General features: G+C 46.9%; 4 protein-coding genes across 7 annotated transcripts; 2 read left to right on the top strand and 2 right to left on the bottom strand.

Moving 5' to 3' along the window:
• Positions 1 to 8,993: 8,993 nt before the first annotated feature.
• Positions 8,994 to 71,606, top strand: ANO8 (anoctamin 8). 3 transcript variants are annotated; one of them, XM_075611096.1, is made up of 18 exons: positions 8,994 to 9,236; positions 40,081 to 40,191; positions 42,954 to 43,086; positions 43,284 to 43,422; positions 46,360 to 46,456; positions 47,090 to 47,206; positions 47,931 to 48,058; positions 53,195 to 53,356; positions 53,761 to 53,913; positions 54,772 to 54,898; positions 55,192 to 55,247; positions 60,649 to 60,723; positions 62,660 to 62,803; positions 63,725 to 64,471; positions 65,596 to 65,787; positions 66,486 to 66,617; positions 67,711 to 67,821; positions 69,241 to 71,606. In XM_075611096.1, the coding sequence occupies exons 1-18, from the start codon at positions 9,122 to 9,124 to the stop codon at positions 69,883 to 69,885; spliced, it is 3,384 nt and encodes a 1,127-aa protein (XP_075467211.1). In that variant the 5' UTR covers positions 8,994 to 9,121; the 3' UTR covers positions 69,886 to 71,606. The 3 variants fall into 3 exon arrangements, with proteins under 3 accessions (XP_075467211.1, XP_075467214.1, XP_075467212.1); XM_075611097.1 differs by lacking the exon at positions 8,994 to 9,236 and adding an exon at positions 19,894 to 19,979; XM_075611099.1 differs by lacking the exon at positions 62,660 to 62,803.
• Positions 71,607 to 82,206: 10,600 nt separating this feature from the next.
• On the bottom strand, positions 82,207 to 87,760 carry DDA1 (DET1 and DDB1 associated 1). Of its 2 annotated transcripts, none has more exons than XM_075611095.1 (5): positions 87,636 to 87,760; positions 86,642 to 86,722; positions 83,705 to 83,751; positions 82,993 to 83,054; positions 82,207 to 82,536 (listed from the first exon to the last, which is right to left on the bottom strand). In XM_075611095.1, the coding sequence occupies exons 2-5, from the start codon at positions 86,689 to 86,691 to the stop codon at positions 82,429 to 82,431; spliced, it is 267 nt and encodes an 88-aa protein (XP_075467210.1). In that variant the 5' UTR covers positions 86,692 to 86,722; positions 87,636 to 87,760; the 3' UTR covers positions 82,207 to 82,428. The 2 variants fall into 2 exon arrangements, with proteins under 2 accessions (XP_075467210.1, XP_075467209.1); XM_075611094.1 differs by having other exon boundaries at positions 83,705 to 83,756; positions 87,636 to 87,759.
• Positions 87,761 to 103,645: 15,885 nt separating this feature from the next.
• On the top strand, positions 103,646 to 114,995 carry ABHD8 (abhydrolase domain containing 8). Its single transcript, XM_075611093.1, has 5 exons — positions 103,646 to 104,028; positions 111,293 to 112,034; positions 113,133 to 113,303; positions 113,724 to 113,940; positions 114,146 to 114,995. The coding sequence occupies exons 2-5, from the start codon at positions 111,301 to 111,303 to the stop codon at positions 114,296 to 114,298; spliced, it is 1,275 nt and encodes a 424-aa protein (XP_075467208.1). The 5' UTR covers positions 103,646 to 104,028; positions 111,293 to 111,300; the 3' UTR covers positions 114,299 to 114,995.
• A 2,532-nt stretch (positions 114,996 to 117,527) lies between these two features.
• ANKLE1 (ankyrin repeat and LEM domain containing 1) lies at positions 117,528 to 129,571 on the bottom strand. The gene is made up of 9 exons (XM_075611092.1): positions 129,230 to 129,571; positions 127,743 to 127,895; positions 127,392 to 127,497; positions 127,176 to 127,290; positions 123,423 to 126,281; positions 122,805 to 122,967; positions 121,328 to 121,487; positions 120,056 to 120,185; positions 117,528 to 119,791 (listed from the first exon to the last, which is right to left on the bottom strand). Exons 1-9 carry the CDS (start codon positions 129,280 to 129,282, stop codon positions 119,619 to 119,621), a joined length of 3,912 nt encoding a protein of 1,303 aa, XP_075467207.1. The 5' UTR covers positions 129,283 to 129,571; the 3' UTR covers positions 117,528 to 119,618.
• Between the last annotated feature and the right edge of the window lie 589 nt (positions 129,572 to 130,160).

Raw genomic sequence — 130,160 nt, 5'->3', positions numbered from 1 at the left:
TGCCAGGTGTCCACTATTGAACTGAACTGTCCTGTATTTGGACATCCTGTCCAGTAGAAAATGTGAGGTAATACTGGACATGTATGTGTCCGGTATTACCTCTCTGGACATAGTGACCTGACCGGCTTGGGGCCGCGGGATTTATCCGATCAGGGATAGAGCAGGGCTGTTGCTAGGGGGCTGGACAGCTTCCTCCAGCCTGATTGGTTGCTGCAGGGTAATGCATCCAATACATCCATGTATATTTATATAAAAATATATTTTAAAAAAATCTTTATATTATTTATATGTGTGTGTATATGTATATGTGTATATCTATTATGTATCATTATAATCTTCAACCCTGGTCGATCCACAGCTGGATGAAAGCCTCCCCAATGATCTTCCAGGTATTGCAGTTGCAAGTGTCTCATCTCCACGTTGCTCTTACACATTTTCTGATTTCATCCTCACATCTTAATTTTGGTCGTCTTGGTCTTTTAATCTCTTGGAATCCAGTTGAGTACCATCTTTGTCCAACGATGATCATTTCTTCTTGTGAGATGTCCGGTCCACTGCTATTTAAATTTCTTCACCTTTGTGATGATACAGTAAAGGAAAAGACCGAAGTTCAATTTCAGTGCTTCAGAGACCATATGTTGTTGATAATATATAACTTCATCCACTTGTGAGGATGTCACAGACTTTTGTTTGGTTTCAAATTCATCGATTCTTTATCCTGTCTCTTAAGGTAAAACCCAGTTACATCTCTCCATACTTCTGCATTGTCTGAAGCTTCTGAATGATCTTTGCATTAAGGGTCCAAGCTTCACATCCATACGGGAGGACGGGCAGAATACATCCGTCAACAGCTTTCCTCTTGAGGCACAGTGGAAGGTTCCCTTGAAGGATTTAGTAACAAAAAAACAAACAAAAGCGCACAACACTCATCGTGAAAAATGTAATAAACTTGAAGGATTGTCTTGTTTCTTCCAACTACGTTCCATCCCATCTGCAGTCTCCTGTTGATTTCATTCTAAAGGTTCAGATCCATTGTTAGTTGCCGGCCAAGGTAGACATAGTCTTTGACTTCTAGCTCTATTTCATTTATTTCAATCTTTGCAGACTTGACACATTTGGTCTTGTTGATACAGCTCAACCCCGTTATAACGCGATGCGTTACAACGCGAATCCGCTTATAACGTGATGCAAGCGTGGCTCCAAATTTTCGGATTTATGAATGCTTTACAACACGATTATTGGTATCTTAAATACTTTATTGTACAATGCGTACATTATTTCTAAAACGATCCGCTTATAATGCGATGGGATTCTTTGGACCCCAAGCACGGCGTTATAAGGGTGTTGAACTGTATTCATATGGAGCAGTAATAATAGTTCCAGCACTTACTGACTGATGAAATAAATCTGAGAAGGTAAATGCCAAATCGAAAAAGTATTTAATATCTACACAAGTTCAATACACGGCGTGATGTGACCCATACACGATAATCTAAAATACACAATGCAAACATAGGTAGTACAAAAAAACAGTGAAAATTAAAAAGCAAAATAGGGAAAAACGGGGGGGGGGGAACAAAAAAAGGGGATAAACGGGGGCAATGTTTCGGGGACAAATCCCTTCCTCATGCCCGTTCCCTCAAGTCTCCAAGGGGACACCGAGGTACTTCCCTTGCCCCAATGTCCCAATAACACAAGACAGCGCCCCTAACAACCAAAGTACATGAAAAAACTTAAAGCAATAAATGCTAGAATCTGATATAGCACTAGAGAGAATAACAGGTGTAGAATCAAACCACAGGGTATAGGTCACATGTAATCTCAAGCACTACTCCTCTCCTGCAGTCACCCTTGCAGCAGTGGCGAGGGTGCATGCCCTTGGACTGTCCGCCCGAAGTTGGACCAGTCCTCGGTTCGTTTCCCCGAGGATTTCAGCCCGACGGCCTAGGTCCTCGGGGACATTGATGCCTTCCTCCGTTAGAATTCAGGACATCCGTCTCTTCCTCCCTCTGGCCAACCGGCCCGGAAGGGAGTTCACGTCAGATTGTTTTCTCTCTTTCGAGGGATGGTGACTAGTCCGTGGGTTGTGCCGGAACAGCCCAGCCCTAATGGGCCGGTTGTAAGAATACCATCCATCAATAGCCAAAAGGCGCAGGAGAAATGTGGACCTGGCGCTATCCTACCCCTCGACAAGCCAGAGGACCAATGCGTGCCACAGACCATCCTACTTAAGCCCCAGGTAGGATAGGTACTGCATTGGTCATAGCAAAGAGGCAAATTCTTGATCTTAGCCAAAAGGCCGTGAAACCACCCACACTGTTTTGACCTTAATGGGTCTCCTCAGTGTAGGGTTGGTTATACTGGCTTTGCAAAATGAAGCAGGGATGGGTTTCATCTCACATAGTAAAGTTATGATGGGTAAAAAAAGTGACAAAAACCGTCCACAGTAACGCATATAGCAAATGGAAATATTACTGTGTGCTCATTTGCATGTCTTAGACAGGTCTGCAACCCCGCCTTTTACCATTATCACCCAGCACACAGCGCTTCCACTGCAGTAAGGGATTCTGGGAAATGACATGCAAATGAGCACACAGTGCTACCTTTTGCTTCAAAACCATAGAGGACCATGTTAAATGGTTTTGAGGACCCAGATCATTTACATTGGAATTCCTAATAGTATGTATTATTTTTTATGTGTGATATGCTTCTGTACTGGAAGCGATCTGTATGATGATTCTGCCCAGCACAGCGTATACTGTTGGCTGTATATCATAATGTAATAATGATACCCGTGTATTATTAAGGACTAGCTGTAATATAAATTACCAGTTTATTATTATTATTATTATTATCTAAACACTGCCCTTATACTGCGCTGCAGAATATGTTGGCGCGTTATAAAACAATGATATTATTAATAACAACTTTGCAATCAACTTTGCAAGACAGAAATCGGCGAGATTTGGGGTGTTTTGAACCCCAAAAATAGCATTTTATCAATTAGACTCTATTGAAGTCTATAAAACTGACTTCAAATCAGGGACACTTCCAGAAAATAAGTGAGAATTGACATAATAACAATATAATATATTGCATTCAAATCCGGCAGCTTTGCAAATAATGAAATTATTTTTGCATTGCAGGGCCCTTAGCACTGAAGAAGTTAATAGGCAAGCAGCGTGGTTGGCAATTCGCTCACCGTGGGCCCTGCGTTGTAGTTTAGCGTGGCTTTTGCAGACGTGGGCACTAAAATTCCTAGCTGTTTTGCAGGCTCATATAACGAGCATGTTTTCAGAGTACACCCCAGCTTGACTTTGCCGATCTTCAGCTGACCGGTAAACATAAGATTTACCAAAGCATGTGTGTAAAGGCTAGTAGCCTAGAATATGTTTTAGTCTGGGATGATATAAATGTTATCACTGATTGGTGATATTAGTGTCTGCAAGACGAGAGGGTGCTGGGTAATAGCGGGAGCTTATCAACATTCTACCATTACTTTTTTTTAATGAATTAATTGACATTTCTGATAAAAAATTATATATCATGTATATAGTACATTATATTAATTTGTTCCTATAATAATGTCATCATATATTTAATGTGATAATTAGAATACATCAATGTATTATTATAATATATCAATTAATGGATTTGCAGTGGTTGAAGTGGCTTACAAAAAGTAGTGGTACTGTGTCAGAATTCTAAATGTATTTAACATTGAGGGAAACCTATTTTGAGTATATGAGAAAAAGATTTATGTACTATATGTATGTACAGTATATCATTATTTATATAGTGCCCTCCATGTACACGGCGCTTTACAGCAGTAACATGTAACATAATAGGAATAAGCGCTTCACACTTAAAAGTAGACCTTAGGTAAAGGAGTCCCTATCCGGAAGAGCTTGCAATCAAATTTGAATCTCCTTTTTCTTTCGCATTATGGAACCCAAGAGAGACTCAACAGCTGAACCGTGTTATTTTCAGCTCTGGGCAACCCCCACTTCCCGGCACCCAATGTGCTTACCAGGAAAGGTACCGGCCATGCAAGAGGATGCAGCAACAAATAATCCATGAGACAAATACTACCATTATGTTTCTCCTGGAGGGGGGCTGAAAATCTGGTACCTTCACAGGAGAGTAGGTTGGGGTCCCTGGAGCTGACAATAGGGCTGCTCGCTCCCCCTCCCCTAGTTCCTGTCCTGTAACAAAAATGGGGGATAACAGCTGAAATTGCTGCTTTCAAAAGTAGTGGTACTCTGCCTATTACCATCGCACTATGATCTAATATAATTATTCTAATGTTCTGCCAGGTAATCAATATTAATAAGCTATAAATCAACAATTCGTTGTTGTTTTTTTACTAGGTTTGAAGCAGGGGGTTTCTCTGCGCTGAACCGTGTTAATTTCAGCGCCAGGGAGCCCCAGCTTCCCGAGATACTTACCTCCGTAGGTGCCCCCGCTATTGTGCCCTCCTGGGTGAACAGCATGGCAGTTTAAAAGTCCCGCGCCACGCAGGCCAAAAGGAAGCCGCAACGTGATTCTGCAGGAATGTCATTCAATCGTGCTCATGCACAGCAGAACGTTACTGGAGGAAATCCCACTCAAAAGCAGACCTCCTCCACTATAAATGTATCCTCTCCTCCTATTGCCCTCTCCCTTGCTAAGCAAACCTACTTCTCACTTGTACAAACTTTGTCCTCCTACTCATAGCACCTATTTTCCACCTTTTCATTCCATTCTCCGCCCAACATAGATTGTAAGCTCTACGGGGCAGGGACTGTGTCTGCAAAATGTCTCTGTAATGCGCTCCGTAAAACTAGCAGCGCTATACAAGAACAACCAATTATATTATAACTACACCTACACCACCCTCTTCCCTCGCGGCCCGAGACCCCGCCATCTACTTCACAGACAAGATTAAGTCAATCAGACATGACATCTCGTCATGTAAAACTCCACACACACCTATCTCCCCTCGCTCACCTAAACCCACTTTCTTACATTTTTCCCTGTGACAGAGGATGAGGTCTCCACACTCCTCTCATCATCTTATCCTACATTTTGCCCCTTTCATCCTATTCCCTCACATCTCTTCTCTGGCACACAAAGCCCCACCCTGACTCACCTTTTTAACCTCTCTCTCACCTCTGGCACATTCCCATCTTCTTTCAAACATACACTCATCACACCCATTGTAAAGAAACCCTCTCTTGACTCAGCCTTCCCCTCTAACTACCGCCCTAGCTCTCTTCTCCCCTCTGCCTCTAGGTCTAAGCTATTTGAGCGACTTGTGTATATACAACCGCCTTACTCACTTTCTCTTCTCCAACTCCCTGCTTGACTCTTTACAATCATGTTTCCGTCCTCTACCCTCCACGTGACAGCACTAACAGAAAGGCTTGTTGGAGTCCCACAAAGCTCTGTCCTCAGCCCTGTGCTCTTCTCACTCTACACCTCTTCTCTTTGTGAACTATTACAATTGTAACGGTTGTTCCTGACTGGTCTGACCCACCCAATCTCACAATGGCCCATGTGGTCTATCCAGCCCCCATTACATATTCGTGTCTGGTGGTGCACCTGTAGGCAACAGGACTCCTGAGTCTCCCGCATGATGGTCTTCGGGGATGTCAAGTCAGACAGGTATCTGAGGTAGTGTGTGCGAGTCCTACTTACATCACGTGCAGCGCCTCCACCTCATCAGGATCTATGCACCGCAGGTAGATGGTCCTGATGAGGAACTCCTTCTTGGTGGTGAGGGCCCCTGAAGAGTAATTGCAGACTCACACCATGGGGTTCTCGTTGAACAAGCCATTTTTATTGTGCGTGGTGATAAGAGCCAGCTGCCCCTCACAGTCATTGCTTCAGCCGCACATTGCTCCGTGATCCCCTTTAAAAGGTACGCCCTCCCAATGGAGTGGGATTCCCTCTCCCCGCAGGGAGATCACCCCTGTGCCAGGTCCCTGGACACAGTTGGCCTTCTCTGGCTGGATATCGAATGGTGCCAGTAGTTACTGCACTAGTGGGCACCTTTGAACTTGCTGCTTCACCTTCACCTTGTAACATCAACTCGCAGCAACCACACTAACTTTAGGCAGTGCAGTGCCTTATATACCTCAGGAAGCAGGCACATCTCTGATGTCACTAATCATGGACTCAGAGCATGTAGCCACTCCCATCCAGACATATGGCACCTCACCAGGGTGTGAGGGCAAACCTCCATAATTACTGCTGGCATTCCTGTAACTTACCAGGTTTTGCTGCCAGCAGGAGAGATGACTGTAGACATTGTTATGCATGGCTACACAATCTTTTGGCTTTCAGTGTCATCTTTATGCCAATGACACACAAATCTATCTCTCCTCCCCTGACCTGTCCCCTCTCTCCTGTCCCGTGTCTCTAACTGTCTCTCTGCAATCTCCTCTTGGATGTCTCATCACTACCTGAAGTTTAACATGTAACAGAGGTAATATTCTTTCCCCTTCCACTGCCAGCGCTACATCAACGCTCTCCCTCACTGTCCATAATGCCACAATCTCCTAAACAAGCCCGTTGTCTAGGGGTCATTTCTGACTCTGATCTCGCCTTCATTCCTCATATTCAGTCCCTCGCGAAGTCCTGCAGTCTCCACCCCCGAAATATTGCCAACATACGCCCTTTTCTCACTCATGATGCAACTAAGATCCTAATCCACTCACTCATCATGTCCCACCTCGATTACGCCAACCTTCTAGTTGGGATTCCCCTGGTCTCAACTCTAATCCATCCAAAATGCTGCTAGTCTCATCTACCTCCCTCACCACTCCACTTCTGCTGCTCCACTATGCATATCCCTACACTGGCTTCCCATAGCCTCTAGAATTACATTTAAAACCCTAATAATGATTTACAAAGGTCTCAACGACACTGCCCCCCTCGGACATCCCAGCCCTTATCAACAAATACCTAGCTAAACGCCCCGTACGTTCTCCCCATGACATCCGCCTTTCCTCCCACCTTATTATCTTCTCTCACTCCCGCCTACAAGACTTCTCCCATGCTGTCCCCACTCTCTGGAATTCCCTACCACATATCATCGGACTCCCAACCAGCTTTCAGATGTTTAATAATTCCCTGAGAACTCACCTTTTCAGGGAAGCCTATCTGGCATACCTCTAACATCCAACTTCCCTCCCCCTCCAACTCCATTAGGGCCAGCTGTCTCCTCCGCTAGGTACTTTCAATTAGTTAATACTAACCCCTTACTCAATTGCAATCATATCTATATGCTTCTACCACCCGTGAAATTATGCAAATATGTTGTAAAATTAATATCTGCCACAGTCCCAGGCCCCTGGATATAATAGAAAAACTGCACTTAACGCACAAAAATCTGTTGTAGCAAAATGTGTCCAACAATGTAAATACTCTCTCCTGAGCGTGCAACAGTTAATTCAGAGCCCAAAGCATCACTTATTAAATGTTTTAATATATATATATAAAATTACAGTGCTTAGATTACAGAAAAAGGATTACAAGAACATACAATTACAGTAAATGCAGGTCAGTTTCTTAAAATAACAGGATAAAACAGAAATCCCTATACATTACATTACCATATGTCAGGATTTTCTCCCAGAGAGGTCACTGGCGCAGAAATGAGACTTCACGTATTTGGTCCAAAACACACCTCTGTTGAAATCTGATTTTCATAATACCTTGCTAAATCTTGTGTACTATTTTTCCTTAATTGAAACAACATAAGGCCACCCCTGTCATAAATCAACTGCGAGATTGACAGTTTTACAACAGAGTAAAAAAAGTCTACCAAACGTTTACATTTTGCCTCAGGATATAAATGAACACATAACTTCCCTTCTCTAATACATAGACACACGTGAGTCATATCATTAGATTAAGGCGGTCATGACGAACGCAACGAGACAAATCACGACCATTTTGATCCTAAATGTGAGTGACAAATGGATATCTGTCCTTGGCACCGCTTACCCATGTAGTGTGTGGTCTCGTTACATGCCACTCTGTGCCACAATTACAGATCTGTAACTCTTAGAATGTACAGTAGATGACGTCACATGATATTCTCATTTTTAATAAAGTCCTCCAACGAAAGCATAACCTTTGTCACCTCTCTGGAATGCACCAGTAATTATTCATAAACCTTTAGTTTTCTTTGAGGCTGACAGGCTAGTCTCTGGTTATCGTTTAGGACCTTCTAAACAACATATCTCACTTTTAGTGGGCTATCCGTGAGAGGCCCTCCCCTAATTAAGTCCCCTTTGAAGACCAGCACAGACCCAGAAAAAGTCTTGACCTGTCATAAACCCAATATATTGTATTTTTACATTCAAACTGTTGCCACATTAACCCCTGAAACACCAGATTGATTAAATTCATAATATCTCATGATATTATCATGACAAATTATATGGTGCAGTAGGAGGAGTTATAGGGAGTGGTTATATGAAGCAATAGGAGGAGTTACAGGGAGCGGTTATGTGGAGCAATAGGAGGAGTTATAGAGAGTAGTTATATGGGGCAATAGGAGGAGGCATGATATGGAGATATAGGAGGCATGATAGGAAGCAATATGAAGCAGTAGGAGAGGTTATAGGGAGCAGTTATTTGCTTGCACCTGATTTACTTGAGAAACAAACTGAAGCATGTATCAACATCTCTGAGCTGTAACACAGGTGCAAGAAGCAAGACCAGATTTATTACAAAGTTGGGGGGGGGAAATATTGAGAATTCTGATGCTGTTTTTTTTTTTACAGACTTTGCTAAATAACGTCAGGTTACTTTTTGCTACTCTTTGTATACATGATCTTGTGTGTGTGTTTATATATATTTATATATTTTTTTGCACTGCTGCATTATAATATATATATAAAATGCAGCAGTGCAAAAAAAATAATAAAGCAGTGGGGAGGGCACTAGAAGCGAAGTATTGGGTGTGTGAGACTCCTTGCTAGCTCAGGCAGTGTCCCTGACTTCCTTTGTCCCTCCTCTCTGGCTCTGCACAGCACACAGGAGTGACAGCAGCCCTGCAGCCCCGCAGCCCCAATGACAGCGGGGACCCCACTAACCAAACCCATGCCATCCTGATCCCGGCCCCAGCATGCCGGAGACTGGCAGCAGCAGCAGCACAGACCCCGACAAAGCCAGGAGAGCCCAGCTGGATGGGGAGAGGGCAGAGCAGACTGGTAGCCAGCATGCCACCGCTGGGGTACTGGGTAAGGCTGGAGCTCCTGGTGCCAGCTTAGAATAAAGCCTGGGAATAAACAGGGGGGCAGATCTGTGCAGGACCTTCTGTAATGTGTGGGATCTGACATGTGTATAAGGATACAGCATATACATTGGCCTCCTATCCTGCTCCCTGTATTGCACTGACCATGCATAGGATAGTGTAACGATGTGCACAGTTAAACCTTGAATATAAGGGCTGCACGGGATGCAGATATGTGGAGAACCTTTTACCATGTATCATCTGACATGTTATATACATATAGTAATGGTGTGCACAGTAAAACCTTTATTTTATGGGTAAATAGGATCCACATATGTGGGAGATCTCCTGTAATGTAGGTACCGGATCCGAGTGACATGTGGGTAAGGGTATATACACTGGGACCTTGTTCTTCTCCCTGGACTGGTCATGCATAGGATATATACATATAGTAATGACCTTCTGTAATGTATGGGATCTGACGTGTATAAGGGTACTGCATATATATGTCTCCCTGCACTGGTCATGCTCTGGGAATATATACAGAGCCTATAATAATGATTTGTACCGTTAAACCTTGAGTATGAATGTACTTGTGTGCTGAATGGGATCTGACATGTAAGGGAACTGCAAAGAACATTGAGATCTTGTTCTTCTCCCTGTTCTCTTTTTCTTCCCACTGGCCATGGATGAGATATACTGTATGCACAGAGTCAATCTAAGGGTATATAGGGGACAGAGCTGTGCAGGACCTTCTCTGATGTACAATATGGGATCTGACTCGTCTATTAGCGTATATTAATTGGCCTCTGATACAGAGTGAAGATGTGAACAGTTAAACCTTGAACATAAGAGGGGGTATATAGATTGATGTCTTGTTCTGCACCGCACTGGCCATGCATAAGATATATACATATAGTAATGGTGTGCATAGGGTGCAGACTTGTCGAACGGCTTCTGTAATTCTATGGGATCTGACATTGCATGTGTATACGGTTATATGCATTGGCATCTTGTTCTTCTCCCTGCATTGTACTGGTCATTTTTGTATATATATACATAGAGTAGTGATGTGCACAGCTAAGCCTTGAATATAAGGGTGTATATAGGGGGAAGATCTGTGCAGGATCTTCTGTAACATATGGGATGTGACATTGAATGTGTATAAGGTTATATATATGGGCATCTTGTTTTTCTCCCTGCATTGCACTGACCATGCACATACATACTATATAGTAATGATGTGTATAAGGGTATATACAGTACATTGGCCTCCTACCTCTGCATTGCACTGACCATGCACATACATACTATATAGTAATGATGTGTATAAGGGTATATACATTGGCCTCCTACCTCTGCATTGCACTTGGCTGCACTTGGAGTATTTACATCTAGTAATGATGTCCACAGTTACACCTTAAATCTAAGGGTCTGTAGAATTGATGTGCATTGCTGAACTTTGGGAGCACAGAGGCGTGTCTGATCTGAGCAGCACCTCCTTACATTTAGGGGATGTGACCTTGCATGTGGGTTAGTGTGCACCATCCTTCTCTTCCTTTCCATGCATTGCACTGGCCATGGTTTTCCACTACTGCTGTGCGCAGTTATGCCCTGACTTCCAGACTGGATGGGAATGGGAAGGCGGATGCACTATGAGCACGTGTTAACCCGTAAATGCAGTGAATGTGTTATCTTGCTAATAGGCATGTAAGTTATGCTACCCTCTTTCCCCCCCACCCCCCCCCCCCCGTCCCATTGTACTGCGCTAAGGAGTATATTGGTGCCTTCTCGGCAATGCGTTGCCGGCCCACTTACAGCGATGGGGATAATGGCAAAAAGAGGGCTGGATTGATAAAACATTAATATTTTATTTCGCATTGTTAACCCGATAAGCTTGGGGAGCGCAGAGACGTCAACTTCAGAGGGCTGAAATCAGGGAGATTTTGGGATTCTGGCCACCAAATATATTTATTATTTATTTATAAAATGTTTTACCAGGAAGTAATACATTGAGAGTTACCTCTCGTTTTCAACTATGTCCTGGGCACAGAGTTAGGCCGAGTCCATAGAAGGACAGGCCGTGCTGAGCCGTGCGGACGCTCCGCGCTGAGCCCCTGCATCCTCAATGAGGATGCCTTTAGAGGGGGCTCACGCGAGCGTCCGCCGGCGTGCTGAGGCGCTGGAGTTTTCAGCCGAGCGCCAATCTGTTTTTCAGCGCGCTGTCGGCTGAAAACATCCAATCAGCGCGGAGCTGCGTCAACGTCATGGCGCCGTGATGTCGGCGCCGTGACGTCGACGTCAGTGCGTCGCAGGCGATTGGCCCAGCGACGTCACTGCCCTGCCTCCCTCAGTCTCCCCCCGCCTCCGATCGCGCCCGCTGGCTCGCCTGCATGGGCATGAAATCGCGCAGATATCAGCAGGCGAGCCTCAGCGTCAGCGCGGCTCAGAACTCCTCACCCCTCTATGGCCCGGGCCTAAAGATGACAAGTACATGGTTACATTAAATGAACAGGGTAGACATTATATACAAGACATTGCCTGCACAGTTAAAGATAATATGTTATAGGCGAATGTAACAGTTACCGACCAGATTACAATGTGAGGCAGCATTAGTTTTGAAAGAACTTAGACTGGTGGTGGCTGTGAGAGTCTCTGGTAGACTGTTCCAGTTTTGGGGTACACGGTAAGAGAAGGAGGAGCGGCCGGATACTTTGTTGAACCTTGGGACCGTGAACAGTCTTTTAAATGGCATTTAAATGGAAAAAGTGCCGATTTTTATAAGTGAAACTCCATTGAAGTCGATGAGACGCTGATACCTGAAATCAGTGAGACTCACAGAAAATGGATGAACCCGGCCTTAACTTGTAGGTGTGTGAAACTGTAGGGGTGTGTTAATCTGTAGGTGTGTAACTTGTACGTGTGTATAACTGTAGGTGTGTGAAACTGTAGGGGTGTGTTAATCTGTAGGTGTGTAACTTGTACGTGTGTATAACTGTAGGTGTGTGTAACTGTAGGTGTGTGTAACTTTTAGGTGTGTGTAGCTGTAGGTGTGTGTGTAACTTGTAGATGTGTGTAATTATAGGTGTGTGTAAGTATAGGTGCGTGTGTAACTTGTAGATGTGTGTAACTAGGGGTGTGTGTAACTTGTAGGTGTGTGTAACGTGTAGATGTGTGTATAACTACAGGTGTATGTAAGTATAAGCATGTGTGTAACTTGTAGATGTGTGTAACTTGTAGGTGTGTGTAACGTGTAGATGTGTGTATAACTACAGGTGTATGTAAGTATAAGCATGTGTGTAACTTGTAGATGTGTGTAACTTGTAGATGTGTGTAACTTGTAGGTGTGTGTAAATATAGGTGTGTGTGTAACTTGTAGAGGTGTGTGTAACTTGTAGGCGTGTGTAACGTGTAGGTGTGTAGTAAGGTGGCTGGATGTAAATTGTCCTTGGTTCTTAGCTAGCGTCCATAGTAAGTGCGATGGCGTGAGCGACGCACACAAAAGCCTGTAAGGCAATGCGCGCGGCCATAGAGCGCACGCGTGCACGAGCGAGACGGCGCAAGCAATTTTTCGTGAGACAAAATATTTTGATTGTGTCTCACGACGGCCGGGTCACGTGCGATTCAGCCAATGAGGGCGTACCGCTCACGTGATGTCACGGGCACGCCCCCAAACATGGAATTGGAGCTGCTCTTTGTCGCGTCTCCTCCTCCAGACCCCACAGGCCACGGCTCGGCTGTGCTGCAGGCGCGCGTGACGTCACGCGCCTTCCTACAACGTCAGGGCTTTGATATTAAATTCTCGGGTACTTAAAGCAGTAGCCTGCCACAAACATGAGTTTAACGCATGTAACGCCACTATCTGACCCCTGCTTGACCATGCCCTGCTCCTTAATGGTTTTCTTAAGCTCCACTGTATGATGTTATTGTGGCAACTTACAGACAGCAACGGGCAGTGCAGAAATCTCGAGGCCTCCATTTTAACCTCCCACAACTGCCCGTATCTCCTGAACGGAGCATCAGATCTTAAAAATAAAAACAGCCCCTGAAAGGGTAAGAAGAGATTTAAAATAAAAAAAAGCAAATATGAATAAAATTAGCAAAAAAAAAAAACAAAGGGCCCCGTGACGTGAAGGTTAATATGATAACCCTTTCAGTCTTAGAATAAGAAAGGGGGAGTCTGCATGCACAGTATGCAGCATGTGAGGCGTGTTGTCAGTGTTCAGGGCTCGATCCCATACAATAACATATACTGAAATTCCCAGACATCGAAAGCCCTCAGAAACAAGACTTTTCTTTTTAATGCTTATTGCATCATTTTAGATACATTTATTCACTTTGAAACTTCAGTCCTATAGTAAATATCATAGGATGTGCAACGCACGCTACTTGTGGTAGGAGCTGCTATCTAAGGCTAAGGCTGCGCTTATAGTAAGCGCAACGGAGCGACGATTTGGTCGCGATTGCTGGAAATCATCTCTATTTGATTTTTCCAGCGACTGTATCCTGACTGTCGCCGTCGCCGGCACGATAAGCGTAGCCTAAGCTTATAGTCCCGGCGACGCGACCGTGTGACGTCATCCATCGCTGATGCCATAGCGATTTCTGCCTATAGTGTAGGAGACAAGAGATGGCGACCAGGGGGCGTGGCCGTGAGCAGTTCGCCGTCATTGGCTGAACCGCTCACGTGCCCTCTGACGTCACGCGGCAGTCGGCAAAAAAAAAATCAATTTTCATTAACTTAAGCGATTTTGGTCACTGTGTCGCTCCGTCGCGCTGTAGACTATAATCGCACGTGCCGGATTGCATTAACTTGCTTTGACCCGGCGTTGACGTAGCCAGGACTATAAGCGCGTTTATAGGGAAGTGACGGCGCGCGCAACAAACCTTTTCTCTATGAGGCCGCCCATAGTGCGCGCAACCGCGCGAGCGATTCTCGAGAAGACAACTAATTTTGTATTTGCCGATCGATGGCTGGATCACGTGCGCGGGTCAGCCAATGAGGGCGAACCGCTCACGTGACGTCACGTCTACGCCTCCCCGTCGCGCAAACCCAAAGAGCAGAAATCGCTCGAGCGACAGGAGCTCGCGGCGCTATGCGCTCCGTCGCGTGTGCCCTCTATATACGCGGCCTAACAGCGAAAATATTCCTATGCTGCAGTGATCAAGGCTGAGTTACAGGGCAGTTTGTAGAAAAACCTCAATAGCAGCCATCTTTAATACGCCCAGGAAAAAATGTTTGATGTCTCCAATACAGAAAAATATTGCATTATTTCTCAATTTTGTACATACAAAAACCATTTACATGGGGCAGCCACTTTAATAGGCTGAGGGGACCCGTGGACTGTATTTATTTCCTGGACAGCATATTGAATCAGCAACATTTTGTATTGTTTCATGTTACATGTTAACACTTAAACCATATTACCTAGAGTGAGAGTTTCTTTCAACCAGGGGGGTTTCTAGGATCTCTTGGGTAGCCCAGGCGTTCCTTAAGGGTTCCCTGCAATTTTCAGGTCATTTTAAAATTGTACCACATACAGAAGAATTTACAATGCATCTGATTTCAGACGCGCTACTAGAGAGGGTTGGGGTTCCTTACAATGCATCTGATCTCAGACGCGCTATTAGAGAGGGTTTGGGTTCCTTACATTGCATCTGATCTCAGATGCGCTACTAGAGAGGGTTGGGGTTCCTTACAATGCATCTGATCTCAGACACGCTACTAGAGAGGGTTGGGGTTCCTTACAATGCATCTGATTTCAGACGCGCTACTAGAGAGGGTTGGGGTTCCTTACAATGCATCTGATCTCAGACGCGCTATTAGAGAGGGTTGGGGTTCCTAACAATGTATCTGATCTCAGACGCGCTATTAGAGAGGGTTGGGGTTCCTTACAATGCATCTGACCTCAGACGCGCTATTAGAGAGGGATGGGGTTCCTTACAATGCATCTGACCTCAGTCGCGCTATTAGAGAGGGTTGGGGTTCCTTACAATGCATCTGATCTCAGACACGCTATTAGAGAGGGTTGGGGTTCCTTACAATGCATCTGATCTCAGACGCGCTATTAGAGAGGGTTGGGGTTCCTTACAATGCATCTGACCTCAGACGCGCTATTAGAGAGGGTTGGGGTTCCTTACAATGCATCTGACCTCAGACGCACTATTAGAGAGGGTTGGAGTTCCTTACATTGCATCTGATCTCAGACGCGCTATTGAAGATGTTTGGGGTTCTGCAGAATTTCACAATATAATTATAGGTTTCCTTAACCAAAAAAGTTAGAAACCACTGTCTTAGGGGATGGGTGTGTAGGTGAATGTGACGTATAGGCTCATTAATAATTATACAGAACGATCTTGTGTAGGTCCCTGAAATGCTTTCCTGTACTTGACCCTTCATTAAAAACCCATACATTTCACACTCATTGCAATGGGTGACCCGCCCTGTGGCAGTGGAAGGGTTAAAAACAAACGGCAGGAAAAACTGGACATCTACTCTGTATTATTCTAATACCCAGAACGCTTTGGGTCAAATGTACGTTCTTGCCTTTGAAGTGGGTGATCCCTGGTTCGAATGCCAGTGTCAGCTCTTCTTGTGCCCTTGGGTAAGCCACAAACTCCCTGTTCCTCAGTCATCGAAATTAGACTGTAAGCTCTGCGGGGGCAACATTCCTCATGCAGCGCCATATAAGAAGAATGAAAATATTATAATATCCTTTTAATAATATTTTATCCTCTTGATAATAACGTGTTATCTGGGCTATTCTCGTGGGGGAGCGGTGTTCCGCAATATTTTTAAAGGATCACCAAGAAACTCCATATAGTGAATAGAAAATAATTAACAGGGATTTCTCAACTCCTGTCCTCAAGGTCCCCTAACAGGTCAGGTTTTCAGGATATCCCTACTTCAGCATAGGTGGCTCAATCAGTGGCTCAGTAAAAGAGCCAGCTTCAGCACAGGTAACTCAATCAGTGGCTTCGTGGATATCCCGAAAACTTGACCTGTTGGGAGGTGTGGAGCACTGAAGTGGAGGACCCCTGTTTTAGGAACAGGGCTGGATTTCAATTAGTTATTGTAGCTGCCCCGTACATTAACATGTCCTTGCTTAGGGCTCTGGAAGCTTTTTACTGACACAAACACCACTGACTATCATTATGAATGAATGTAGTTCTGCTGCTTTGCAGAACAGTGAAGCTCGCAGCAGAAGATTAACTCATTCACTGCCAGAGGCGCCCCCTGCATCTTGTCGGCCGGCTGGGTAACCAGAATGCGGTAACTTCTAGCAGGAGCGTCGCTATGTCCAGCAGCGAATGTAATACCCGAGCTCATCGCTTTCTCCGTAACGTGATCCGCACACTGGGTCTTCCTTACTAACCGCAGAGGCAAGATGTTTGCTGTGTCTTGGGATAGGGTTACACGCGTGTTACGCTCAACTCAGATAGTCCTATCAAGGACATGGCTTCCCGTTTGAAAGGATATTCATGTTGATTAATGAGGCAGCCCCTTTTAGGGCTAGCTCACACTGCCTGCTACACGACGTGCGCACGCTTACGTGCGTGCGCACGTTCGGCACTCTTTGGTGCTAGTGGACGAGAGTTGTCACACTAGAAACTGCTTGTGGCGGCAAAGCACAGCGTTGACGCTGCGACATTGTGCCGACACCACCCAAATGGAAATTTCGGGCCGCAGTCGCGTCACGTGAGCTGGTTCAGCCAATAAAGGCGGACCAGCTCCGTGAGGCGTTCGTCACGCCCCACCGTCACGCCCCCAATCGCCGCGACCCAGCTCCTGCAGCTTGCTCACAGATCGCTGGGCTGCAGGAGCGCGCGGCGAACGTGCGCGGCCGTAGCAGCCTGTGCGAGCTCGGCCTTAGGGCCAGAGTTAACTAATGGCAGTGGCATGTTTAATGGGTTAAATACATATCGGCAACATAAAAAATGTGGTTCTCTGAGAGATATTAGCGCTTGACACATTAAGTGTCCGGGAGGTTAAAATGGTGCTCTCCCCAGAGCCCAGTGCAGTATAAATGTTACCATGGCAACCACAGACGCTAAAGATGAAAAAAAGAAATCATTATTTTCAACAATAAAAATACATTTAAAAAAGAGCAGGACATGCGGAGGGGGAAGATACTAACATTGTATGAGTTCAACTTATGTAGGGTTCTGGGGGGGAGATTGCTGCTGTAACCGTCTTTTTTTTTAACTGGTTAAAACGAGGGTCCGGGACCCCCTGCTTCCGAGATACTAACCTCTGTAGGTGATGCCGGTATCTCCTTCATGTTTCAATGTCCCTCTTCACGTGGGCCAATAGGAAGCCGCAGGAATTACTTTACCGCTTCGTATTGGCCTGGAAGACGCGTGAAATTAGCATGTAAAGCCGCCATTATGTTAGCCCCAACAAGGCCCGTTGGAGCAGCTACCTGCAGTGATACCGCCCCATACCCCCCACCCACCCTACGGAAGTAAACATCTCTGGTAGCAACGGGTCCCCAGAGCTGAAATGAATGTGGTTCAGCTCCGGAGACCCCCTGCTTCAATCTGATAACTATAAAGTAAAAATAAAGCAAGAAATTCAACCTGGCGTGATGCTTTAAAGGGGGTGAATCTTTCTAAGGAAGCCGTCTCCTTGTTCCAGTACTGCGGCAGAAAACGGGCATTTCATCCCAAATTATTCCGGCCCCACTCTGTGTGATTAGCCTCCTATGGCAGAAGTGGCCAACTCCTGTCCTCAAGTGCCACGAATAGATCAGGTTTTAAGTAGGCTAACCAAATGTCCCGGTTTAGCCGTGACAGTCCTGTTTTTTTAGTCCTCTGTCCCGACATTTTTTTCTATCCCGCTGGCGAGCGCCGACTGCGCATGCACGAAGAGCGATGGCCGACTGTGCATGCGAGATCGCCACTTGCCGGCCACAGTGCCGACCGTGCGGATGCGATCGGCACTGAGCATGCGTGATTGGCACTTGCCGGCTGCTCGTACGCATGCGTTTGCACATGCGCAGCCGGGCAAGTGCCGATCACGCATGCGCACGAGCAGCCGGCCGGTAATCGCTCTTCGAACATGCGCAGTCGATGCTCACCATTCGCGCATGCGCTGTCGATGCTCACCATTCGCGCATGCGCAGTCGATGCTCACCATTCGCGCATGCGCAGTCGATGCTCACCATTCGCGTATGCGCAGCAGGCGAGTGCCGACTGTGCATGCGTGACATTTGCCGGGACAAATATGGTCACTGTAGTTTTAAGGATATTCCTGCTTCAGCACAGATACCTCAATCAGTGGCTCAGTCAACGACTGATTGAGCCACCCGTGCTGAAGCAGGGATATCCTTAAAACCTGGCCTGTTGGTGGGCCTTGAGGACTGGAGTTGGCCACCCCTTGCCTAGGGGATCTGCATCTTTAATGGACATATGTATTTTTTCAACCTCATCTACTATGTTACTATGTAATCCTTTCACTGCTTAACCTCCCCCTTTTGGGGTGTTAAGGGTGGGGGGGGGGAGGGTGTGCACCTCACATCTTTCCTCCGACTACTATTTCTTTATTTACGTATGACCGGGTCCAATTTGTTTTGAAAGAAAAAGTAGAATGTATTATTTATTACAGACAGGATTCAACCCCCCCAAGTTTTTGTTTTTTTTCCAAATTTCAGTTTTGAAAGCTGCAATATTGTATAAACTTTTCTAAAGTACTGTCCAAAAAGCTTTGCCCCCAATGCTTAATAATAATAATAATAACGGATTAATCAGACAAAGTACCACAAATGTATCCTCTCTAGGAAATTGTTTTGACGTGTGTTGCTGGGAAGGGGTTAATCAGTGAATGTATTTATAATTTACACAAGCACACACACACACACACACGATCCTTGAAGAGGATCGAAACGTTGGAATTTGTGTGAATACTCTGAATACAGTTTATTTGGACTTTACCTGGTGAGTGCTGTCTTTTTTAGCACCGTACATGCATTATTCAGCTTTATGGGCCAAGCACCGCTCTTATACCTATATTCCTAGGAGTGCCAGTGAGCTCTTTTGGAGATATATATATATATATATATATATATATATATATATATATATATATATATATATATATATATTATATATATATATATATGCTACATACACACACACGCATGCACACACATACATACATATACACACACATGAAAAATCTGCACTTTTTTATACTAGTATATATTATATGTATACTTATGTCCCTTTCGAGCATCTGGGCATCAGACAGTCGAGGTAGGAGTGCCGTCAGCACTACAAACATATATCTATATATCACACAAATATGCCTATATACGTATATGTGTATGTATATCTTTATTTATATAGCGCCCACAATGTACGCTGCGCTTTACAAAAGAGAGAAATATAATACAATAAGTGCAACAAGGTCAGACAATAGGAAAGGAAATCCCTGCCCCGGAGAGCTTACAATCTAAGGGGTATATATTTATATACACACATATAATAATGTAGACACTTAAAGATATAACATGACTTAGAATAAATAGACAGAATGTCTGTCTAAAATTTCCATCAACGCTCACACAGCTTTGACCTAATTTATGACCTAGTAGAAAATGAGCTTAGATGTATAATTTTTGCTGGGGACGAGGGGAGATCCGTAATCTGTCTGTAGGAGATTTTTCACCCCATGCCTCTCACAGCTGGGACAGCAGGATGCAGAATCCAGAGCGATGCAGCGCACATGACCTTAATCCAAGGAGCCAAGGTGAGTTAGGGGCTCTGGAGGAGGGAAGATGAAGGCAGGAAAGGATGCTGTGACAGCAGGCACACACACATACAGGCAAACAAACATACACGCACACACACATACAGGCAAACAAACACACAGGCACACAAACATGCAGGCAAACAAACACACCGGCACACAAACATACAGGCACATACAGGCACACAAACATACAGGCACATACAGGCACACAAACATACAGGCACACACACATGCAGGCACACAAACATACAGGCAAACAAACATACAGGCACACAAACATACATGCACACAAACATACAGGCACACAAACATGCAGGCAAACAAATACACCGGCACACAAACTTACAGGCACATACAGGCACATACAGGCACACAAACATACAGGCACATACAGGCACACAAACATACAGGCACACACACATGCAGGCACACAAACATACAGGCAAACAAACATACAGGCACACAAACATACATGCACACAAACATACAGGCACACAAACATACATGCACACAAACATACATGCACACAAACATACATGCACACAAACATACAGGCACACACACATGCAGGCACACACACACATGCAGGCAGGCACACACACACGTGCAAGCACACACACACATGCAGGCACACACACATACAGGCACACAAATGCAAGCACAGATGACATGAATACAAGGGAACGTGGCTGAATGTAATGTTTGGTAAATATAAATAGACAGAAAAGAGAGACATAACTAGATGGACAGACAGATTTATAGAGGAAGGATAGATGATAGGTAGAAAGATAGATTAATGGATAAATAGATACACATACAGACTGCAAACTGGAAAATAGATAGATTGATTGATCGATAGACTGATGTATACTGTAGGTAGATAGACATACAGGCTGCAAACTGGAAGATAAACAGACTGATAGATAGATAACACTAATACCACTTAGATTGTAAGCTCTCCGGGACATGGATTTCCTTTCTTATTATCTGACTTTGTTTCACTTAATATGTCTAAAACTGAGCTCCTCATATTTCCCCTAAATCTGTCCTAATATCCCCTTTTTTCATCACAGTAAACGGTATTATCATCTATCCTATCGCCAACGTATGTTGCTTAGGAGTGACATTTGACTCTTCCCTTTCCTTCTCCATTCACATTCACAGTATGGCTAAAATGTATCGCTACTTCCTCCGTAATATTGCCAAGTCCTACCCTTTCCTCTGTCAATCTACTGCTAAAACCCTAATGCATGGCCTTATCCTTTCCCATCTGGATTATTGTAACATACTGCTAGCAGGCCTCCCTGCCTCACAACTTTCTTCTTTGCAATCTTTCAAAATTTGTCTGCTAGAATAATGTCACTTTCTCCCAAAACTAAAATCTACTCATCTCCTCCTTAAATCCCATCAAGTTTCACATCACCTACAAAGCTCTCCTCCTTACCTTTAAGGCTCCCCACTTATCCTCCCTACATATCAGCTTTGATCTCTCATTATGTCCGTACTCGTTTCCCGCGCTCTACCCATAACTGTCTCCTCTCCACCCCTTTCACCTCTACTGATCTCTCTCGCCTTAAACCTTACTCACTGTCCTTTACCTGTGGAAGTCCCTCACACTCATTATACGTCAAGCACCCTCTCTCCCCACCTTTATATCAAACCTTAAAACTCACCTCTTAAATGAAGCTTCCCAATAGCCGGCACTCATGGCTACTGCCCCACCCACAGTAACTCCTACCAGCCATTGTGGCCAAGCATTGCAATCTACTGCACTTATACCCTCACCTGCTGTCTCTAAGTCTCCCAACATACCACTTAGATTGTAAGCTCCCTGGGGCAGGGATTTCCTTTCCTAATGTCTGATTTTGCTGAATATATTGTACTATAATTCCCTGTACTGTATTTTCTCTTTTTTTGTAAAGCGCTGACTACACTTTGGGGGCTATATAAATAGATAAATACATAAAGTTACTCTAAGGGGCTTAATCTATATCTGCAAAAGCAGTCTATTGGGTGTTTTTATGATGAATTTCCCAATTAACTTAAATGAGCAATTTAGTTATAAACTGCCCCAATCGGCTGCTTCGGTGGCTAATGCGTCTATTAGTATTATATTAATGTACTAGCTGATATACCCGGCGTTGCCCGTGATGTAATGTTCTGCCTCCCCCATCCTCCCTCTCAACTCCCTTCCCCTCCCTCTTCACAGCTGTTTAGGCTTCCCCCCCCTTCTCTCCTGACTCCCTCCCATCCCCCTCTCTCCTGACTCCCTCTCTCCCTCCCCCCTCTCTCCTGACTCCCTCTCCCCCCCTCTCTCCTGACTCCCTCTCTCCCTCCCCCCTCTCTCCTGACTCCCTCTCCCCCCCTCTCTCCTGACTCCCTCTCCCCCCCCCTCTCTCCTTACTCCCTCTCTCCCCCCCTCTCTCCTGACTCCCCCCCCCCTTTCTCCTGACTCCCTCCCCCCCTCTCTCCTGACTGAATACCACACCCCGCCTGTCCGCTGTGCTCCGCCATCTTACCGGGGGCAGCTGCAAGAGGAAGGGGGTCCTTCCGGAAGCTGCCTGCCCACTGCCTGTCCCTCCGCCGGGGAGGGAGGGAAGTGAGCGTTGGCGACTGGGGCAGGAGGGCCGCGCCGCGCTTCCCCTCCGTCCGGGAGCCGGTGGGGGAGAGGGAGGGGGAGAGAGAGAGAGAGTTGGGTGACGTCATAGAGCCACCAATCTGATTGGCCAGAGGCTGAGGACCAATCAGATTCACCGCAGCTAGTACCAACCTTTCGATTTTATATATTAAGATTACGGTTCTTCGCATTTATTTGGCTCTCTGTTCGTCAGTTGGTGATTTCGGGAGAGTGAATAGATTCAAACATCTGCAATTTTGATATCTGCCGCCCCTTGGCACCTACATGTGTCCTGCCGCCTCCTTGGTGCCGCCTGCCTTCTCCTTTGGAATCCCTGCCTCAAATGACGCCGTGGACGTCATCAACGTGACGGCGCACGGCAACGCAACGTCACGTTGCCATGGCAATTACGTTACCGTTTGACGTCCTGTTGGGACGGCTGTGGCGTCATTTGATGCAGGGATTCCAAAGGAGATGGCAGGCGGCACCAAGGAGGCGGTAGGACACATGTAGGTGCATTCCCATTAGGCCAGATAGGCTAGAGAGTGCGGCAAATGCATATGAGGGCGGAAATTTTTGCCGCCCCCAAAATTTTGCTACCCTATGCCCGGGCTTAATGGGAGATCCGCTATTGGCGCCGGGTCTGGTTCTCTCTGGGTTTAAATGTTAGATGCACAGAAATTGTTTAACAAGCTTCTTACATTTGACCATGTGCAGTTGCTTTGAATGCACTTTGCTCTGCTTTCATCAGTGACCAATATATGGAGCAGTTGGGGGAGGAGTTGTAGGGAGCGGTTATAGAAGCAGTTAAGGGAGGAGTTACAGGAGCAGTTAGGGGAGGAGTTGTAGGGAGCGGTTATAGAAGCAGTTAAGGGAGGAGTTACAGGAGCAGTTAGGGGAGGAGTTGTAGGGAGCAGTTAGAGGAGGAGTTATAGGGAAAACTTATAGGAGAAGTTAGGGAATGTTTTTATGCAAAGAAAAGAGATAACCTCCAAAGACACCGAACGTAGTAGATTCTGTTGTAATCTGCTGGACATTTAATTTCTTCCTAATTTCTCCAAATTACAAGATGATGAACACGGGCTAAACTAGGAGCCGTGGTAAATCGCCCAATTTCCGGGTGTCACGTACGGCACACCTGTGAGCACGTGATCTGCATACGGGACGAGGGTTAATACACAGCTCGCAAGCTGTCCCACTTTTCACCTTCTCAAAGGTCCCTCAAATGAACAATATCTCCCCAAAATCCGTCCCCATATACCACCTGTCACGAACCGCACACAAGTGAGCACGTGACTTAGATATGCAATCAGGGTTAATGCACATGGCCTCTCTAGCCAACTCACCTTTTTCCTCTGCAAGCTACTTTCAGTTAGTTAATATTAACCCCTTATTCAATTGCAATCATATCTACACGCTGCCACCACCCATGAAATTATGCAAATATGTTGTAAAATGAATATCTGCCTGGGTCTCAGGCCTCTGGATATAATAGAAAAACTATGCACTTAACACAGAAAAATAAAAAATATATATATAAATACAGTGCTTAGATTACAGAAAAAGGATTACAAGAACATACAATTACAGTAAATGCAGGGCAGTTTCTTAAAATAACAGGATAAAACAGAAATCCATATTAGATTACGTTACCACATATCAAGACTTTTCCCAGAGCGGTCACTGGTGAAGAAATGAGAAATCACGTGTTTGGTCCAAAACACACCTCTGTTGAAATCTGATTTTAATAATACGTTGCTAAGTCTTATGTACATTTTTTCCCCCATTGAAATATCATAAGCCCAGCCCCGTCGTAAATCAGCTGCGAGATAGACGGTTTTATGACAGAGAAAAAATATTACGTTTTTTTGGCCACAGTATATAAACACACTCATAACTTCCCTTCTCTAATACATTGACACACTTTCAGTCACGTGAATAGATTCAGGCGGTCATGACGGACTCAATTAGACTAATCACGACCGTCAGGATCCTAAATTTGAGTGACAAATGGATATCTGTCCTTGGCACCTCTTACCCATGTAGTGTGTGGTTTCATTGCATGTGAATCCCTGCCACGTTCACACAGATGTAACTCTTAGTATGTACAGTGGATGACGTCACATGATATTCTCATTTTTTATAAAGTCCCCCAATGAGGGCTTAATCTGTGTGTCACCTCTCTCTGGAATGTGCCAGTAATCCTTCACGAATGTTTAGTTTTCTTTGAGTCTTCTCTGGTTATCGTTTAGGACCTTCTAAACAACACGTCACTTTTAGTGGGGTATCCCTGATAAGCCCCCTCCCCCAATAAAGTCCCCTTTGAAGACTAGCACAGACCCAGGAAATGTCTTGACCTTTCATAAGCCAATACATTGTATTTTAAACTAAAACTGTTGCACCATTAACCCCTGAAGCACCAAATTGATTAAAATACATAATATCTCCTCATGATGTTATCATGACAGGGTATGGATCTGAGTAACGCCAAGACTGACATAACGTCACGTTTTTGGAAGATAAGGCGACATTATGCTGCAATAACCTGACATTAAGTTTATTTTAATGAGATGTGTTTTGGATTTAGTTTTTGCACATAATTAGCTTTCTGCATATCACATTGACTCAGGGAACATAACGTCCGATCTTGTTTTAGGTAACGTCACGTTATGTTCCCTGACTTTACAGAGTTTAGTGCATCTAGGCCTTAGTGTCAATTTACATGTCTCCGAGGCCACCTACATACATTAGGGAAACAGTGAGTTTCAGGGACACATGAGCAATAAGTGAGAAAACAGTGTGAGGCTGTTGACCGTTTTTGTTAAGGGACCATATCCTTATTTTGTGACATCCTGAGGAACACCAACAATAAGCGTGTCTAAGATCAGATGCATTGTAAGGAACCCCAACCCTCTCTAATAGTGTGTCTGAGATCAGGAACATTGTAAGGAACCCCAGTCCTCTCTAATATTGGGTCTGAGATCAGATGCATTGTAAGGAACCCCAGTGATCTCTAATAGTGTGTCTGAGATCAGATGTATTGTAAATTCTTCTGTATTTGGTACAATTTTCAAATGACCTGAAAATTGCAGGGAACCCTTTAGGGACGCTTGGGGAATGCATGTGTCCTTAAGAACCCCTGCTGAAAAACACTGATGTAGAGACTAGTGGAGCAGAAAGGAGAAGGCTTTGGGCAGCCATGAATACAGATAGACAATTATCTGTATCTTAATGTGTATATTGTACATTAATTTGCATGCAAATATACATCTTATACTATATTAGTGAAAGCACTGTATGTTTGCCTGCCTGCCTGCCTGCATGCATGCATGCATGCCTGCCTGCTGGATGTCCGGTGTCCCTAGCGGCAATCTCATTGGTCCCTTGGCCCGCCCGCCCCCGCACACCTCTCATTGGCCTCACACACTCACACCACCCCCTTGGCCCGCCCCCCACACCTCTCATTGGCCTGAGGCGGAGTGACGGGCCAAAGGTCCAAAAAAATAAATAAAACACACACACACACACACACACACACACACACACACACACACACACACACACACACACACACACACACACACACACACACACACACACACACACCTCTCTCCCCTCTCCAAATCACCTTTTCCCCCTCCCCAGCGGCATCACCTCTTCCCCCTCCCCAGCGGCATCACCTCTTCCCCCTCCCCAGCGGCATCACCTCTTCCCCCTCCCCAGCGGCATCACCTCTCCCCGCTCCAATAAAACACACACACACACACACACACACACACACACACACACACACACACACACACACACACACACACACACCTCTCTCCCCTCTCCAAATCACCTTTTCCCCCTCCCCAGCGGCATCACCTCTTCCCCCTCCCCAGCGGCATCACCTCTTCCCCCTCCCCAGCGGCATCACCTCTTCCCCCTCCCCAGCGGCATCACCTCTTCCCCCTCCCCAGCGGCATCACCTCTTCCCCCTCCCCAGCGGCATCACCTCTTCCCCCTCCCCAGCGGCATCACCTCTCCCCCTCCCCAGCGGCATCACCTCTCCCCGCTCCAAATCACCTCTCCCCGCTCCAAATCACCTCTCCCCGCTCCAAATCACCTCTCCCCGCTCCAAATCACCTCGCTTCCCGCAGCTGCCACGCGGCGCGTAAGATGGCGGACCCCCTTCCTCCCTCGCGGCGCCGAGTCAGACGGTGGCGGCGCCCGGAAGTACAGGTAGGTGTCGCTCCCCACCTCCGGCGCCAAACGGAACTGAGAAAGGGCGCATCAACTGAGGTGTGTGTGTGTGTGTGTGTGTGTGTGTGTGTGTGTGTGTGTGTGTGTGTGTGTCACTGTCCACTGCCCCCCCCTCCTATCCACTGCCCCCCCTCCTGTCCACTGCCCCCCCCTCCTGTCCACTGCCCCCCCCTCCTGTCCACTGCGTCCCCCCTCCTGTCCACTGCGTCCCCCCTCCTGTCCCCCCTCCTGTCCACTGCCCCCCCTCCTGTCCACTGCCCCCCCTCCTGTCCACTGCCCCCCCCTCCTATCCACTGCCCCCCCTCCTGTCCACTGCCCCCCCCTCCTGTCCACTGCCCCCCCCTCCTGTCCACTGCGTCCCCCCTCCTGTCCACTGCGTCCCCCCTCCTGTCCCCCCTCCTGTCCACTGCCCCCCCTCCTGTCCACTGCCCCCCCTCCTGTCCACTGCCCCCCCTCCTATCCACTGCCCCCCCTCCTGTCCACTGCCCCCCCCTCCTGTCCACTGCGTCCCCCCTCCTGTCCACTGCGTCCCCCCTCCTGTCCACTGCGTCCCCCCTCCTGTCCCCCCTCCTGTCCACTGCCCCCCCTCCTGTCCACTGCCCCCCCCTCCTGTCCACTGCCCCCCCCTCCTGTCCACTGCCCCCCCTCCTGTCCACTGCCCCCCCTCCTGTCCACTGCCCCCCCTCCTGTCCACTGCCCCCCCTCCTGTCCACTGCCCCCCCTCCTGTCCACTGCCCCCCCCTCCTGTCCACTGCCCCCCCCCTCCTGTCCACTGCCCCCCCCTCCTGTCCACTGCCCCCCCCTCCTGTCCACTGCCCCCCCCTCCTGTCCACTGCCCCCCCCTCCTGTCCACTGCCCCCCCCCTCCTGTCCACTGCCCCCCCCTCCTGTCCACTGCCCCCCCCTCCTGTCCACTGCCCCCCCTCCTGTCCACTGCCCCCCCTCCTGTCCACTGCCCCCCCTCCTGTCCACTGCCCCCCCTCCTGTCCACTGCCCCCCCCCTCCTGTCCACTGCCCCCCCCCTCCTGTCCACTGCCCCCCCCTCCTGTCCACTGCCCCCCCCTCCTGTCCACTGCCCCCCCCTCCTGTCCACTGCCCCCCCCTCCTGTCCACTGCCCCCCCCCCCTCCTGTCCACTGCCCCCCCCCCTCCTGTCCACTGCCCCCCCCCTCCTGTCCACTGCCCCCCCCCTCCTGTCCACTGCCCCCCCCTCCTGTCCACTGCCCCCCCCTCCTGTCCACTGCCCCCCCCTCCTGTCCACTGCCCCCCCCCCTCCTGTCCACTGCCCCCCCCCCTCCTGTCCACTGCCCCCCCCCTCCTGTCCACTGCCCCCCCCTCCTGTCCACTGCCCCCTCCCTCCTGTCCACTGCCCCCCCTCCTGTCCACTGCCCCCCCCTCCTGTCCACTGCCCCCCCCCCTCCTGTCTACTGCCCCCCCCCCTCCTGTCCACTGCAGGAAATGCAGGGGGAGGAATCCATGCCTTTGAGGCGCCCCCCCCCCCCTCCCTTTGACGCCCCCCCCTCCCTTTGACGCCCCCCCCCTCCCTTTGACGCCCCCCCCTCCCTTTGACGCCCCCCCCCCTCCCTTTGACGCCCCCCCCCTCCCTTTGACGCCCCCCCCCCCTCCCTTTGACGCCCCCCCCTCTCCCTTTGACGCCCCCCCCTCTCCCTTTGACGCCCCCCCCCTCCCTTTGACGCCCCCCCCCCTGCCTTTGACGCCCCCCCCTGCCTTTGACGCCCCGCGCGCACACACTGACTGACTGCCGCACGCACGCACACACTGACTGACGCGCACACAAAGCCTGACTGACGCACGCACACACTGACTGAGGCACACACTGACTGTGTGTGCGTCAGTCAGTCTGTGTGTGTTTGTGTTTCTGCCTCAGACTCACTGACGCGCGAGCAAACACACAGTGACTGACGCACACACGCTACATGAAGCTGTAAAGGAGGGAGGGAGGGGGGGGACTGGATTGATGTGAATGGGGGACAAACAGAGAGAGGGGGGAGGAGAGAGAGGAACGGGAACATTACATCCCGGGCAACGCCGGGTCTCTCAGCTAGTTGTAAATAAAACAGACTGCTCTGCATGCAGATACATAGCCACTCTTGCACTGAAGAAGTTAACGATCTTGGCCTAGAGGTAGACAGTGCGGTGTGATTTTGTCAGGAGGGTAGAGAGCGCAACATGTGAGCAGAGCAAATTATGCTGCAGTAACAGTGAGAAAGCTCCTCCCAGCAGCATGAATGGGAGAATTCATAGTACAGAGCAGTGAGTCATGTCTGGGAGTCATAGAATTTACAGCCGACCAATCAGAGGTGAGGAGCGGAATCCCATTCACTGCAGGATGCTCTGCGCACAGATACACGATGCTCTGCGCACAGATACACAATACTCTGCACGCAGATACACGATGCTCTGCGCACAGATACACGATGCTCTGCGCACAGATACACAATACTCTTCACGCAGTTACACTACACTCTGCGCACAGATACACAATGCTCTGCGCACAGATACATGATGCTCTGCGCACAGATACACGATACTCTGCACGCAGATACACGATGCTCTGCGCGCAGATACACTATGCTCCGCACGCAGATACACGATGCTCTGCGCACAGATACAATGCTCTGCTTACAGATACACGATACTCTGCGCACCGATACACGATGCTTAGCGTCCAGACACGTGATGCTCTGCGCACAGATACACGATGCTCAGCGTGCAGATACATGATGCTCTGCGTACAGATACACGATGCTCAGCGTGCAGATACATGATGCTCAGCGTGCAGATACATGATGCTCAGCGTGCAGATACATGATGCTCAGCGTGCAGACACGTGATGCTCTGCGCGCAGATACACGATGCTCTGCGCGCAGATACACGATGCTCTACGCGCAGATACACGATGCTCTGCGCACAGATACATGATGCTCTGCGCACAGATACACTATGTTCTGCGTACAGATACACGATGCTCTGCGTACAGATACACGATGCTCAGCGTGCAGATACACGATGCTCTGCGCACAGATACACGATGCTCTGCGCACAGATACACGATGCTCTGCGCACAGATACACGATGTTCTGCGCACAGATACACGATGCTCTGCGGACAGATTCACGATGCTCTGCGCACAGATACACGATGCTCTGCGCACAGATACACGATGCTCTGTGTGCAGGTACACGATGCTCTGTGTGCAGGTACACGATGCTCTGCGCACAGATACACGATGCTCTGTGTGCAGGTACACGATGCTCTGTGCGCAGATACACGATGCTCTGCGCGCAGATACACGATGCTCTGTGTGCAGGTACACGATGCTCTGTGTGCAGGTACATGATGCTCTGTGCACAGATACACGATGCTCTGCGCACAGATACACGATGCTCTGCGCACAGATACACGATGCTCTGCGCACAGATACACGATGCTCTGCGCACAGATACACGATGCTCTGCGCACAGATACACGATGCTCTGCGCACAGATACACGATGCTCTGCGCGCAGATACACGATGCTCTGCGCGCAGATACACGATGCTCTGCGCGCAGATACACGATGCTCTGCGCACAGATACACGATGCTCTGTGTGCAGGTACACGATGCTCTGTGTGCAGGTACACGATGCTCTGCGCACAGATACACGATGCTCTGTGTGCAGGTACACGATGCTCTGTGTGCAGGTACACGATGCTCTGCGCACAGATACACGATGCTCTGCGCACAGATACACGATGCTCTGCGCACAGATACACGATGCTCTGCGCACAGATACACGATGCTCTGCGTGCAGGTACACGATGCTCTGCGCACAGATACACGATGCTCTGTGTGCAGGTACACGATGCTCTGTGTGCAGGTACACGATGCTCTGCGCACAGATACACGATGCTCTGCGCACAGATACACGATGCTCTGTGTGCAGGTACACGATGCTCTGTGTGCAGGTACATGATGCTCTGCGCACAGATACACGATGCTCTGTGCACAGATACACGATGCTCTGCGCACAGATACACGATGCTCTGCGCACAGATACACGATGCTCTGTGTGCAGGTACACGATGCTCTGCGCACAGATACACGATGCTCTGCGCACAGATACACGATGCTCGGCGCACAGATACACGATGCTCTGCGCACAGATACACGATGCTCTGTGTGCAGGTACACGATGCTCTTTGTGCAGGTACACGATGCACTGTGTGCAGGTACACGATGCTCTGTGTGCATGTACACGATGCTCTGTGTGCAGGTACACACTACTTTTCATGCAGATACCCATCGCTGTGTTAGGCTACGCTTATACAGCCATTGTGACGAGTTGTACTTGGAAGTTTAGGTGACGTCGCTGGATGACATCATAAAAGGGGGGGGGGGCAGAGGCACGGAGAAGCTCCCGATTGGCCGCAAGGGGAGATCGTCGCCGGAAAAAATCAAATATCAGTGACAGATTTCTGTCTGTCTGTCGCTCCATCGCTTTGTCGCCGTTGCGTGCACTATAAGCGCACGTGACGGCGACAATGCATTTGTTTTGCCATGGCGCATCGCCAGCATTGTAAGCGCAGCCTAATGCATACAGATGGATGTACAGTGTTCTGCAAAACATGCGCATGCGTATCACTCTGTATGCAAATACGTGCTGTCCAGCAAGGCATGCAGATACATATATATACATACAGATGCACATATTGGTGTGTAGATATACAGGGCTCTGCACACCAAGACCTATCACAATGCATTCAGATAACTCTTGCTCTGTATTCAAGATATACTGATACACTCCTCTGCATTGTACATATATACTGTAGATTGATCTACATAGAGATGCACAAGTGTTAACGATCGCTAATGGTTATTAAACTGTACAACTCTCAAATAGGAGCATTCAGACTTGATTTTCCCCCCAATGTGCACAAAAAAACGGCATTGAGAAATTCACCTTTTATTATATGCACCTTATTCTGCTTACTGCTGGATATACCGTAACCTCTCCTCACATCAGTGATTACTTCTTGGCTGGGATACCTTTTTATGGACCGGCATATACATCGTACAGGGCTGTCTTGTGCATTAGCTTTCTAGGCTGCACAGCGAGTCTGATGAAGAGACTCCTGCAGTCGCGAGAGACAACCTTGTATGGTTTATATGTTGGTCCATTAAATTGTCTTACTCTTTCGGGGACCAGTACGACTACGAGCACTCTTCAATGAACACACAGGGGAGCAAACAGGTAGACACGCAGATATAGATAGAGATAGATGTCTGATAGATAGAGATAGATATGCAGGTATTGATAGATAACACGCTGTGTAGTTGCATTTATGCATTCGCTCACAGTTCTGAACTGGTTTTGCATCTGTATAATATAAGCTGGTGTCTCCCCCTCCCAGTGATTATATAATACAGAGGTCTGGTGGTCTCCCTCTTCCTGTGGTTATATAATACAGAAAGTCTGGTGGTCTCCCCCCTCCCAGTGATTATATAATACAGAGGGTCTGGTGGTCTCCTCTCCCAGTGATTATATAATACAGAGGGTCTGTGGTCTCCCCCTCCCAGTGGTTATATAATACAGAGAGTCTGGTGGTCTCGCTCCCTCCCAGTGATTATATAATACAGAGGTCTGGTGGTCTCCCCCTCCCAGTGATTATATAATACAGAGGGTCTGGTGGTCTCCCCCTCCCAGTGATTATATAATACAGAGGGTCTGGTGGTCTCGCTCCCTCCCAGTGATTATATAATACAGAGGTCTGGTGGTCTCCCCCTCCCAGTGGTTATATAATACAGAGAGTCTGGTGGTCTCCCCCTCCCAGTGGTTATATAATACAGAGGGTCTGTGGTCTCCCCCTCCCAGTGGTTATATAATACAGAGGGTCTGGTGGTCTCCCCCTCCCAGTGATTATATAATACAGAGGGTCTGTGGTCTCGCTCCCTCCCAGTGATTATATAATACAGAGGGTCTGGTGGTCTCGCCCCTCCCAGTGATTATATAATACATAGAGTCTGGTGGTCTCTCCCTCCCAGTGATTATATAATACAGAGAGTCTGGTGTCTCGCTCCCTCCCAGTGATTATATAATACAGAGAGTCTGGTGGTCTCGCTCCCTCCCAGTGATTATATAATACAGAGAGTCTGGTGGTCTCTCCCTCCCAGTGATTATATAATACAGAGGGTCTGTGGTCTCCCCCCTCCCAGTGATTATATAATACAGAGGGTGTGGTGGTCTCCCCCCTCCCATTGGTTATATAATACAGAGGGTCTGGTGGTCTCCCCCCTCACATTGGTTATATAATACAGAGGGTCTGGTGGTCTCATCCTTCACAGTGGTTATATAAATACAGTGATTCCCCTCCCCCAGGGTGGGGTCTGTGATGCTCTGGGGTGGGGGCGGGAGTCTCCTTCAGCTGTCTCTTGTAATGTTTATTTGGGGCTGGAGATGCCCTCTGCGATCCTGCAGAGTGAGCAGCCCCTCCTGAGACGTCTTGTGAGCCCATTCCTGGGGTCCCCGCGTCACCAGCCTGGCAATGATGAGATAATGTGACTACTTTCTGGCACCAACCCAAGAGGGGCTGAGAGATGAAATAGGAGAGGGTGCAGTGACAGAACTGTGTGTGTGTTCTGCAATAGCAGAGCGTGCAACAACAGCTGTATGTGTACTGGTATACTGTAGCGGAGTGCAGTGGCAGAACTGTGTGTACACTAGAAAAGTAGAGAGTGCAACAACAGCTGTGTGTGTACTGGTATAGCAGAATGCAACAGCTGTGTGTGTACTGGTACAGCAGAGTACAACAGCTGTGTGTGTACTGGTACAGCAGAGTGCAACAGCTGTGTGTGTACTGGTATAGCAGAAGAGTGTATACTGAAAGAAGAACTCATTACACGCTCTATAACACATCTCTACTTTCACCCTGAAAGAAAATGTCCCTCGTTCCAGCACATTAGGGGAAGATTAAGAGATTTCCAGTCAGATCTCCATCATAAGAGCTGCACACGTTAGCACGTATGTGAGTACCGCAAATATAATCCCCCACTTTGAGTTGCAGACGTGTGAAGTCACACCAGCCACAGACAGGAGTATGAGCTATGAGCTGGCTAACTACCAGTGATACAAGGGCCAGTGTGGGCCTGGGGTGGGGCAGTGTAGGGTCCCACTATAGGGCCATAGCAACAAAAAAATATATAAAAAGGCTTTCACTAATACATACACATAGACGTTCAGACATACAGTACATGTACATACATGCTCCATGGCTGATAATTAACCCCTGTCATGGTGAGCTTGCCAGGTGTGTAATAAAGGGGTCACCCCCCAGTTGGCAGCCCTACAATCGTGCAGGATGTGAGGGGTTAATGGAATCATATACATGTATTTCTGCAGTCCCCTGCTTCAGCACAAAATGTATTCCCCTTTGTTTTATGTGTTCTCGCCCTGTGACGTGATTGCACCAAATATCTACACTGGGATCAGGCCGGGAGGGAAGGGGTTAACTGTGGTTGAATGTTTATGGCCCTGTGTTCCCTTCCCACCTTTTTGGCCACCATTTGCAGTGACATACAGAATGCCATGTATTCCTATGCAGAGGTTACAGGGCTGTTGCAATTACTGCTGGTTTTGAAATGTGGTTTGTGTAACATGAGGTTTTAAAACCCAATATTGCTATCTCCGGTTCCGTGATAGCTGGAAGTCTGACATTTACAGCTTCAGTGGTTTTTGCCACAATTTGACCGTTTGGACATTTGGAGGTCTTTACCCCGAAATGTGGACCCCCCCTATATATTGCCGCTTTTTTGCCTGTTGTTACTTATTCTCTACCTCCTATTGAATGTCTTTTTGGGAGTTTTTCCTCCTTATCTTGGATTACATGCCCTTAGCTTACACTGTCCACATCCCCATACTCCCAACCCAGGGGGTTTCTTTATACCATAAGGTGGCTCAGTTGGACACTTTGGACAAACACTGCGACGTGGCTAAGTTATACACACTGAGTACAAACCAGTCCATCCTTCAGACTATACCAGTTTAATTCTTTGCATATCCTATGGGAGGGACACTTTGTAGCATAACTTGTTATCGTGTGTCTTCTTTGTTCACACTTTCTGTGTATGCTTCAGCCACATTTTGTTGTACGTTTTTCACATATAGTAACATTTATTTTTGCTATCTGTTTCCTTACTCTTTTTGACAATGTATATATATTATAGTTTCTAAGGATTACAAGGGGTCCCGCATATTATTCGTTGGTGGGTGCGGTCTGTCACTTTTCTTGTCTGAAGATTTAGGGGCCTATGCAGAGAGCAGCGCTGGAAATTATTGGCGAGGGAAATAAAATGTACCTTTAATGGGGAGATTTTTTCTCCATATGCAGGAAGGTGAGAAATCTGCTATTTTTTTTCATGAATGCGTGTGTCCAGTTGAAAATGGAGAGATGCGCGCTGCTAAAATGTCTTAGAAAAAATTCGCCGTTTTTTTTTCCCTCCCCTATGGCCGCCGAGCTCCTCCAGCTTCTTGCCAACTTTAGTTGGCGGAGCTAATTGTTGAATTTCGCGCCATGTTTTTGGCGCGAACAGCCGCTAGATGGCGATCGTCCCTTTCTGAATAGGGACCTTTTAAAAACTGGCGAGATTTAGGTTCTCGCCAGCCGCGCGGCGTGATTTAAAAAATAAAAATAAATAAATGGTGCTTTTTTCTACACTCGCCATTACCTGCCTTTCTAAAGGCAGATTTCGCCAAAAAATGCCGCTTTTCCTGTTAGCGCTGCTCTCTGCATGAGGCCCTTAGTCCTATTAAGTTGAATGGAGCCAATCCCTTCCCCAGTACAGGGAAGAAGCTTCTCAGCACATTGAATACAAGGCTTCTCTCTCTCTCTCTCTCTCTCTGACAGCTGCATTGACTGTGCTAGTCTGCAGGATTTCAGAGATAATGCAGCAGTGTATCTAATGAAATGCACATTTTTTTGTTGATGTAGCAAAGTCAAATTGCACAAGCTGTAAGAAACCGGCATTTCATATCATCCTAATATCTCTTAGCATCATTGTATTAAGCGGCTTTGCTCCTGGGTACATCAGCTTGTGATATAGGGGAGACTATAAGATGAGATATAGGGAGATGTTATATGGGGCAATGGGAGGAGTTATAGGAAGCAGTTATAAGGAGCATTAGGAGCGGTTATATGGAGTGTCACGGGGAGACCGGACTATTAAACCAGGGATCAATTCGCCAGACAGAAAAGTTGATAAAATTGATTTTTTTGGGGGAAAAAGGGTATCTAACACTGTACAGACATATAACACATATTAACCCACTGAGATAACAGGGGGTACCCTGCAGAACTAAGCGCAGGGATCTCCCACAAGAGATTTCCCCTGTTCTTCCATGCAATGTCTTCAGGACCTGGTCTTGGAACTGACCCGACTGGACCTCCTGCCTGGAATCTGCACAGGAACTAGCACTGCAACGGGAACTAGAGCTAACTAACAGGGGTCTCACTGCACCTTTATACCTCCTGGCACAGCATGGCTACATAAAAAGGAGTTCAGGTGCTTTCAATATCACCCAGCCCTTGATTGGTGGGTAGAACTGCAACAACAAAAAAGTCACAGACAACTTTGCAAAATTTCTCCTGAACATAACATTAACCCCTAGTCCCTGAAGTGCTGGAACCAGGCTTACAATACAGATATGGGCTTGACCTTTATTTAAAGCAATCACATTTACCCATACCGTCACATGGAGCAATAGGAGGAGTTATAAAGAAAGGTTACATAGGGCAATGGGAGGAGTTATAGGGAGCGGTTATATGGAGCAATAGGAGGAGTTATGGGGAGAGAGAGCCTTCATAAAATACACCATTTGTTCTTTTAATAGAAAAACAAACCATTAATCGGTCAATAAAAAAATTGTGGTACTCTGGGTTTGTTAATTAAAACGTGTTACTTTGTACCATTGCCACCATTCTTTGACCATTGACTACAGTGTAAAGGTCTTAGGTGTGTCCTCAGTTGCTGGGACTGTGTGCCATGTACCCAGCAGCTGTCACATGAAGGACCCGTGATTGGCTGTGCAGGGATTGTGGGAGCTGCCGAGGACGCAGTAACAATGCCCTCGCTGTTCCTGTCTTACGCCTCCTCAGCAGTTCAGATGCCAACAACAGTGCATTGTCCTTACTAGGGAATTCTGAGGGCCTGGGGTATTCTGGGTAATTTATTGCGCTTGTGGGCTGCAGGTGGTAACCAGGAAGATGCTCTTACAGCAGAATTGCTGGTAATACAACTCCTGGAATTATTTATTGGTCCAAAGGTCCAATTATTTATTGGTCCAAATCACTGAAATGGCCCCAGGTTTAAGAACAGAACTAAGCAAAATGTAGCAGTAGAGGACAATTATTTAGTGAGTGACAGACACTGTTGTAATCCATGAGGCTTGGGATGAGTGAGACTAAGGCTGCGTCCATGGTGACCGCACGCTCGCGTCCGTGCATGTGATGTTAGCGGGAGCATTTTGTGGCCAGGCTAGACATGATGGGGAGGCGTGGCTGGGGCGTGGCTCTGACATCATGGAGCTGGTCTGCCCTCATTGGGGGAACCGCTCACGTGACCTGGCCGTCACGCCGTGGAATGAAATGTAACTGATTCCTCGTGCACCACGCGCTGTCGCACGCACGGTCCACGCGCGGTCCATGGCTGCGATCATTGTTTTAAGGCATTGTGATTGCGCCGCACGCGCACACCTCCGCGTGGTCTCCCATAACATGGCCGCAGCCTTACTGCTAATGAGTGAGTCTGTACAGTATTATGTTTCGTGAGACACACTCAGAATAGTGAGACTCCTTATAACTCACTGCCTTCCAATGAGGGAGACCTGTTCTGAAAAAAGCGAGGTTGCCGTCTATTGAGTGACACTTAGTCCTAATGAGTGACACTTAGTCCTGATGAGTGACATCTAGTCCTACTGAGTGACACTTAGTCCTAATTTGTGTCATTTAGTCCTGATGAGTGACACCTAGTCCTACTGAGTGACACCTAGTCCTAATGATTGGCACTTAGTCCTAATTATTAACACTTAGTCCTAATGAGTGACACCTAGTCCTACTGAGTGACACTTAGTCCTAATGAGTGACAGTACTAGTGAGTGACACTTAATCCTACTAATGAGTGAGACTTACTCTTAATGGGTGACACCTAGTCCTAATAAGTGACACTTAGTCCAGTTGAGTGGTACCTCTGGCTAATGAGTGACACTATGTCCTAATGAATGATACTTAGTTCTAAAGAGTGATCTCTTCCTAATGAGTAACACTTCATTCCGATGAGTGACACTTAATCCCTGTCCCTTTCACAGGAGACTAAAACTCTTTTATGGGACCAAGCACCACACATGACACAGAGATCAAATAAACTTTTATTGATTCTGAACGGAGCCAGAAGACGCAACACAATATCAGCAAAAGAGCTATACTCACTCGAAACAGGGGAGTCCTAGGTGCCCGGCGCCACCGAAATGGCGTGCCCGGCGCAGCTTCCATTCCTGTGAGGGATTGGGTACTACAGGCAGCGCTGGATACAAGTCACAGCAGAGTAACTTTGAATCTCCCGCTCGGAATAGCAGACAGCCTTGTCTTGGGGCGTCTCCGGCACAACCTCAGAGTATACCGTTTAGTTCATCTACACACTAGCCTCCGTAAGGTCGCTGAGATCGGCTGCTCCTTTTCTAGATTCCCCTTCATGGGAAATCATGGGGAACGGGGCTGCAACCACTCACAGCTCAGATGCTGTGTGTTGGGCCAATCACAGTGCAAGGGCTCAGTTGTGTTGACCAATCTGGGCTGGAGGTGTGATGGGGAGGCTGAGGCAAGGAGGGCGGACATTACAAAACAGACAATGAGAACAGCACCTACCTGCTCATGTTTTCAATGCTGACTTGCTATCTCTTGATGAGATAGGTGCCTCTCTGTCTGGTGCAGACAATGGCTCCCAGATAGGAGGCTGGCCCATCCCCACTCTCCCCTGTCCTCAACCCTCTCGTGGAGCCAGCTAAACCCGGATTCCTGGTTGTGCAGGCTTGGTAAGTGTATTACCAGCCAAGCATGCCAAGGGAACAAAGAAACACAGTTACACAAGAACAAATACATGTCACATAGAAAATAAAGGTTTACACATATACACTCACCTAATATATTTGGCCAGATGAGCCACAATAGGATGTATATACAGGGCAAGCCTGTATTTTCATCCAGACGATAGGGCAATAGCTGGGCTTCACCTTCATTATAAGAGCCTCATTGCCCATATCTTCAAAATCCCGATGAGTGATACTTAGTCCGGATGAGTGGCACCTTGTCCTAACGAGTGATACTTAGTCATACAAGTGATACTTAGTCCTAACGAGTGATAGTCATACAAGTGATACTTAGGCCTAATGAGTGATACTTAGTCCTAACAAGTGATAGTCATACAAGTGATACTTAGGCCTAATGAGTGATACTTAGTCCTAATGAGTGATATTTAGCCCTGTTGAGTGATACTTGGCAGGCCTATCATTTTTGTTTTGAAAGAGAGCTGCGATTAACCCTTTCACTGCTGGACAAGCTGGCACTGCGCTGCACTATTTATAACCAGAAATATTGGGCGGGTGAATATCAGTTTCCACTGACCTTTGAGCTGTGAAGCCACAGCCTCTGTGTATCCATGCACCCACCTCATCAACCATTCAGTCCTAGAGGTGACCTGCTCTGCATCCACACACCCCGTCTAATCCTAAAGGTTCCACGTTCAGCATTCCCGCACCCATCTTCTAAATCGTTAAGTCGTAGAGGCAACAGGCTGTGTGTGTATCCACTTTAATGAAAAGCAGTGTCGTCACCAATAAACCTCTCCTACTCCCTCCTGGTTAAGGAAATCCTGGATTAAACCATATTAACCACAATTAGTTTTGAGGGTAGTTGATTCATCGAACAGTCTCCCAGCAAAGTTGACAGAGACTGATACAGTAAAGGAATTAAAACCTGCTTGGGAAATAAACAATGGGGGATTCTTCATATAAATTATTAGTGATCTAATGGTGCCGGAGGCTTCCTAGCCGGTAGGAAGGTGGGCAGACTCGGTGGGACAAAGGGCGTATCTTCTGGCAGTTGTCTTGTTTCTGTGTTACTTCAGAGCATGGTGTAGATCATTTCCCATCCCCTGCGTCACCCTCTCCTCCTGTACCTTCTAACCGCAGATAAGCTGTTCGGGAAGCGCCTCCTGCAGGCTGGGCGATACATCACATCCCACAAATCCTGGATGAGAACAGTGCCCACGGAGAACTGTGATGTGCTCATGACCTTCTCAGGTAACAGACCAATAACACTGCCGACTGGTGTCACCCACCCGCCTATAACCATACTACTGTCACTTAGCTACACCCACCCGTTACCATCACCCATTCACACCCCTCCACAAGCATCATCCACCGACCTATAATTATACCACTTTCACCCACTTATTACCATTACCGACTCATAACCATCACCCAATAACTCGGGTGCGCAAACTTTTCAGTCTGCGTCCCCCTGCCTGCTCGCGCCCCACTCATTACCTGTTCGCAGTTGGTTTGCGCTGTCGCGTTACCATGGCGACGTTACGTCATGTGACCGGCGGTGCTATTTGACAGAAGCTGAGACCAGGTAAGGGACCTACAGAGGCCTTGTGCACGCTCCCCCGGGATTTAATTTAAATGCTTTGGGGAAGAGCGTGGGACCTCTGTAAGCTCTGCGCTCCCCCCCAAAAATAATAATCTGGTGCCTCCCAGTTTGCGCAACCCTGCAATAACATACTTTCTACAGTTACCCACCTATTACCATTACCGACTCACATCCATCCATAACCATCACCCAATAACTTATACCTACTACAATCACCCACTTATTACCATCACCAATTCACACGTTCCATAACCATCACCCAATAACTTATATCTACCACAATCACCCACATATTACTATAAATGACTCACACGCTCCATAACCATGACCCAATAACTTATACCTGCTACACTCACCCACTTATTACCATCACCAACTCACACGTTCCATAACCATCACCCAATAACTTATATCTACTACAATCACCCACATATTACTATCAATGACTCACACGCTCCATAACCATCACCCAATAACTTATACCTGCTACAATCACCCACCTACATATTACCATCACCGACTCTCACGCTCCATAACAATCACCCAATATGTTATACCTACAACAATCACCCACCTATTACCATCACCAACTCACACCTCTCCATAACCATCGCTCAATAAATAATACCTTCTACAATCACCCACCTATTACCATCACCAACTCACACCCCTCCATAACCATCCCCCAATAACTCATACCTATTACAATCACCCACCTATTACCATAACCAACTCACACGTTCCATAATCATCTCCCAATAACTTATACCTTCTACCATCAGGAGGAAAATGTGTGAGCACCTCGCTCTATAACCCCTTGGTAAGGTAACTGCGTGCTGCCTGGGAGGAGATTGAGTATTAACTAGATAGGTGTACTTCAAAGACAAAGTGCACTAAAGGATCCCTATTGATGGCGCACTGCAGACCTATTTTATGTAATAACAAGGTCAAAAGCAGGTGAGTATCCGATAATTAAAAATATACTTTATTAATAGAGTTTAGCTAATAATAAAAATAGATATATATCCAAAAAGGGAGGATCTATACCTATGAATTCATTCCCTCCATATAACAATCCAAATATAGTTAATGTTGGTACAAATGATCATAAGTGTAAATATTATTAGTAGAGAAATAATATCTCTTAGTTTGAGTATAAGGGCTACTGTCTAATGATACATAATGGAAAATCTCCCACCTAAGATAGAGATATAATGAAGTGAAATCCCTTAAACCTCTAAATAGTTTAAGTAGAAATGTGCTGCTCAAATAAAGGAATCGAAACTTCAGTGTATATACATAAGGTGACAAAGTTAGGCAGTGTATCTAGCAGTATAAAGCAAATCTGCTAATATCAGTGTGATCATGCATATAGTGAACCATGTACTTGTTAATTCCTTCAAATAGGATTCAGTGTAATAGACTGCGCATGCGCATGATACTCCGTGATACCTGTCCTATATAACAATCTCTAATAACGTAGTAGATGTCAGTGGGAGAAAGACTTATGATCATTATTCTAATCAGTATTCTGCATAAGAGTTTATTGAATTTCCATGGTTGTGTCTTGTGAGCTGTTAAGTCCATCAGACAGAGACCGGTATGGGTCCTAGCCGACATGACTGTATAAATTTTGTAATTGTTCACCTCTTTGTGACATCCATTATTCCACTAAAACGTGTGGAAATATATATAAGATATTCTGATCAACAACATTATGTATCATTAGACAGTAGCCCTTATACTCAAACTAAGAGATATTATTTCTCTACTAATAATATTTACACTTATGATCATTTGTACCAACATTAACTATATTTGGATTGTTATATGGAGGGAATTAATTCATAGGTATAGATCCTCCCTTTTTGGATATATACCTATTTTTAATATTAGCTAAACTCTATTAATAAAGTATATTTTTAATTATCGGATACTCACCTGCTTTTGACCTTGTTATTACATAAAATAGGTCTGCAGTGCGCCATCAATAGGGATCTTTTAGTGCACTTTGTCTTTGAAGTACACTTATCTAGTTAATACCTTCTACAATCACCCACCTATTACCATTACCAACTCATATCTCTCCATAACCATCGCTCAATAAATAATACCTTCTACAATCACCCACCTATTACCATCACCGACTCACACGTTCCATAATCATCGCCCAATAACTCATACTTATTACAATCACCCACCTATTACCCTCACCAACTCACACGTTCCATAACCATCTCCCAATAACATACCTTCTACAATCACCCACCTATTACCATTACCAACTCATACCTCTCCATAACCATCGCTCAATAAATAATACCTTCTACAATCACCCACCTATTACCATCACCGACTCACACCTCTCCACTACCACCATCCTCTTATGGCTATTACTATCTCCCTCCAGACACCATGGATGACCATACGCTGCTGTGGTTGCTGAACCACGTGCGGTTAGGGATCCCGGAGCTCATCATGCAAATCCGACACCACAGACACACCCGGATCTACGCCTTCTTTGTCACGGCCACATACGAGAAGTACGTCTCATCTCTGAACCTCCTGCTGTACTCCCCTGCAGCCTGCTCCCAATCTTTCTTCCCCTCCCCCCCCCCCATCCCATCTCTTTTTAATAATATATTTTGTTTAAAAGCATTTTTGGAGGGTTAATACCCTACCCCAAAAACAAGGCGAGAGGCAAAAGCTTCCGTAAGAATGTTCCCCCCTCTCCCGGCAGTTTGCTGCGTGGTGCGGAGGAACTTGGATTACGTAAACCAATAAAGGTGGAGTTTGGGGGAGGGACGAGGATCTTCTCATGTGAGGAGGATTATATCTACCAGAACATCGAAAACGAACTGAACTTCTTCACCTCTCAGGTGAGCACCTGCCGACTCATGGATTTGGTGTGGTTATAGGATCAGTTAGGGAAGGCGTTATAAGGAGCGGTTATATGACCCGTTAATGGAGGAGTTTTAGGGAGCAGTTAGAGGAGGAGGTATAGGTTATATGATTAATTAAGGGTGGAGTTATAGGGAGCTAGTATAGGATCATTTAGGGGAGGAGTTATAGGGAGCGGGTATAGGAGCAGTTAGAGGAGGAGTTATAGGGAGCGGGTATAGGAGCAGTTGGAGGAGTTATAGTGAGCGGGTATAGAAGCAGTTAGAGGAGGAGTTATAGGGAGCGGGTATAGGAGCAGTTAGAGGAGGAGTTATAGGGAGCGGTTATAGGAGCAGTTAGAGGAGGAGTTATAGGGAGCGGGTATAGGAGCAGTTAGAGGAGGAGTTATAGGGAGCGGGTATAGGAGCAGTTAGGGGAGGAGTTATAGGGAGCGGGTATAGGAGCAGTTAGAGGAGGAGTTATACGGAGCGGGTATAGTAGCAGTTAGAGGAAGATTTATAGGGAGGGGTTATAGGAGCAGTTAGGGGAGGAGTTATAGGAGCTGTTAGGGGAGGAGTTATAGGGAGCGGGTATAGGAGCAGTTAGAGGAGGAGTTATAGGGAGCGGGTATAGGAGCAGTTAGAGGAGGAGTTATAGGGAGCGGGTATAGGAGCAGTTAGGGGAGGAGTTATAGGGAGCTGTTATCGGAGCAGTTAGGGGAGGAGTTATAGGGAGCGGTTATAGGCGGTTAGGGAAGGAGTTATAGGGAGCGGTTATAGGAGCAGTTAGGGGAGGCGTTATAGGGAGCGGGTATAGGAGCAGTTAGGGGAGGAGTTATAGGGAGCGGTTATAGGAGCAGTTAGGGGAGGAGTTATATGGAGCGATTATAGGAGCTGTTAGGGGAGGAGTTATAGGGAGCGGGTATAGGAGCAGTTAGAGGAGGAGTTATAGGGAGCGGTTATAGGAGCAGTAAGGGGAGGAGTTATAGGGAGCGATTATAGGAGTAGTTAGAGGAGGAGTTATAGGGAGCGGGTATAGTAGCAGTTAGAGAAGGAGTTATAGGGAGCGGGTATAGTAGCAGTTAGAGGAGGAGTTATAGGGAGCGGGTATAGTAGCAGTTAGAGGAGGAGTTATAGGGAGCGGGTATAGTAGCAGTTAGGGGAGGAGTTATAGGGAGCGGTTATAGGAGCAGTTAGGGGAGAAGTTATAGGGAGCGTGTATAGGAGCAGTTAGGGGAGGCGTTATAGGGAGCGGTTATAGGTGGTTAGGGAAGGAGTTATAGGGAGCGGTTATAGGAGCAGTTAGGGGAGGTGTTATAGGAACCATTAGGGGAAGCATTATAGGGAACTTTTAGGGAGGAGTTATAGGGAGTGGTAATAGGAGCAGGTATGAGAGGAGTTGCTATATACAATAGCAAAGGGTTTCTGGCTCTTCAGGCAGTGAAGGGGTTAAGTTGTTGACTGAATCCAAGAGATAGATACTCAGCGTTATTATACGCTGCAGGTGCAGCCTATTTACTTCATTCATGGATAACTAGTCTGAATGTCTGCGTTGGCACATAGTGGGGGAAGGGCTGTTATCAAAGTCTACATTGGCATATAGTGGGGGGCACGGCTGGTTTGAATATCTGCATTAGCATGGAGTGCGGGCATGGTTGGTCTGCATACCTGGATTGGCATGGAGTGGAGGCACGCCCAGTCTATCTATCTGCATTGGCATGGAGTGGTGTGCACAGCTGGTTTGAATATCTGCATTGGCATGGAGTGGGTGCAAAGCTGGTTTGAATATCTGCATTGGCATGGAGTGGGGGCACAGCTGGTTTGAATATCTGCGTTGGCATGGAGTGGGGGCATAGCTGGTTTGAATATCTGCATTGGCATGAATTGGGAGCACAGCTGGTTTGAATATCTGCGTTGGCATGGAGTGGGGGCATAGCTGGTTTGAATATCTGCATTGGCATGGCGTGGGGGCACAGCTGGTTTGAATATCTGCATTGGCATGGATTGGGAGCACAGCTGGTTTGAATATCTGCGTTGGCATGGAGTGGGGGCATAGCTGGTTTGAATATCTGCATTGGCATGGCGTGGGGGCACAGCTGGTTTGAATATCTGCATTGGCATGGAGTGGGAGCACAGCTGGTTTGAATATCTGCGTTGGCATGGAGTGGGGGCACAGCTGGTTTGAATATCTGCGTTGGCATGGAGTGGGGGCACAGCTGGTTTGAATATCTGCATTGGCATGCCGTGGGGGCACAGCTGGTTTGAATATCTGCATTGGCATGGAGTGGGGGCACAGCTGGTTTGAATATCTGTGTTGGCATGGAGTGGGGGCAAAGCTGGTTTGAATATCTACGTTGGCATGGATTGGGGGCACAGCTGGTTTGAATATCTGCGTTGGCATGGATTGGGGGCACAGCTGGTTGGAATATCTGCGTTGGCATGGAGTGGGGGCACAGCTGGTATGAATATCTGCATTGGCATGGAGTGGGGGCACAGCTGGTTTGAATATCTGCTTTGGCATGGAGTGGGGGAACAGCTGGTTTGAATATCTGCATTGGCATGGAGTGGGGGCACAGCTGGTTTGAATATCTGCATTGGCATGGATTGGGGGCACAGCTGGTTTGAATATCTGCGTTGGTATGGAGTGGGAGCACAGCTGGTTTGAATATCTGCGTTGGCATGGAGTGGGGGCACAGCTGGTTTGAATATCTGCATTGGCATTGAGTGGGGGCACAGCTGGTATGAATATCTGCGTTGGCATGGAGTGGGGGCACAGCTGGTATGAATATCTGCGTTGGCATGCCGTGGGGGCACAGCTGGTTTGAATATCTGCGTTGGCATGCCGTGGGGGCACAGCTGGTTTGAATATCTGCGTTGGCATGGAGTGGGGGCACAGCTGGCTGTGTTACTTTCTGTGATTCTCTGACACTCCTACAGGAACGTCAGAGCATCATCAGGTACTGGATGGAGAACCTAAGAGCCAAACAAGGGGAATCGCTACATAACATCCACTTCCTGGAGGGGCAGCCAATCAGTGAGTGAGCTGCACCATCATAAACTTGGGACTGAGTATCAAGCTATAAGACTGAGCATATTGACGAGGACTCATAAAGCCACTTAGTATAATATAGATACAATAAGGCCCCACAGACCTTGTGTCAGAATATAATTGGGCTCTGCCTCAGTTTTACTTGTTGGAAGAGTCACTGGCATAAAGGAGGGATGTGGAAGAGTTTGTATGCGGCAGTGGGTGTATAGGCACGGTTAATCAGACATACATATTACACTGGGTTATACAAATGTCTACCTATCTTTGCATCATTTCCCCCCACTATTAACATTTAAATCTGTCTCTTTATCCTTTTCTCCCTCCATCTCTTTTTCTGTATCCATCTCTTCCTCTCTCCTCATCCTCGTATCCCCCTTTCCTTTGACTCTTCCCTCCCTCGGCCCTCTCTTGCTTTCTCTCCTTGACCTCCCCTCCTCTCTCTCTCTCTCTCTCTCTCTCTCTCTCTCTCCTTTCTTCCTTCCCCTACCCTTCTTCTTCTTTTGCTTCTCTCTTTCTCTTAAATGTTCTTCACCCCTCCCTTTTCTCTCCCTACTTCCCCCTCTCTTTCCCTGCCTCCTCCTTTTCCCAATCTTTCTCTTCCCCCCCTCCATCCCTCAGTCCCAGAGCTGGCTGCCCGCGGAGTGATTCAGCAGGTGTTTCCCATTCACGAGCAGCGCATCCTGAGTCGTCTCATGAAGTCCTGGGTTCAGGCCGTCTGCGAGAGACAACCCCTTGGTACGGAGGCGCTGCTGGTGCTCTCTCAGGAGGAATGGTTGGCGGGTTGGTGGTAATTCAAGGCCAGAGGAGGCAGCCCTTCCACCGCACAGACTTTCCCTCAATAATTACATCTGCTCTCCCACTAATGCCTCTTACCCACTCCAAAGACATATATAAAGCCCTACTGTATGTTATTTTAAGATTGCAGTGATGGACGCCACAGCAGATGATTATAGCAAATTGTGGGGAGGAACATGTAATGAGATACTCTGCATCAATATACTTTGTAGCATGGTCAGTTTCAGAGTAGTTATGCAGTATGACTGGCCTAGTTATGTAGAGATACTGTATCATTGTACAATGCAGTCTAATCATTGTTGGGGTGCTGAAACTATGTTGAGATCAGCATCATTATACAGTACGGCATATTTGTTTTTGGAGGGCTGGCCGTGTACAGGGATACTGGGGTACAGGGATACTGGGGTACAGGGATACTTAGTATACAATTTAGCATATTCAGTGTGTCAAAACATATGAAGATACTCAGTATACATTACAGCGTATTCATTATGCAGGGGGTGAAAACAGAGATACTCAACATCAATATATAATACAGCATATTCATCATGCAAGGGGATGAACACATATAGAGATACTCAGCATCACTGTACAACACGGGGCTGGTAAGCAGTTAATGTCAGTCGATGTGGTACTTGGACACCCTGTGGTTCTCTATACGCAGATGACATTTGTGATTATTTCGGGGTGAAGATCGCCATGTACTTCTCCTGGCTTGGGTTCTACACTTCGGCCCTCATGTACCCGGCTGTGTTTGGGATGATGCTCTGGTTCTTTACAGAGTCTGACCAGGTAAGCAGGAGTCAGAAGGGGAGAGAGGTGATGGGCACAAGAAAGAGGGGGAGAAGATATTAGTGAGCGATAGCTGTAACATACAGATACAAGGTATCCATAGACATCTCTAATGCAGGCACTCTGCACTGTATACTATGGCAGGGGAGCGCAAACTTTTTGTGCTGCGCCCCCCTTCGCGTGTGTGCAGAGTCAAATGATACCGGGGGGTCATGTGACGTTACGTCACATGACCCCATTTCCTTGGAGACGGCAGTGTGACATCACACCGCAGCATCATTTGAGGCCGCGTTGCCATGGCGACGCGTCACAGCATCTGAATCGAGGTACGTTTTATTGTTGCAGCGACCTCACGCGATCCCCCGGCATTTAGTTTAAATGCCTCAGGGAAGAAGTGGAACATCTGCAAGCGCCCGCGCCCCCTCCAAAAAAATCCAGCGCCCCCCTGGTGGGCGCACTCCCCACTTTGCACATCGCTGTACTATGGGATCTATGAGTCTCTGCCCTGAAGAGCTTACAATCATGATAGGGTGACTTGCCTTGGGTTACAGAGCAGCACTTCGTCTTAAAAAAAAAATTCCCACTTCAAAAACCAGTGCCTTAAATGCAAGGCCAGATAAAGGGGCTCATGCAGTAAAGTCCGATAGAAAAATTTGCCAGGGTTTTAAATCGCCATTTTTGACAGGGTTGCTATCACGGTATGCAGAAAGTCCCGAATACCAGTGATAGCAACATTTCAACAAATGGCGAGTAGCCGGCGCCGAAATGATCTGCCCTCCGAAAAGGGCTCACCTGGCGAGTTCTTTCTGCCGCAGAGAGAGCCGCCTCTCTCTCTGCGAAAATCTCGCCCCGAAATAAAAATATTTTAATTTCAATTTTATTACTAGTGTAGATGAGCAGGGTGTCTCTTCGGAGCAGAACCGCGTTGTTTTCAGGTCCGGGGACCCCCTGCTTCCCGAGATACAGGCCCCGTTATGGGGTGCCGGTATCTCCTATGCATTGAAATGTCCCAGTCACGTGACGCAGGACATTTACATGCATAGGAGATACCGGCACCTATAACGTGTCCTGTATCTCGGGAAGCAGGGGGTCGCCGGACCTGAGAACAACGCGGTTCTGGTCCGGAGAACCCCGGCTCATCTACACTAGTAATAACATTTCAATTAAAATATGTAATAACCATTATAAAAAAAAAAAATATGTAATAACCACCACTACAGCCCACCCCCTGTGCCCCCACATAAAACCATTATTTATTATTTTACACACAGGATTAATACCACAAGCCGGTGTGGGTCCCCGGGTGGTCCCAACAGGTGTTCACAGGCCCCACAGGGCACCCCGGGGTGTTCCTACGGGTGTCTGGGGGCCATCGGGTGGTCCCCGCTAGGCTCCGTGGGTCTCCAGGTGGTTCTAGTTGGTGTTCTTGGTCCCCAACTGGATTTACGGGTGGTCCCCGAGGGTGTCAGGGGGCCCTCGGGTAGTTCCCACGGGTGTTCGCCCTTCCCTCCCCCCCCCCCCCCCACCAAACACATACAGTACAGTAATGTGCAAAATAACTATTTTCCAGATATGGATAATAGATTATTTGCCGATTATTAAACACAACATTAGCCAGCCAGCATAAATAAAGTAAATAAAAACCGTTCTACTTACCCCTACCAACATGAAGGGCGTCCTCGCCAGCATACTGCAGGGCCATGTCCTCCGATGCCAGCAACAATACAATAAAAATACAATCTAATGGCCCCTAACCCCTTAATCACTTTAGCGGTTAATAACCGCTATAGTAATTAAGGGGTTAATCCACCCTGCCCCACTACCCACCCGGGAGGCCTAACCACCCACCCCGAACCCACTATAGCCACCCTGTACCCATTGAGTGGTATAGTAGTACATCAAACCCATATAATATGGGCAGGATAAGCTACACAATAATAAAACAGATACAACAAGCACCTAAACACCCAGAACCAAAAATTAAAAGCACTAGCCAACCAAGCAATTAACTAAATAAAACCACTAGCCAATCAATTAAAGAAATAAAACCACTAGGCATTTAATAAAATAATTAAAACCACTATGCAATCAATAACATAAATCATACCACTAGCCAAAAAATAAATGTAATACCTAAAAGCAGAAACCAACACAACTATTCATTCATACAACCGCTAGGCAACACATTAATTAAAACCAGTAGCCACCAAAATACATCATTAAATAAAATCGCTAACCAATCCGTAAAAAGAAAAAAACAAGCCACGACAATTCAAATTAATGTAATCTAAACAAAAAAAAGACATAGAAAATAAAACAGTCAATTGAAGTAATACATTGGCCAAAAAATGCATTGGCTCCCACTGTATTGATCTGTACCATAAACAGGCACAGATTAATACATTACAGTAGCAGTCAATGGGCAATGAAAAACATAATTTAAAAAAATCCAGTTAAAAAAACTGTAAAAATACAAGTACATACATTCAATATTTATCTTACCTTTAGAAGCGTTGGCTGGGGAATCAGCAAGCTCATGTACCGTGACGTCATGAAACTCAATCCAACGCCATCCACCGTGAATATCAAGGGCAGGTAACAAAATTCTTCTTTCTGTAATCTTCCATCATCTTCTGTCTTTAACTTAATCTGTTAATTCAATAACCCCATGTTAAATCCACGATGTTGACTCGACGGCTTCTTGAGCTCAAATGAGACGTCACGGCCTTAAAAATGGTCTGTGATATCACATTTGGGAGGCAAATGGTTCACACGCCGTCTGATTGGCTGTGAAAACCATGTGCCCCCCCCTTTTTTTTTTTTTTAATGTGACGTCATGAAGGGGACTGAAGCCAGCCAATCAGAATGGCGGTGCTTCATTCCCCTTTAACATGATGTCACCACACCCACATGGCCACAGTCACATGGTACTTCAGTCAATCAGATTGTGAGAACTATATCCCCAATCTGATTGGTTGTAGTAGACCATGTGACGGCAGCCATGTTTGATTTTGTAACGTCATCTTAAAGGGAAATGAAGTTCAGCCATTCTGATTGGCTGGCTTCAGTCCCTTTCATGACATCACATAAAAAAAAAAAGGGGGACATGGTTTTCACAGCCAATCAGATGGTGGGTGAACCTTTTGCCGCCCAAATGTGACGTCACAGGCCATATTTAAGGCTGTGACGTCTGATTTGTGCTCAAGAAGCCGTTGGGTCAACATCGTGGATTTAACATGGGGTTATTGGATTAACAGTTGAAGATAAAGACAGAAGATAAAAAAAATCAAGAAATAATCACAGATGAAGAAAGAAGAAGATGATGGAAGATTACAGAAAAAATACTTTTGTTACCTGTCCTTGAACTTCACGGTAGATGGCGTTGGATTGCGTTTCGTGATGTCACGGTACGAGAGCTTGCTGATTCCCCAGGATTCGGAGGGCCAACGCTTCTAAAGGTAAGATAAATATTGAATGTACTGTATGTACTTTTATTTTTACAGGTTTTTTGATTGGATTTTTAAAAAAATGTTTTTTAATGCCCATTGACTGCTAATGCATTAATCTGTGCCTGTTTCTGGTACAGATGAATACAGTAGAATGGTTTTTATTTACTTTATTTATGCTGCCTGGCTAATGTTGTGTTTAATAATGGGCAAATAATCTATTATCCATATCTGGATAATAGTTATTTTGCACATTACTGTACTGTATGTGTTTGGTGGATCCCCGGACGGCCATGGGGACCACCTGAGGACCCCCGGACACCTGCGAGGACCACCCGGGGACCCGTGTGGGGCCCTCCGGACACCCGCAGGGACCACCCGAGGGCCCACAGACACCCGTGGGAACCACCTCAGGGCCCCCAGAAACCCGCGGGGACGACCCGGGGACCCCTAAACACCCGCGTGACTACCCGTGGTCCACGTTGGGTCCCACGGACACCCGTGGTGACCACCTGGAGGCCCACGGAGCCTAGCGAGGACTACCCAAGGGCCCCCAGACACCCGTGGGAACCCTCCGGTGTGCCCTGTGGGGCCTGCGGACACCCATGGGGGCCACCCTGGGACCCCCGCTGACCTGTGGTATTAATCCTATGTGTAAAATAATAAATAATGGTTTTATGTGGGGGCACGGGGGTGGGTTGTGTATTGTTGTTTATTAAATATTGTATTGGTTTTTGGTGGCCTAGGAGGTGGGTAGTAGGGCTATTGTGTGTATTGTTTTTTATTGTGGGTAGCGGTGGTGGGTGAAGGGGGTATTAGCCCAAAGGATGGGTGTTTAAGCCTACCGGGTGGGTACTGGGAGGGGTTAACCTTTTCATTACCTTAGCGATATTAACTGCTAACGTAATGAAGGGGTTAAGTCCACCCGCAAGCCCCCCACACGGCCTAAACACCCATCAAAGGCCAAATACCACCTTTACCCACCCCGCTAACCACAATAAGCATGGCACTGCTGGTTAACCCCTTCATTGCCGTAGCTGTTTACCGCTAAGGTAATGAAGTTGCCTGTAAATGCATTTTTCATGCATCAGATTCTTGCCGCGTGTCTCCGGTGCTGGTATTAATGGATATCGGCTCCGGAGTCTCCCGGCATCAATCCGATGCAGGGAAAATGTAATTTTTTTTTTCAAAGTGCCGTCTCGCCGCTTCTCGGCAGCTTCTTGCCAACTTTTTGTGGCGGGACGATTTGGAGAGGAAATCTCCATTCCAGAGCAGCGATCAGCCTCGATAAGCTGATCAGGGCTACTAGAATTGAGCGGGTTTGAGGAGCTGGTGATAAGCGGCTTATCACCGCAGTTAGGGGGGGGGGTGGGGGTTGTTAAAAAAAGTGGCAGTTTTTGCTCTTATCGCCAGCTCATCAGGGCTTACTGAATAGCAGTAGGCTTTTTTGGCGATAAGCTGGCGATAAGGGGCTTATCGCTGCTTATAGCTTGAGGCCCAAACTCTTGATTAACTTATTGAACGCTCGGCAGGTCCCAGGAAGTCGGGTGCATTGTAAGTGCTACCGGCGTAGAATCTGCCAGCGGATCTGCAGTTTGACTGCAGGAAGTTCATGCATAATACATGGGCCTTGGCTGTGCTTCCCCCAGCAGATAATGTCCCCTCTCACTGCTCGTGGTTTCTTTCGCAGACCAGCCGTGACATCTGCTGCGTGGTCTTTGCTCTATTCAATGTGGTTTGGGCCACCCTGTTCCTGGAGGGCTGGAAGCGGAGAGGAGCCGAGCTGGCCTACAAGTGGGGAACTCTGGACACCCCTGCCGAATTTATAGAAGAGCCGCGTCCCCAGTACAGGGTCAGTGACAAGTGTCAGGGAGTCGCTGCCATCACAGGGAGGGTGACGTGGAGATGGGACCTATGAGCAACTTTGCCTCTCTCATTGCAGAGATACACGGTGACTCAGCCAGAGAATAGAATGTAGGACCCACTCCGTTAGTCTTTCCTAATATACAGTGACAGAGTGACACAATCTGTCTCCTGAAGTAGAGTTAAGTTCTGATCATTGTAGTATGCCGCCATTTTATTATTACCCAAATATTAGTGATGCTCGCGGCAATCTGTTGTACAGCGGGTTTATCTCTGAGGCTGGAATTGAACTCACAACCACGTGAACGCAAGTCCTTAGCAAGCAGCCCGCAACACCTACATCACTCCTTCTTCCCAATAGCAACCTCGTCTTTGCTTTGTGATCCTGTTTAGGGCATCAAGAGGACCAGCCCAGTGACCAACTGCGAGGAGTTTTACTACCCCCCGTGGAAGCGCCTGCTGTTCCAGTCCTGCGTCAGCCTCCCTGTCTGCGTGTCCTGCCTGTGTTTTGTCTTCGTGGTCATGCTTGCCTGCTTTGAGCTGCAGGTCAGTGGGGCCGTCACTTCTTGGGCTTGTGTCAGATGGACCCGTCCCCTCCCTGCCCAGCACCGCAGCCACGATTACATCACCCGCCATTTTGAGTCGTGGGATTGTGTAACGGCTTTAAGGGTCAGTCCCATGTAGGAGCAAAGTGGCCTAAATGGCAGCAACATCTTTATTGGATTTACTAAGGACGATGACGTGTGTAATGGGTTAAACGATCAGTCCCATGTAGGAGCAAAGGGACCTAAAGACAGTGACACGTTGAATGGGTTTTGGGTAGGGTTTCTCAACTCCAGACCTCAAGATCCCCAAAAGGTCAGGTTTTATTGATATCCCTGCTTCAGCACAGGTGGCTCAATCAGTGGCTCAGTCGAAGACCCAGCCACTGATTGTGCCACCTGTGCTGAAGCAGGGACTGATTGAGTCACTTGTGCTGAAAGCCTGACCTATTTGGGGGGTCTTGAGGACTGGAGTTGAGAACCCCTGGTTTAGTGGTCAGTGACATGTAGGAGCAAAGTGACCTAATAACAAAGACATGTTTATTGGGTTAGACGATCAATCCCATGTAAGAACAAAGTGACAGTGATCCACCAAAAGGACCAGACACGAGAAACCAGAAAAGAAAAGCAGAATAAAATCTAGGAGGGTAGTAACTAATGCCCCTGTATACCTGCAACCAGTGTCACACTCTTACACCTGGATTCCCAGGATTCCCTAAGCTCAGATAAGCTAAATGAGTCGCCCCTTAGTTCCACTGACCGGTCACTGCCCGGTGTATAAATAGCCAGGGCTCCGTGTTCTGGTCACTGTAACATGCCGTTATTCTGTGTCACATTGCGCCTCTCCCTCTGTCCTTGGCAGGAGTTTGTGCTCAGCATTAAGGAGCTGCCAAGGCTTGTGCGTTTCTTCCCCAAAATCCTCCTTGCTGTGATTGTCAGCTCTTGTGACGAGGTTTACAAGAAGATTGCGTACTGGTTAAATGATATGGGTATGTTGAATCTCCCATGCTCAGAAACTACCTCCAGTAACTGAGGGGTTAATCCATTAATAATACTTTCTTACCTCCCTCGCTCCTTTCTCTTTCGTTCACTCTCTTTCTATCCTTGTTTCATTCTTTCTCTCCAACTTTTCTTCCTTCCTTTCTTCCTACTCCCCCCTCTTTTGTGCTCCCCTTTTCTTTATTTTATGCTTTCCTTTTCCCTCATTACTCCCCTCCCCTCTTCCCTCAATCCCTCCTTTCCCCCTCCTCCCATTCTCACCGCTCCCCTCTTTTCTTCTCAGAGAATTACCGCTTACAGAGTGCCTATGAGAAACATCTCATCATCAAAATCGTCTTAGTGAGTAGAGTTTCTGTCAGGAAATGATACAAGTATTTGAGGGTGGGTTGGTGTCCCTATAGAAGCCCTCGCATGCCCCTGTGCTGTATGAGGGATAGGTGCTTCTGTGGGAGGGTTAAGGCTAGATACCAGTGCACGTATGAGACATAATATGTAGTTACTCCTGTAGTGTATTGAGGGGAGTAGGTGTACTTGTGGGAGGGGCAACACCCCTTCTTTGAGGAGGAAGGTGACCCTAAAGGTGGAATTGGGAAAGAGGTAAGTGCCCATGTTGCGGCAGAGATAATGGGTAGATGTCTCAGGGAAGAGACCAGGGTAGTTATGCTAGCAGAGGGGTGAGTGGTAGGTGTCCATGTTGGATTGGTGTGTGGTAGGTATCTACTGTATGTGGAAGAGATGAGGGGTAGGTGTCTATGTGGGAGAGATAACGGGTTAGGTGTTTATGTGGGAGAGATAATGGGTTAGGTGTTTATGTGGGAGAGATAACGGGTTAGGTGTTTATGTGGGAGAGATAACGGGTTAGGTGTCTATGTGGGAGAGATAACGAGTTAGGTGTTTATGTGGGAGAGATAACGGGTTAGGTGTTTATGTGGGAGAGATAACGGGTTAGGTGTTTATGTGGGAGAGATGAGGGTAGTTGTCTGGGAGAGATAACGGGTTAGGTGTCTATGTGGGAGAGATGGGGGGCTAGGTGTCTGGGTGAGATAAGGGGTTAGGTGTCTATGTGGGAGAGATGAGGGTAGTTGTCTGGGAGAGATAACGGGTTAGGTGTCTATGTGGGAGAGATGAGGGGCTAGGTGTCTGGGTGAGATAAGGGGTTAGGTGTCTATGTGGGAGAGATGAGGGTAGTTGTCTGGGAGAGATAAGGGGTTAGGTAACTATGTGGGAGAGATAAGGGGCTATGTGTCTGGGAGAGATGAGGGGTTAGGTGTCTGTGGGAGAGATAAGGGGTTAGGTGTATATGTGGGAGAGATAAGGGGTTAGGTGTCTATGTGGGAGAGATGAGGGGTTAGGTGTATATGTGGGAGAGATAAGGGGTTAGGTGTATATGTGGGAGAGATGAGGGGTTAGGTGTCTGGGAGAGATGAGGGGTTTGGTGTCTGGGAGAGATAAGGGGTTAGGTGTATATGTGGGAGAGATAAGGGGTTAGGTGTCTATGTGGGAGCGATGAGGGGTTAGGTGTCTGGGAGAGATAAGGGGTTAGGTGTCTATATGGGAGAGATGACTGGTTAGGTGTCTATGTGGAAGAGGTGAGAGTTAGGTGTCTGTGGGAGAGATGAGGGGTTCGGTGCCTATATTGGAATGATGAGGGGTAGATGCCTATGTGGGAGATATGAGGAGTAGGTGTCTGTGGGAAGATAACGGGTTAGGTGTCTGTGGGAGAGATACGAGTTAGGTGTCTATGTGGGAGAGATGAGGGGGAGGGGTCTGTGGGAGAGATAAGGAGTTAGATGTCTATGAGAGAGATAAGGGGTTAGGTGTCTATGAGAGAGATAACGGGTTAGGTATCTATGTGGGAGAGATAAGGGGTTAGAGGTCTGTAGGAGAGATATGGGGTTTGGTGTCTGTGTGGGAGAAATGAGGGGTTGGAGAAGTCAGGGTTGGGTATTTATCTGTGAGAGGTGAGTAGTAGGTGTCCATAGTGGAGAGGTGAGGGTTAGGTGTCTATGTGGGAAAGATGAGGAGTAGGTTTATATGTGGGAGAGGTAAGGCTTAAGTATTTATGTGAGGGATGTGAGAGTTAGGTACCTGTGGAAGAGATGATGGGTAGGTGTCTATGTGGGAAGGGTAGGTATCTATGTGGGAGGGGTGAGTAGTGGGTGTCTATGTGGGAGATGTGAGGATTATGTAGCTATGTGGGAGAGGTGAGGGTTAGGTAGCTATGTGGGAGAGGTGAGGGTTACGTAGCTATGTGGGAGAGGTGAGGGTTATGTAGCTATGTGGGAGAGATGAGGAGTAGGTGTCTATGTGGGAAAGGTGAGGGTTATGTAGCTATGTGGGAGAGGTGAGGGTTATGTAGCTATGTGGGAGAGGTGAGGGTTACGTAGCTATGTGGGAGAGGTGAGGGTTATGTAGCTATGTGGGAGAGATGAGGAGTAGGTGTCTATGTGGGAAAGGTGAGGGTTATGTAGCTATGTGGGAGAGGTGAGGGTTATGTAGCTATGTGGGAGAGGTGAGGGTTATGTAGCTATGTGGGAGAGGTGAGGGTTAGGTAGCTATGTGGGAGAGGTGAGGGTTAGGTAGCTATGTGGGAGAGGTGAGGGTTAGGTAGCTATGTGGGAGAGGTGAGGGTTAGGTAGCTATGTGGGAGGGGTGAGGGCTAGGTGTCTATGTGGGAAAGGTGAGGGTTATGTAGCTATGTGGGAGAGTTGAGGGTTATGTAGCTATGTGGGAGAGGTGAGGGTTATGTAGCTATGTGGGAGAGGTGAGGGTTAGGTAGCTATGTGGGAGAGGTGAGGGTTAGGTAGCTATGTGGGAGAGGTGAGGGTTATGTAGCTATGTGGGAGAGTTGAGGGTTATGTAGCTATGTGGGAGAGGTGAGGGTTAGGTAGCTATGTGGGAGAGGTGAGGGTTAGGTAGCTATGTGGGAAAGGTGAGGGTTATGTAGCTATGTGGGAGAGGTGAGGGTTATGTAGCTATGTGGGAGAGGTGAGGGTTAGGTAGCTATGTGGGAGAGGTGAGGGTTAGGTAGCTATGTGGGAGAGGTGAGGGTTAGGTAGCTATGTGGGAGAGGTGAGGGTTAGGTAGCTATGTGGGAGAGGTGAGGGTTATGTAGCTATGTGGGAGAGGTGAGGGTTAGGTAGCTATGTGGGAGAGGTGAGGGTTATGTAGCTATGTGGGAGAGGTGAGGGTTATGTAGCTATGTGGGAGAGGTGAGGGTTATGTAGCTATGTGGGAGGGGTGAGGGTTAGGTATCTATTTATTTTTTATTTATTTATAAAATATTTTACCAGGAAGAATACGTTGAGAGTTACCTCTCGTTTTCAAGTATATCCTGGGCATAGAGTTAAGACAAATAATACATGGTTACAAATACAGTTACATAAGTGAACAGGGTAAACATTATATACAAGAATTTGCATGCACAGTGAAAGAAAATATATATGTATGTATGTAACAGTTACAGACCAGATTAAAATGTGAGACTACCTTAGTTTTGAAAGAACTTAAACCGGTGGTGGATGTGAGAGTCTCCGGTAGGTTGTTCCAGTTTTGTGGTGCACGGTAAGAGAAGGAGGAGCGGCCGGATACTTTGTTGAGCCTTGGCACCATGAACAGTCTTTTGGAGTCAGATCTCAGATGATAAGTGCTGCATGTGGAAGGGGTGAGGAGCTTGTTCAGATAGATGGTAGCTTGCCCAGAAAGTATTTGAAGGCAAGACAGGAAAGGTTAACTTTGCGCCTAGACTCGAGTGATGACCAATCTAGTTCTTTGAGCATTTCGCAGTGATGTGTGTTGTAGTTGAATTGGAGAACAAAACGACATATTGAATTGTAGAGGGTGTCAAGTTTGCTAAGGGGAGTTTGGGGTGCCGAGCCATTTACTATGTCTCCATAGTCGATAATTGGCATTAGCATCTGCTGTGCGTACGCTTTCTGACCAGCAGGCTTAGGGATGATTTGTTCCTTTAAAGTACACCTAGTTTGGCATAGGGTTTGGATGTCAGGGTATCAATGTGCATTCCGAATGTTAAGTGGGAGTCAAACCATATGCCCAGGTATTTCAAACTAGTAACAGGAGTTAGGGTGGTATTAGGGTTGGTTCTGATGTGGAGCTCAGTCACTGGAAGCTTTAAAAATTTAGTCTTGGTCCCAAATACCATTGTTACAGTCTTGTCAGTGTTTAAAAACAGTTTGTTTTGGGAAATCCAGTTTTCGAGTCTCACAAAGTCAGACTGAAATATGTGTTCAAGGTCGGAGAGGCTATGACTGTGTGCATATAGGATTGTGTCTTCTGCATACATGTGTATTGAGTCTTCCTTACAAGCTGCGGGAAGATCATTGATGAACACTGAGAAGAGTAGGGTCTTGCGGGACGCCACAGGTGATATCCAGGGAGTTGGAGTTAGAGCCTGAGATGGACACATGTTGGGATCTACCTGATAGGTAGGAATGAAACCAGTTTAAAGCATGCTTCCCTATTCCAGAGCTCTGGAGTTTGTTAAGCAGAATAACATGATCAACAGTATCAAAAGCCTTTGCAAAATCTAGGAATACTGCACCAGTGAGTTGTCCCCGTTCCATTCCACACTTGATTTCATTGCAAACTTTTAGCACAGTAGTTACGGTGGAGTATTTGGGGCGAAAGGTAGATTGAAATTGGCTAGAGAAATTTGTCTTGGTATAGTAATCGCTTAGTTGGGAGTGGACACATTTTCCACGACTTTGGATAGTATTGGGAGAAGAGAGATTGGCCTGTAGTTTGAGACAGTGTTTTTGTCCCCACTTTTGAAGATTGGGACTCTGGCAGTTTTCCAGGTCTTAGGGATATGGCCTGCAGACAGGATAGAGTTGACAACGGAAGCAATTGGTTTGGCAATGGCTGGGACACCAAGTCTTAGGAACTCAGATTGTAGAAAGTGAGGTCCACATTGGCTGCTTAGTTTTAATTTGAGGAGCGTTTGTGTAATCTCCTCTTCGGATACTGGGCCAAATTGAAAATTGTGAGCAGTGTTGGGAGAGGGTGGGGTTATCTGGGTACTCCCAGAATGAGATTCATGTTTGTGGTTTGGGTTGCGTTTTGCTAATAAGTTAGTAGCACACCCTACAAAGTACTCATTGAATGCATTTGCAATGTCTGTGGGGTTTGTCAGAGTACTATCCCCCTTAGTGATATTACTTAGTTGTTGATGGTTAGAAGGCTGGTATATATTGTGGATAACCTTCCAGAAGTTAGCTGGGTTTGATGTATTCTGGAGGAGATTATCAGAGTAATATTGTGCTTTTGCATGCCTTGTTTGCCTTGTGCACATGTTCCGCAGGCATCTGTAGTGATTGAGATCCTTGGTAGTGCCAGTTACTTTGTAGCTTTTCCACAAGGCATCCCTGAAAGGGTGGAGTGCTATAAGTTCAGTTGTTACCCATGGAAGGTGGTCCCCGTACCCTTATTCTGCGTGGGAGGGGTGAGGGTTAGGTAGCTGTGTGGGAGAGGTGAGGGTTAGGTAGTTATGTGGGAGAGGTGAGGGTTAGGTAGCTATGTGGGAGAGGTGAGGGTTAGGTGTCTATGTGGGAGAGGTGAGGGTTAGGTAGCTATATGTGAGAGATGAGGATTAGGTATCTGTGGGAGAGGTGTGTGGTATGTCCCCTACACTGGTAGAGTGGGGTCATGCATATACCCCTGTGTGGGGGTAGCCTGTTTGATGTGTGTCACTGACCTCTCTGTATCTCTCTCTCTCTCCAAGTTCCAGTTTGTAAATTCCTACCTGAGTCTTTTCTACATTGGTTTCTACCTCAAGGACATGGAGCGACTAAAGGAGGTGGGTGTGAGGTCCCGGGTCTGAGGTCACAGTCTCCGTATATTCACTTGCAGTCACTAGACCTGTGAAGGTTGTGTTTAAGGGGTGTACACCGTGATTGACATGTGATGATACTAGCCGTTACCTTGCTTAAGGACACGCCTGGAGTAACACTACCTTTTTATATTATTTACAACTCTACATTTCATTTTATTATTTAAGTAAAACGGATTTTTTTTTTTACTGTATCCGATTGTCTGTATAGAGCATAAATATTGGACAATGTTTTTAAAATGAATGTCTTTTGCCTCGATGTTTAACAGGTCCTTTAAATCCTGCTCTATCAAGTGTAAATCAGTTATTTATTTTTTACTATTTTTGGGGTGTAAATTTTGGGACATAGTCCTGCATTTCAGGTGGCAGGATTACTACATTTTGCCTTTCTATTAAAAATCTTTGCTTGATTTTGAGGCCATGTTCCTGCATGTGGAGTTGGTGTTTTTGATTCTATTTCCTCCGCTACACTCTTGGTGTTTATTTTGTCTGATAAACCCATATTTTTGTACAAACAATAACTTTTGGGGTTTTAACCCTGAATTTTTGGGGTCTAGTATTTTATTTTTTAAAGGAAAATATATTGGTAATTGGGGTACGTTAGCGGGTATGCATTTGTTATTTTCGGCACGGCAATAGTACTCCCTCCCCACACACCCCACCTCACACATATCATCTCCCCACCCATATCATCTCGTCAACCCATTTCATTTTTTCTTTAACCCTTTTAACACCTTCAAGGTCGCTGCAGGAGTGGGGAGGGGGAGAGTCATGCATGATGGGGTTTCCTTTTAATTTATGCCTGGGGTAAGTGCTATTGCGTTAACCTCTTCAGTGCTGGCAAGGCCCTGAAAAGGCTTCGCAAGGCACAGAGGGGTTACTGGCAATAGCACTATACTGCAGTAAGGCACTTGCATGGAGTAAGGGGCTCTTGTTCCTGCGGTGCCTTATTGCTCTACCGATCGGCAGTGACTGGTTTAAAGCAGCCTCATGTTTCTCACCGTCAGACTGAATATATTCCCTCTCCTGTCCCATACAAGTTCTGCGGCGGAAGTGGGGGCATTTACAGCCCCTGTGCAGTTCTCAGTCCTGATGCTGGGAGGTAACAATAGTGGACTTATACTTACTCCAAGATCCCCCGGTTGGCAAAACACCATCAAATTTAAATAATATATATATATATATATATTTTTTTTTAAACAGCACCGGATAAATACGGACAATGACATTGGTAGGTTTCTTTTGTCAACTAACAGGGATTGCACCGTCAACGCATGTTAAAGTCTATTCCTTGCCTTAGCACCAGTTAGGAACTCTGGCACATGCAGCCAGGCAGATGCTGGAGCCATAGAGACACTGCGGCCCTTATTCTGTAAACTGAACTCTGTGGGGCTCTCGGCGCAAGATCGACACTATCGCAGTTTACAGAGTAGGCGCTCGTGTCTCTCAAATTGCTACAATTTTTGGGGAGCCTGAATAGGAGTTATGAAGGGGCTACATGACGGCACCGATTGTAAGGCAATAGGTCAGTGGTGGCCAACTCCAGTTCTCAAGGGCCACCAACAGGTCATGTTTTCAGGATATCCCTGCTTCAGCACAGGTGGCACAATCAGTGGCTCATTCATTCTGACTGAGCCACCTGTGCTGAGGATATCCTAAAAACCTGACCTGTTGGTGCCCCTTGATGAATGGAGTTGGCCACCCCTGCAATAGAGCAAATTCTGCACATTCTACTCCCAGCCCACCCCCCTAGTGAAGGGGTTAATTCAGTGTACCCGGAAACATGCCATGCTGCTTTAACCTCTTTATTTCTGTTCTGTTCAGCTCCCTCTTTTCCTTTTTTTCTCTCTTTCTTTTTTTTCTCCCCTTTCTCCTCCTCTCTTCTCCCCCATCCCGTCTGCAGCTCCTGCTCGTTTTCTCTCTCTCCCAAAGCTTCACCCGTCAGATAAAAGACGCCCTCCTTCCCTTCCTCACCCTCCAGCTCCACCTGTGTGTCATCGTCACCCGGGCTCTGCTCAGCTCTGCCTGGTGCCTCACCAGATCTAAAGTATGAGGGGGGCAGCTGCGCATATATGGGGGGGGGGGGAGGTAGGTGGGAGGGAGGGCAAGTGGGGTGGACACGGCCTCTGCTGTTTGAGCCGTTGCTGGCCCCTCCACCAGCAAATGGTTAAACGCCCCGATCAATAATCTAACAATAATAATTTCTTCTTATAAAGCGCTGACAGTTAACGCAGCAGCGGACATAGAATGTTGCAGGCGCCCGCCTGCCACGAAGAGCTTACAATCTAATGGTGTCAGGGAGAGGAAGTGACTCACCCAAGGTCACAAGGAGAGCTGACTGTGGGATTGACCCACTTCAAAAGGCTGCGCCAAATGTAAGAACCGCCTGGCGCAGATGATTAAAAGCTGCACATGTGCATCACCCTAAAACGTGACGTGATTTAAAAAAAAAAAGGGGGGGATCGAGTTGATCCATTTCATTGTAATGTGGCGGTTATGCAACGAAATCCTTCTTTTGACACTCCCCATATCGCCAGCTGACGCACCCGGGGGAGGGGGGGGGGCAAAAAAAGCGGTAGGTACTTGGACGCAAAGAGACGCGAGATGGTAATGTCACGTCAGCTTTGCTCCAAAATTGCCTTGAGACATGTCTGCAGTATTCTTACCGCTATGTGTCGAGCAGATGGCACTGGAATATTGAGCCGCATAACGCATCAAATAAATGTCCAAAGTATTTTATTCGGTGCTTCGAAGCAAAACTTGGATGTACAGGCGCATGTGTACTAAGCGGTGCGGTGCCATAAGTCGCCAATCGATTCCATCTTTTCTGTAACTCCTTCATGATCTCTGCGGTCACTTGGGGTAATGGGCCGCAAAGGTGTCTTATGGCTTAGCACCGTTTAGTAAATATGGCCGATGTTCTCCAGCGTACGTGCCTATCCCATGAGTGCCTTGTTGCCCCCCACAGATGCTGGCCACGCTCCTCATCGTACGCCAGTTCCTGCAGAATGTGAAGGAAGTCTCCCAACCCCACCTGTATCAGAAAGTGAAACGGGGTGAGCTGAACCCCAGATCGGCCTGGCTCCTCACCCGACACGCCCTGCGGCTGCTCGCGCAGAAGTACGCCTTCCCCCATCGGCCGCTGAGGCCGCCCGGGGACCCGCAGGAGACGGGCACCAGCGGGCGTAAGAAGTGCCTCAACGGAGGGTGCGGAGTGCCAGACGAGGAGGAGGAGGGAGTGGTCTCTGAAGAGGAAGAGGTGGAAGAAGAGAGTATCATGGATTGTGGGTTGAAGCTGAAGAGGGTCAGCTTCATGGAGAAGGGGCAGAGGAGAGGGGAGGGGGGCGCAGTGTCCCAGCAAGAAATAGAGGAGGAGGAGGACAGGTTCCTGCAGGAGGGCAGCCCCACGCTGGTGGAGAGAGGCAGCGACCCGGCCTCCGTCTTCCAGCTGGAGGAGGATGAAGAGGACGAGAGAGAAGGTGCTGGGGGGACGCTGGACGGAGGGGAGCAGGAGCCAGGGGTGAAGCTGAGGCAGCACAGGAGGAGGAGGAGGAGGGCGAGGGCGGCGATGGAGGAAGAGCAGGGGAAGGAGGGAGAGGAGGAGGAGGAGTGGTGGGGGAAGCAGAATAGAGACTCGTGGATGGATCCCCCAGAGGAGAATTATTCAACCAAGCTGACACAGGCCGAGGTGGAGAGTTGTATGAAGAAATACGAGGTGAGTTATGTGTGCTCTATACGTATGTGTGTATATGTACAGTATGTATATTTATACGTATGTGTGCATATGTACAGTATGTATATTTATACGTATGTGTGCATATGTACAGTATGTATATTTATACGTATGTATGTACATTTATATGTATGTGTGTATATGTACAGTATGTATATTTATACGTATGTATGTACATTTATATGTATGTGTGTATATGTACAGTATGTATATTTATACGTATGTATGTACATTTATATGTATGTGTGCATATGTACAGTATGTATATTTATACGTATGTGTGCATATGTACAGTATGTATATTTATACGTATGTGTGCATATGTACAGTATGTATATTTATACGTAAGTATGTACATTTATATGTATGTGTGTATATGTACAGTATGTATATTTATACGTATGTATGTATATTTATATGTATGTGTGTATATGTACAGTATGTATATGTCTATCTATCTATCTATCTATCTATCTATCTATCTATCTATCTATCTATCTATCTATCTATCTATCTATCTATCTACCTATCTATCTATCTATCTATCTGTGTCTTTCTATCTGTGTCTCTCTCTATCTGTGTCTCTCATTTATCATCTGCCTCCCATTGAAGTAAATGAGTGTTAACCCTTTCACCGCAACACGTTGCTGGCGCCTCTGGCAGCAAAATGGTGTTGCTGAGTGAACACTTTCACGCCAGATTGAATCGTCTACGCATGTATGATCTGTCTATTTATCTGTGAGCTGTATATAGATATATCTATTTGTCTATCTGCCTATCTCCTTCAGTTTTTATAAAATACATTGTTAAGAGATGTGGATCTGTATATCTGTTTCTATACGCGTGTGTGTGTACGTGTGTGTTTTTTTCATTCTATTTTGCTAGCTGTGTACATTATGACTTTGCTGAATTTCCCAAGGTCACTTTGATACTGTAGCTCTGTTTTAACACTGTGTTGCTGGGTTAATATGCATTGCATTTTGACCTCAGCAATGGGTTATGCGCAGCTTGATACACATGCAGGCGTTTCACCCCTCAGGGGACTTGCTGTACATTGAAACGTGGAAACTGCCTTTAAGCCGCAGTAACACCCCCTGCTCTCACAGGACACCTTCCAGGATTACCAGGAGATGTTTGTGCAGTTTGGGTACGTGGTGCTCTTCTCCTCGGCCTTCCCTTTAGCCGCGGCCTGCGCCCTGGTCAATAACATCATTGAGATCCGCAGTGACGCCTTCAAACTTTGCTCCGGGCTGCAGAGACCATTTGGGCGGCGTGTGGAGTGTATAGGACAGTGGCAGGTAAGGAGCAGGGAATAGTATGATTTAAAGCTGCAGACAAAGCAATATCCTACACGAACCCCCGAGCCGAATCTTCTCCGATCAATCACAGGAGAACGGATTTATCGGCAATTTAGATAATTACTTATCATTGTGTGGATTTTATTGATGAAAATATTAAAATGGGGGGGGGGGGGGGGGAATGGCAGCTTGGACTGCTGCTTTAACACTACTTTCTAATCACATCCTACACTTCCACATCCTGTTTTTAAACTTCCTATTGGCCAGGAAGTATTGCCAGTATCTTTACAGGCAGGTATCTTGAGTTCCCGCTGAGTTCCCGGAGCTGAAAATAACGTGCTTTAGCACCAGGGGCCTTTCTGGTTCCCATGGTGACATCACAGAGCTGCTTCGCCCTCATTGGGCGAACCGCTCACGTGACCTGCCCGTCGCCCCGAGGAATCAGTTTGAACTGATTATTTGCGCAACGCGCTCCCGGTTCTGCGCGCACGCTCGGTCTATGGGCGCGATAATTGCCTTAAGGCAATGTGATCGCGCGCACGCCTCTGCGCAGTTTTCGGCAGCATGGACGCCGCCTAAGAGAGCTCACTTTTGGGTGAACTACACCTTTGAGACTATTGCTCTGTAGAGTGTCAGCTCTTGGGTAAGTGCACAGGGTCGGCATCCCATGAATGCTTTGTGTGGTCCTCCTCTTGCAGAACGTGATGGAGGCGATGGGAGTTCTAGCCATCATTGTAAACTGCTACCTGATTGGTCAGTGTGGTCAACTGCAGAGACTGATACCCTGGCTGAGCCCTGAGACGGCTATCATTTTTATTGTGGTCCTAGAGGTTTGTTAAACACCCTCCCCCCACAGCAAGATGCTCACACACACACAGCTATCTCTTGTCTTGCTCACACACACAGCTATCTCTTGTCTTGCTCACACACACAGCTAACTCTTGTCTTGCTCTCACACACAGCTATCTCTCGTCCTGCTCACCCACACAGCTATCTCTCGTCCTGCTCACACACGGCTATCTCTCGTCCTGCTCACACACACGGCTATCTCTCGTCCTGCTCTCACACACGGCTATCTCTCGTCCTGCTCACACACACACGGCTATCTCTCGTCCTGCTCACACACACAGCTATCTCTCGTCCTGCTCACACACACGGCTATCTCTCGTCCTGCTCACACACACGGCTATCTCTCGTCCTGCTCACACACACAGCTATCTCTCGCCTGCTCACACACACGGCTATCTCTCGTCCTGCTCACACACACGGCTATCTCTCGTCCTGCTCACACACACGGCTATCTCTCGTCCTGCTCACACACACGGCTATCTCTCGTCCTGCTCTCACACACGGCTATCTCTCGTCCTGTTCACACACACACGGCTATCTCTCGTCCTGCTCACACACACAGCTATCTCTCGTCCTGCTCACACACACGGCTATCTCTCGTCCTGCTCACACACACAGCTATCTCTCGTCCTGCTCACACACACAGCTATCTCTCGTCCTGCTCACACACACAGCTATCTCTCGCCTGCTCACACACACGGCTATCTCTCGTCCTGCTCACACACACGGCTATCTCTCGTCCTGCTCACACACACAGCTATCTCTCGTCCTGCTCACACACACAGCTATCTCTCGCCTGCTCACACACACAGCTATCTCTCGTCCTGCTCCCACACACACGGCTATCTCTCGTCCTGCTCACACACACACGGCTATCTCTCGTCCTGCTCACACACAGCTATCTCTCTTCCTGTTCACACACACGGCTATCTCTCGTCCTGCTCACACACAGCTATCTCTCGTCCTGCTCACACACAGCTATCTCTCGTCCTGCTCACACACACACAGCTATCTCTCGTCCTGCTCACACACACACAGCTATCAGTCGGTGAATATTGCATCCTCTCCCTGCAGCACTTTGCGCTACTCCTGAAGTACCTCATCCACGTGGTGATCCCAGACATCCCTGGGTGGGTGGCTGAGGAGATGGCAAAGCTGGAATACCAGAGGCGGGAGGCCTTCAAGGTACCCACCCTAATCTGTGCCACGCAGGGTGCGGGGGAGGGGTGCGTGGGTCAGTGGGTCAGTGGGTCAGTACCAGCTGTGTGCTTGTAAAAATATGTGAGTAACTGCAGCCAATCATTACACTGCAGCTAAAGAGATGTACAGTGAGGGTGCGGGGGTATCTAGTACCTGCATGAAAATAAACATGGGGGAAATGAGAATACAAGCTACCAAATATATATATATATATATATTATTAAACAAAAGACAGAAAAGCCCAAAGCTACATCTAATATGACAAAAATACACAGTGAAATTATTTTGTGGTGTCCCCCCCCCCCCCCCAGGTTTAAGATCGCTCCTCCCCAGATTCCAAGTAAGTAGGTCTTTTTCATTTTGCTGTGTTTGGATAGATCCAATGTGATCATTCTTTCTCTAATTATAGAGGTAAATAAGAATTTTAATCAGGTAGTGTTAGGACCTGCAAAATGTGGTAATGCCTTGATGTGGCTTGCAGGGTTAGAATGCTTTGGCCAAAGGGTTTAACTAAATGACCCCTTTTCAATAGAATATATAGGTATTTCACTGTGTATTTTTGTCATATTGGATGTAGCTTTGGGCTTTTCTGTCTTTTGTTGTATACATTTAGCCCAGTAGCACTCCTTTTGACACTTATATTTTGTGGTATGTTTTGGGGCTTCTGGATATATATATATATATATTTATTTATATTCTATAATCTATATGTGTTAGTATATCTATTTACATGGCTAAATGGATGCATACACCGATAGACAGATACACTGATAGACAGACAGGTACACTGACAGCTACAGTGATAGATACACTGATTGACAGCTACACCGATAGACAGAAACAGCGCTAGACACACAAAAGACAGATACACCAGTAGAAAGATACATTGAAAGACAGCTACACCTGCGATAGACAGATAGATAGATACTGTAGATAGATAGACAGACAGACAGATACATTGATAGATACGATAGATAGACAGACAGACAGACAGACAGATACATTGATAGATACGATAGATAGACAGACAGACAGACAGACAGACAGATACACCAGTAGAAAGATACATTGAAAGACAGCTACACCTGCGATAGACAGATAGATAGATACTGTAGATAGATAGACAGACAGACAGATACATTGATAGATACGATAGATAGATAGACAGACAGACAGACAGACAGACAGACAGACAGATACATTGATAGATACGATAGACAGACAGATAGACAGATACATTGATAGATACGATAGATAGACAGACAGACAGACAGACAGATACACCAGTAGAAAGATACATTGAAAGACAGCTACACCTGCGATAGACAGATAGATAGATACTGTAGATAGATAGACAGACAGACAGATACACGCTTTCATGCCCATCTCCTCCGTGCTTCACAGAAACACGAGCGTCAGGCTCAGCATCACTATCATCAGCAGCAGCGCAGGAAGCGCGAGGAGGAAGAGAGGCAGCGGCACGCCGATTACCACGCCAGAAAAGAGCGGGAGTCCCGGGGAGGGGACGAGGGGCGACCCCCCAGCCAGGACCCACCCCACGAAAAGAGCCAGAGCAAGCCCAAGCCATGCGGCGCCTCCGGTGGGGCCCACGAAAAGCCGAAGAGACCCAGTTCTTTGCTGGCCAGCAATAACGTGCTGAAGCTCAAGCAGATTATCCCCCTGCAGGGGAAGTTCTTGTCAAGCGCCAGCACCAACGCCAAATCTCCGCAGTCCCCTCCGGGGGTCGACACCAAAATCCCTAGCTTCCTTAGCTTCAAGTTCCTGAAATCCCCCGAGACGAAGAGAGAGGCAGCGCCAGAAAGGGCGCACTCCCCCACTAAGCCCTTCCACCCCGGCAAGCTCTTTAACTTTGGGGGCAGGGCCGAGGGGGGCAATGGGCTGGGGGCTCCCATCTCCACTCAGCCGCGGGGAGCCACGGGGATCCCCCCCTCGGATGCTGCGGTGCCTGGGAAGTCCCAGCTGAACGGGATCTCGGACGATGGGCTCTTCGAAGAAGGGGAGGAGCAGAGCAGGCCACATAAACAGTAAGGCCCCCGGGGGCCATATGGCCTCTTCTCCTGCAGAAAGAGGGCAGCAGCACACTGCAGGAGTTGGGTTGCCCTCAGAATAAAGTTCTCCTTAAGTGGGAACCCCTGATGATCCCTAATGGAGCGCGCTGTGTGCAAAGGGATCGGTTTCGCTTGTCTGGAAATGCTGCACTGTATAATGATGCAAAGTATCGCTACACAGGTGCAGTCCGCTGACAATAAGCTGCGTACAGCCGCAACCCCCAGGGCAAGAAGGTGCTGCGCTGTATAGTTATGAAGAGTATCTCTATACACTTTCAGCTCCCTTAATAATGAATATACTGCACTGTATAATGATGCCGAGTATCTGTATACCCTTCCACCTCCTGATAAGGAACATGCTGTTGTATAGTGACGCTGAGTATCTCTATACATTTCCAGCTCCCCTAATAATTAATATATTGCGCTGTATAATGATGCAGAATCTCTACACATATCCAGCCTTTGATCATGAATATGTAGCTCTGCATAATGATACAGAGTATATCAAACACATTTCCAGACCCCTCATAATGAACATGCTGAAGTGTATAGTTATGTCTGGTATCTCCATACACTTCAATCCCCCTCATAATGAACACGCTGGGCTGTATAATGATGAAGAGTATCTCTATACACTTCCATCTGCCTAGCATTGAACATGCTGGGTTGTAGAATGATGATGAGTATCTATACTCAAGCCTCCGCGGCTCTTTTTCTGCAGAGACAAATAGAACTTAAGGATTGCCCTTCCAGCAGTGGAAGGATTAGGGGGAGGGTGTTTGATGGCAACCCATCTCCTGCAGTGCCTTATTGCCCCCTGAAAGCATCCTTAAGCTTTGCTCTGGGTTGTCACTGCTGATTTTGTGTGAATGTCTCTCTCTGAAGGTAAGAGTGTGGTCAGTAATTGAGTCAACATCTGCACTACTGCAACCCATCACAGATCAATACCTTCCCGTACTGCAGCGTAAGATTACCAAACCCAGTCTCCTGTCCTAGACGCCGATAATCAGTGCCACCTCCCTCTTGCCCAGTAAGCTGAGGGTACCGCTGCCATTGGCCTTTAGTAAGGGTTATAGGGGCAATCCCCAATAACGACCATCTTCTTTCTTCCCCCCTCCCCTGTAAAAATAATGTACGACCAGTTCCAGGAAAAGAACTGGCAGCCCCAGACCTCGGGAACTCGCAAGCAGAATGTTCCCTGGGGTGGGGGGCTTGAACCCCTTCAGTGGTTGAAGAGCCATAACGAAAGTAGCGGTACTGTGCGTGACTTCAGGAAATGGGGAAAAAAATGTGTTATTTTGTAAAGTCTCCCGGCTGCTGAACTAAACAGTGCAAAAACAGTGCAAAAAACCACAACAGATTTAGTAAAGGAAAAACTCCACGTAACCTCTATGGGATGCCTTTCCTTTGATATAAATGCTGGTTTTGCAGCCGGGGGACTAAATAAACCCCTAAATATGTTTAACATTGAGGAGGGGGGGCGGGGGGGGGACTGTTTGGACCTTATTTTAGTACTGCACATTATGTGTATGCCTAGGAAGGGAGAGAGTGCAACTTTGAGGTTTGTCAAAAATAAATAGTGCACCTCCTAGTCCCCTCGCACTTCAACCACTGAACGCCTAGCTGCCAATAGTTCCCTTTGGTTCAAAGTGGGACTGCACCTTTAGCAGGGGTGGCCCACTCTAGTCCTCAAGAGATACCAACAGGTCAGGTTTTCAGGATATCCCTGCGTCAGCACAGGTGGCTCAATCAGTTGAGCCACCTGTGCTGAAGCAGGGATATCCTGAAAACCTGACCTGTTGGTAGCTCTTGAGGACAAGAGTTGGCCACCCCTGACCTATAGCATTTAAAAATACTCGGCGAGAGGGGGAGACTGGGCAGAGGGGGAGGGTAACAGTGGCAGCCCCTACGCATGTTTTACGTATTATTTGCACTATGCTTTAAGTGCGGAAATTCATTCCACCCCGCGCCAGTCTTCGCCTTTGCTGCGCTGGAGAGTAGGGGAGGGAAGGGGGTGGGCATTATTCTCCAGGCTTCCCTCCGATCCAGCCAGGAAAGGGTTTAGCAAAGAGGGCAGAATAAGAAAGGAAACGGGGGGGGGGGGGAAGGACCCTTAAAAAAAGACACCATATCATAATAATGTATGCAATAGTTTGACGGGAGAATCCGTGACTTAAGAAGGTAACGCAATAGGGGTTTTGGGGAGTTTGACCTGCCACCAAAGTGCGAACGTTGTGTCGTGGTAAAACTTCGGTGTTAACCCTTGCCGTGCCAGGGTTGAAGCGGCATCACATGTTCCTACAGAGAAATAGAACATCTCGCAGCATATTAAATCCATATCTACAAGGGGCCGGACATCAGCTCTGCAGTTTTGGGAACCCGGTAATTCAGTATGCGGCATTGACAGGTCTGCCAGTCGGGGATTTTCTTGGCTACTTCTCTGTCCCGTCGAACTCCGGGAAAGTGGGCTGTTTATATCCCGGACATATCAGTAGTAGCTCCTGTCCTGCACAGGGATATGTAGAACCGAGCTTGGTGTATTATCAGTATAAGTCAGAGGTCCTCAACTCCAGTCCTCAAGGGCCACCACCAAGTTAGGTTTATGGATGTCCCTGCTTCAGCACAGGTGGCTCAATCTTCGACTGAGCTGAAACAGGGGGCTGTCTTTGACTGAGCTGAAGCAGGGATATCCTGGAAATCTGACCTGTTGGGGGTCTTGAGGACTGGAGTTAAGAACCCCTGGGTTAAGTCGTGGGTTAAAGGAACAGTCCCCCTTTGCAGACAGAAACTCGCCACTATAATTGGCTTCTTTTAGAAGACTTAAAGATCCCGATAGTAAAAATATTGTCATCAGGTGCTATTTAAAAAGCAGTTGTGCCTAATAATGGCATTAGTCATTTCCAGAGAAGATGAATGAGGAGAACGAGGGGGTGGGACTTTGCCAGGGAGACAGGAGGTTCCACAAACCCCTAGAGACAAAATAAATTAGATAAAGATCATATCAATCTTCCAGAGCACCTAATGACCAGAAGGTCAGTAAAGGGACAGTCTCTCTTAGGCCCCAAAAGAACCTGTAAGTGGGCTCATATGGGCTTCTCCTTTAAGGCACAAATTCCCTGCTACAATTCCATCTGAGGTGGTGCTTGAGCCCCCGCCCTGTGAAATAGAATGACAGAAAGATACAGAATGCAAAAGTGCAACACAAACTAATCCTGTCTCCCACTCCCTGCCCAGGTAGCTGCAGTGGGATTTAGTCTGTGCGTTAGCGAGGCAGAATTCTGATGGCCCATGTAATTAATTATACTGAATAGACAGAAAGAGTTAAAAAAAAAAAAAAACCTATGCAAAGACTACATTTCACATAATGCTTTTAGCATATAAATAAAAATAAAAAAAGATTTGTCATTTTGTTATAAAAGGGTAAGACGTGTGATGCTGCTTGTGGGGGCACCGAAAGGGGTTAAAAGGCTGATTTTTATGGGTTAAACTTAACCCTTCAGCTGCTGGATGCCTTATACGGTCCCCAGGTGGATAGGGTAAAATAACCCCTCTAGCGGTGAAAGGGTTAAGCTTCTAGTGGATCCAGTTAAAGGTTAAGTCTGCTTTTGATAACACTCTGTGTTCATGCCGTCCCAGTTCTGGTGCCTGACATCGCCAGTGCGGGGGTTAATCATTGCCGTGTCCGGAACTCAAAGGGGAACAGGTGAACATCTTCCGGATCTTTGCAATGCCGAACTGCAGGTAAAAAGGGGCAGTCCCACTTAGCAGACAATAAAATTCACATAGGAAAAATGGAACAATGTCAGCAGTACCCCTATAAAAAAAGATTGAATCCCCATTAAATAGGAAACCTTGGTTTGTGCCCGGCAAAAAAAAATAATAATGTATTTTTCTTTTTCCATGTGAACACTATAATTCTGCATCACCTCAACCATTGGCTGGCTATTCACGGTGTGATTACTTTCCAAGGAGAATGGTAAGGGGCAGTGGTGTATTTCCCACTAGGCTCAGGCCTGATGGGAAGTCACTTCGCAGTTGCGGCCGCATCGTTACCTGCCGCCCCCTCCTCCTGAACCGCGGCATCAAATGACGCCGCGGACGTCACCAAATGTGATGTCACGCGGTGTCTCGTTGCCATGGCAACGTGACGCCGTGCGGCGTCACATTGGTGACGTACGCGGCGTCGTTTGCTGCCGCGGTTCAGAAGGAGGAGGGGGCGGCAGCAGCAACAGCTAAGTGTCATGGGGCGGCAGGTTTTCTAATTCACCGCTGGAAAGGGGTAATCACACTTTGCCAGCAGAATAGGGAATTCCACACGCAGTCTTGTCACAGAAGTCATCTAAAGCAGGGGTGCTTTACCCCAGTCCTCAGGAACCCCCCAACAGGTCAGGTTTTAAGGATATCCCTGCTTCAGCACAGGGGGCTCAATCAGAGCCACCTGTGCTGAAGCTGGGATATCTTGAAAACCTGACCTTTTGGGAGGGTTTTGAGGACTGGAGTTTAGCGCCCCTGATCTAAAGATTGCATCATGCCTTTAAACTATTTAAACTTTCAAAATCTATTTGAATATACCTACACTTTGTCTGTATCCCTGTAAAGAAAAAAAGCTGGTCACCTAAATTTAACGCAATAAATATATTATTGGCATTAGTACACGTTGGTCCTAAGAGGGGCTGCCCTTTAATCAGCAGTGCTATGGATGGAGAAATATTGCAAGCATTGTTCATCCAGGATGTTCATTTGGATCCGGTGCTATTCCTGTTGTTCTGTGGTTTTGTTTATGTATTTTCACTTTCTGTGGACCAGGGGGGCTCAACTCCAATCCTTAAGACCTCCTCCTCCCCCCCAACAGGTCAGGTTTTCAGGATATCCCAGCTTCGGCACAGGTGGTCCAATCTCTCTGATTGAGCCACCGGTGCTGAAGCAAGGATATCCTCAAAACCTGACCTGTTTGGGGGGCGGGACTTGAGCATCCCTGCTTTAGACTAGATCATGATAGATTAGTGATTCCCGACTCCAGTCCTCAGGTGCCCCCAGACAGCTCAGGTTTTAAGGCTGTCCTTGCTTGAGCCACCTGTTCTTACGCAGGGATATCTGTAAAACCTGACCGGCGGGGGTTCTTGAGAACTGGAGTAGGCAACCACTGTGATAGGTCACGGTCAATACCAACAATCTGATACGTAGGGTTAACCGCACATCAGGACCATGTTACTCTCCCAGCTGCACATTTTCCTACCCGCTGTAAACCCTGACCACGTTACACCCGTTTTTTTTATCCCATATTTAGGATTCCCCTTGTGTCCATCCTAACTCGTTTGAATTCCTTTACTGCAAGGGTGGCCAACTCCAGTTCTCAAGGGCCACCAACAAAGTCAGGCTTTAATAATATCCCTGCTTCAGCACAGGTGGCCTAAACATAACGACTGAGCGGAAGCAGGGATATCCCTAATATCTGGCCTGTGGGTGGCTCTTGAGGACTGGAGTTGGCCGCCCCTGCCTTGCTGTATAAGCCACCACCACCTCTGCTGGAAGGCGGATTCGTGTGTTGGAATAACAACATCTCGGATAAATAAAACAAATTGTTACTATGCAAGAGATTACAAAACAAACAAAAAACACCATTTTGCTAATAATGCAGATTTAAGTACAAAAACACAATTAGGATGTTCTAATGGCAGGTATCTCAAAGAATCCTATTTAAGGCACCCTCTTAAGAGGAAGGGAAACGCAGTAATTTCTCGAGGCATGTATAATTCTGACTCTTTGGCAGTGAAAAGGTTAAAAGTGCATCAGTCTCCAGTAATAAGAGGAATTCATTGCCTGTTCTATTGGGTCAAGTCCCTAGGAATAGAAGGCACCATGACCATAAATAGCCACAAGTAGCACTATAAACCGTAGGTCTTAGACAAGGGGAGGCCAACTCCAGTACTCAATGGCCACCAACAGGTCAGATCTTCAGGATATCACTGCTTCAGCACAGGGAGCTCAATCAGTGGCTCCATGTGCTGAAGCAGGGACATTCTGAAAACCTGACTTGTTGGTGCCCCCGTCTTAGGCCGCGGGCATGGTGCCTCGGGCCGCACTGAGCGGTGCTCCTGCTCAGCCTCGCCTGCTCAAGCTGGTGCTTCTTTGCGTCCTGGCAGGCGAGGCAGTGAGCGCGCTTTGGGGGCGTGGCGGGAGGCGGGGCTAGTCCCTCGTTCCCATTGGATGTTTGCGGTCACGTGACCGGCCCTCCGCTCTGGAAAGCACGAAAACTTAATTTTATATGTCGGCTGCAATTCAGCACGAGCCCGCTAAAGCCACACACATACAAGATGCAGGAGGTAAGTGTGCTGGCTCAGCATGCTATTTTTTACTATGCCCGCGGCCTTAGGCTGCGTCCACGCTGCCGCTGAGCGCTCATACTTGAGAGCGGTGTCCTGCATAATTTTGCAAGAGCGAGCGGGGGGGCATGGATCGGGGCTATTTCTGTGTGTGGCTGTGTGTATTTGTGCATTGACTGCTGCTGAGTGCGCTTCAAAGTCAATTTTGTTTGTCGCTCCAAGCTTGGGAGAGCGTACGTGGCCGTACCAATTGATTTTAATTGCAGTGAGCGCGCCAAGCGGCAGCGTGGACAGATCCTGTGCACTAAGGCAGAACAGAGTTCTCCCATTGCTTCCTGTAGAGCAATGCGTTGCAGGCCTCTCTGGCAGTGAATGGTGTTAAAGGGAGACCCTTTTCTAAACAACGTACGCTAGGAGCGGCTGAATAACAAGAAAGCAGTGACATTTCAGCCAGCGATTTGTAGGTCTTTTGGTTTCATATCTTTCATCCCAACAGTGTTTGTCTGCAATGCGGTGCTGACTCTTGGCAGCGATAGGGTTAAGCAGGTCTTTTTTTTAAAGGACTTTGCCGCAGTCAATCGCAGTACCACTGCTTTTTATGACATGTCCATCACTCATATCGACTGACCTAACAAATGTTGTTTTGACCCGAGAATTCTCTTTAAGTTTGGGTATCTTATAGATGCCCCCAAAAAACTACCTTTTTGTAAAGAATATAACAACCTCACTGTGCTACAAGTAACATTTTGGCTGCTTTCATTTCTTTGGAAATGAGTCACAAATGTAATTTCTTCAGTGGCAAAGTATTTCCTCTACCCCAATCCTGCCCTATCCAAAAAGGGGAGGGTGTTGACATCGGGGGCCGTCCAAGGGATTCAACCCTCTCCCAAGTCTCCAATCACCATGTTTGCAAATTACCTTTAAAATTTTTTATTGAAAAATACTTCTAGTTTTCAGATTTGGGTAACAAATAAACCATCAAGTCCCCTTAAACATGTCACTGCCATTAGTACACTATGGTCCTAGGAGGGACTGCCCATCTAACAAACCTTTTCTCCACCAGAGACCTGCATACCCTTGCGTGATGGTCTTTATACCTCTCCTGTAGCGGAGCTCCTGATAACATACTCAGCTTTCCTTCGTTTAACTCAACAGCCTGGGGATGGGGATATTTATTTCTTTAATTTATTTTCTCATATTTTTGTAAAATCCGCAGAAATGCAATAAAAATATATTTCAACAAAAAAAAAAAAGTGCCTTTATTTCCACTTCCTCCTCTGGCATTTGGGGAATGGTCTTGGTCAGGACACATGGATGCATTAACCAACAATGTAAGAACTAGATTTGAACGTTTGATTTAGGAATGTCTTTGTAAAGTTACAAAAATGCAGATACTAAATTGAGGCTAAAGCAATAGTTTTGAAAGGCAAAATCCTGTTCTGCTGTTTTGTACAGGCATACCCCGCATTAACGTACGCAATGGGACCGGAGCATGTATGTAAAGCGAAAATGTACTTAAAGTGAAGCACTACCTTTTCCCCACTTATTAATGCATGTACTGTACGGCAATCGTCATATACGTGCATAACTGATGTAAATAAGGCATTTGTAACAGGCTCTATAGTCTCCCCGCTTGCGCACAGCTTCAGTACAGGTAGGGAGCCGGTATTGCTGTTCAGGACGTGCAGACAGGCGCATGCGAGAGCTGCCGTTTGCCTATTGGGCGATATGTCCTTACTCGCGAGTGTACTTAAAGTGAGTGTCCTTAAACCGGGGTATGCCTGTATGTCTTTATTTATATAGCGCCAAAAGTGTACTCAGCGCTTCACAAAGAATACAGTACAGGGAATTAAAAAACAAACAAAAATGAAATACTTGTTAACAAGCCACAATATCAATATTATTCCTACTTCGTGTTATATTCGGCTGACTCATTAGGAGTCAATTTAGATTGAATTTGGTTCAGCTCCCTAGTAATATTAAATAAGCAGTTTAAACCTTTCAGGGTACGTGTGAATAATCACAGCTACATTTCGGAGTGTTGCAGGCGCTTTCGGTAACACATGGGTTAAGTGACCTAGTGAAAGTTCTTGAATTAACAACTAGTAGCTCTAAAAAGGGGCTCTTCAAAGAATGTCCTTGATGTTGACCTTACTCCAGGGGTGGTCAACCCCAATACTGAAGGGCCACCAACAGGTCAGGCTTTCAAGATATCTCTGCTTCAGCACAGGTGGCTCAGTCATCGATTTTTTTGCTCCTGCAATCGAAGCAGGAATATTCTGAAAGCCTGACCTGTTGGTAGCCCTTGAGGACTGGAATTGGCTACCCCTGCTATACACTTTGCACTATACATGGATTATAAATAAGCCTGATGTACCTTTGGGGAAACCCACCACCACTCTTTTCCTGCCCTAAACCCCCCCCCCTTCCCCAAGAAGCAGTGAACATACAGGTGGCGCACTTTAATTCCACAGTTTTATTGTATACAGTTATCAATTGCGTCGTAAAAATAAAACGTGATGAGATCGCTAACCAGGACACGGCAGAACAGAGTCTTATATTTACAACCAATCATACCGCGCAAGAACCCGAACACGCTCGGGCCCAGCAGACATTCAGGAATACATATTAACCCTTCCAGAGGGGCCAACAAACAGGTTCACATTTTAGAACTACCCTTATGGAACCAAAAGGGGTCTGGCAGTCGGAGAAGGTGGTCAGGAGTGCTTTTCCTCTGGGTCAGGGGCGGCCAACTCCAGTCCTCAAGGGCCACCAACAGGTCAGGTTTTAAGGATATCTCTGCTTTCAGCACAGGTGGCTCAATCATTCTAACTGAGCCACCTGTGCTGAAGCAGGGATATCCCCAATACCTGGCGTGTTGTTGGCCACCTCTGCTATAGTTTTTTTGTGTGTTTTGATAAAGGAGACCAGCCCAGATTCCGATGGAAATCACATTAAAAAAAAACAAAAAAAAGAAGCTTTTTAGATTCTTACCAATATCAGTCATTGGACCATTTCAAGTTTCGCCCACGTTGGAACGCAAGGGGGCTACTAAGAATAACCCCATGTGTTCAGCATGGCCTGAGGGAAGTAACTGGTGGCCACGGTGCTTTACCCCATGTGGAATTTGGAGCATGCCAATTTTGCCTAAGATCGGGATTTAATGTCGTATTACTCCCCATCAAAAAGAAATAAGAAGAGTGGCTTCAAAGCCCAAGAAGCAACACACACACACACACACACACACCGTTGACTTGTGATGTCATTTGTGACACTGAAGGGCTGATTGCCATTTATTTTGCTGCAACACAAACTAAATATAGCGATTCTAAACAGGGCTTTGCCAAAACATCTATATACGTAATGGCGGATCCCAGGCAGTATATAAGAGTGAGTTCCTGCGCACTTACACAGAGATCCACAAAAGGGTGCAAAGCTTTAATACACCTTTGCTCCAATTACTATTGTGTACTAAAGCGTAGCATCAGCTTGTGGATCTGGGCCTTCGTAATGCCCCAAACTGCACCTTAGCGTGGAAGGTAAAGCTGTCAATTACAGCATGAGCTTCCAAAGTCGCTCCCCACAAAGCTTTGCATCCACAGCAGTAAAGCATTGTGGGGGGTGACTTTGGACGCTCTCGCAGCAATTGACAGCGACACCTCCCATGCTGTCTGCTCAGGGAAGTACAATTTGGGGCCTTATTAAGCGCGAGTTCCAGCACGAGCTCAGGTCACTATACTGCCAGGGATCGGTCCGTTATAATATATTGATAAGTAGGCAATAAAACGTATTAATTAAGGCTTTCGAGGAACAAGATTTGTAGCGGGCGGGTGGACAATGTGTGTATAAAAAGACAAAGTTGGGAACCACTGCACTAATACATTGGAGCAGACTGCCTCAGATACAATAATACACTGTGCATACAGGGTTGTGTATGTATCTGAGTCAGTCTGCTGTGTGGGTGTCTCCGTGTGACTGTGACACCCTCTCACTCATTACACCAAGTACACAGTTGGCCAGTTGAAGCCTATCCTGGTTTAAAAACAACTGGGGGAATAGTTAGGTTTGAGCAAGCTGTAATCAGAAGGGGCTGATGAATCTTAACACACCTCATCCCTTTTACAGTTGTAGAGATCACACACCAATTGCTTCTTTACTAATTCCATGACAGAACATTTAGACTTCAGTTTTTTTATTTTAGATTTCAATATTGTATAGCACTACTGTACAAGTACAATTATTTTTACATTCTGTACACATTTGACATTGTTGAGGCTGGATATTAAAAAGGATGTGACCTGCTTTGCAATGCCCCGCAGGGCTGTCTGCCAGCAAAGGGGTTAAGGCTCATTCACTGAAGCCTAAAATAAGCAGCTCTGCTAAACTACACTAGTTTTATGGCAACTTTGGGCTATTGCCCAGACAAAGTGTAATTACAACACAATTCCTTCGGTACTGAAGAGGGCAATGCTTTACAGGTCCCTTAGGCATTGAAGGGGTTAAAAAAAAACACCATCTCCTGAAAACTAACCAGCTGCAATATAAAGCAACACGGAATATGACTGCTGTAATAGAGAGATAACCTGTATTATGTTACAGGGTAGTATGTTCACAGGAATGCAAAGTGGTCCCACACAAGAAGCATGGTACCTTGACGTGTTGATATTGAGAGACTGGCCCCCTAGTCTAACATGAGGCACGTCATTCTGTGGTGTTAAACAGAAAAAGAATACCTATTTTTACACAACACCTGCATTTCCTTATTTACATTCTTAACACCTCACATGCAAAGTGGCATCACTGGAAAGCTACAGAACTTTGCAAACTCAGGATCAGAGACTGCGATACGAGACTGAAGGACTGGTCAGTTCTGAGCACAGAATTAGTATAACAGGGTGGGCGAGTGTTGGGGCTATTTCAGATTTTGAACTGAAGGAGCATTTAGGTTTGTAGAGGAGTTATCCAACCAAAAGACACCTGCTCATCTTTAATGCAGCTGGGAGGAGTAAGGTCATTTGATCTGCACCCTAGGTGTGGACGTTTCAAATGGCCACTGGGCAAGGGAACCTTGCCATCACTATGAATACAGGAACACAATGCAGCTATAAGTTATTAGTTCTGAAACCTGCGCTGAAAAGATTCAGGATGTAAAAGTCTCTTTAATTACATAAAACAACATTTGTTTTAAAGGGTATCCCCCCCCCCAAAAAAAATCAGTAAAATGATCCGAACGAGTAAAAAGTAAACGTAACAAAAAAAAAAGTATACATAGTCTAATGGTGATGTTGGATTTAACCACTTTGATGCCAGGGGCCCACATTGCAATACCAAAATCCTTCTTCCTGTTATTGGGGGGCAACCAAATGCTACTACACGTATCAGTGTCAGCTCTGGCAATCCTGTACGAAGTAGAAAGCTGGGATGTACATGCACGGGATGTCATTGTAATTAAGTTGACAAGGGTGCAATTGAACTCACAACCTTGTGCATTTAAGATCAACACCTCAACCCCTAGACTGCACGTTCCCTCTCCATTACGAGAAAATCCCTGCTCAGTACTGCAGTCTTCCTCCTAAAAGCACGCACACAAATCTCATTGTTGGCGCACAGCTATCCAGATACAAGGCATGTCCATAATAAAATCCAGTTGGTGTAGTAAGGCTTAGAAAAACATGGCATGCAAAAAAGGTGTTAATCAGGATGCTTTCTGCCACACATACATACCACAATGACAACTTAGCAGCTAGTAAAGATATTTGATTCACAGGACTAGCTTTGTGAATTTATTACAAAAACATCCATCAACCTTTTAAGTTGTTTGCTGAGTGGGAGGGGGTGGTTAATTTCTCAAGCAGCAAAGAACTTCTCTCCAGCCTTGCTACCCCTAAAAAAGGATGTTACAGCAAACAGGGGGGGGGGGGGGGGAAATTGTTAAAAAAAATCTACACACGCTAAGGTGAGCAGCAAAAAAAAAAAAATCAGTTAAAAATTTTTTTTGTTTTATTAACGTTTTAACACCATCCTTTCTCCAACTTGGTTTGTTTCGCAGCATAAATAAAATCTGGAAGAAATAAATACAATTTTGGCTCCTATGAGATCAGAAGACAGAGGGGGGACAGAGGAAAGGCCGTGCCTCCCCCATGCAGGAAGCTCCTGTATATTAAGGGAGGGGCGGGTTATAAAGGCGGGGTCCGCGGTGCCTAAGTGTCCTCGTTCATGTCTTGGCTGTCTGTCCGAGCGATTTTTCGGGGGGGCGCAGAGGTCTCCCCTATTTCTAACTGGTCCTGGTCTCTTTTCTTTGCTGCGTTCTGCGTCAGAAATGGAAACAGATAGAAACTGTCAGGACAGCTTCACAAGAAGCCAAGCGCAGCAAGGGTTAAGTATAAAGGACAGTGATCGCTGTAATATAGCTGGCTCACATCCGCCGAGAACTACCAGGACTTCAATGTGCAGTCCCAACCATTAACAAGTCACTACAATGTAACCCCTTGAGTGCCAGCAACACAGTGCATTGCATTCAAGGGGTTAATAATCCCTGGTTGTTTCAGATTTTAACATTTCACAGGAGCAGCGATTATTAAGAGGGACGTGGGGTGCGGGAATGTCCATGTTCATATTAAACAATAAAATGGATCAGAAGTGAAGGGGGGGGGGCAAGAGGGGGCCGCACCATTAAATAAGGAATGTATGTTGAAAACCATTCAATGAAGATGCAACAATACAGTACAAAGTCAAGAATATGAGAGATTGCAATAGATCCTTACCTTTTTGTCCCATTGCTGGTGTAGATAACGCAAAAGTATGTTTGTTTTTTCTGTTACTATGACTGAAAAAGAAACGACAAGTTGAAACGTTCGCCATCGTATGTCACCTTTTAGAAAGCATTCTCCCAGCTTAACCCGAGGCCTCGAAACGCACAGTTTCTCATCGTCTGCCACGGGAGCCGACAGGGACAGCAATGCAAAGCAACAACGCTAAGTGGGCCACAAAGTGCTAGGATTCAGGTGCCACCGTGAAGAGCTAGGCGGAGATCGGCTTTAAACATACAGTATATTTAACTAGAGAGCACAAATAAGTGAGTTCAGAACTTTTCTTTGATCCCATTGATTATAGAACATATTAAAAAAAAAAAAGTATTATTGGTTAGGAAGCTTTTGGTAAAGGAAACATCATTATGCTGCGCGCCATCTCTACACATTATTATTATTATTATTATTTTAAGCCTGATGTTGCTGTTTTAAATTGTGTTTTTTTTTTATAAAGCCTTTTATTCTTTATACTACACCCAGAGCGTTAACAAGTTAAGGAACATTGATAAACAGAAGCAAATAAACCATGCTTTAAAAAACAAAACAAATTATATAGATAGATAAAGCTGCAGTCTTAATCCTGCATAAATCCTGTGTGAGACCCCATAAGAGGCTGCCGGTTTCAACCCTACAGTCTTCTGAAGAATTTTTAATCTAAAACACTTACTTTGGTCAGAAGGGTATTCTCTTGTGGGGAGGTAAACTGATGGCCGTCTGTTCTGTAACACAATTTACTTCACGTTAGAAAGAGGTTAGCGTGTATGGCAGAGACCACTTTGGGGCATGAAAGGGAAAAGAACATTTATCCAGCTCACTGTCATTTTCTTGTCCTGGAACCATGGCAATGGGCACATAATTACCCTCCCCATGTCTAATATATATGAGTTGTATTTTTCGGCTATGGGAGATACCAAAAGACTATCGGCAGGTAGTATTAGGGGCCTGTATGAGTACCTACAGAATTCAATTTTCCGCCCTACTCCAGCTAAGGATGGACTTAACCCTACGTTGCCCACTGCCATGGGGAACAGGAAAATATAATTTTGTACATGGTGAAACAAACTGCATGCAAAATAATGTGCTCTGTATGGTAAAGGATTTGGGTCGCCTCCCCCAAACAGGACCAATAAAACCGTGTGATGTGTACTTCACAACCCATTTCCAGCTTCAAAGTCAACAACCTAATTCCGCTAATGATTCCTAAATGATAAAAACAGTTGCCCTTGAATGAGTTGCTGTCTCAGTACTTCCTAAATCTCTTCACCGCCAAAGATGCGAATAGTCCTTCAAATTTAGACCACAAAGCACAACAGCAAATACCATCCATTACATATACTATGTAAGGGGCGGCCAACTCCAGTCCTCAAAGGCCACCAACAGGCAAGGTATTAGGGATATCCCTGCTTCAGCACATTCTGGCTGAGCCACTAATGTGATACCTTCATTAGGGCTGATACCTAACTGAGGTAAAGGATGTTGAGCGTGAACACAGCCCTTTCAAAAGATCAGTGGCAATTTATTAAGAGCCCGCACAATTATTAATTAATACAACTCAATAATATGGAAAAACGCTGGCCAATTTCTCTACAAATCAATGGCAGGACAACGGGAACATTTGCAAGTAGCTCTGGGATGAGCTACGCGAGTAAGCTCTTTACTAGACAAGAAATTAACGTTAACCTCCAATAGATCCATAAAGAAAGTTTGGGAAAAGTATGATCAATCAAGCCAAAGACCATAGAGCTACTAAAACATTAACTCCTGTAATGCCCGGGGATAGCAATGCAGGCCTCTCAGACACTAAAGTGTTAAGTCAACACTGGGTACACATGGTGACAAGTTACCAACCAACTAGCCTGCAGACCAGTTGGTGGCCACAACTCCAGTCCTCAAGGACAACCAAGAGGTGAGGTTTTCAAGATAGTCCTGCTTCAGCACAGGTGGCTCAATCAGTGTCTCATTCGAAGACTGAGCCACCTGTGCTGAAGCAGGGATAACCTGAAAATTTGACCTCTTGGTGGCCCTTGGGGACTGAAGTTGTGGCCACACCTCGCCTGGACAGGCATACATGGATGAACCAAACCATGTCTAGCGATGTCTGATCATTTGCTCTTGTTTAGTACCAATGAAGATTTCATACGGCAACACACATTGTATGCCACTTTTAATTAAGTAGGCCTAAAGATGGGATATTCTGACGCATTGTACATGGACATTCCCACCAGACATGTGCACTGGCTTCAAGGACAAAGTCCAAGAAAATCAACCTGCTTTATTACCAGCAGTCATATGTACTACAGCAGGGGGGCGCAAACTTTTTTCCCTGCGCCCCCCTGACGGCTGTCCCCTCGCTCCCGCGCCCCCCCCAACCCCAATTTACCCGCGCTCCGGCGTAATGACGTCACGTTGCCATAGCAACGTGACGTCACATGACCTCGCAGCGTCATTTTGACGCCGCGTTGCCATGGCGCCGCAGGGAGGAAGCCGCCGGAGCCACGGTAAGTAAGGTTTACAGAGGCCATGCAGCTCCCCCGGCACTTAATTTAAGTGCCTTCGGGAAGCGCGCGGGGCCTCTGTAAACCCCGCGCCCCCCGTCGGCAGGGTCGCGCCCCCCCTGGGGGTCGCGCCCCACAGTTTGCGCACCGCTGTACTACAGAATGGCAAGGCTTCTAGGTCACTTTCCTATGCACTTGGAAAGGGGAACGTTTTTATTAATCAGCAATAGGGGGGCCTTCTCAACACCTGTTCAGCAATGAATTTGCAATAATAATGTAACCATTGGATGCTCAACTCCAGTCATCAAAACCCCCCTTAACAGGTCTTCAAGGTATCCCTGCTTCAGCAAAGGTGGCTCAATCTGATTGAGCCACCTGTGCTGAAACTGGGATATCCTGAAAACCTGACCTGTTGGGGTGGCTTGAGGACTGGACTTGACCACCACTGATGTAACACAATCCATTAACAGTGTTAAGGGGCAAACCATGCCCAAGTTAACCATAACACAAGCATATGGTGCCGTTTCTAGCTATGTGGAAGCATAAGCCAACATGTAATATACCAGTAACCAGAGACTACGAGTTGTCAGGGTGCAAAACAAAATTGGTTCCTTATCTAGAAGTATATCTTCTGTGAATTATGTATTAGCGTTCAGGCAATAACCCTTTCAATACCATTCTCTCTGGCACTAAAGGGGTTAGCTTGCAACTCAGTTTCATGCTATAGGGCAGCGGTGCGCAAACTGGGGGGCGAGAGATTAACTGCGGGGGCGTGGGGTTTACAGAGGCCCTGCGCGCTTCCCGAAGGCCTCTGTAAACCTTACTTACCGGGGTTCAGCCGGCATCTGGAGACACGTTGCCATGGCAACGCAACGTCAAATGACGCTGCCGGTCATGTGACGCTGTTTTGCTATGGCAAAGTGAGGCCAGGAACCAAGGTAAGGAGGGCACGCGGAGGACAGCTCCCCAGCTATAGGGTAGGGGTGGCTGAATGACAACCACTTGTGCTGAAGCTGGGATATCCTTAATAACTAGCCTGTTGGTGGCCCTTACGGACTGGAATTGGCCACCCCTGGTATAAGCGCACACAAAGTTTTAAAGTTACTCACTGAGGCTTTGCACACAGAGTCTGCATGAAACCTGCTGAAGTTGCTCTCATTGTAGACAGGTAATCCTTTTAAAAAATCTGCCTGAAACACAAAGAAGGAAACAACGTTATGGGGAAAACCTCTAGTCCAAAATGTTTTCCGATTTGACACCTTTGGAGAAGTGGTTGAAGAGACCTGGCATATAGACTTAAAACAGGCAACAATTAGCTGCCATTTACCCAATTATACCTCAACAATCAGGACCCCCCCCCCCCTCTACACACACAGGGCCAGTCCCCCCTCCCATTATCCCCTTGCATCCCACACACAGGGCCAGTCCCCCCTCCCATTATCCCCTTGCATCCCACACACAGGGCCAGTCCCCCCTCCCATTATCCCCATGCATCCCACACACAGGGCCTGTCCCCCACCCATTATCCCCTTGCATCCCATAGACAGGGCCTGTCCCCCCTCCCATTATCCCCTTGCATCCCATAGACAGGGCCTGTCCCCCTTCCATTATCCCCTTGCATCCCACAGACAGGGCCTGTCCCCCTCCCATTATCCCCTTGCATCCAACAGACAGGGCCTGTCCCCCTCATTAACCCCTTGCATCCTACAGACAGGGTCTGTCCCCCTCATTAACCCCTTGCATCCCACAGACAAGGCCTGTCCCCCTCCCAACGCACAGACAGGGCCTGCCCCCCTCATTAACCCCTTGCATCCCACAGACAGACACTTGACCCCCTCAATAACCCACTCCACCCCACATACAGGGTCTGCCCCTCATATTAACCCCTCACAGCACATACAGAGCCGGCCTCATATGACCTCCCCCCCTTTTTCCCCCCAGGGCCTGCTCCCCTCCCCCAATAGTACTCTCCCCTTGTACAAGGCCTGTCTTGTGTCTCCTCATAATAAACACCCCCAATAATCGTGCAGCAGAGTCGCCCCCCTCACTGCCCCAGCTCCTCCCAGTCCGTATCACCGAGACCTCTTTGCTGTTCCCACTCACCATCTTGAGCTGCCTCACAGATCCTCCGGCCTCACCCACTCACACTAACCCAGCGCCGCCACTGCGGGAACTCCCGCCCACCATCTCCACTTCTCATTGGGTGCGCCGCTCCCTCTTTCCCTGTCTCCTATTGGCTCCTACCCATTTCTGTCAGGATATAACCCCGCCTCCCGCGCTCTGATTGGTTTTCCAGACCATCAGTCAGAGTTGTCATTGAGATAGTCAAGGTAGGTTGTCAGAGCTGATGACCTGCCTTGCCCGCTTAAGTCTGATTGGCTAGAAAGGACCTAGCTTCCTGTTGCAGGGGCCTTCGGGAGATGTAGTTTTCATAAGGTGTTGCCTATGTGATATCATTAAAGGAGATTGTCACAGCAGAGGAGGGATTCATTCTATCTCCTGCTGCCATTGGTTGAAGCTCAGAACCTTCATCTAATCCTAGCAGCTATCCTAGGGTTGTCAGATGTCCCGTATATACGGGATTGTCCCTTATTTCATTGACTTGTCCCGTTTTCCCGGAAATGTCTGTTGGGACGCATCATTTTCCCGTATTTTAGCGCCTTGACATGAAATGCCTGAATTTAACATTTCGGTAAAGAAATCATAAAAACTTAATTTCTACTTGAGTGAAATAGTTCCCTTTTTTGATTGATATTGTCTTACGTAATTATGAAAATAATAAAGTTAAGACACTGCCTGGTCATCTCATAATACCATGACTCCCAGCCCCTGTAGGCGTTACATTTGTCCCACCGGCTTGCTACTTGTTAGTGCCGTGCCATTCTTTACCCGCCCGGCCAAAAGCAGAGATGATAAAAAACTGAAGGATAGAGGCGCGTGTGTGACGTCATCGTGGATGCACGCGAGCTAAGGAAGTTCCGTGCACTCCGCCGATAGAATTCATTTTAACCCCTGATCGCCGCTCCGATCGGTCCTGCGGGACACTGTATCTGCCGGGGCGAACCAGCGGGGATGTCCCAATAGAAAACCCCCGAAGCCGGGGACCCCAGATCCCGCTTCAGCCACGGGCAGGCAGCGGCGAGAAGAAAGAACAAAGATGGCACCGCCGAGCGCAAGGGAGCGCGCGTCTGCACCAACAGCCAAAAAAAGAGAGAGGCAAGTTGCAGGACCCAAGGGGGATATCCCTGACAGAAAGGATACCCGGAGAAACTCAGGGCCACAGCAGGGGAGGAGGCAGTGGGGAAAGCTGTTCCTGGCAGAGAGCTGAGTATGGCAGAGGGAGACACAGTAATTACCAAACAGGACCTCCAGAACATGCTCAGAGAAATGCAAGCGGGCTTTCAGTCAGCTCTGGATAGAGCTGTAAAGGAATTTAAAACAGATGCTTCTTTATTGTCTAAAAGAACTACGGAGGTTGAAAATAAAATGGACCTTTCTTTACAGAATCAGGTAAATACTGACGACGAGGTCCTGCATCTTAATGAAGAAATAAGAGATATGAGGGATGGAATGGACGATCTAGAGAACAGGGAGCGAAGGCAGAATTTACGAATCCATCATGTCTCTGAGTCGGTGTCTGCAGAAGCCCTCCAGCCACATCTTAAGAGACTGCTTACGTCAATTGACCCCCAGCTACAACATGGCGATCTTTTGATGGACAGAGCCCACAGACCGAGATTTGAGGACCCCAAAAGAAGCAGATATGTGGTCCTAAGACTCCACCAATATGCAACCAAGGAAAGGATTATAAAAGGCTCTAGAAACAGTGGCTCAATTGCATTTGAAAACAATTCCATCCAGATTTTCCAGGATCTGTCCAGGGTGACGATTGAGAGGAGGAGAGGGCTGCGTCCAGTGACGGTGGTGCTCCAGGAAAAGGGTATTCGCTACCGGTGGGCCTTTCCGTTCTGCCGGGTGGTAAACCATGAAGGCAGACAGATCTCGCTCTGTTAACTCAAGGAATCAGCATCTTTTCTGTCGGCGTTGGGTCTGACCCCCAAGGAGAGATCGGGCCTGCACCAAAGACCTTGAGAAGATAACACGGATGACGATCGATCGGCTAAGGTTGCCCGGAGATAAAGGATTCAAGACCGACTGTGGCTTTGAGGGTTTCTCTGCGATTCCGTGGCCATCTCCTTGATCAGCGATTCAGCAACCCAGGGAAAGATATCCCGGATGTGTAGCTACATTTGTTTTCTCTCTTCTTTCCACTTTTCTCCCAGTCTCCCTCTATACTTTTTCCAATCTATTATAGGTACTGTTTAATATACGGGTTGGAGTCTGCTGCCCACTCCTTGGGTGCTGGTTTGCTACAGCTGATCAGCAGACGAAACTGGTGAACACACGGATTGAGTGCGCCGGCGATTGGTGAGGGGGCCTTGGCCCAAAGACTTAGAAAGGCTGTTTTTTTTTTGTTTGTTGAAGTGAAACTTCTTTAGTGGCACCTCATTCCTAATGGGACAAAAATGGATTGTAGGGACAGAAAATGAAACGGATGTGACGTCAAAGTGCTGACGTCAAAGTGCTGGCAGATGAGGCCGGGCTGTGTTCTGGCAGCGCTCCTAACAGGCGCCCCTCCCCCCACACGGCCGATGCCGCCGGCGCCGCTCCTAACGGCCGCCATTCCAACCATTCCCCCCACACCGTTCCCTGCCCGCGCCTGCTGACATCTAACTGCCGCCGCATCCCCCACAGAGCTGCTGACATGCGGCGGCGCCGCTCTCCCCCACCCGCTCAACATTTACTTTAACGCTCCTCCACACCGGCAGCCGTCCTCCTCAACGAATGCGCAGAGGCTCTGTCCATAGCCATGTTGTGGATGGCAGGTTTCGTGGGGGTGTGATTGGCAGAGGGCGCTGCTGCGAGGCAACCGGTGATTGGCTGTCGCGTCCCGCCGCTGACGATTGGTTGAGGGGCTGTCAGTCAGTTAAGGGGTCCCTTAATTCCCCTCATCCGGCACGGGCTCTGCAGTGCTGCCCGCCGTGGAGTACGCTGCTCCGTGGTGGGGTAGCTATCTGAGGCCGAGGCTCCACCCCCTGCCCTGTCGCTCCTGCTTCGGTAACGGGAGGAGGGGGTAACGGGACCACCGTGTCGCCGGGGGGGCTTGCTGCAGCAGGACACACAGCCATGTCCGCAGCTCCGCCGGGGATAGTGGGAGGGGGGGAGGAGGGGTGGGGGGCACAACACAGAGAGACATTCACACAACACAGGGAGAGAGAGACATACACTGACTGACACACACACTGACTGATTCACACTGACTGACTCACACTCACACTCACACACTGACTCACACTCACACACTGACTCACACACACTGACTCACACTCACACTGACTGATTCACACTGACTGACTCACACTCACACACTGACTCACACTCACACACACGCTGACTGACACACACGCACACACGCTGACTGACACACATACACACACTGACCGACACAGAGAGACATTCACACAACACAGAGAGAGAGACATACACTGACTGACTGACTGACACACACACACACACACACACACACACACACACACACACACACACACACACACTGACTGACACATATGCACACACTGACTGACACACATGCACACACTGACTGACACACATGCACACACTGACTGACACACACACACATACATACTCACTGACTGACACATACACTGACTGACACGTGTGCCGAGCACGCGCGTTATAAGTAAATTTCTGCGACAAAAGTCAAAGAAGTTTCACTTACTATGCGCGTGCACAGCACACACAGCTTTTTTTGTTTTGTTTATAGATACAAAGGACACTAAGCCTCATTGAGAAGCCAAGAGCAATTGCTGCTCGAACATTTTAATGTTAAAAGACATTGAACATTTAAAAATAATATGTGAATCCGGGTTTTTATATTTCCAGCTGTGAAGCCTATCCCTATAAGTGCATGTTAACACGAAAAGTTTTATATGTTTATTTGTTCCACGGTTGTTAGTAATTGATGTATATTTTAGGCTACGCTTATAGTGACGGTGACGTCAGGCTGCGGTCACTGGAAAAATCAAATAGAGATGACTTGCAGCGGTCGCGACCAAACTGTCGCTCCGTCGTGTCGCGCTTGCTATAAGCGCACGCGACGACGGAAATGAATTTGTTTTGACGCAACGTCGCTTTTTTTTCTGTACCCCTTCCCATTTATGGTTGAAAATCTTAATAAAAATATAAGTTTAAAAATAAAAAAATAATAGACTGAAGGATATAGCGGTCAAGCAGGAGATACCTTTCAGCTCGAAGCATTTGCAAATCATTCATCGCTCATTATGACGTCACTTTCATAGTGGATTTCGGCGTCCCGTATTCTAAAAACGTACGTGGCAACCCTAGCTGCTATCCAACAATAACATGCTAATTACATGTTAAAAAGAAGTAGATAAATGCTTCTATCCTTGGAATATTAACCTCAGTCCTATTATGTGTATATTAAAGTATATACAAATGAAGATAATACAGAAGCTGTGCGTTAAAATGCCTGCATAGTAGGTTTTGACTTCCTTAGAAGTCCGTATCCCGCACTGATGGAGAAGCTAATGTGGTCCCCAATTTATCACCACTCTAGCGATTACGAGTCCCTGGAGCTGGAATATCTGTGTAACTTATTTGAATAAATAAGACAGCATTGCTACTTTTTAATGTTTCTTCCATCACTGTTCAATGATGATATATAGGGCTGCCAATAAATGTAGAGCTGTACATAGCATTTTGTGGGCATAACTGCCCTGTAGAGCTTACAATCAAAGCGCTAGATTCACAACGCTCCATTAAATAAGGGCTCATAACATCATGTTACCTAAAACAGGACCGGGCGTTTTCTGCCCGCAGGTAAACGTATACCCACGAGGCTAATTATGTGCAAAAACAACATCCTTTCGACATCTCATTAACATAGCGTTATTGTAGCATAAAGGTGCGTTATCATCCAATAACGTGAGGTTAAGTACGTCTTAGTGCTACTCCTATCCAGACCCCGAAATAGGTTAACACTATGTTAGTTAGCATAACTCACTGTGGTGTTACACCCATCAAGACCATATAGAAGCCCAATTTCAGGGTCAGGATTTCAGTAACATCAAGTGATGGTATAACCTAATATTAGCACCCACTACGGTGATAAGTACCTCCGGAGCAGGGGGTCCCCAGAGCTAAAATTAACGGGGTTCAGCTCCGCTGCTTTAATCCTGTATTTAAAAAAAAAATGAAGAAAAAAACCGGCATGGATTGCCTCTTTAACGGACCTCTATGGATATGCCTCATTTGCATCTCATTAACATTAACGCCCATTATAGTTACTGTAATGGTCCATACGGTAGAAAGCTTGGCGTAATGTTCCGTTTTTCTCCTTTGCGGATACAGCATTACTGGTAACGTGATGTCAAGTTACTTAAACGTCACGTTAAGTCCCTTATCGAAGCATTGTGGATCTGCGCCTAATGTTGCTGCCTGTGACACAAGGGTAAAAGTGACTTGCCCAAGGTCACAAGGAGTTGACACTTTGATTCAAACCGGGTTCTCTTCAAAAGCAGTGACATTAACACAAGGCTCAGATTCTACCATTAGAGTGCAAGCTCTTTGGCACAGATTAACAACAGGGTGCTAAGCTTTAGCACACTTAAACTCCCATTCATAAGACCCCAATGAAGACCTAAACATTTGGGCGCAAAATACTTTGTGGAATCATTCTGCTTGGAAGTGAGGATTTTATCAGCGCCTTGTGTGACAGGTTGAATGTCTCATGCACAGTACCAGTACTTTTCTATTTATCTGCCTCCAGACACAATGCATTAGTCAGGTCTGCCCGCCTGCAGCCTGCCGCAGTGTCTGGGGATTGTGCTCTCAAGCTATTGACGAAGAGGTCTTCCCTACTGCAGCATATTTCTTAAAAGCCTTCTCTCTAACCCTAGAGGATTGTGCAGGGATCGATAGTAAGGTAAGAGGCCTCCCAGCTACTAAAATAGCAGCACAAAGGCCATCAAACTGATGAATGAGCAGTGGAAAATCCCCCATCTGTCTCTGCTATATGGTAAACCTCCTCTCTGCCCAATGATTCCACTATGCATATCATCTGTACTAAGAGATGGTACCTTTAACCACCACACTTAACTTTCAAATAATAATAATACACACACACACACACACACACACACACACACACACACACACACACACACACACACACACACACACACACAACAAAATTATTTGTATTCCACAAACACATGTAACCAGATTTATAGGACAGAAAATGAGGCTTTATTGGTTTCATTTGAAATGAAGAAAGCTATTTTCATTGCGGTCCCTGAATGGGGAAGTGTTTGTCAGTCAAGTGTTTTCTTTCCCCTTATCCCATTCTGTTATCAGAGACAATGTAGATAAGGGATGGGGTAAGAGGGTGTTGCCTGCGTAAACTCTTGTTGAACACAGTGTGACACAAACTAACTGTAAAACCAGATTTATAAAAACACTTAAAGGTGTCAGATGTGGGTACAAAAAAGCAACCAATCACCCAGATGTGACCCCCTCAAACATGTCACTGCCAGTAGGACCCCCTTGGCCCTGGGAGGGACTGCCCCTTTGAAAGCACCAATGGTATTTACAAGACTGCTGCCGATTTGAAGAGAGCACTTTATTTTGTACAAAATCATGGAGTAGCTACGCGCGGGTACTTTCCTCCACGACATGTAGTGCGTCAAGACGGCATTTAATGCGTCAGAGATTTCCTCCCCTTCAACATCCGCCGCAGGATAACCTCGATCCCGCCCCTCGTGCTGATCCTCTTCAGCCACCCGTGGGTCCGCTTGCGCTTCAGGAATTTCGGCTGGTATTCCATGCCCCTCTTTTTGGTGCGGACAGGCATCAGGGTCCCAAGCGAGGGAAGGGCACGCGCCAGGAAATTGCTGCTTATTGATAGGGAGGAGGGGGGCTGTGTCAGATTGGGCATCCAGGAGAGAGTGGAGAGGGTTCTTAGCGGAGCGCAGAGAGGGATCACCGCCTGCTTCATCAGGAGTAACCTTACAAAATCAAAACAGGAATCGGACAAGTATAAGTATATTTAAATGGTTATCTAACGTCTTTCAGTGATAAGACAGTTTATGAGCCATCAAAGTCACAGGTATATTGTTAGCGTAGTAATTATGAAGCCGCCATTAGTTAAGACCCACCTTAAGAACACACTTGCTTAGGGAAGCATATGAGTAGCACCGTGGCTAATACTATACAAGATACATAAAGCTTGGCCCCCTGCAGACGCACTTAGCAGAACGCCCTCCTACTGTCTCTGTACGTTATTCCTACCTACCAATTAGATTGTGAGCTCTTCGGAGCAGGGACTCCTCTTCTGAAATGTTACTTTTATGTCTGAAGCACTTATTCCCATGATCTGTTATTTGTATTATTTGTTATTTATATGATTGTCACGTGTATTACTGCTGTGAAGCGCTATGTACATTAATGCCGCTATATAAAGACATGCATACGTACATACAAAACAGAAGTAGCTGATTTGCAGAATTCAGTGTTTGCGGAGAAAAGATACATATAACCAAGACAGTTACTTTAAGGGGGTTTGAATCTTTCTAAGGAACCCGTTACACTGAGAAGTTGTTTAACAATATTAGTGACCCTCTAGGTGGGTCCGGGGTTTTGCCCGGAGATTATGGGTTTCAGCCACGTTTCTCCGGGCTACGAGTTCACCCCAAAAATCTCCGGGCGGTAGCATCTTCCCCTTCAAATCAGACATCAAATTGTGCCGCGTTGCCATGACAATGGGATGCTATGTGATGTCATACGGCATTCCATTGTCATGGCAACACAACGCCATGACATCACGCCATTTGTCGTCGCGGAGCCATGCTGACTGGACCTTGCAGGGGAAATGCTGCCGGGAGATGGCACCGGTAAGAGAAATAAATATAGAAATAAATGGAAAACATTTTATTGCAAAACGTCTCTGGGTTAGCGATTCAATAGCAGGTGGCAACCCTGGGTCTGAGGAACCCTGAGCCTGTTTGCAGGAAATCTGTGGAGTAACCTGGTCTCCAATCGCTTATCCCATAGCCACTTGTTAAAGAATTTGGTTATAATTACGATATGCAGACACTGGGGGCTTCACATGACAAGCTTATACTGTCTGGGTTTTACAGATCTCTCTCTCAGAAAATCTATATGGAATTTCAAAAATATCCTATCAGCCAGTCTGTCCCCAACTGTAAAATCCTAATACACCAGCACTGGTATATCCCAACGACTAAATCCTATAGCACCATCTCTATGTGACCTTAGCCATAAATCCTATAACACTAGATCCAAATGATCAAAAACCCTACAACACCATGACTGCCTGAGTCTGGAAACCTGACCTAAAGGGAAACCATAAAGCCCTAGAACTGTAGGATTGCCTGAATCTAATGACACAATCTTAAAACATTAGCACTGTGATCCACACTATAAAACCCTTTAGACCTTTGTGATCCTGTCAGGTCTCATAGCTCTAGAACATTCAAATATTAACTATAAAACCCCATGCCAGCAACACTGTGGGATCCAAGTTTTCAAATCATATAACAGGAGCAGTGTGTGGCCAGAACTATTAAACCTCACAGCTCTAGATCAGACCCGTCTAGCAAACACTATAACAGGAGCACTGTGTGACCCCAACTATGAAACCCTATAACAGGGACAGTGTGTGACCCCAACTATGAAACCCTATAACAGGAGCACTGTGCGACCCCAACTATGAAACCCTATAACAGGAGCACTGTGTGACCCCAACTATGAAACCCTATAACAGGAGCACTGTGCGACGCCAACTATGAAACCCTATAACAGGGGTACTGTGCGACCCCAACTATGAAACCCTATAACAGGGGCACTGTGCGACCCCAACTATGAAACCCTATAACAGGGGCACTGTGCGACCCCAACTATGAAACCCTATAACAGGGGCACTGTGCGACCCCACCTATGAAACCCTATAACAGGAGCACTGTGCGACCCCAACTATGAAACCCTATAACAGGAGCACTGTGCGACCCCAACTATGAAACCCTATAACAGGAGCACTGTGCGACCCCAACTATGAAACCCTATAACTTCACGTCAGAGCAAACTATAAAACACCATACCAGTGGAACTTTGTTACCCTAAAACTGTATGTCCGAGAATACAAACTCATCTCTCCCCCAATCTCCTACCTGCAGCCCCATACCCGGCTCAATGACCCCATCACCGCCATGCTGGCTGACCAGCCCTTCTTCCGCAAGGTTGGATTCCTATTGGCTGCTCCTTGCGCCCAATCACGTGTCTTCTCGCGGGGGCATCTGGGAGTTGTAGTTTCTTTGCAACAAGCTGTTACATACTGTGCATGTCACTACTATGCCAGTAATATTCTCAGTAATCTTTAGACAATTAGCAATAATGTATTGTAATTAGCAATGTCATAATGTTATTTATTAATAATGTCTGCATCACAGGGATATCCAGCTTTTGTTGTATTAATGTCACATACTGAGTCATTATTATTTATTTTATTTATAGCTTAGGCCGCGTTTATAGTCCCGGCTACGGCGATGGCGCATCGCGTCAAAACAAGTTGATTTAATCCGACGCGTGCGCCTATAGTGGGCAAAATACAGCGCTGAAATCAATGGAAAAAGTTTTTTTCGGCATGACGTCAGCGGCATGTGAGTGGTTCAGCCAATGAGGGCGAACCACTCACGGCCACGCCCCTGCCACACCCCCACCACGCACCCCGGTCTCCATCTTTTGTCTCCTACTCTATAAGCAGAAATCGCTTTTACAACGGCGATAGATGACGTCACGCCGTCGTGTCGCCGTAGTCGGGACTATAAGCGCAGCCTTGCAGTTTTCTGGAGAAAAAATTTAATTTGAATGTAAAGTTTTTCACTTTAAAGAGTGAGAATCTATTCTTTATTCAAAATCTAAGAGAATACTTGTTAAAATTAGTGAACCTCTCCTCCAATGAGTGAGACTGCCATCTAATAAGTGACTGCCTTCTAATGAGTTAATATATAAAAAGAAAACAGGACAGGCACTCCAAGATCCAAAGGTGACATTTATTCCTCAATGTTTCGGCTCCCAACGGAGGCTTTATCAAGAGCACCGCTCCGTTGGGAGCTGAAACGTAGAAGAATAAATTTCACCTTTGGATCTTGGAGTGCCTGTCCTGTTTTCTCCTATCAGATGTGCTGCCTTGCAGACACCTGGACGGTCTGCACCCTATTACCACCTTTATCTACACATATGTGAGAGCCTGGTTTTCTGTATCTCTCTCTCTACACAATATGCAGTCAGAGAAGGATTACAGAATAGGATCAACGGGCATCGTAAATAAACAATAGACGGAAAGAGTTAAAAAGTTGGCGATGTTGAGTGACATAATGCTGCCATGTGTATGACAACATCACAGCGGGGCATGCTTTATGATGACATCATCACTGCTTTCTAAGGACACTGTGTAACTGAGCGTAGGATGTACAGTATGTATGCCAAAGCACATGGAAGAATGTATGACCAAGGTATCATTCTTATAGTCTGTCTTAAACTAATCTAACTGTGCTACAAGCAAATATTTGTCTCCTTTTCTTTCATTGGATATTGATGACAAATTTGCATTTCTTGTGCACCTGAAGGGGAAAGTGTTTGTCAATTAAGTGTTCCCTTCACCCTTAGCCCACCCTGTCCTTATTTGGGTGTTGATAAAGACAGGCAGAAGGGGAGAGGGGGCTCTGCCTGTGCAAAGTGTTTGACTTTAGACAATCAACCCGCTCCCCAATTCTCAGCTCACCTTATTTTACAAACTAACTGTAATACTTTATAGAAAATATAGTTATAGGTGTCAGATTTGTAAAAGAAAAAAAAAGGCATCAACTACTCAGGTGTGATCCCTTAAACATGTCATTACAATTAGTATCCTATGGTCCTAGGAGTGACTGATCCCTTAAACATGTCATTACAATTAGTATCCTATGGTCCTAGGAGGGACTGATCCCTTAAACATGTCACTGCCATTAGGACACTATGGTCCTAGGAGTGACTGTTCCCTTAAACATGTCCCTGCCATTAGGATACTATGGTCCTAGGAGTGACTGTCCCCTTAAACATGTCCCTGCCATTAGGACACTATGGTCCTCGGAGAGTGAACCCCTTAAACATGTCACTGCCATTAGTACACTATGGTCCTAGGAGTGACTGACCCCTTAAACATGTCCCTGCCATTAGGACACTATGGTCCTAGGAGGGACTGATCCCTTTTACATGTTACTGCCATTAGGACACTTTGGTCCTCGGAGAGTGAACCCCTTAAACATGTCCCTGCCATTAGGACACTATGGTCCTAGGAGGGACTGATCCCTTATACATGTTACTGCCATTAGGACACTATGGTCCTAGGAGGGACTGATCCCTTATACATGTTACTGCCATTAGGACACTATGGTCCTAGGAGGGACTGATCCCTTATACATGTTACTGCCATTAGGACACTATGGTCCTAGGAGTGACTGATCCCTTATACATGTCATTGCCATTAGGACACTATGGTCCTAGGAGTGACTGATCCCTTATACATGTCACTGCCATTGGGACACTTTGGTCCTCGGAGTGATTATTCATTTAATGCTACAGCCTTATGATATGATGTTGACCCTTTAGCTGTCAGATGGGACAGTGTCACATTGCGAAGGTCAACTAACTGGTTAATAATCCTTAAGGCCAGGTCCCCAGTGGCCGCTGCGGTGCGCGCTACGGTGTGTGCGCCGCACACAAGGCGCAGCCCTCTATGGGACAGACCCAAGTCGGCGTGTGCGCGCACAAGCCGAAATGTTTTTGGCTTTTGGCCGAAAGATTTTTGTCTTTTTTTGTGGAGGCCGAGCATTGGCCACGTCACGGCGGTTGTTCAGCCAATGAGGGCGAACCAGCCGCATGACATCATGGCCGCCACCCGCCCCCTATCGGATCTCCTGCTCTGCTGTGAAAGCACAGCCGCAGACCACAGGTTTGCGGCTGAAATGGGTGCACGCTCCGACGCACGCGCAGCCGTGGCCTCTGGGGCCGAAGCCTAAGGCTGCCTCGCAAGGCTTTGCTGGCTACACTAGGGTTAAATACCTGCCTGCTTAAAACCGGTTAACCTTTTTATTTTGTTACGCCATCAAATAATAACAGTGTTACCCGCACGTGTCATAACCTGACGGTGACACCCAGGGACAGCCCGCCAGCCAATCAGAGAGCGGGAGAGTACACCAACAGAGTTTCTGAGACAGCCAAAATAAATACAGCATGGGGAGAGATGTCACTGACAGCAGCTGTGACCGCTCAGACAGAACGACAGGCAGATAACGTGTGAGTACGGCATATCGGTCATTTTAAGTATTAGCACTGCAGGAGTTACGTTACCACCAGCTATCCTTAACCACTGCAGCGTGGAAGAGGTTAATCTCCAGCTCTTGTAGGGTGAAGCACCTGTGCTTTGGTTCCCGTGGTGGTCCTAACGCCTTTGCTTAGCAATATGTTGCTGGTCTCTCCAGTACTGAAGTGGTTAATCTCCTTTTTTTTATAGGGGTGAAACTCCTGGGTTTGAACTCTCCGTGGGGGGGCGTAATGCATTTGTAACCGAGTTCTCGGAGAGAGAGGAGGAGGGTCCTTTAAACAGATTTTAGTAGTGAATGGGGTTTCTATTTGTATTTGAAAATCCCAATGTGATCGATTAAGACACTTACTTCCATGAAACAAAATATAGCAAATGTATTATATATTTTTATTTTATATATATCATTTTTTTTCTAAAAAGCAAAAAAACGCATGCGCGCGCTGCACGATGTATATGCGTCAAGAAATTGAATCTCCACGGCGGACGACTTTATAGCGGAAGATAGTCTCTAGTCCAATGTAATTATATCACAAAACGATATAAAGGTTCTCAGCACGCAGTCTAAATGAGAATCAGACAAATGTCCATTTGAAAATGAATGATGTATTGAAAAAAAAGATGCAATACAGAATTGCCCCTAATTAAGGCATGGAGAGTACATCTCATCAAACAGAACTATACACTATCAAAAACAATATATACAGGGAGAGGAGTGGAGGAAAAACATGGGGGTGAGAATACACAAGAAAAAAGGGGGATATATATATATATATATATATATATACATGTAGAGGTATCAGTACCGTGTTAGCCGAGCTTCAATAATCAGAAAATAAATAGATGATACCGTTCTGTGGCTAACGAAATGCTTTTATTTGTGCGAGCTTTCGAGATTCACTGATCTCTTCTTCCGGCGATGTTACAATGAATGAAGCAAGGATAACTTAAAAACAGTGTCTCTTGGAATGTCATCTGTGCTTGTCCTTCCCCCGGTGTGGATGTGTTTTATGGCTAGAGGTGTCAAAGGGTAACTGAAAGCAAGTGAAGAAAGAGTGTGTATGTGTATCAGTGTGAATAAAAATGAATGGAGAGCCCACAGTATAAACAGTGCTCTACACAAGGTGTGTGTGGAGTGAGAGGGATATAAATGGTGTGGGTGGGTGTGGAAATGTGAGAGTTTGTAGCACACAGTATGCCAATCTGTTATGCGCAAAACTGGAAAGTGACTTTCTGTCCACCTGTCACTTGAAACCCCTTACATACCTTCGCTACATCAATGACATCCTCCTGATTTGGACCTCTGGCGAACAGGACCTCCTACAGTTCTATGACAACTTCAATACTTTCCACCCGACCATCAACCTCAAACTCACCCATTCTCCGGATGAAGTACATTTTCTAGACACCACCATTACTATAAAGAACAACCAACTACAGACTTCTGTATATTGCAAACCTACAGACAGAGCCAGCTATTTGAGGGACAACAGCTTCCACCCGACACACACCAAACATGCAACCATCTACAGTCAAGCCATACGATACAACCGGATATGCTCCGACACAGCAGACAGAGACCAGCGGATTAAAGCCTTGAGATCAGACTTTATAAACCATGGATATAACCACAGAATTGTAGACCAGCAAATTCACAAAGCCACCAGAATACCAAGAAGTGATCTCCTTGAATACAAACAGAAGGAGACAAGCGACAGGGTTCCTTTGGTGGTCACATATAACCCACACCTAGGAGCCCTACGCAAGATCGCCAGGAAACTACAACCCATCCTCCAGGAAGATACAAGACTGCAACAGGTCTTCCCTGAAGCACCCTTATTATCATACAGACAACCCCATAATCTCAAGAATATTATGGTGAGGAGTAAAGTATTCAGCAGTACAACTGAATGCGGGACAAAACCATGCCAGGACCCAAGATGCAAAACCTGCGCAATGCTCTACACAGCGGACACAATACAAATACCACACCAGAATCGGGAATACAAAATCAGAGGAGGGTTCACCTGTTCCTCCAGCAATGTCGTGTACCTCATCATGTGCATGAAATGCCCAGGGGGCTGCTACTACATAGGTGAGACAGGACAGCGGCTAAACAAGAGAATGAACCTGCATCGCCACAGCATCACACGCGGAACAAGAGACAGTCCTGTTGGCGAACATTTCTCTGACTCTGGCCATAAGATGAACGATCTGAGGGTTGCCATACTCAAAGGTAATCTTAAAACCCCGAAAGAGAGACGGTTGCATGAATACAAATTTATGCAACTGTTCGGGACACTTAGCAGTGGCCTAAACAGAGATCGAAATTTTATGAGTCATTACTGACACTAGCGAACTCTCTTCCCATGAGCGCTAAAGGCCATGTCTGTACATACTGTGCTATATGTATGCACACACAGCTGTCTCTCACACATACTAATACTCCTTATTTTTCCATCCATATACACCAATAGGGACCATATAGTATCCACACACACTTTTAGTTGTGCTACAAACTCTCACATTTCCACACCCACCCACACCATTTATATCCCTCTCACTCCACACACACCTTGTGTAGAGCAATGTTTATACTGTGGGCTCTCCATTCATTTTTATTCACACTGATACACATACACACTCTTTCTTCACTTGCTTTCAGTTACCCTTTGACACCTCTAGCCATAAAACACATCCACACCGGGGGAAGGACAAGCACAGATAACATTCCAAGAGACACTGTTTTTAAGTTATCCTTGCTTCATTCATTGTAACATCGCAGGAAGAAGAGATCAGTGTATCTCGAAAGCTCGCACAAATAAAAGCATTTCGTTAGCCACAGAACGGTATCATCTATTTATTTTCTGATTATATATATATATATATATATATATATATATATATATATATATATATATATACTTAGTTAAGTTATGGTGTTTTTTTACCCACCATAACTTAACTAAGTATGGTAAAAACTATCCTTGCTTTATTTTTGCATGGCCTGTATAACCAACCCCACACTGAGGAGACCCATTAAGGTCGAAACGGCTGTCTGTGGGTGGGTTTGCTGGCTATGCATCTTAACCCTGGCTGTGCTCAAAGCTGTGACCATGCAGCAAGCCTAAGCCTATAGGGAACCATGTTGAATGGGTTTGAAGCAAAAGGTGGCACTGTGTGCTCATTTGCATGTCATTTCCCAGAATCCCTTACTGCAGTGGAAGTGCTGTGTGATAATGGTGAAAGCCGGGGTTGCAGACCTGAGCATATAATAATATTTCCACTTGCTCTATATATATACGTTTTTTTTTTAAAGTTGTTATTCCTCAGGGTTGAAGTATAAAGGATCTTTTAGGAAAAATATTTTAACAACAATAGTTCTACAAATCAGCAAACGACTGGATTATGTATCAACAAAGCATGTGATTAGGCACAGATAATGCCATTAGGGTGGCAGTTTCTGTAAAACTGGTCCTTAAAAACTTCCCAACAGAGAAGGGGTTAACTGTCACATCCTATATAACCAACAGAACCCAGCACCGTTACTAAGGGTGGTGGTATCTCCCATGCAAATCCTATTGGCTGCTGGAGACTATCTGCAAAAGCTGATGATAGGTGCAGTATTTTCACTATCCTTCTCTACACACACCTCCAGGGAGGGACTGTATTGGATTCTGTATGGCAACAGCATGGAAGGGCAGAAGAAACCAAGGCTACAGGGCAGCCTTATCCCATAGATGCTTGTGGGGTATAGGGTAGCAGAGATGGGGAACACCGTGTTGGCAGTCAGGCTGTGTAAAAACACACCACTACCTTTAATTGCCCATGTCACAGAGTGAACCAAATCACAGGGTGTAGGACAGGAGAATTAGAACCTGAGTAGCAGATTCCACTGGATTGGCACTGCAGGATTTGATCCCTTTCTCCCCCTCCTCAACTAACCAGATCTCCCTGTCTGCAAATAAATCCCTTGCACAGACAGCCTCAATTCTGACTCTTCTTGCAATAAATGAGGTAAGGTCTCGCCTATCTTCTATCTTGTATGTTCTATGTCATTGTTGTGCATATTATGCAGGTGTCATTGGAAAACGCTTGTGTTTAAGTTTGAAGGTGGAGAGAACAGAGGCATAACACTGCTTATTCAGCAGGGCTCTGTACATATGCTATGCATGTTCTTGCAAATAACATAACTAGCAATCTGACTATTATCATCATTAAAGGTGCAGACTGCCTCTCTCAATATTATTTCAATAACTTAAGGTGTGACCAGGATTTCATAGGTAGCAAGCTGCACATTATAATGTTGTTATTATGTATATTTTATAGAAGTATCTTGACACATATCAGCTTTCTTACAGATATAAGTAGCAACCTGAATTATATATATATATATATATATATATATATCATCTTTTAGTGTTATGATATAATCTACTCTAAGCAAATACTAGTATGTCTTATACATATTCTTGGTAACAATGTTTTATATGTTTATATTGCAAATACTCATATCAAAAGCTGAACATACACATCAAAGCATTTCTTAATAATGTTCCTGAATAGCAAGGCTGTACATATTAATCTGAAATTAAAATAACGCTGGTCTAAAAATCATTACAACATTCTTAAATATCACATACTGAAAATGTGGGTTATTATAAATGTGGCTCTATAAATATCAAAATGATGCAGAAACATCAGAAATTCATATTAAAAAACTTAGGGTTTTGTATGGGGTGATAGTGATTATATATGTTAATATTTGTGTGTTATATCACCTTTTTATATATATATATATATATATATATATATATATATATATATGTGTATGCATTCTTGTTCATTGACTATAGGTTTCTGGATCATTGATTTGTGGTGTAATGTATTTATATATCTGCGTTAGTCTCTATTTTATGGGGCAGGTGAATGATGATATAGCTGTTATGAAATGCAGAGCAGAGCATTGCATAACCATTTCCCTGGATAGAGATAGCGTTGTTTATTGCTTTTGCCTGCAGAGATAAACCGAGGCCTGTACAGAATCTCTTCTCCCTTCTTCCTGCTAGGCATGCAGAGCATTGCATTACATAGTTTCCTATACTAAGAGGCCTGCAGAGCATTGCATTACATAGTTTCCTATACTAAGAGGCATGCAGAGCATTGCATTACATAGTTTCCCTTTACTAAAAGGCCTGCAGAGCATTGCATTACATACTTTCCTATACTAAGAGGCCTGCAGAGCATTGCATTACATAGTTTCCTATACTAAGAGGCCTGCAGAGCATTGCATTACATAGTTTCCTATACTGAGGCCTGCAGAGCATTGCACTACATAGTTTCCTATACTAAGAGGCATGCAGAGCATTGCATTACATACTTTCCCTTTACTAAGAGGCCTGCAGAGCATTGCATTACATAGTTTCCTATACTAAGAGGCCTGCAGACCATTGCATTATATAGTTTCCTATACTAAGAGGCCTGCAGAGCATTGCATAGTTTCCTATACTAAGAGGCCTGCAGAGCATTGCATTGCATAGTTTCCTATACTAAGAGGCCTGCAGAGCATTGCATTGCATAGTTTCCTATACTAAGAGGCCTGCAGAGAATTGCATTACATAGTTTCCTATACTAAGAGGCCTGCAGAGCATTGCATTGCATAGTTTCCTATACTAACAGGCCTGCAGAGCATTGCATTGCACAGTTTCCTATACTAACAGGCCTGCAGAGCATTGCACTACATAGTTTCCTATACTAAGAGGCCTGCAGAGCATTGCACTACATGGTTTCCTATACTAAGAGGCCTGCAGAGCATTGCATTACATAGTTTCCTATACTAAGAGGCCTGCAGAGCATTGCATTACATAGTTTCCTATACTAAGAGGCCTGCAGAGCATTGTATTAAAAAACCACAAATGGTGTTTCTTCACCATTTCACTTGGGTTTTGTGTGATTAATATTTGGGTTGATTTCTAGTAGCGCACTTTCACCCACTTTTTTTCAGAGCATTGCATTACATAGTTTCGTATACTAAGAGGCCTGCAGAGCATTGCATTACATAGTTTCCCTATACTGAGGCCTGCAGAGCATTGCATTACATAGTTTCCCTATACTGAGGCCTGCATTGCATTACATAGTTTCGTATACTAAGAGGCCTGCGGAGCATTGCATATTTTCCTATACTAAGAAGTCTGCAGAGCATTGCTTACCTCTGCAGAACATCACTTAGTTAGTATGGAGACTTGCAGAGCCTCTTATTCTGCTAATAACCTGCAGATTATCGCATAACCTTTTAAACATTAAAGATCTCCAGAGCATCATGTAACCTCTCTATTACTACAGATCTGCAGAGCATCACTTAACCTCTCAATTACTACAGATCTGCAGAGTCCTTAACCTCTCACATACTGTGTTCCCGGTCTCACAGACACAGTGACACCGCCTATCAAATAAGTAGGTCAGAGCTGTGTTCTGAGCACACGGATTTGTCTATCTCTGAATCATCACATCCAACACAGCCTACTGAGTGACAGCTCTGTGTGACCCCACGCAAGTGACAGCTCTGCGTGACCCCACGCAAGTGACAGCTCTGTGTGACCCCACGCAAGTGACAGCTCTGCGTGACCCCATGCAAGTGACAGCTCTGCGTGACCCCATGCAAGTGACAGCTCTGCGTGACCCCACGCAAGTGACAGCTCTGCGTGACCCCACGCAAGTGACAGCTCTGCGTGACCCCACGCAAGTGACAGCTCTGCGTGACCCCACGCAAGTGACAGCTCTGCGGGACCCCACGCAAGTGACAGCTCTGCGTGACCCCACGCAAGTGACAGCTCTGCGGGGCCCCACGCAAGTGACAGCTCTGTGTGACCCCACGCAAGTGACAGCTCTGCGTGACCCCACGCAAGTGACAGCTCTGCGGGGCCCCACGCAAGTGACAGCTCTGCGTGACCCCACGCAAGTGACAGCTCTGCGGGACCCCACGCAAGTGACAGCTCTGCGTGACCCCACGCAAGTGACAGCTCTGCGGGGCCCCACGCAAGTGACAGCTCTGCGTGACCCCACGCAAGTGACAGCTCTGCGTGACCCCACGCAAGTGACAGCTCTGCGTGACCCCACGCAAGTGACAGCTCTGCGTGACCCCACGCAAGTGACAGCTCTGCGTGACCCCACGCAAGTGACAGCTCTGCGTTACCCCACGCAAGTGACAGCTCTGCGGGACCCCACGCAAGTGACAGCTCTGCGTGACCCCACGCAAGTGACAGCTCTGCGGGGCCCCACGCAAGTGACAGCTCTGCGTGACCCCACGCAAGTGACAGCTCTGCGTGACCCCACGCAAGTGACAGCTCTGCGTGACCCTACGCAAGACACAGCTCTGCGGGACCCCACGCAAGTGACCGCTCTGTGTGACCCCACGCAAGTGACAGCTCTGCATGACCCCACGCAAGTGACAGCTCTGCGTGACCCCACGCAAGTGACCGCTCTGTGTGACCCCACGCAAGTGACAGCTCTGCGGGACCCCACGCAAGTGACAGCTCTGCGTGACCCCACGCAAGTGACAGCTCTGCGTGACCCCACGCAAGTGACCGCTCTGCGTGACCCCACGCAAGACACAGCTCTGCGGGACCCCACGCAAGTGACCGCTCTGTGTGACCCCACGCAAGTGACAGCTCTGCGTGACCCCACGCAAGTGACAGCTCTGCGGGATCCCACGCAAGTGACAGCTCTGCGTGACCCCACGCAAGTGACAGCTCTGCGGGACCCCACGCAAGTGACAGCTCTGCATGACCCCACGCAAGTGACAGCTCTGCGGGACCCCACGCAAGTGACAGCTCTGCGGGACCCCACGCAAGTGACAGCTCTGCGTGACCCCACGCAAGTGACAGCTCTGCGTGACCCCACGCAAGTGACAGCTCTGCGGGATCCCACGCAAGTGACAGCTCTGCGGGACCCCACGCAAGTGACAGCTCTGCGGGACCCCACGCAAGTGACAGCTCTGCGGGACCCCACGCAAGTGACAGCTCTGCGGGACCCCACGCAAGTGACAGCTCTGCGGGACCCCACGCAAGTGACCGTAGGGATAGGATACAGAAAGGAGAAAACCGGACGTGGGTACATTTAATACATCACAGCCAGTTCATCTGGTTATACACTTTGCTAGAAAATACTTAATTCAATACAAGAAATAGGATCTGCCAAGTTACCTTTATACATTTTGCAGGTCCATGTAGGGTGACCATATTTTTCCCGTGACAAACCATGCAAATGTTGCGAATGCGCAAACGGCAAGCGCCGACCGAAAACTGGGACTGTCCCGGCACAACCGGGACTGTCTGGTAACCCTAAGTCAACGGTAAAAGTACATGATTGTTTACATGCATAGATAATTAGGAGTACTTGTCATTAATCCGAGGGCCCCAGGTTGAAGCTATCATAGGTTCCAGAGAGAGAACTGGAGAGCCTCTCCATTAACATAACGCTCTTAATTCTATTTAATTCTATTTATGATACTGGTGGAGGGTTCGTCTGTTTCCAGTGGCTTGCTATGTAGCACCTGGTAGCCATGAGAATATGAACTATTAATAACCAGGGCCGCCAAGAGGGGGGTAGGGCTGGAACCACTGTCCTGGGCCTGGTTGATGTGGGGGCCTGGCCTACCGGCACTGGAAGTTAGGCTCTGCCAGAGGTCAGGCCCAACAAATGCGTCCGACTGCCGGGCCCCAGCTGCTGAGGGAGTCTCTCTCCCACCGGGCCTATAGTTGGTGGGGGCCTCTCTCTTGCCTTTCCCCTCCAGTCCTGCCGGTCCGCGTCGGAAGTTGAGCCTGCCCGGCAGTCAGGCCCAACTTCCGCATCCGCACGGGACCGACGTGCCCCCCCAAGATAAGAGGTGTGTGTTTTGGGGGAGGGGAGGTGGGGGGGAGAGAGAGATGGGGGGGGGGGGGCAAGAGGGAGGGTGGTATGAGAGAGGGGTATAAGAAATAGAGGGGGGTCTTACAAAGGTTGTCGATATTGGAGGGGGGCCTAGTGGAAACTTTAGTCATGGGCCCCGGGAAAGCTGCCTGCAGCCATGTTAATAATTGATCATTTTGTGTTATGTACAAGGTATTCATCTCTTTTTTTAAGAAATCAGCAAACATTCAGCACAAAGCTTCATTGAGAAGGACCATGCGGCATGCACAAGACCAGCACTTGGTGTTATCAATAACACTGTGAGGTTAAACATCGGCCCATGAAGCATATTACATTAGGTATTGCACAGCTACACAACTAGTTAAATCAAGTGGTCCTTATCTTACCAATAGCTATGGTTACTGCATCTGGTAACCATGGCGACAGCATCACTCTGTCAGCATCAGCTCAGAAGTGATGCTAGCGTGCTGGCTTATTAAGGGTTAAATTGTGGCTGAGCTGCTGTTGGCCCCTTCGCTGAATCCATGAATAGCTGTAGGGAGCGGTGTGAAAATATTCTAACACATACAGGATTTGCAATGGGGTGGGAGCATTCAGCTTGCTATGTAACTCCGTGCCTGATGTTAACGTGTTCCATTACATCTGATTCAAAGAAGCAGTCCTACATAACCAAAAAAAAGGGTTTTGAAACAACTTTTCAGTTATAATCGGATTCCCTAGAAAGAATAAATCCCCCTTAAAGTTACTGTTTTACTTATTTGTATCTTGTAAAAACATCTCACCGATGATGGTACCATAATTACTTTGCAAACAAACAGACTGAGCTAAACTAATAATTTTGATGAGTGACAAACAGTCTTATCACTAAAACATATTAGATAAAGATTGTAAAAACTTCCTAAGCATTTGTTTACTATGGACATTTTTTTTTTTTTTTAGTTAAGTGTTCAGACTTAAGCAAGGTATAAATACTGCAGGGATCGGGGTTGAGTTATAAGGCAAATTTGCCATAGTGGCCATATTTAAGAGGCCCAGCAAAAATATGTTCTGCATCAATGAGATGTAAAAACTGCTAGAAGATTTGAAAACAAAGTTTGTAAATGGGATCAAAAGGATAGCCATTAAAAAAACCAACCTGTTAAATTGGAAATATAATTGGTTTATTTCCCAGGAGACCTGTATCCTCTTGCAATGCATTGTGGTCCTTTGTGGATTAGCATTGCAAATGAGCACAGTCAGAACATTGTGTATTGAGGGGGTGGGTGGTTGAGATCCACAGACAGCATCTGCCATCTATTAACTAGTTCTGGGGTAGCCAACTCCCGTCCTCAAGGGCCACCAATAGGTCAGGTTTTCATGATATCCCTGCTTCAGCACAGGTAGCTCAATCAGTGGCTCAGTCAAAGAACCTGAAAACCAGACCTGTTGGTAGCTGTTGAGGACTGGAGTTGGCCACACTACAGCATCTGCTCCTCAGGGCCTCTAATTGAGGGCATAAGAGCGAAGATGGTGTGACGGAGTCACCTGTGCTGAAGCAGGGATATCCTGACCTCTTGGTGGCCCTTGAGGACTGGAGTTGGCTACCACTAAACTAGGGGGTTATTCATTAAACTGCAATTGTGCCAACAGGGGCGCTAGGTTTCTGATGATAGTGCCCCAACCGGTGCTATCACCGTTGAATGAATAACCCCCACTATTGCCTTTCACTGCACCCGGAGTGGCTGTGCTCCAACGTGTGACCAAAGTGAACTGCAGACAGTGATACATGGGCTGAAATCGGTGAGATCTGGGGGCTGAGACACGTGCTGGTTTTTATCAGCGAGACTCTAATGAAGTCCATGAGATGCTGCAAATCAGCGAGGCTCCCAGGAGAGGGGGGAGGAAAAGATGCCATTTGTCTTTGATGCTGAAAATGGTTGTCCACGTTTGTTCAGGGTTGGCTCTGTTGCCTTGATCCCTCTTTAACCTGCTCCCCCTTCCGAGTAGGTCCTTGGATTAGGAAGGGTCTGTAGAAATCTGATGAACCTATCACTGTGCTGGACAAAGCAATACTTAGTCACCCTCCCCCCATCCCACGACCGATATAAACGAAAGCAAAATACATTTTTACATGTTTTAACCTGTAAGCTTTAAATGTGTTAAACGTTGCTTCCCATTGGGAGGAAAGGGCTATGTAAATAAAGTTGTCGTTATTATTAATGTTATACCAGTTTGAAAAAGAGGGTTTTTTGCGACTTTTACTGCCGCTGCAGGGCGATGGGGGGGCTGGCACTGCGTTCATTGGAAGGTTACATGCATGCTGCCACTGTAAGGGGGAAGGGGAGGCTTGCACTGCTGCTGCCCTGTGTCACTCTGCTCTCTTACTACCCCGCAGGACACACCATGCTGACCAGCTTAGCAGAACGCATCATGTACTGCCTGACAGGCAAAACCCCCAACTCCGTGGGACCATCGGACACTCTAGAGACCAGCGACGGCTACGACTTCCTGGAGGTGAAGCCGGGCCGGGTCCTGAGAGTGCGGCACATTTTGCCGTCCCGCCCAGGCGGCGGGCTGGAAGTACCGGAGGAGGGAAAGAACCCGGGGCGTGGGCTGGTGCATTGCAAGCGCCGGATCACCGTCTACCGCAACGGCCAGCTGGTCATTGAGAACCTTGGTGCCACCCTGCACTCTGAGATCCTGCAGTGCCAGAACGGGAACTCTGAACCAGCCGGGACTCTGGAGGTGGAGCTGTCTGACTTCAACAGCATGGGCAACGATAGCGTAGTGGTGAAAGAAGGCGAAGTGCCCACCGGCAAGCGCCGAAAACGCAAACCCAAGAAGGTGGTGCTGGTCGACTGCCAAAAACGTGTGACGGGCTGCAAGGGCACCCACTCAGACGTGGTTGTGTTCTTCATCCACGGAGTCGGGGGGTCCCTGGACATTTGGAAGGAGCAGCTGGACTTCTTCTCCAAGCTCGGTTACGAGGTGGTGGCGTTGGATTTGGTGGGGCATGGGGCCAGTGCTGCCCCGCAGATCGGTGCTGCTTACACCTTCTCTGCTATCGCAGAGGATGTGAGGAGCGTGTTCAAGCGCTACGCCAAGAAGAGGAACATCCTGGTGGGGCATTCGTATGGGTGAGTTGGTGTTAGAAGTAGGATTTGCAAACCAAAATATGAGGATAAGATTATTTTGTGCAGGACTTGCAGAAATTTTTTTTTGTGAAGAAATACTAAACATGTAAATCTGAAGGGGGGTATCGAGTACTGAAACCTTTTATTTGAAGCTCAAAGCACAGCTGTTTTTTTGGTAGTGTGGCACAGAACCACTTTATTTACCCACCTCAGCCACTGGAGAGAAGGGAATATGACCGAGACTTTAAAATACCCCAATGTTATTAAAAAAAAAAAAAAAAAAGGATTTCCAATGCTTTGCTGGCTCCACTGTCAGTGTAGTGGTTAAATGCAGATGACCAAATAGGAGCTTCAGAGACAGAATAACAAATATTCTTATCTTCCTTCCATTCCTAACCATTCTCCCACATCACAAGTGCCTCCCTGGTTCCACTCCAAGAGCCAATTCATGCTAGGAACTATACTGAACTAATTCCACTGACCATGTTTAAGGGGTCTCATCTGGGGGATTGGTGCTTTTTATTTTATTAAAATCTTATAATATAAGTATTTTTTTTTTTAATCATTTTTTAAAGTTAGACTTTGGAGGGGTTTAATGGGCTCTGGCTGCTCCCTTGTGTGTGATGTCACCGTGTGATCAGCAAGTGCTCGTGCAGCCAGAGTCCCCCCTCCCCACCCCATCCCATATATTTATTGGCTCTCTGCTAAGGACAATGTGGGATAAGGGTTAGGAAAACACCTGGTTAACTAATACTTTTCCAATTTAGACGCCCCTAAGAATGTTAACTTGTAACTAATAAACAAAAGGAAATCAGCTAAACCATTGCTATTAGCAAACTGGGGAATCCAGTTAGACTGTTAAGTGTGTTTTCTGACAAACTGTGAGATTGCTGCTTTAAGTGATGCAAATTGAAGTGTTCGTTTATATGCTGGAGGGCTGGATGTTTAACAAATAGTAGTGGATGTAAGGGGCAACAGGATTAGTGCTCAGTAGAGACAAAGGGAGCATAAGAGGCAGACACTCTACAGCCTTCCAGCAAGATATCATCTGGAAAAGGTTCCCTCCTTACCGACCTCCCTGTTTTTTCACCCCCTCTCTAGAGTCTCCTTCTGCACTTTCCTGGCTCACGAGTATCCAGACTTGGTCCACAAGGTGGTCATGATCAACGGGGGAGGTCCCACAGCACTAGAACCCAGCCTGTGCTCCATCTTTAATATGCCCACGTGTGTGCTGCACTGCCTGTCTCCCTGCCTGGCTTGGAGCTTCCTCAAGTGAGTTTTTCCAAATTGGGAATATTTATATTAGAAAATAGACATCTAAGAAGGGATCCGATCATTATATACAGATATATCCAAGGCCAATAGAAGGAACTTTCAAGGGAACTTTTTTCAGGACAGTACAAGTGACAGGTAATCATCCATTGACGTCAGAAGAAAGGTAATCATCCATTGACGTCAGAAGAAAGGAGTTTTCGCCCGCAGTACAGCATGAGATGTGTATGGGGAATCAGCAGTAGGATAGCAGAAGATGCTACAGGACACAGGTAGGGTTTGAGTGGAGGGATCAGTCGTACAGTAGCAGTAGTACCTACATGCGGCATACTTGGGCTGGTAAGGGGTTGCATGGCATAAAAGGTCAGTATTGGAATAACAGAGGGCTCAGTAGTAACTCTCCACTCTCTCCCCCGCCAGGGCCGGCTTTGCCCGCCAAGGTGCCAAAGAGAAGCAGCTCCTGCGAGAGGGTAATGCCTTTAACGTGTCCTCCTTTGTGCTGCGCGCCATGATGAGCGGCCAATACTGGCCAGAGGGCGACGAGGTGTATCACGCAGAGCTCACTGTGCCCGTCTTGCTGGTGCATGGCATGCATGACAAGTTTGTGCCACTCGATGAGGACCAGAGGATGGCAGAGGTACCAACTCCCACCCAGAGCGTGTGTATAATGAGAGGCTGGTATGAGAGACTGTGTGTATGAGGGGATCCTGGCACTGCCACTGTCTGTATATACATGGAAGGCTCCACATGGCAGTGTCGGTGTGTGAGGGGACCATGCAGAAGTGGAGAGGGGGTGATTTTAGTTTGTTGCTGAGTGGGACCTTCCCTCTCTCCCCCCCTAGATCCTCCTGATCGCCTTCCTTAAGGTGATAGAAGAGGGTAGCCATATGGTGATGCTGGAGTGTCCCGAAACCGTTAACACCCTACTGCACGAGTTTTTCCTGTGGGAGCCGGAAGCGCAGAGCGCCGTTGCAGAGGACGCTGGGAATGAGTGAAGAGAGGAAGCGAGAGAGGAACAGAAGAGGGACATTTCTGCTGTAACCCAAGCCCTGGAGTCAATCCACGTTTGGAAAAAGGCCTACGGTCTGCCAAGGCTTTAAACAGAGACTTTGGTTCCAAGATGACTGCGCGTTGGCTGAATACTACTTCCGAGAGGGCAGGAACTGGACGGAGAACAGACTTGGGAAGAGGGACGTACCCAAAGTTTCCCATAAGCCTCCTCCACTCTGCCTATAACCTGGTCCCTCCACTGGTGAATCCAGATGTGGCAGCATATAGTGAGAGGAGTGAGCACGGCAAAGGTTGAGCACTAACAATGTGACATTGTAAGTTAAGGTGAAAACAGAACTAAGAAGACTTTTAAAAGGTGATTTTTTCCCCCAATACAATCTAGTACATATTTATCTGTTTCATGTTGCAGACAGATTGCAGCAGTTCACCCCTTCACTGCCAGAAGAGGGTCGCTCATGTTGGAGAACGATGTATATGCATTTTTTATGCCCGTCTGGTAATGAAGGGGTTAATGTAAAAATTTGCTGAAATCACTCTGAGAACAAAACAAAGAACCACCACCTGTTCATGTATTTTCTGTGGCTCACATTTAAGATGGCTGCCCCACTGTTTTGCTTCTACTGTAAACATTGGGGTTATTCAGAGACAGTATTAATACTAAGTAAACATTGACTTCATTAATCATTTGTGAAGTGTTTTTCATTTTACAGTTAAAGTTGTTGTTTTCTTTAAGCAGAAATTGACAGATAAGTGGAACTTTTAATGCATAAAAATAGGAGAAAGTAACACCTCCTATTGCCCCATATAACCCCTCCCTATAGCTCCATGTAACCCCTCCCTATAACTCCTCGTATTGTGCCATATAACCTCTCCATATAACTATTGCTCCATATAACCGCTCCCTATAACTCCTCCTATTGCTCCATATTACCGCTCCCTTTAACATTTCCCAACTCCCAAGCTCACACACATTGATCAAACATTGGAGCAAAGACCTTGATACACTGAGACTAAATTTCAGCTGAAAATGACTGTCACTCCAAGAATGTTTCAAAATTGCCTTCGTGCAGTGGTTCCCAACTCCAGTCCTCAAGAATCCCCAAGAGGTCAGGTTTTAAGGTTGTCCCTCCACAGGTGGCTCAATCATTTTGACCAATTCCCCAGTGCTGAAACAGATATCCTTAAATCAGCAGTCTAAGCTGCCGTTTTTTATCCTTTAATATGTGCATCAATACAATCCACGCAATGATAAGTAATTAGCTAATCAATGGCTGAAGATTCAGCTCGGGGTTCACTAAATGGCTTTCAGTGCAGCAGAAGTGGACCAAAGATGCAAAGTTCTGTGGGAAGATCATGTGACCAGGCAGACACAAGATACAATTGGTGCACTGCTGGAGAGAGGGCAGAGCCTGTTTCAAAAGAGGAACGGGATGTGACTTTGTAAATGGTTGCTATAGAAACAATGCTTATGTAACACATGTTCCCCCACCCTCTGGGAGATTTCACTGTTACCTGTGAGGCTTACGGGATTGCCGAGTGTCCGCCGATGGTAGTGGGAAATACAGGACAGGCTTTCAGGAAATAGAGCGCTCATCTCATACATGGGTGCAGCGCCTCCATTCCCCGCAGGCCCCAGCAGTGCTGGGTGCAGTCCCTGCAGGAAAAACCTTCTTGCACTCCCCCTGATAAACTGCAGTCACAGGCAGGAGTATAAAAACAGCAACTGGTCTTTATGGAGTACAGCCGTACACAATCAACAATGCATTTCCTCTGGTCCCTGGAATCAACACCCAGGGCTTGCGGACCCCAAAGGTCTATCCTTTGCTCCCCTACTCCCTGGTGGAGAAAGGGGCAACAGCTCCCAGTCCCCTACAGGAGGGGATAGAACAACCACCCACTCCATTGAGAGGAGAGAGTAGGACTGACTGACAACTCCCAGCTGTTACCAGGGGCGGGGCTTCAGGTCTCAACCCTGTGTTGGTGGCACCTGGGCCTCAGGCCCTCCCTGTCACTCAAGGAAGCTGCTTCCTACAGAAGGGTGTATATTTAACCCTAACACTGCCTGCACTAGTACCAGGACTTGTGTGTAAGGCTAAGGCCCCGCTCCCTCAGTCAGCGCGCCCGCACTGCAGACAGGCGGGGCGCTAACAGACACAGACCACGATATGCGGTCTGTAGGGAGTGGGGCGGGAGGGCGTGGTTTGAGCGGAGGGACCCACTACTCCTCCCCACCCCCCTCCCTCCACGGGCTCGGTCTGCAGGACAGGAGGGAGCTGCTGCGGGCTGCTGGAAGGTAAGCAGCTCCCTCCCCCTTCCCCCACAAATGCCCTCCTCACACACGCCGACACTGACACACACACCCACCCCCCCCCCCACCTACCTTGTGTAGGAAGCTGTCTGACAGCTCCCGCCGCTGATTGGCTCATCAGCGCACCACGTGACGCGTCGCCGCTCGGGATCACAATTTTCTTGCACCCCCTGGCGGCTGACGCATCACAGCGCGTAGTGAGCTAGCAGCGAGGGGGGGGGGACTGGGACTGGCTTGGAAGGATTCCCCTGCTGGTGGGGAACGCTCACGCGGCCGCCCGCAGCGGGTCCCAGCCTTTAGGCAGGGCAGATTAGTAGCCATGGGGCTACACTTGTTACATTATAATACATTAAACATTTCATCTGGCGTTTAAAAATAAATAAATGCTACAAGTATTTTCTCAGAATACAGAACTGATTAAAAAAAAAAAACCCCACACATGTAGGATATTGTTTGGACTGCAGCGTTAAGTGTTTTATTAATCCTTATCCCACAATGTCCTTATCAGAGAGCTAATAAAGGTAAGAGGAGAGGGAGAAGGGGTTTTATTGGGCAAACTCTCGCTAAACTCGTAGGGATAGCAGACAGAATGGAGCCGTCCGCGGAAATGAAACGTTTGAGCACCCCTGCTCTAGACCAGGGTTGCTCTAAATGTTTGCCCTGCGCTTCCCCCCCACTGCTCGCGCCCCCCCTCACACCTTGTCTGAAGCATCAAATGATGCCGCGGGATCATCTGACATCATGTGACCTCCGTGGCGTCAGGTTTCATGTCACGTGACCCCACAGCGTCATTTGATGCTTCAGACAAGGTGAGGGGGGCGCGAGCAGTGGGGGAGAGCACGCCAAAATTTGTGCAACCCTTGTCTAGAGGGGTGCGCAAACGTTTGGTGCTGCTCCCCCCCCCTTACCTTTGTGCCGGTGTCAAATGACGTAGAGGGGTCATGTGATGTCACGCATTCATTTAAATGGCTTGGGGAAGAGCACAGGGCCTGTAACCGCTGCACTCCTGCAAAAAAAAAATGTGTTTGCTCCCCCTAGTTTGCGCACCTCTGGTCTAGAGACTTTTTTTTGGGAGGGGGGAGAGGCGTGCGGCTCACTTACCCGGCTTCTGTGTCCCCTCGTCTCCATGACAATGTGACCCCGGGTTAGCAGGACGACGCGTCGCTGGAAGGTAAGCGTGGTATAGAGGCCTCGCACGGTCCCCAGGCATTTAATTTAAATGCCTGGGGGTAGAGGCGGGACCTCTATAACTGCCGCGCCCCCCAGTTTGCGCTCCCCTGGTAGAGGACAAGATTTGGATACCACTGCATTAGTGAATAGACCCCAACATTTTAGGTGTGACAGTGACCCCATGTGGTTATTTTGGAGAATGGCAGACAGACATATTTCATTCAGTTTTTCATTGGGACTAAAAATGTAATCTGGGTCATTGCATTATGGGTCAACTATATCAACCCATATTTGGTCTCCTAAGAAAATATCTCCAACTCCCTCCTTTTATTTTTTTGAAGAGGCTGAATTTACCCCCCCTATCAGGTTAAATGTAGCTGGAAAAAATAACAGCATTTCTTATGAATTCATATTCGTTAGTCTGCTTGTCGGGACAGAATATACATCGTTTCTAAACAAATTCGAAATGCGTTAATAACAGTTGCAGAGGAGGTGTGATATGACTAAGTGCTTTCTCTTTATTGCAACTCTAACATTTTTTTTTAAATCTTCTACATTTTCACACCATACACAGATAAGTACATCTAATTTAATCAGTTTTCTGCCAAAAGCTGCCGGCTATAAAAATCGAAACTGGATTGAGCTATTCATGGATCTGGAGGTGGGTGTCAATTCTGCATCACAAGAAGGCGTACGGGCCGTATACAGGAGGCACCGTATGCAGAGGACTAGTTCTCCAGACACCCCTGCAATATAAATCAAGACACTCTTGAGCCTCGATACAAAAGTGTGCAACGAATCAGAAACCCAGGACCGACCCCTCCAAAACTAGTTTACACATGCGCCCCCTGGGGGCAGTGAAGATGTGACCAGGTCACAGCAGTCCCCTTACAAAAATAATTTCAAGCTAAGTGAATACTGCATTTTAATTTTGTTTCCCATAATTTAGGAGTTATTGATTTTTTTGGGTCACTCTGGGAGTTTTTCTTGTCACTTGATTTCTGGGAAACATTTAAATCTATCGCTGGGATCCTGTTTAGGGCTCAGTATCTCAAGAAATGTTAATTAATAATACAAATGTTAAAAAAAGCAGAGCAGATTTTAAAAATAGGAAGAAATGAAAAGTGCTGATTGCATCTTTAAAGCAGAATTTCATATCTGTCATTTTAAAAATGGAAAAATTGACAATTTTTTTTCACATGTACTAAAAAGAATCCCTGAAAACACAATTATTTCATAATGGTCCTATCCCTTAGAGGCAGTGGCAGATCTCCAAACTACTACACCCTCTAAATGACTGTGTAGGGATACAGATATATAGCCAGTAGGGGCTGGGGGGGGGGGGGGATTAGAGTTTGGGTGAAGATACTTTCCTAAATGAAAGAAACCTGGGGCAGTTCTGTTCTGAACATTCACGTGTCCGATACTCCAGCTGCTTCTTTAGCCAGCTGAAGGCTTTAGGGAGATGTCTTTAAACAGCTAACTGGAAGCTACACAAACATGACGTGTGTGATGTCTTCCAAGCAGGAGTGGCCAACGCCAGCGCTCAAGGGCCACCAGCAGGTCAGGTTTTCAGGATATCCCTGCTTCAGCACAGGTGGTTCAGTCAGTGGCTCTATATACACAAGAGCGCTACACCGCTGCCTTTGTCACTCTCTCTGCTTCTTTGAAGCATGTAGTGTAGGTGACGGCAACCCTTTCAGTGCCAGCTCTGAGCTCCCGGCTCCGCTGCAGCAGAAATCCTGGCAGCTTCCCACCGGCAGCGAGATATGCTGGTGCCTCATTCCGCCGTCCCGTGCAGCGACTGTCACAGGAGAGACGAGCCGTCACTGTCCCGTGCGTATGTCCGCGGGCCGCAGCTGCCGCTCCCCCTCGGCCAGGAAGATCTGCAGGGCTCGGTGCAGCATGTGGACGCCAAGACGCCGGCGGCGAGCCGGAGACCAGCTCAGCGCCTGGCCGTAGTACACTCCCTTCTTCTGATTGGTCAGCATCTTTAACCCTGGTGGTTTGAGAGATGGAGGGTGGAGACTGCGTCAGGAAACGGGTCTTCACTGCAAGGGGAGTGGAGGCGTGGAACAGCCTCACAGCAGAGGGGGTATAGGTTCATCCACTACAGAAAATAAACAACATCTCTCCCCCCAATGGTCAGTATTTACTAAGCCTTAATATACCTTGATTTAGCACTGCTTAGTAGAGAAGGCCCAAGGTCCTAAGTGTGTGAGACTGTCTTCCAATAAGCATTTCCCTTATAGTAGGGTCTTACCAATGCCATCCACTATGCAAGCCTCGCGGGTATACGCTTCCACAGGGATGGTGTTCTGAAAGCAGTGCAGAGAGATAACACCCAGGCCGCTGCTCCAGATGTCCAGGATGTGCTGCACCTTGGAGCAGAGCTGAAGACGGCAAGCACATATGTTACAGGCCCTGTACATACATGTGCGGGGTGTGCATTGTATGATATAAATATTACAATTGAAGTCAAGCAGACGCAACAAAAGGTCACAGTGGGGGGGACCGAAATGTCAATCGCTCTAATAAATCTCCTTTGAACAATACTCAGCAATAAATATGCACATTTTCATCTATAAGGAACCACTAAAAAAAAAAGGGACCACATTCCACAATGAGTTTACACTTCTCTAGGACCAAGACAACCATTATTGGGTCTGATAAGAAAAGGTATTCAATCTGCCTCTTGGTTCCTCTTTTTGGGTGAGGAATCCCCAGATAGAGCTGGTGTTGGAACACACGATTCTCAGTAGAATTTTGCATTAATTGACAAAATGCACGTATTTGGGAAGGTCGTGTCAATCTAAATATCTTTGCCAAACACCTAATAAAACAGGCAAAAAACGGCACTTCAGGTGACTTGTGCAAAAACAATTTTTAAATGAGGTTTAATTATAAAGATCAACGTGTCGGTCCCATCTCGGACCTTTATCATGAAGGTAAAGGTCCAGGATGGAACCGAAACATTGATCTTTATAATGAAACCCCTGTATTTTTGCACAAGTCCCCCGGAGTGCCGGTTTTAGCCTTTTATTAGAAGCAGCACACAGGAGCCTCTCTGTAATTTAGCTTACTCGTTATGCTTGTACCTGCTCTGATGTCTTAAATATAGAGTAAGCTAAATTACAGAGAGGCTCCTGTGAGCTTCTTCCACAACCAACAACCCTTCTCATATTTACTTGGATCCAGCCCGGAGACGCCAGGATCAACGGAGGGCGAGCACCAGGGAGGGAAACATTTATCTTTAAAATAACGGTGTGCCTCTATAACAACTCTTTAGCCTTTTATTAGGTGTTTGGCAATACTAGTCCATCTACCAGTGGAAAATGGAGCCCCCGAGTGCCCCGTACATCATTATTAATCTAAATATATTGACATTAAATACAGGTTTGAAGCTACATCTTGCGCTGTACGGCTCTTCTGATGCCGAATACGTCGCTGGCACTCGGTGTTGTAAGGAAAGCTTGTGCAGACGGGACCTTTAACGGGCTGTGATACTGGGCGGCTGAATAAGTGCTCATGTCACCTGCTTGCTGCCCGTCTTGTGGTGGGTTAGAGCTTCGTACAGATGGCAGTAGGGGCGAGATCGTTTCCCTTTGCCCACGTAGAATATGGAGCTGACGAACGTGCGAAAGCAGTCGGACTGAGATAGAGTGTGGCAGCGGGACGGCAGATTACGAGTGACCCTGACGGAAACGGTGGGAATAAAGCAGCGGTCACTCAACAACAATATTTACTTATTATTGGAAGTCATTCAACAGTTACATATGCAGAGCTGCGATGCCCAGGGGAAAACCATATGGCCGGGTCAGGGTTCGCCCGGGCAGCCATACGCAGAACATCCATCGCAAAAGCAGCAATCCCGCTTGAATGTTACCTGAAGAGGGGGGTTCTTCTGGAGCTCATCGGAAGTCCCATGGCGTCTGAGGAGCCCCAGTTCTGGAGTTGAGAGTCTACTACAAACATAGTCGCCAAGGTCACCAATAAAGTTATTGGCTGCCCGGGCCAACCTTGACCCGGCCATATTGTTTTCCCTGGGCAACGCAGCTTGTCTGGGGACCTCCAATGAGCTCCGGGACCCCCCGAGTTCAGGTAAGAATATATTTCTAGCTGGGATGGCTTTATTCAATGGGGTGTATTTCCAAAAGCGTGATTGCCATTGAAGATGCAATCCAAAAAAAAACCAATATTTTGTAAACAATTTTAGTATCCAATTGACTTCCTTCAACTGATCCAATGGCTAAAGCAATGATTTGGCTGCTTTGGTCTCTCTGAAAATTATTTGCAATTTGCATTTCTTCTGGTCCTGTCAGTTGGGGGGTGTTGGGAAGGGCTCTGTAAATCACGTGTTTTCCGAAGTCTCAGCTCACCATGTTTACAAACCAACGTTAAATATTGATTTATTAATACTGATACGCATCAGATTTTGGTAAATCACCCAGAACATGTCACTGCCTATAAAAGGAATGTTTTTGTGACATTTAGTCTGGTAATTTGTATGGTCCATATATCGCTTTTTGGTGTTTATTTACAACATTGATGTAATAACACTGTGAATGCGTGCTAACACCGGTCTTATATTATGTTCACTTGTAATAACACTGTGAATGCGTGCCAACACCGGTCTTATATTATGTTCACTTGTAATAAAGAAATAAATTAATTTAAAAAAACAAAAAACATGTCAGCCATTTGTACACTTTGGTCTGAGGAAGGACTACTCCCCACAAAGACCATTAATGGTAAATCACTTGAATGAGTAGGTAATCATTTAATGAGTATAAGATCTGTGTATAGACCCCAATGAGCAGAAATTGTAGCCAATGTCCCCTATAGATTAACAAAAGAGGAGTGACATTCCCTGGATATCATATCCAAAGCTTGCCAACCTTTGTGATGTCCAATGAGGGCGACTAGAGGTTAAACTATGCTGCTTGAACTTATTTGTTGGGTTAGCAAAAAGAGTTAAACTGAACACACTGGAGATTTCCCTTGTCTCTCACCTGGGGTCCAGCAGCAGGTAGTTGAAGCTGGATTTCAGAACCCCCTCTCTCCACTTCCGTGTCTTGTCCGGTTGGTCAAACTCTTGGGATAGTGTCAGCTCTTCGGTGTGACAGTCTGGGATCTGGAAGGTGCGTAGGGTGAGAGACAGCTCAGGGCTGTATCCTGAGGGCAGAATTAAGAAATAAATCACTTGAGGAAGCCATGATCATCATAGGCTCCCCTCTGTGCCAGAAATGAAGGAGTAAAATCGCTCATTAATTTGCCATGTGGGCCTTGGGGAGAAGACACCTATACCTCATTGAATTTGGCCTAAAAACAATAGTGAAAGAAAGAAGGGACCTATGGATCATGGAGTCTATCCCTCCCACGGCAGGGTGCCACCGTTTGATACAAGGGACATTAAATCAAATGCATCTGTCCCATAGCAGTGTGATATATTAACACGTTGAAAGGACAAAAAAAGTCTCTCCATCCCAACAATAGGTGACATACTGTAGTGCCACATACAGAAAGATAGACAAATAACTATAAAATCATAGAGCCAATTTAGTATGTTCCTCCAACTGCTATGGACAGAAGGGACTTGTCTCACGGAATCATGTTATACTGGGTCTCACCTGCAGTGGTATTGGTCTCTCTAGTTCGTGGTTCCTTCAGCCGCTTGTCTAGTAGCGAGATATACACCTTCCTGGTCAAGCTGGTCACTGGCCCAGGATCCTCTCCCAGCTCCATCAGCCTCCTTGCAATATCGTCATTCGATAGTCTGTAGAGCTCCACCGCCACCCTATTAGGGGGTGCCTGTGCGGGCTGGTTTCCTTTCTGCTGTTCTCTCTTACAGTCCCTCCAGTCATAAATGATAGTATCGTCCGAGCTCACAGTGACGTCCGTGGCAGACTCGTCTGTACATGGGACGTGCCTCTCTATGAGTGCATGACCTTTTTCAGGGTCTATGTACAGATATTCCATGGGTTCTGTCTGACTCACATTTACTGGTCGGCCACCAGGGGATAGAGGCACATCTTTGGTACCAGAGTCATGTATGGTGCTTAGCTGGCATGGGTTTGGTGGCCTTTCAACTGATCTCACACAGGACAGTCTACTGAAGCTGTAACGTGGCGCCCTAGTAGCATTATTGCTTTTTCCTACGGGATCTTCCAGTAATGTGCTGTGGAGCTGTGATCCATTACCCAGCAGCACAGAATGGGGCTTCCCCCGTGGGACAGAAGGACTAGTGACTTGGTCTTTGTGACTAGCTTCTCCACTGCTTTCCTCTTCTCCGTCTTCTGTTAGCCATGTGTTTCCTGATACCAGGCTTTCTACGCAGTGGCCTGCACGCATGGGGTAGAAACAAGGGCCGGACTTGGACCTATCAGTGTCAGAAGAAGACAGGTCATCTGTAAAAAAGTTGCTGATGTTCACGGGTGTTTCCGGTTCCATAAGTACAGTTGCACTGGCCGGTCTTGATCCAGGTGTACGAGCTGATGGGATGTGGGAATCTTCTGGGGGTAGGTTGTGTTCCACTGATTCCTCCAAGCTGAGAGTTATGTCTGAATTTTTTGTTTGTTTAGTCTCAGTACTGATGGGGAACAGGCTTCTCCTCGACTTGTCCATCATATTCTGAGAGTGGGGAGACTGGGGTACCCCACCTGGACTCCTGATTCTCCTAACACGTTTAGGCATATCCAGTGTGTCATCAAAAAGGGAGGAGGAGCTGTTGTGGCGAGAGTTCGAAGAGCGGAGACGGCTCTTCGTGCGTGGGGTAAAAAAGCAGGGTCTATCCATAGAATCCAACGGGGATTGGAAAGCCTTGGTGGACATCATCATTCTCTTCAGCTCTCCACTCAAATTGACATCCTCTTTTTCTCCCACCGCCTGCAAAGCTGGCTCGATTACCAAAGTGTCGAGGGTGGCATTGGAATGGGTTGGACTCACTTGTAGCTTGGTTGAAACCATCATGGCCTTCAGCTGCTGCTCGGTGACCTCTTGATCTTGCTGCCTGAAGTATTTTGTCTGGCCGATGATCTTCATAACTGGAAGTGTGTCTTGGGTGTCTGAGACAGACACTGTTGCAGACCTTGAGCTGCCAGGCAGAGGCCGATTTTCACCGACTGGAATATTTGTTCTGCAACCCTTGGTGGAGAGCATAAGATGCCTCAGCTGATCCTTCAGAATTTGGTTGCAGCTTCCATAGTTATCCACCCCAGTGCCACCTACGGAAAGAGTTGGAGATCCTGAGCTGCACAACGTCTCTGAGACTCTTGGGAGCAGATTTATATTATTAGATTCATGGTCAAACAACCAATCTTGGCTTTGACTTGGTGCAACGCATTCTCGGCTCATCCCTTCCTCGTGGCCATCGAGTTGGAACAGCCGCTGTGTAAAAGCTCCTCCTTGTTCCAAGTGTTCTATTCTCTGCATGTCTGCTTCCTTTTTAGGCAACGTCTCCACAGCTCTGAGTGCTGACCGTTGTCCTTCCAGTGTCCTGTACGGCTGTATTTGTGAAGCTGTCCCCTTATTTTCTCCACTTTGATGGCAAAAGTCATCACTGATGCTTCTTTTCAAACTTCGTTCACTCTTCTCATTGGAGTGGGAACTTTCCCCCAGGCTGGCATAGCACTCGCTCTCGCAGCTGTTGTACTTGCTACTGGAGCTCAGCACCTGCTCTTCTGAATTGTCATCTCCGTTCTGATGTGGGATAACCAACGTCTTCTCCCAATCATCATCGCTGGCGGCTGCCTCGCGGCTGTACATGTATACATGGTCTGGAGATGTTACGTCCAAACCTTCCAATCTACCTGTGACTGACTGAGAGATCAATAATCTGCTGACTGCGGTGATGTCCAGAGTGACCTCACCATTAGACTTGGAAGGGCTGTTGATCACAGTTGAATCTCTCTCGTTTCTGCAAAGTCCCATGGCGTTTTTTGCTTCTCTCCCTTTATTTAGAGGGCCATCGCCTCTTCGAGAATGGCGCTTCAAGTCGTGCATGCTCGACATCAAGCTGTGTGCATTCATTGATGTGTTGGGCTGTTCTATCATGGTGTTTAAGGGCAGACTATCTGCCCCAATAACATGCATCTCCAGGTGACCAGAAGTGTCCGTAATGCGATGACTGGTGTGTGATAGCTGTGTGCTAGACAGAACCATGGAGTTTGTTATACTGAAGTCAAAACTATCATCGAGAGTAGTTTCTGGATTAACACTTGGGTGCAATACAGTGCTGACATTCCGGCTCTCTGCAGGCCTTTGCTTCACTTTTAAATCCCTTGTTGCATCAAAGCCTTGCAGATTCACCTGACTTGCCGTCACTGCGTCATCCATGCACTTTCCTGGATGCTCGTTCCTGAGAAGAGGAGTGAGGGGGGAGATCCTGGTGCTGCTAAAAGGAGAGCAGTCGGAGGAGGACTCAAGGAGGTGGGAGATGCTGCTTAATTGGGTGATATTGTCAGGCAGAGAAGAGTCATTCCTGCAATTACCTGAAGGAGAATATTATGAGAAAAGGTTAATGTCACAGCCTACTAGAGACCTGCAAAGCATTGTAGTAAGGAAACCTAACTCTGTTAGTGTTAGCAAGATTCAAGTCAATGCTTCAATGCTCAAAAGGAAGTAAAATGAACTAGAATACACTATAAAAAGGGGCGATTCAAACCAGAGCACATTTAGAGGTAAATTAATGTTATGATGCAAATATATCGCAAGCACAAATTTTAATGGTGTCTTCTGCCATTTATATTGTAGCTTTTGAACCCTAATGCAAATGCCTGATGTTCTATAACCCCATTGCACTGATTCAGTAACACACATCGATGCAAAGTATAAACACAAACACACTGAAATACATACACAGACCCACAAATACAGTTATATAACAGGGAGTAATCTGATTGCCAATATTTGGAATCAGTAAGGAATTTATGTTCCCCCTTATGAGAAAGCATTGGATGATATGTATGTCACTGGGGTTTTTTGTTTGCCTTCCTCTGGATCAATGTACTGTAAGTACAGATATAGGATAAAGTATCTGTCGTCTAAATTTAGCAAAGGTTGAACTTGATGGACGTACATCTTTTTCCACTTCATCTACTAAGTACTGGTATATACGTGCTTGCATGTGGTTCTATGCCCCTGAACACTTGTTTAATTAATAAAGATTAAGTTGCTATTGATGAATATAAAATAACCCTCCATTTTCAAACTAACCAGGATGGGATGCTGCTCTAACCCCTGTGATGCTAGAGGGTCCTGCAGCACCGAACCCTAACCCAGTATAAAGGCAGTATTGTGTACCCCAAAAATCAGCTACCGGCATTCCCCTGCAGAAAAAGTTAAGTAGCGAGATAACAGCCAACGTTACGGTTTTGGTAGCTCACCGCGGCTCTGGTCCGACCACGCGCCATCCACCACCCTCTCGCTATATTCCTGCAGCGCCACAACACACCTCCGGTTCCCTTCCTCCAAAGCCAAGTCTGACGCTCTGTTTCCTTCCTGAGCCCCGCGGACCCCAGAGAATAAGAGAGAGAGTTATAGCCGAGTTCAGTAAAAACACAAACGTTTACACCCCTACGATATGAAGAAGCGAGACTGACCTGGTCTTGGAGCCCGGGGTCACCCCCTTTCCGCAGCAAGAAGACAAGGGTCTTGTAACAGCCCCAGGACGCGGCTACGTGCACAGGCGTCAGCTCTTCTATGGATCTGAAATGCAGAACCACAAGCGGTCGGGAGGTATCACTAAATGAGAGGATGGCATATGGTAACCAACATTTTTCATCCCAAAGCAAAAAGTCCCTGGACCCTATTTTGGGATGGTCATGCTCCAAGAGAGCAATCAAACAATAAGGGGTTATTGTTGGTTTAGTAACATTAATGGCACCTTCATTTGTGTGTTAGTAAAGGGTCTCGCACACGGAGTTGCTGGAAGAACAAAGGGTAAAGTGTACCTGACATTGGGATTTCCGCCCTGCTGCAGGAGCAGGGTCAGACACCGCAGTGCACTCTCACTCTCCTTCCCCGCGGCCAGGTGAATAGCTGCAATCCCATTTGGCAGGACAAGGTTTGCGTCTGCCCCGCGTTTCAAGAGGTTCTCAACTTCCCTAGAGAGAGACAAGCGGGTCCAGTGCCTGCAGCAACAAGCTTATATAGCAGGGATAGGGAGCTATTCGATAGTGCACATTGAGTTTACACAAAATAGTGCCTCAATGTGAGATTCTGTGCGATAACACCTCAATGAGCACTCACAGTTTAATGAAAAGCACCCATGGACAATGATGGGACTTCTGGACTGTCCACGCTATCCCCTTCCACCACAGAGGATGGATATATAAACTATTCAGTCCGCTGACCACATATTTTTCTCTTGTATACAAGGTCACATTTATGATAATCATGTATTGGGGGATGTAGGTGAAGTGTGGATTGACACAATTGGAAGGGGCACATAGACTGTACAATCTGCCCTCTTATCAGGGTGCAGAAGTGACACAAAGGATGAATAAATCATGATGGAACAGAGAAGGGTCCTATGGACTGTATACTTACAGGACTGTATGTTGGGGAGGGATATACAAGATGGACCACAAGTGAAAATAGAAAGAAAAAAAAACACTTGATGGAGTCCCCCCCCCTTCCCCACTAATGTAACACAGAAGGGACCTAAAGATTATCTCAGATGAGCATGCAAGTAGGGAAAACGGTCCACTTCATCTCCAGTATCCCACTTCAAGATCCACCCTTACAACCAAATGTTAGTACCCTATGTAAAAAGTAAGCCTGTGGTGTTTTAACTTGTAACCCTGAGTGATAAATTTTTTTTTTAAATAGGTCATCTCAAGATTCTCCAAACATGATGCACATACAGCAAAGGGATCTTTTTAGAACTTCTCCCACCAACCAAACATGTGTTTTGTCGCTGGGATTCCTGATAGTGTCATTATATCATCTGGCTATTGGTGGGTTTTATTCTTTCTGACCCGCCGCTCTACCTACCCTCCCCTTTTCCCTGGAGTCCCTTTGTAAATCTCATGGGCCTTGTTTTAATGCCACAATTGCCTTACACACCGACCCACAAGAGACTGCAGGAGTGAGTATACCCCAATAAAGGAAGCTGCCATAACAGGGAAATGGCATGTCCAGACATGTCCCGTGATGCTAGTGGTATATACATACATTGCCATCTCGTATAGGACCCTACTGTAACTCGCATTTGCAGAAGTTGGGCAGAAGGGGACGAGTGTTAGGGTGGGGAGAGGTAAATATTGGGGTGCGAGGGATGCAAGATGCAGATTGGGGGTGAGCAGGAGAGATCTCGCATTGTGAGCAGGAAACCGGACCAGAGACCCCTGTGTGAAGGAGAGGGTAGGAGGGTAGATGGGCGGGGGCCTTTGGGACGAGGGGGAATAGGTTCTGGGGTGAAAGTGGAATAACGTACTTTGCATCCTCGTTCTCCACAGCCTCACACAGCAACCGAGCCAGAGAAGCCATCCTGAAGTCAGGGGGCCATCACCCCGAGAGGGGTCAGGAGCCAGTGGTGCCCCGAAAATAGGGGCAGCAAATAGAGGGGGCCATGTCCGGAGAGGCAGCAAAGAGAGGCAGGGTTCCTGAGAGGGGCAGTTACCCGGGGGGGCCCTGCACAGATCACAGCCGGGACCCCTTCTCTGGTTGCCTGGGCTCGGAGCCCCGGGCAGTGTCAGCTATAGGATCCGGAAACAGCAGAGCTGCGGATAGCATTCAAACTTCCCTCCTCCGGCCAGGCCCCGCCTCCTCTGTCACCGCTCCTCCCTCCTCCGGCCAGGCCCCGCCTCCTCTGTCACCACTCCTCCCTCCTCCAACCCGGCCCCGTCTCCTCCGACCAGGCCCCGCCTCCTCTATCACTACATCCCTCCCTCCTCCAACCCGGCCCCGTCTCCTCCGACCAGGCCCCGCCTGCTGTTACTACACCCCTCCCTCCTCCGACCAGGCCCCACCTCCTCCGGCCAGACCCCGCCGCCTCTATCACTACACCCCTCCCTCCTACAGACAGGCCCCGCCCCCGGCCTCTGTATTTGTTCCATCCCCATTGTCAGATCCCCGGTCTCACACATTCCCACTCACGCAGGCAGCTCACAGCCTGGCACACCGGCCTCTGTCTCTATGAGAGCACAGCCTGGCACACGGGCCTCTGTCTCCATGAGAGCACAGCCTGGCACACGGGCCTATGTCTCCATGAGAGCGCACCCTGGCACACGGGCCTCTGTCTCCATGGAAGCACAGCCTGGCAAACGGGCCTATGTCTCCATGAAAGCACAGCCTGGCACACGGGCCTATGTCTCCATGAAAGCACAGCCTGGCACACGGGCCTATGTCTCCATGAGAGCGCACCC

Source organism: Ascaphus truei, chromosome 8, assembly GCF_040206685.1.
Source record: "Ascaphus truei isolate aAscTru1 chromosome 8, aAscTru1.hap1, whole genome shotgun sequence".
Taxonomy (NCBI): domain Eukaryota; kingdom Metazoa; phylum Chordata; class Amphibia; order Anura; family Ascaphidae; genus Ascaphus; species Ascaphus truei.
Note: the sequence above shows the minus strand (reverse complement) of the source record. Positions and strands in the feature narration are given on the sequence as shown.

Coding starts and splice junctions, on each gene's coding strand:
- ABHD8 (XM_075611093.1), top strand. CDS start 111,301: ATGCTGACCAGCTTAGCAGAACGCATCATGTACTGCCTGACAGGCAAA. Junction 112,035..113,132: donor CTGGTGGGGCATTCGTATGG/GTGAGTTGGTGT, acceptor CCCCCTCTCTAG/AGTCTCCTTCTGCACTTTCC. Junction 113,941..114,145: donor AGGACCAGAGGATGGCAGAG/GTACCAACTCCC, acceptor CTCCCCCCCTAG/ATCCTCCTGATCGCCTTCCT.
- ANO8 (XM_075611096.1), top strand. CDS start 9,122: ATGCCGGAGACTGGCAGCAGCAGCAGCACAGACCCCGACAAAGCCAGG. Junction 48,059..53,194: donor TCTTTACAGAGTCTGACCAG/GTAAGCAGGAGT, acceptor TTTCTTTCGCAG/ACCAGCCGTGACATCTGCTG. Junction 53,914..54,771: donor TTGCCTGCTTTGAGCTGCAG/GTCAGTGGGGCC, acceptor TGTCCTTGGCAG/GAGTTTGTGCTCAGCATTAA.
- DDA1 (XM_075611094.1), bottom strand. Junction 83,055..83,704: donor AGAATACCCTTCTGACCAAA/GTAAGTGTTTTA, acceptor TTTCTTTTTCAG/TCATAGTAACAGAAAAAACA. Junction 82,537..82,992: donor ACCAGCAATGGGACAAAAAG/GTAAGGATCTAT, acceptor TTTCTGACGCAG/AACGCAGCAAAGAAAAGAGA.
- ANKLE1 (XM_075611092.1), bottom strand. CDS start 129,282: ATGGCTTCTCTGGCTCGGTTGCTGTGTGAGGCTGTGGAGAACGAGGAT. Junction 126,282..127,175: donor GTGGTCGGACCAGAGCCGCG/GTGAGCTACCAA, acceptor ATTCTCCTTCAG/GTAATTGCAGGAATGACTCT. Junction 121,488..122,804: donor TACCTGCTGCTGGACCCCAG/GTGAGAGACAAG, acceptor CGTTTCCGTCAG/GGTCACTCGTAATCTGCCGT.